This window comes from Manacus candei, unplaced genomic scaffold (assembly GCF_025592945.1).
Source record: "Manacus candei isolate 608988 ecotype Guabito, Panama unplaced genomic scaffold, ASM2559294v1 h1tg000062l, whole genome shotgun sequence".
Taxonomy (NCBI): domain Eukaryota; kingdom Metazoa; phylum Chordata; class Aves; order Passeriformes; family Pipridae; genus Manacus; species Manacus candei.
Genome location: NW_026138110.1, coordinates 1911027 through 2055205, shown reverse-complemented (window position 1 = coordinate 2055205; position 144179 = coordinate 1911027). Strand labels below are relative to the sequence as shown.

Below are 144179 nucleotides of genomic sequence, written 5' to 3'. Positions count from 1 at the left end.
TGGGCAGGTGCTAATAGGTGGATTTCTGCCTGACTTTTACACCTGCCTCGAGGCCAACAGGGAGGCTGTGCTGGTGAGAAGTGGTGCTGCATCATTCTGGCTGCTTGGACAGTTTGGTTGCTGTACCAGCCTGTTTAGCTATGCTTTATCCTCCCTGCCTCCTCCCCTGCACAGGCCAATCGCAGTGGTTTGTTGGACAGTTGTAATCCAGTCACACATTGCAGGAATAACAGAAGATCGTGTTTGAATCTACATCTGCTCTCTCCATCCCTGTCTTGGGGGGGCACTGATAGATTTAGGTATCATGTTTTAAGGCATTGCTTCTCTCAGCTACATAAAATCTAAGAACAAGTCCTTCCTATTTTCTTATTGATCAGTAGACATATAAAACTTTTTCCCCGTGTGGTGTTTCCCCTATAGGTCTACATGAAAAGTGAGGTCACACACCCTTCCATTTCAAGCACCTTGATGTCACTCCTATAGCACAAATCAAACTGGCCCTAACCCACTAAACAAACCTTTCCAGTCCTGCTGCTTTCTCTATATCCTGCCCAAACGCAGTGACATCACAGCGACCGTTCCCGGCACCCCAGACATGATGGGAAAGTATAAACAGTGCTCCATCTGCAGTTCATTTGCTATCAGTATATAAAAAAAAAAAAAAAAGACCAAAACAAGCCTTTGACTGATGGTTGGTTTCCACAGTTTGGTGGCAACAGCTTTGTAAATGAGCTATTTCAGGGGGGAGCTGGTGGCAGTTATTTGATAAAACGCAGCGGTTCTGATAATACACCAGGGTTTTTTTAACTCGGACTTTGTAAATGAGAGTGCTCAAGGACAAACTTGTCAGGTCAAATCTGCCCCAGGTGCTGAATGCGTAAAAGCTGAGAGGCTGAGATTACTGCAGGAACGATTAATAACACTGTTAGCGTGGCCGTGTGGAGCTACACAGCTCTGCAGAGAGGAAAAGTTTGGTTTGCAGGCATAGTAAATGAAGTCTGGGTGTGCTCTAAGGATACTTTTGTTCCTTTTGTGTACAGAGGTGTTTTATCTCAGAGTTGTTCAAATACACTTGAGTTGTATAAGCAAGCTTTAAAAATTAACACAGGTTTTAAATTATTTTACCTGATGAATCAGTTACGAGGTAAAATGAGCACAGGTTTGCATCAAAATACATTCTATTTAACATTATCCAGCTACCCTGTACTGGAAGTGCAAAATACTCACAGTAACATGCACAGCTGCCCCCTCTAATATAACATGTTTTCCATGTTGCTGCAATGCAATCAGTGTGTGACATTTTTAATTATTATCATTCCAACTGGGTAAAATTGTGCTCTGATTCTCCTCGGGAGAACCATTTTATAGCTCATCAGATGTGAAGTACACGGTTCCTGTGTCAAATAATAAGATTTGAGGCAATTGTGGACTATATTGTTACCTTGTGAAATCAGCCAAGACTCTTCCAATATCATTACTTCACTCACTCACACTGGCTGAAGAGATGGCACCCAGGGGAGGCAGGGCCACTCCGAGGGAAGGGCAAATAGTTCTTTATTCCCCTGACTTCAAATCCAACCTTGATTTACAGCTGGTCCTCTCCCTGCCAATACTGTCAGGGGAAAGTCTGAGATCTGCTAAGACATTTTAACTCATTTTCCTGTCATTCAACCATTTCAGTTTCAGGGACATTAGGTCCCAGAAGCAGTTTTGGAAGAAACTGGATTCTGAGAACATGACCCAAATGTCCCTGACTTCGATGAAATCTCACTGAATTGTTTCAGTCCCACTACCTACTGAGCTATTTTTCAGTCATCCCTGAGTTTCCAGAGGTGGATAAATAATTCAGTCAAACATAAACATAATCAGTTTTGAAATCTGTTGAATAAAGGAACCATTTTTTTCCCCAATCACCGCCTGAGGCTCATTTTGTGTTGGTGGAAATTCACTGTGAGTAAGACACCGCGCAGTACCAAAGCAGCATCCTGTTCCCAGATCAGCCCATGAGGATTGCTACTTGCCATCAGTTTGCAAAGTTCCTGAACATTCATGGGCCTTGTTCTCTTCTGATTAGGCTGAACTCCTCCACTAACTCTGGAGGAGTACTCTGCAAGCTGTACTTGCATTTCTTATATGAAAAAGGTGTTTCTTTACAACCCAGAGGTGTGAGAAGCATGAATTCAAATACTCCCCAGGTTTTGAAGAAAGGGGTGTGTAGGGGCTGCCTCTGCAAATTCACCAGGTGTGTGCAGGGGTTATTGTCCCTTAGTTCCCACTGGAAGTCCTTGGCATGTGATGTGGCCATAATTGCATAACTGGCATTTCACTTTCGATTGGAGCTGCTTCTACTCCAGGATATTACAGGAAGGTAAAGAGCCTATTGGTGTCTAAAGTTCACTGCTCTTTGTCATTTATCTCTCAGGTACCTTGCAGAGCTCCTAATTAAAAGCTTGACATTCTCTACTGATTCATTAAAATATTGATTGTCTAACTATGAGCTCCTGCATAACTTGTCCTTTTCCTGATCGTAGCCTTTCATTCCTTCCTTTTGCACTGAGCAACTGGAATTGCATCTTCTGGTTTTACTAAACAGTTACCAAACATTCATACTGCCCACCAGGATATAATCTCTCATTTCCAGCTGGGAACTCCTTGCTGCAATCCCATTATACACAGCAGAAATTTAGGAGAATAAATGAAGGGAGTGACAGGATTAAGCAGTGTGCCACATTTTGTCCGGGAAGAAAATTACAGAATATCTGCTAAAATCCAAACTGGGCATGTAACTCCATCTACCTCTCCTTTCCTCACAATTATTTCCATGGAACCACCAGGAGAGAGCATGTCAAAATATCCATTCATACTTGCAAAGCACAAACAAGGAGCGAGCTGAGCCAGGACTAATGCAAACAGGCAGGGAGAGAGACAAGGACCTCTGGCTGGGAATAAACAGCCAGCTTTTTGCTTCCTCTCCTGGAAACTTTCCTGACTTGTGTTCCACCTCAGTTTATCCTTTTGGAGGTGGAATGGCCTGCTTTGGTACTTGTGGAGCAATTTAATTGAGGTTTCACTGAAGAATTAAATGTACAAGAGCAGAAGTAGGACTGATTTTTCGATGAGTGCAGGCTGAAGGAAAGAATCAGCATCACATAATCAGCTCCACACCTACAAACCCAACACTGACAGGGGTGAGAATGATGAGTGCTTGTCATTGCTCCTTTCATCTCTGAAAGACTCAGCATCATAATGAAAGAGTGTTCAGGGAAATATCCATAACAAATTGAACCAAACTGGGAATGCTGTTTGCCTGCAGAACAGACTTGGTGAATTAATATTAGAAACCTTCATTTATTTTTTCTCTCTCCACGCCATGGTAACTTGTTGTCTATTTTTAATACAATAAAAAAGTTTAGTTTACTCTTCTCTGAAGTTATTCTAATGTACTCATTCATCCTCTTTTAACCAAATTGCAACAGAACATCGCAAAAACATTTACTGGGGAGTCTGAAGAATGGTAAACAGAAATGGATGGAGGATTTAAAAGCAATATTTGTCATATTTGTCAGAGATGAGTAAGTACATCCAGTTATTTCTACTGACTCCTCTGATACTAAACCTACGTTCCAGACAGAGTTCTCAAAGAGATTTATTCCAAAAGGAATGAATTTTCTTGAAATTCAGTCAGTTACGTTTAAAAACTTTACATAGAAAAACCTGTTACAGAAAGGCAAAACAAAAACAAATGTTACCTAACTTTTTAAAGAAAATGTTCTCTGTTTTTGCAATTGATTATTCTAAAATTAACTCATATCCATCAGAAACACAAGGGGTATTTACAAGCTAAATGCTACCAGGCACTCAGATAAACATACCTCTCCCAAATTCAAAAAAGCTCCCAAATGTGTAAGATTATAGGAGCCTCTTTTGTCAGGTGGCCTTGAATGAACTGGGCTTGCCTGCAGAGAGGGACCAAAGATAAAAGTTGACCATACTGGGAAGTTTTACATTTTTTGTGTAGGAAAACTTATCTTTCAGCTACACTTACCCACCTCAAACAATGAGATCACCACAAATCTATCTGCCTTGCTTTGGGAGGAAATCAGAGACTATTTATAATCCAGAGCTTTGAATTTTTACTGCCTGGTAATACCGGACAAGGCTAAGGAGATAAAAAAGGGAGAAAGTGGTTCAGAGCTATCTGATAGTCGGTGCCCTTTCCCCATCCTGGAAAGTTTGACAAACAACTGTTGCTTGTTATTTTATGGGTTTGAGGCCTCTGTCTGAAACCAGTGCTTTGAAATTCGGCTTGGAGACATTTACCAAATCTGGTGCTTAAGTTTTAATGGTAGGATATGCCCAGGTTATTGTATATAAATAGCATGACGTGCCAGGAAGAAGGACGAAGGGAAGTAATGAAAGACAAGTGTTCTCCTAGGGTTTAGAGAGTCCCATCACAGGTTGGCACAAGCACACCGAAGTTCTCCCACTATGAACTCGAGGAAAGCTGCAAGGAGCAAAGCCGTGAGCTTTAATCTGTGCTGAAAATGTTTTGAGAAGGTACTTCTTGGGAATTTATCATGCTGAAGAAAAACTGCATTTCTCTGTTTGCAGCCTCTCATTGTGGTTTTAATATTTTAAGGCAAATGATTCTGATGAGATATTTTTCTCGGGAAATTTTTTCCATTAAGGGGGAAAGAGATGAATGTCCTGAGGAGGATTTAGTGCAGGCATTAAAGTTGTTGGAAAGGGCTGGTAGCAAAAGAAACAGATCTTAAATGTCAATTCATTCTCTTTATGTTTCCTTGCAGTCAGGCTTGGGGAAACTTGAGCAAATTGAAGTGTGTGCATACACACATCCTTCTGTTTGTGGAGAGTGTAATGACTCCGGGAGAGCTGACAGGGAATAAATACAAAATGGGAGAAACAGATCTCACTGCAATTGGGAGCCCTCAGCTAAAGCTTTCGTGCATCCACACAGTGTCGGCCTCAGTAAAGACAGCACTTAACTAAACTAAATGTAAAGTCCAAACCAAGGATCTAATTCCATTTTAATGTACTTTATATAAACTCTTATCTAGGCGCAGAAAGCTGAAGATCTGCCCCCCTCAGCTCAGTCTGCTGCAGATCAAAGGTTGCGCTGAACTTTGTCACTATTATTTTTAAATGCTCTTAATTAAACTCAGAACAAGCTGTGGCTAAAAGGTCATAATTTAAGTGCTCTAGACCATGGAGATGCAGCTCTGAGGAAAAAGTGTGTTTTTGTGTTGCCAGGGGAACCCTTGATGTGCTATGGCACCAGGCACGTTTGGGAAAACAAGGAATGAAGCAGAAGTAAGTATTGTTTAACGAAAAACAGGAGAAGAAGATTAAATCAAGGTCTATAAGACCAAAAGAGGGAGAGAGACAACATTTTTAAAAGCTATTTTATAAGAGTAGTATAACGTTTATTTATGACGTGTATTTATAAAATTATATTTAGTCATTTCAGAGGAAAAGTTCAGTGCTGAACTATCGCCAGAGATTGCTCAAATAAAAGGACTACTGATGCTCTGAAAGGCCTCAGAAGTCTGATGTCAAATCAGTGGAGGGGTGTGGACTGAGGAATTCCTCAACGTTTTCTTAGAAATCCAGAAATCAGGTGAAATTTCCTTCACTTCAAGATTAGTCAGAAATGGGATCTCAAGAAATCTGTCCGTCTCATATGCCCAGCTGTGCCATGTTTTCCAGTGCTCTTCTCCAGCCCCAGGGTAATATGAAATCCCTGTGAACTGAACCCTAAACAAAGACTTTGTCTTTTTGCTGTGGATTGAAATCCCTGCTCTACATCAGAACCAAAACTTGTGGGCTCAGGATCTCAGCTGAGAAATGCCCATTTATCTCCACTGAGCAGATGATCTATAAAAGATGGAGAAATTACTATCCAAGTAAACATTTTTTTTTAACAACTTGAGTACAACTGTGTAATTAATTGAATTTTTGGCCAACTGATTACATTTTATGTCACTCAGTGATACTGAAGCATAAAGTGAATATAGCTAAACTTCATCTCAAGCATACTTTGCAATTAAAAATTGCAGTTTGTAAACATTGGAACAAAACATTTTGACCAGTCTCGGTGAAATCTACTTTCCTGGGTGAAAACTATTTGAATAAACAGCCTTGGGTTATTTAATAGTTTCACTGCCCTGCACTTTTTTGGTGCATATATTTGAAAATATTTCCAAACATATACTTCTGATTGCTCTAAAACCCCAGATCTGCATTTTAAGCCATGGTTTAAGAATTCCCAAACTCACTAGAGAGTCTACAAATTGTTAACTGTAAAGTCTGAAAGTGTGTGAAGTCTCTATAAAAGTATTTGGTGATTGGGATGTGTTTCTCTACACTTTGTGTACTTCACAGGAGCTTATCTGTCAAGGGATCCTACAATGAAGCACTAAAAAAAAAAAAAGTGAAAATTATTATTTACTCTTTAAGCCAAGCAACATCAATAGCAGGTTAGCCAGAGAACACAAAACTGCAAATTAACTTATCTGTTATTAATTCCAGAGTAACATTTCTATGCACAGACCTCAGATCTAAAGGGCAATTATTGCATTCACAGCTTTAGCTTCTTCTTCTGACAGTTTGGAATATTACAGGTGGTGACAGTAATGTATTAAAAGGCCTAAATTAGAAAGAGAAACTAATAAAAATGGGAAATAATAACACTGGAAAGACTACTTATCTTAAGACAATAATAAGAATTATTTGACCTTTTTCTTCTTTGCATCAGATACTTAGGAAGAACATAATGTCATAACTTCCATAGGGATGAACTTTATGATAGGTCAGAGTAGCAAGCTCATGAATTAACTGACAGAAATTTATAATAGGTAAGGCTGTGACTTTCCTGTTTAACTCTGATTTTGGTTTGTAGCCTGACATATTAGACTTTTCTTTCTACTCAGTTTGCCATGTGCTAAACACTTGCAATAAATGTATGTTTTAAAAGTGCTACAGAAGAGGGGAAAAAACAACACGGGTTATTTCTCAGTTTTCCCTCTTTTTGAACAAACTGTTTAGTTTCACTTAATTTAGGTGCTTCAACAGCATCAGTAAGAGAAGATTTAAAGCTTCATTCCAGCCGAGTATCACTAAGATCATACAGACCAAGTCAGTGTTTTACCCCTGCTATAACCATCACTACATACAGGGCAAAGAAAGGAAGGCAACCCTGATTCAAAAGCATTTTATACCCAAATGACTGACATAATATATGTTTAATCATACAGGAACTGACCACTGCTTGATAGAAATCTTCCTGTCTCTCACAGCACCACCAGAGCAATGCTAATTTATACCAGATGCACGTCTGGCCCAACCTGGGTAAAGAAGCCTTTGAGCTGGAAATTTAATATTTAAACTAGTCCAAACCTACAGAGTTCTATAATAAAATCAAATCTGGGTAAAGGATTAGGTACTACTTTGATTGTCTACTAGAGAAGGCTTACTTTTGCAGCAAATAGAAAATCACTCATAATTGGAATCAATATTTTTGCTACTAACGCAGTGTCAGTTCCACCCTAAATGCACTTAGTGTTGAAGTGGATGACTGACATGGCTAAACACGGTGAGACAAGTGACCTGGATCCTTAGGTTTCTTGCCTGCTTTTCCACAAAATCTGGACACCGCCACATACATGAACTATTTCTGTAGAGTTGGACTTTGATACATTACAGTGCCCTTCAGAAGCCATAAACCCTGAAAATCAGGGAATGTGAGAACACAAATATCCACCACTAACCCTACCAGGATTTTTATGAATCAGGGGCTGTTGAAGATACTTTTGGGACCAAGGCCTGAGCCTAGCAAGTTCTTAAAGAGAAAGAGCTTTTGCATCAGTCCCTTTGATCTCTAACTCCCACAGCTGTGCTGCTTTTTCCTTCCCCTTTCCGCTTCCTTCCTTCTTTTGATCAAGATATAAGAAGGGAAAAAGGATAAGCTGGGGCTCGAATCCTAAGACTTTTCTTCTGTATTTATTGCTGTTTTCAAAAAGGGGGACTAGTCCTTAGGGCAGGTGGCTGGTGCCCCCCTAGTGACTGAAGAGCTCCCTGCTGTCCTGGCTTTCCTAAGCAAACCCTGTGCTCCTACCCTGGAGCTTCTCCGGCTTTGCTGCTGATGGGCCTGAGTGATCATGAGTTTTGAGATCTGGCAAAGACCTGAAAAAGATAAACAGTGTAAAAGAAGAGTAGGCTGCCATGTGGTTCTTATTAACTTCCACCTGACATTGCAGAGATTTAATTAAAGTTCTCCAATTTCGGCCGTTGCCGGGAAGTGCGATGGAAGAGAGAGGGGTCACTGGGGTCTGTACAGCTTGTGCAGCTTGTGCAGGCACAGCCATGTGTTATGGCACACGCTGGAAAGTCCTTCAGAGAGCCAGAGGACACAAGGATGGGTGTGCATCCTCACCCCCACAGCACTGAACACCTACAGTGTTCCCCTCACATTATTTCCCTTGGATTAGTCTGACCTTTTTTCCAATGTGATGCCTGTTGGGTAATGGGATCATTTAGCTAAAAGCTCTAATCAGCCTTACAGCTTCTGCCTTTCCTTTAATGGTGCCTGAATGGCATTGCTTCTGTACCCATCTTCAGAGGGTTCTGAAAAATATCCACTGTGGAAGGATGGAGGTGGCAAAAACAAAAGGCATTCACCCTTAACAGAAAAGTAATAATTATTTCTTTCTTGATTTATTAATCTATCTTTGTGTGCTGTGTTACTTTTCTTTATATTTTAGGCCACAAGCTAATATTTTAGGCCACCAACTAACTAATTAGCCCTAGATTTGATAAGGGATCTTCTAAGCTCACATTCCTGCCAGTTTGTCCCTCATCACCAGCTATCAGGGAGCATTCAACAAAGCAGCCTCACAATTAAAAAAAGCTGTTTGGGATAGCAAAAAACCAGTCTATGCCCTTACTTTATTAAAATGTACTATTGTCATAGAGGTCTAGAAAAAATATTGAAATATTCATGAAAAATGCCTTTCCCTTGGGATGCTTTGAACAGTTGTTATTCTGTTGGGGCTGCCTCCTGTGCCTGACCATCATTCAAAGTGCCTTTTATTACAAATCCTAAATAATTCACCATAATACTGAAAAATCTACAACCCCAACATAATAATCCTCTATCAGAAATTATGGAATGATCCTGATTATGGAAGATTTCTGCCAAGAAATAGAATAGAATGCAAACAGCTAAAAAATTTATAAAACAGAATTGACTATTTGGTTAATTTTTCATGGTATTTTCCCATGTCTTCATGCCTCATTAGTCCACATGACTGTGGCATTAAATCTGTGCCCAAGGCCATAAGAGTGAGTATGAAATAGTGAATCCAGGTCATGTCAGTGGACAGGACCAGGCAGGAAATCTATGTGAAATGAACCCAATTTAGCATAGTTTTCAACACCTTCTATTACTGAAAGCTATGAAAAAAGCAAGAAGTTACTATTAAGTTATGTTCTGGCAGATTAAATATGCAAACTGGACTCTCAGTGCTCATACTCTTAGCGGATGGCTACAACCTTGACATTGCCAGACAAGCCACCGTTTTCCCCATAGTATTCTTTTTTATTTGGAATTTCCAGCTATTCTGCGAGGGCTGTCTTTGCTGTTTAGTGAAAATGTGCCCCGGGGAAAAAGTTTTCCTTTAAAAAAGAAGGCAGTGGGAGTGATCTTGCAATGGTGCTGAGACCTTACACCGAGAGGTTTGTTTGGGTGTAGTAAAGGGGCAAGAGGGTCAAAGGAGCAACGTGAGGGGTGAGAAAACCAGGGGAGAAAACAAGGAAGGAATAGGAATTCAAAAGAAAACAGCTATGCTTTAATTATAAAGTAGAGCTACTCAACTAAAACAGTTTATTCCTGGCTCTTTACCCATAGGATTTTTCCAATGATAACATGGCATAGGCAGCAATAAGACCTTCATGAATGATGCTGCAGACAAATTATGGAAAAGGGATCAGATCCTCTGAGTTTGGCGGGGGGGGGTGTTTTATGACTTTGTGTGCTGAGTGCTTGTCTTCCTATTCATGTCCCCATGACTTTCCTATGTTCATGAAACCTTGTAATTCCATATAACCAAAATGAGGACTAATTTATTTTCTGCACATCTCACGAGTTACAAATAATCACAGCACGAATTTCATGTTATATTTAAATTTGATGAAGTCAAAACCTATCAATGTTACACCAGTGAAAGAAGTGTAATCAAAACCAGCATCCAATATTTACACAAGCTCTAGAGAAAACCAGGTTTATATGGTGGTAATGCTTAAAAAAAAAGAAAAATGTCTCTTCTAAAAAAACAAGCAGATGCTTGAGGTGCCGAGAAAATGGTTCTTCAGTTATCTGAATGTAACCCAAGAACCAGTACAGAACTTTGGATAGCAAACTTCTTGTGCATTATCAATCTGTGAACTTGCTTCACTCACCTATTTCAGAGCACAGTTCCTTAGACAAGACGATATTGTGTCCTATTTTATTATCATATTGTTATAAATCACAAGTGATTGCTTTAAAGAAAAAAAAGGCCCAAACATAAATGTGGCATAAGGCCTGAGCAGTATCTTGCTCTCTATTCTGCATTTTCATAGCAGCTGTACTATAAACACAAAGTATGCAAGTTCACAATCCTCCAAAGAAAAGGCAAGTGATCTGGTTTTAATTTTAGGTTTTCTACATTTACATCTGGGAACTGTATACTTTCAGGAATTATGGGTTAAGCTGGAGGAGAAAAAGGAGCAACTTGCTTTGGCAGTTTAAAATAGAGCTCACTGATTTCAGGAATACTTTCTTTTCCACATGCTGAGACTTCTCCAGTGGGAACAGCTCACAGACACAAGTGAGGACAACTGGAGCAAAACACCTTCCTGCAGTGTGAAGTCAGAACAGCAATGACTAGACAGAAAAGACTCGCAATTGAATGCTTCGAAAGGACAAATATTTTGAAAGCATGTTTCCAAAATACATCTGCAAAATAATAGCTTGCCATTTTCTTTTAGCCATGAGAGCCAGGGTGTTATGTTTTACGGTTGCTCAACTCCAGGCAGAAACATTTTCCTGCAAAAGCATAAGCCAAAGGCAGTGTGGGATGGATTCTCCAGCGTGGATCCATTAAAACAGAGCACTGCATCTCTGCAAATGACAGCAGCTGTAAAACCTGATACACATCTTTCCTCCTGACCCAGTGCTGCTCCAAATGAATTGAGGTTGTACATGAAGTACATGATACTCATGGTCAAAGCTCAGGAGTGTTTTTATATATTTTTCCAAACCTGTGAATAACTTATCAGCTGCTAGAGACTTTTGCATCTGAATTACACTCTGTACTACTTCTGGCACAATCAGTGCTGGTGTTCCAGTCCAGCTCCAGTGGAATGGAAAAGCTGTGGAAGAGCAAGTCTGGCGGAACCAGACATAGCAATAAGGTCACCATGTAGGGAGGGAGCAGCCAGCATGGAGATTTCTGAACAAGAAAAAACCAGAATGACTTCCCATAAGAAATAGAAAAACACCCAAAGATAGCAAAGCATCCATCAGGGCCCTTAGAAGCCCTATTTGTAAGAGCCTACCCTTGAGTTCTCAGTTGTGTAGGTGGTTATTTTTAATGGGAAGGACAGACAAAAATCTAGTCCTATCATACAAGTAGATTTGTATACACGAGAAGTATCTTCTGCCTTTCCTTTTCTTTTGCCCAGAAAGTCTGGACTTCTGAGTCGTGTAAGATGGATGAATGAGGACATACTCTTGTCTTTGGAGTTTACAGTGTCCAGATTAAACTGAAGATATTTTCCAAAAGCATGTGTTATGTATTTAAGAGAGGTTCACTGTGGGGTGATAGAGATCAACTTTTTTTTTTTTTTTCCTGGAAGAAGCTTTGTTTAGTTTCCATTAAGTAATGAGCTGCTAAAGGATTTGCTGCTACAAGAATCCGAAAAAAGACACCTTAAACACACATTAAAGGAAAGTATTGTCCTGTGGGACAATTCCATAGTACAAATTGGTGCCAGTAGGCATTCCATCACTGAAATATCAACTAGAAATAGCTAAACACCGAAGATTTGTTCCAGAAACATTCTTGAGAAAATTGTTTTCCTGAAATACATAATCATGCTTATTTTTTTTACATTCCAGTGTTTTTACTGGTTTGGTAGCCTTGACAGGAGGCATGAATCACAAACTTACAAGCAGACAGCATTCTGCATTCCTTTTTGTGGAAAAGTCAGCCCCTAACGGTTTCTGCAAGACAGAGCAAGGGAATATGCAACCTGCAGACTGTTTATTTGAGTTTCCTTTACAAAAAAAAATGAAAAAATAGGACATTTCTACGGTTAGAGCTAGAATGAAAGTAGTGTCAAACCATGTTCTTCATTCTTCACTTAGCCAGGCAGTCTTTTTCACAAAAACAATTGTTTTTAGTGGAATACTCTGTGAAGTATAGCACTAATAAGCATGAGTGGGACCAGAGAGGCAGTGCAGTCAGCTGAACTTCATATTGAGGATTTATTGGGCAATGTACCACCCAGCTTTTTTAATTCAGAAAGTTTACTATTTCTTTCAACAAGATAACCAATGTCAACCCATATAAAATTTTCCTGAGTGCTTAAAATTCACAATTCAGTATCTGAGCTGTTTGCTCAACTCAGTTCCTTGATATTGTTTCCCCTTCCTGACCGGATAGCCTTCCGGACTGAATTTGCTTCAAATAAACTCTATCTCATCGTCAAATTAATCTCAGCTTCAAGCCCAACATTCACTTTCTGCAAGCATACTGTCACAACAAGCAAATAAAAAATGAGTGCAAGCATTTGCTGGAAAAAGGGTGGACATTTTCCTGTAATGCTGTTGCGTTGCTCTGACCATCCGGTCTCCTGCAAACCACACCAGCAGTAAAAGAAGGAATAAACAATTGGCCAACACTTATCCACTTATTTAGAAACAGCTTTGATTTGAGACTAAGACTTTGCACATGCCCTCAGCTGTAGGGCAGGATATGTGTTTTATCCAGCCACACAAGAAGATCTCATCTTTACTTGTGGAAGTAACTCTGGCACGACACCAAGGCCTGACTCCCGACACACACACGCCTTCCTCTAAACCCAGGTCTGTGTGGACCCCAGAGCAGTGGCTTTAGGGTCACAGGTCTGTGTGTGAACAGTACTCTTAATCTATACATTTGCAAAAGGATTTTCCTGGGGGAACACCGGGAAAACATGTTGTGAAGAAGAGGATCAAGTTCTGCCCAGATTTAAACGGGTGCTGTTCAAATCACCCAATATCACTTCAAGATTTCTCTGTAGGACAGAAAGACAAGGACTGTTTGTACAAAGTCTGGGACTCCTTCCCTTCTTGGCCCTCCTAAGTGCTTGCCAACTTGTAGGATTAAACCTGATATTCATACAGGACACAACCTGGAGCTCAAATCCCCATTCCTACTTTGAATTGGGGTAAGCAACTTAATCCTCCAGAGGCAAAGTTTCAACATCTGTTGTAAAAGGTCTGAAACTACTATTTTCCCTGCAGGGAGCAATATAACATGAACTAGTTAACACTTAGAAAGGGTTTAGGGTTTCAGGAAAATAAGCACCATGGAAATGAAGGGTGCTGTGATCCCTTTATAATGGAATATTTTGTCACCCTAAAGTGGCAATTTCCTTAGAAGTCAAACTTCGTTTCACTTTTATTCCATAATATCCTCAAAATGGACACCACAGGTTTTTCCTTGCATTTCTTATTTCAGCCAGGCAATTCTCCACTCCCTCTGCTTGGAAAACAACTGAGTGCAGTGATGGTTCTGCCTTCAAACTACAGAACACTCCGAGTTTTACACTTCACACTTCACCTACTGTTGTACAGAAAACACTAATGGTGTCAGCAATGAAACAGCCTTTTCAGTTTCCTGAATGGTTGGAGACTTCAGAGTAGATGAAATGCAGTCCCCAAATGCTCAAAGTTTCTAAAACTCGAATGCTTATCTGAATTTGAAATATGACATGAGTTTCTCTTTGTACAGTGGAGGCAATTTATGTTGTATCTGACACACACCAATTAAATTATGCAGACTTTTAAAACGTGCAGGTTTGCAGCAGGCACATCAAGAACATTCAGATCAAAAGAGTATTTATCAATATTTTAATTCTGTATGTTGAAGGAGAAACAAAGCAATACAAAATATGTCAGTTTTAATGTGTGCTTTCAAAGGTTCCTCAGTTTGCACATCAAGCCAAATTTTTCACAACTGTATTCCCGAGGAAAAAAAGAGGAAAGTAAAACTATGAATCTCAGATATTTAGAATTCATCAGTGTTATATCTCTAATACTGTCTCATGTGACAGTTAGGGAAAAAGGATCTCAAATGTCAGTGCAAAGCTGAATAGTTGTGTTCCTCATCCAAATGGCAGGATGTATCAAATGGATGTTCCACTGGGGTCTGTCCTGTGCTATTCAGTATTTTCACTACTGACCCAAATAGCAGATCATAGAATAGGCTTGTTAAGATTTAGAAACAAATGAAATCTGTTACACTGCAAATACTTTGGAGGTCAAGAATAGGATTCCATGACATTGTGTCATTCTGGTATGTGGATAACATGCAAGTTTTTGGAAAACTCTTTTGCTCTACCCAGCACTGATAAGGCTTTAACTGGATTACTGTGTCTAGCTCAGGGACCACACTTCAAGAAATCTGTGAACTCATCAAAGACAGCCCCAAAGACAGCAATAAAAATGATAAATGATCTATAAAATATTAATTATGGTACAATATTGGAAAAGTGGGATATTTAGCCGAAAAGACTGAGGGAAAGCTTGATAACAGTCTTTCAGACATGTAGAAGGCTATTTTATGTCTACAGAAGTAACAGGATTTAAGCAAGATTCAGGTTACATCATCAGAAACATTTTATAATGAAAGGGCCATGAACAGCAGAAGAGTTTAACTGAGATTTTTTGCATCCCTAGTGAAGATTTCAAGGCAGGTTGACAAGGGCCTGTCAGGAAGGACCCAAAGGTTGTTGCTTTTGCCTTGTGTTAGGTGACTTCATATTCCTCCCAGCCCTATGATCCCACAGTTTCTGCTTGCTCTTGATCCTGGTTAATTCAAAGCACTGAAGGGCCTGACACCACACTGTGAAATGCATTTTATTTCAGTGAGCCCAGAGGATGTTTCTGCTTCTCTACCTTCTACTTTCAGTTTCTGAAGAAGGCAAAACACAAACTATTATTGTTCTAATTGACCCAATTGTTTTAATGAAACATCAGCTTCTCAGAGATGAAACTAGAAGGCTCAAGCCTATGAGATGTGAACATTGTGGTCCTTACCCAGATACACAGTGAAGGTCAAGAAGAGCCAAACACAGACTTGCTGTTTAAAAAAGGGTGTCAGTATCTGGCAGCTTGTTCAGAAGGCTCATTGTCTTGGATAGAGAGACTGAGCTGTATGTATATCATCCAGGCAGAGAGAAAACAGAAAACTAAATCTTGAACACTGACACAAATATCTCCAAAACATTGTTTGTTGTTTAATTTACAATCTCAAACAACTGGTACAGCTCGAACTGAAAGGACAGAAATGATGCAAGTAACCACAGGAACTAAGAAATGCCAACAAGGCATTAATATTTCTGTGGGGATGACTAGAGAAGCTGGAGTGGAGGGAAAAATGCATTAATTTTTTCAAAACCAGCCCAGGTGTTACATCAAATGTCCACCCTGATAACTTGTAGGTATTACAGGGATTAGGTGGAAGGCATAAATTGCAATTATAAGACAAACTATGCCAAGCCAACACGGGCACTGTTCAAGGAGCCATGCCAAATGACATCCCAAGCACACCATGTGGAAAGAGGGCTTGCCAACAATTTTAATTTGTGCAAAATTGTGTCAGTATTTTGTTTCACTTCGATAATAGCACTGCTTGAAAAAATAATGTCAGCCCATTGCATAGGGGCTGGCTGCAGTCCAGGTGTGAAACAGTGGTGAAGAGGGCCAGTAATGAAAAATGCCAAGCTCTGAGTTTCATGTCATTAATATTTATGACACAGTGTGAAGAGTCTCATTTAAATGCCACTTTGTGTGTGGGTTGGGATGGAGGAAGAGAGGGATGGTAGGGGAACAGAGTTACAGAATTTATGCTAAAGTGTCCAGGCATCTTGACAAGGAACAAAGCCCTTTACAGACACAGGGCAGCAATAATTAAGTCTCATGTTTGGATAGTTACACTTTATGTGACCTCTGATTTTAATGGCATAAAACTGTAAAAAAGACTGCTCTGTCAAGCTGCCAAGTGGAATGCACTTGGATGGGTATCTGGAACCTGAATATCATTTTTAACCACCATCTATTATTTTGGGCAAATTGCCTGAAGTGGACTGAACCTGACTGATGCCAGCCTGCTCCTCCTGAAACCGTGCAGCAATTTCAGGCAGACAATATGTTTTGTTCAGCACGATGCTGGAACCCCTCCCAGTGCCTGCTGAAGTCCTGCAGCAACCGAGTTCCTCCCTTTGGAGACAGTGGGAAAGAAACCGTGTTGCCAGCGAGTTGCTGCCCGAGACCTTTCCCGGGTCACAGGAGGTGAGCAGGCATTTTAAATCCAGGATTTCCGTAAGCAAGGGGGGTTGTGCCCTGCCTAGATGTAGTGTTTGGGTTCCTCTGCAGTGAAACACAACTCCTGTCAGTGTGAGCCTGGGGTGACGATGCCCTGCATTTTGTCACATGGGTGCACGGAGTCTCTTTCACATTTTAACACAGCTCACAGCAGATTTGCATGAACCATGTGTCGCCCTGCTTTTAATGCAAATTGTCTCCTCCTCTCGACACGAGTAGTCTGCTTCATGTCACAACTTAATTCCTACAAACCGCTGTGTTTTTTCAACTTATGTTGTTATGTTGAGGAATAAACCAAGTGCACTACACAAATGATATTTTTCATGCAAGAGTCTGGCATGCATGTTGCTTACATAAAAATACAGCATTGTTTAAAAAAGAGGAGAATTCAGAGGGAGTTGGTATAAGATACCCATTTTTTTAAAACCAGAAATTCCTTGGAGATTATTTTTTTTTTTTCAAATGATGGTATTTCATTGGCTACGAAGAAAAATCTGCAGTTCAAAATGCAGAGAACCGTCCTGTGAAATAAAATCTACAATTTTATACAAAGGAATCCTCATATTTGTAGCACCAAAATATAAAATGAAATATTACTGGAATCAACTGCTGAAAATTTGTTTTAATATGTGCTAATAGAAACTTGGTCACATACCCTGTTACCCAGGAAATGTATCAACTCTGAAGTCACTGTCTCCTGGTTCTGTTCAGGGAAGGTCAAAGCTGAGGTTCAGCAGGAATCCAGGAACTTTTAAGGCAAGGATGAATGAATCCACAGGGCACGTTTTCCTAAATTATTGCTTTGTAACCATATCTACCTAAAGTCTGCAGCAACCTCCAGAAGTTAAGAATGGGTGATTGTACTTTGGACTATACAATCAGTCCTGAATTAAGAAAGAGGCTGTTTTCTCACTGGCTTTAAACTGATAAGCGATGGCCATGGAGAAATTCCTCCTAAAGAGTTTTAACGAAATTCCCATTAACAGGATATTCCCCTTATACTCCTACGGTGGCTCCTTAAATCCGACTCTGACTTTTATAGACTTGCCAGCCACATCTCAGACTCCATATTGATAAATTCAAAAATGCTACTTGATGTTGCAAAAAGAAACTGCCTCCTCAGAGCCGTGCATCACCTCCTGGCAGGGCCTGAGCCCCTCCAGCTGCCCCAGCCATTAGTGGGAGCTGAGGGTGCTCAATATTTTGCATAACTCAGCTCTAAATGCATTACACTGAACTGCATCATCTCAAGGATGAGGGGACATCTGTCACCCAATAACGGCAAACACCATCTGCCTTTGGATCACCATATTCCTACTTGAACAAATGGAGCTCGAGTGGCACTGGGCACTGCTTAATTAAAAAACAAAATGTATTTACACTTGTTACTTTGCCCTTTTGCACATTTTGAACAGCTATAATGAAAGGCTTTGCCTACAAAAGCTTTCATTAGAACAATTTGCTATTTGTGCTCTCTCTGCTATCGCTTCAGAATTATATCATTTTTCTCTAAACTTAATTATGAAATGATTCGCCTCCCCATTACTCCTGACCTTAGCCAGTAGTCTGCTTTTTTCAAGATAATATCAGGAGTCCTTCTTGATCTTTTCAGCCTCTTCAGAAGAAGAATGGCTGGTCCAGCCTTCTGCATCTCTTTGCTGGTGCTGAAACAAAGGAACTGCAAAGGCAGCACGGTATCAGGCCAAAAATCTTCTCTGCAAGGCTAAAGTAGACCTCTGGAATTTGGCCAAAAGAAATTTACAGCTGAGTTGGTTTGAACACTTTGTACTGTTCATAATTTATAGTGACTCCTTATTAATATTTTTAATGTCTGGAGGAAAATTAAATTATCCTTTACAGCGCCGTGGAGTCAATTTTTAGAGATGTTCAAGTTATCTGACTAGATAATTGTTCCTCTTCTGGCTTTTGACTACGACTGCTCCTTCTGTTACTTGATTAAACAGATAGCAGAGCATGTGCCCTGGTCTGAAGTGGGAAATGGTTCTTTGGGAAGCTTTGGGAAATCCATCATTTATCTCACTACTCCAATGTACTCTAAAGGCAGTTAATGATAACAGTTGATGCTGCGCTTTCCAAATTTAGCCCCCGAGGGATTGATGTGCTGCGTGTCCCCAGAAGAGTACTTGACTGGAAAATCAAACTTAGGGGACTAGTGCAGAAAAGGATGCTCAAGTAGGGCCAAATGAATGAAATATAAACACACCTCCCAGAACTAAGAGGAAATCAGTGGAAAACTACAACAGCTCATATAAATCTAGAGAGGCGAAAATACGTTTATTTGGAATCTTGGAATTCAAAGTCAATTTGTATCTAGTGCTTGGTTGAACTTTTCAGACAGCATTTTAACAGTGTTTGTGATTTGCTATATAATTTGTATGGTCTACTATAATTTATGGAAACAATCTCTCTGTTTCCCTAAATATGTACAGAGGCAAGTTCTGTAGTTAGGTTTTGTACATACTTGGCCAATTATGTCCATGCACAAGCCCCCTCAAAGAATAAAGCATTTTATTTGAAATGCCTGCAAGCTCACAGATGAAGTTACAGCTTTAAAGCATTTCTAAAGCCCCCAGAGTCTTCACCCACACAGATGAGTTCTACACCTGCATCTCCGTTCTCACCACAAAAATGAAAATGACCTCTCAAGGTAACATTTCATATTATTTATGTCTTACAACAGCACTTGAGAACCTGAGTGACTGTTTCCCCTGTACTTAGAACTGTGCAATATCTGTAATATGAGGCTGCCTTGGAGATTTAGATTGTTAGCTGCTAACAGACTAGAGGGAAGGGGAGAAACAAGCTCCAAGAGCTGAAATGTTACAGCTCTGTTGACTTCCAATCCAGCAAATTACACGGCAGAATTGACAACTCCTAAATTATCGCTGTAAAAAAAACTGTAGCAGGCTCTGAAGTGAGACTCAGGTGCTTGTGTGCCATTGTTTAAAACTCTCTCCTGAGTCACTAAAAGAAAGCTTTGTGTCTCCTTGCAAGTTGGAAATAAGCATTTGTGAAAATTCCCCATGAGCACGTGTGGAAGAGCCTCCAATATTTTGCTGCCATCAGAGGAGGCCTCCCAGCACAGACACTGCCATGTTTGTCTGGTTTTATCTGCACCACCAGCTGTAGTACAGCACTGACATAATTGAGCTAGTCCTGACCACACCACCTCAGCTGCTGAAAACAGGATCCTTATTAGTGCTGACATTAGTGCAAGCTTATTTGTCTCACTCTCCCTCTGTTGTGTTACTGCCATGCTTCTCAGAATGCCTTCTCAGCCTTAAATTAAATTGCAAATTATAATGTGAATTAAATTGTTCGGGGTTTTTTTTTACGGCTATCTTTGGTTTCAAGAAGGCCATACTTCCCAAACAAACAGTACCAGAAGGCCTTGGAAAATAAGACATAGGGATAAGCCACTGGTCTACTTTTGGCTGAAAATCAACTGGATGAAAAGGTTTCTGTCATGATCATACTTATAGATTGCCATCTCTTTATATATATTGGCATAATTCACAGGTAGGCAAGCCCTTATAACAGATATTTCAAGATAAGCCAGGTTACTTCAAGTATTATTAAGAGTAGCTTGATTTGCTGCTTTTTTCCCCCCTCTGAATAAATGGAGTTAAGCATGAATTTCATGAACAGTTTCACCACCAAACTTTAGAGATCAGTAACCTCTGCTGGAGGATGGGCAAGTCTTGATGAGAAACTTGAACTAATGCATGGGGGGGGGCATTAACCCCACAGCTGGAGCCTGAGCTCAGCAGCCTCACAAAGGACTGGCTGACAGAAACGAGTCCTGCAAGTCTGTGCCACGTGGAGCTTTATGGTGGGTGTTTGCTCCCAAAAAGAAAATTTTCTCTGAAAACTTTTTCTGGTCAAGTTCCTGGAAAGAATTATAGCTTTTTTCCCTTTTCATAGAAGACAAGTTCCAAAGTAACAGCTTCCTTCTTGCAGTGGTAAAAGGAATTAGTACTTTTTGGTAGTGTGTGAAAACTTCTGAGATACAGATACAGACATAGATACAGATATGAGTTTCTTCAGTCTGGTTGGATAAAAGACTGAAGGAGTCTTTCAAAGATCACATGCAGTAGTATCTACTCACTGGGGATGAAATAACAGCCTCTCTTCTCCTGCTGTTTATAATTGACACAGATCAACTCACTTTCTTCTTTCTCTGATGCCCCTTATACACTTTTACACTTAAATTAGTAAAGGAAACAAAATTCTTTCCTGTACGAGCCACAGGTGGATGACAGACTTTTAATTGTCCTTGCTGGGAATGGCAAAGCAGGCAGTGCAACCCTTCTTATTTCAGCAATAGGAAAAAACCCTTGTTTGACAGTTTGCTGATTGTATTTTATGGCTGACAGGTTTTTAACCAAATCACACTAACACTGATTCCCACATGATCTCTCAGAAAAGACAAATTGGCAACTTTCTCCACTTCCAGTCACTGACACACTTCCATATATCAAATGAAAATACATGGAAAAATACTAATTTGAAAGCAGAGATCAGTGTAGTGTAGAAGGTAAGCAAAATGTAACCTATGACAAAGCAGACCCCAGGTATTTATGGGGCACCTTCTGGCCAAATTGGATGACATTGGCAGGCTGATGTTTCAAGCCCAAGTTTAATGCACTGCTCCATACAGGATTCTGAATATTTATTGTGAATCAACATATTTCTCAGTAATATTTTGACATGATACAGCAGTTCTTATTTCTCATATGTAACCATTTCTGTAAGTGTTAATGAAGGAAAGCTCGCAGTGCCCTGGGAAGTTAAAATAAATATTTTATACCTGGTTTGCAGCTGGAGTAACCTGAAACAAAGATAACTAAATAATTTAAATTATTGCTCATGTTGAATTATGAACTACTTTGGTCAGAAACTGGTTTTTTTTATTTATTTATGTCTAGAAATAACTTAGTAACTAGTTATAACTAACAGACAGTTATAACAAAAATAATGCCAGTCAGTACAAATGGAAATAAGGAATTCTGACTCCGTATCATGTCAGTAAAATTAACCAATTAGACGAAAATGGCAGAAAGTCAGAAGGAATCATAACCAAACCCTTGCTCGTGCCAGGGGAGAATCACCGTGCTGGGAGGCCCGCTCTCAGAGCTGAGAGCCTGAGCTACTCGGTGTCTGCGGTGCCTCTATCAGAAAGGAACAGCCACAGAATATCAAAGGCTGTTTTTCCTCTCCAAACTGTTGTTTTTTCTCCAAACACGAGTCCATCTGCGCCTTCCCAAGCCATGGACGCGCGGTGACATCTGCGTCACTTTGCAAAAAGCATCTGTGTTTGCCTCTGACGGGAAGTGGGAATTGCCAAGAAATGATTGTCAAGACCCTTTGTTGTTTTCCTTTTTATACCTGTTATTTCTGAGCAAAAAAAAAATAAAAAAAAATGACCTGAATCTCCTCTCCTTATCGATGTAAATCAGATTTAAGTTCACAGACTTGTGGAGAATATGGTTCTTCAGGCATCAGGACAAATCCTCTTGATTCCAGAGGATATTTGTCTGCTTCATTTGATCACACAGATAACCCATATGTACACTGGGCTCTCACTGACATTGCTGCACTTCCTGTGGGGTAGCAAAGTTCACAGGGCTGGTCTGGCTCATACTCCATAGAATCCACTCAGAGATATTCAGACTGATGGACACTTCTAAGCACTCCCACGAGAGCACTGGAGACAGAGACAAGACCATTACTGTAAACTACAGTGGGACACAAGCAGAAAAAATGTTATTTTAGAAAAAGCTGAGCCTGGGGGTGTAAGGAAAAAGAGTGACAGCTTTTAAAGCAAAATTACCAAGGTGGAATTACACATTGCCATCATTCAGATTTGCTGCTTCCTTTAAGTTCTGAGAGAAACACCACTCCCAAAGAGGACAAAATGTCATCATCTACAAGCTTCTCTTTTGAGTCACTCCAAACATACAGTACAGGGTAAAGAGGACAATTTGACCCACTGCATAAAGAGTGACTGTACTTCTTAAATTTAATTAGTTTTCCATGAGTGATTAGAATGAGATGGTGAAGAGGACAGCAAAGACGACTCCAGGCATCCCTGCATCCATTCCTGAGCCTGAGCCTGGGATATTTCTCCTGCATTCCCTACTTGGTGAAGTTTCTGAGGGGCACGAATCACTGCATCCTATCCTGTCCTTACCTCAGGAATATCAAACAAGGAGCCACTCCTTGCCATAAAACACCTGTATTTCACAATTCCACCTTTTTTTTCCAACATTATGATTAATTTCTTTCAAGGCAGCTAATAAGTACAAAACATTTTGTTTCAGCTCTGCAAAAGATGTGGGATTTTCCTGGGGAAAACCAAGCCACGCAATGACAGCACTGCTCATTAAAAACACAAGATCTGCCAAGCAATGCAATTTCTGACTCGTGCCTTCTGTGGCAGGAGGGCCAATTGTTTTGATAATTGGGATGATAAATTCTAGAAAGAAATTAAAATCTTTTATCCAAGCCTTTCAGATGTATTCTTCAAAAAAACCCAACAGTTCTTCACTAAGTTTCCTTTTTCGTTGGAGATTGCATTTGGAAGTTGCAGCCCATCCTTAACTAATAAAAGTTTACTTACACATGAGGGAACTGTAGCATGAAATGTTCAAAATTACGAAATGAGAATAAAAAAGTAAAAAAAAAAATTAAGTATTTCGGTTTCTCGAGACCAAATTATCTTTTCAATCACATATTTAAAATCTGCTTTACTTTTCCCAAAGTGAGAACTTCTGGCTTGATTACCAAAAATACAGACTTGTAGGAAGAGATCACAACTTCATAAATTGTATGAAATTGCAGGAGCTTCCAGATTAGTAAGAAAAGTCATTGCTTTACCCATCAAATTCAATTCTATAAAGCCTTAGGTAGTAGTGAGATTATGCAGACAGCTGGAGTTAATCCAAGACAGCTCTCTGCTTGAAAGAAACCACCTCCCTACAGGAGTATCCTTGGTGTGCACCAGATCTCTGCCTTAAAATTACATTACCAAGTACTAGAGAGTTAGGGAAAGGGATAGAATTCCTCCCAGGGAGTCCTGTCTCTGGGCACTACCATCTTTTTCTCCCAGACAGGATTACCCTGTGGGACTCCTGTGAACTTTCTTTGAAGGGCCTCAATTTTTTGCTTCAGAATGGCTCAGACTATTCTGAGCTGCAGGTATTTTGAAAACAAAATTAAGTTTCCATAGAAGGTTAAAAATATTCCCTGAGCCCTCTCCCACATCAGACTGCAGGAGCTGCAGGACGTTACCATGCTATCAATACAGTCAGTATATTTCTCGGGCACAAAACACAAACACTGAGTTAGAACACTTAATATAAGTTTGCTAAGTGCTTTTGCTTCCTTTCTTGGTCATGGTTATGAGAAACTGTTTGTTTAAATGGGGAGGAAAATGAATAGATTCCCCAGACTTCCCTCCTCTGCCAGCAAATACAGCGCTCACCGTGCTCTGCATGACGTGGTGAAAAGGGAAAAATTAGATTCTCCTGTTAAAATACTTGTCGCCTGTCACTAGGCTGTTTTTCACTTTTCCTATAAATGTACACTTAGGGCCACCTCAGTTTCTGCTCACTTCTGCAGGGATTCAGGAATAACGAGGAAGGTCTTTGGTCTAAGTTCTGTGCTCTCATGCACTGGCATTAATCCCCAGCAAGTTTCCTCCCACTCCCACAGCAATCCTGAGGAGGATCAGGGACATGGCAGTATTCTGTGGAACTGTCCAGAGGGGAAAAGCTCTCTCTGAGGAGTGAGCTGTGCACCACGCTCTGTGGGTAAGGATCTCAGCCCTGGCCCTGATAGGTCAGTGCCTTTCAAAGCACATCCAAACTCCTACATGCAACTTAAGCAGAAAGGGCTTATTTCCTTTATTTCTGGGATATATAACTTTCAAGAAGGAATTTCAATTCAATGTGCATCTATCATTTCCTATCAGATGCACAGATGGACTTTACAGAGATAAAGACAACGGTATTAACCGTGCATTAAGTTCACATCCCTTTTCAATGAATGTCTGTCTCATCCCTGTGTATCAAACATCTGTGAATGACTCTGCCAAAACTCTGGAAGCCAGCTAGGAAGTGCCAGGCACGAGGGAAAGCACCTGTGCTCCGGATGGCACAGCTGGATGAAAGGCTCTGCCTGCCTGCCTGCCCGTGGAGCTCGTGCCGTGCCAGCTGTTTGGCAGGAGGGACTGGAGGGCAGGGCGATGAGAGGCTCTCTGAGAGAGGCCACGGCACACTTCAAAAGCATTTCTTAACTCTCACTCCCCTGCCTCTGCTCACTGCTCACATTGCCTCAGTTACTTCGCTTCTTTAATCTGATGAATGTTCATAAAAGAGCAAGTTCTCCTCCCAGTACTGATTTTTTTCATCATTTCTTTAGGCAGCGAGCTTACAGCCTTCTCCTTTGGCAGGGTCAGCCAGCTCAGATTACACAGCCACCTTCCTGCATTTGCACCCAGGGATTTATGGAGAAAGTTTCTATTCTACTTTGTAGCCAGTGAAACTCAGCGAGGCCTCAGCTTTCTTCCAACGTCCTGTTAAACTGAAGGGAACATTGTTGTTGATTACTCAGATGTTTTTACCTTTAATGGCTCTCTTTAAATTGCTCCATTTCATTGTGCCGAGCTTAGCTCGCTGACTAATCTGCTCTGCTGGGGAATAAAATTATCGCTTGTATTTTTCTCATTTTTGGAATAAAAACAGTTTGAGTTGAATTCAAACTACCCTTTTTGTCAACAAGGAAGAACGTAAATATTAAGAAAGCTTTTCCCATCATTTTGAACACCTTCTCTATTTACAGCTCTCTTTAACTGAGCTTCATGAACATTTGTGTGGGCAAAGCTGGGTTGGCACAAGCAGTACTCAGAGAGAATTCCGGGCCTGTAACAGAGATTTGCTACCTCCCAATCAGGTTCTTGATTAAATAAACCACATTTTGACAGGCCTAGAGTTGCCTTTTAAAGGTCAAGACATTCATGCAGGGAACAGAAACACCCTGTACAAAACGCAAAGGCCTGGTCCGTGTCCCAGGGACCTTTGCTAAGGAGCACAGGTGGGTGAGCAGCACACAGAGAGATCAAAGGGGGAGCAGCAAACCAGAACCTCCAGTGAGAGTGGTCAGACAACGATGGCTCTCTGCTGCTGCTGACTGGTGTTTCTGAGTGCTATGGAGGAAGAGTTTTCTGAGGGGGGTTTGAACAGCAGAGGATATTGTGCTTTTTGCATTAGAGCGCAAGGTATTTTCAAGGGCTGGTGCTGATGAGAGCATGAATGAAATGGGGTTTGGTGCCACGTGCTGAGAACACTACAGATGCCAGAAAAGAACTTTACTCTTGGTCTGGAAGGTGAAGGGTATGATGGTCAATATGCAGAGAGACAAACTAAACTTAGGAGGGCAAATGAGAGTTAGGCTGTCTCCACCCTGTTCTTTGAAGTAGTGGGTGAGACCTGTTTAAGCTCAGCCTTAGCAGAGGAAAGGAAGCAAGAGAGCAGGCAGAGCCCAGCCTGAAGCAGGAGAGCCGTTTGCTCTGGGAGCATCAGAATAAATCCAGCTGCGTTTTTTCTATTTGTATTTTGTGGCTGCCAGGTTCTTAACCAAATCACACTAACACTGCAGGCAGGGAAGAATCCACATGGGAGAGTCCTCACTGTCTAACACCTACCTGGGACCTTACAGAGCTCCAGCTCCAGCACCAGCAGGATGTTGAGCTCTGCTGCCTGGGTGCTGTCCCCTCCTGAGGTGGTCACTGACACCCTGACTCTTGATGGGGGCAGGAACTCTGCGTCTCTTTTCAACAGGGCTCCTACTTTTTTGAGCTGTTCACACTGTTTTGTTATCTTTATGTTTCCACTGGGTTTGCCTCATGATCGCTGGTCAGTTTGAAGGGTCCTGGAGTTAAAGGAACTGACAGATATTCAAAGGCACACATAAACAAAAAACTCAAAAGATGCCTCACTCTTTTTATTAACTTGCAGTAAGAGCTTCAGAAATTATTTTATATTACTATTCATGAGCTATTGTTCTCTTCAGAAACAGCAAGAATACCAGGGGAATTAAAAAAAAAAAAGAAAAAAAAGTAGTAAGAAAGAAGCTCTGTTTTTGAATGAGAGAGGCTGTTTCAGTCCAAGGCTTTCCTGCTGAGATGTGAAGTGACCAATCTGTCCTAATGCTTTGAGCCACTTGGAATGAAAACCAGTCAGAACCTGCAGGGACCCCCCGAAGCAAGTAAGGACTGCTGGCAAATGGAAACAATGGTACTGGGAATGTTTCAGCTCAACGCTCAGCTGGGCTCTATCTGTGCTAAAATCTATATTCTACAAGTTTTTATGGCTGGAAAGGACTTGGGAGGACTTGCAGCATTCACTTTCATGTTCCCTGACTGGTTTAAGAACAACTTACATTTATTTTCTTTCCCCATTAGTAACTATCAACATCATACAATTCCAATTCCTGTTCCTTTTGTTATAGATAGATATGTTATATATAGGTGTACTTGTATCCCTTTTTGTTATACATTTTCCATCCTAAATAGTTCATACTATAGCAAGCAACAGAATGACAAGATTACAGCAGTGCCGAAATTGGTTCACCTGGTTGTAATAAACTCCATGCCATCAGTTAAACTGAATATTAGTCCATATAAAATTAACATCTTTCAACCTCACTAAAAAATTAAAACTATCAGGAAGACACATTTGTTTTGTGAGTTTGGGCTTTTTTTTCCCTCTTGCTAGTTTTCCTTCCATACAACTCTGTATTCTCTTACCTCTCCAAACTACTCTGAAGTGGTAAAACAAGGTCAGACTTTTATTCTCACACAGAGATCAAGAAATTAGGAGTCAAGCACTAAGCATCTAAAAAGAAGAGCTGTGATTTATCTCCTATAAAATAGCAAAAATATTTCACCTGAGACAGAAATGCTGGAAGGACAAATCAATCCACACCTGAAAGACAAACAGCAGACTGAAAGAAGACATAACTCTATCAAAAGAACAATACTGGTCAATTATCAATAACGTGTTTGGTTTCCTTTACACTGAAAGAACCTACAGTGGCAAATGTTTCCTGATTTACCCTGGGTTTTTAGGACCTTAAAGCGAGAACAGAGGAAGAGATGTGATTTAGGGGGCCTGAAGCAGCCATTTTCCTGTAAATACAGAATCCAATCCTGCCAATACAAACTTAATCAGTAGTGGGGTTTTCTTTACAAAACCCACAAGTCAGCTATCAAAGATAAAATATATTTTGGCAACTATAATCAAAATGCACACACTGTTAATTCAGACAACACAGTATAAATGAACCCGAAGTCTGGATAATTGTCTGTGCAAGTATCACTGTACTGGCAGTGTTCATCACATGCTGATATGGGAGCACAAAATTCTCATTACACACAGAAAGTCCCTGTCCTAGATCACTAACAAAGGAAAAAAAAATGGCAGCAAAAGGCCACATACCACACACACAAAATCCTCCCTTTCCATCCATTGTGCACCTCTGTCACCCGGCCACACTTGCAAAGGAGGAAAACAGCTGGGAATATGTATGTGTTCAGAGCAGGATGAGCTGAGAAGCCAGGCCACAGCCTGCGAGCACTCAGCTGTCCTCACAGGCTGGCCCATGCTGTGTCACTTCTCATTTCCTCAGGGGTGCTCCTATTATTATTTGAGAGCCATGAGGTCACCACGCAAACTCGTTTGCACATAAACATTCTACTCTGGAAATAAATAAAATTCAAATAAATTCGATAAGCTCAAATAAAAGTTAAACCTTTTTTTTCAGAGTTTCCAAAAAGAGACCAGACCTAGCAGCCAGAAAGCAGGAATGTCAGGCACAGCCGGTAGCTCACAAGCAGCTGGAAGGAGTTTTAGGCTCATCAAGAGTCTCCTTAATGTTGTTGTTCTGTACTGGGTGATTTAGAAGTCTAAGTATTACACTAAAACCAAGTGACTCATTTGATGTAATTTCCGCTATGACAGAAACTTTTTCTACAGCCTCAGTCAAATCCCATAAACTTTCCATTTTGCTGTGGGCACTGCTATTGCTGTCCTCACTGATCTAGTGGGGGGACACTGATTAATAGAAAAGCTTGCAAGCGATGTAAATTGTATTTGTATTCCAACAAACCCGGGTTTACTTTGTCCTTCGCACTGGTTTTCCAGCAGCACGTGGAGTCCCAACTATGCTGAATGCCGCAGGGACACGTGGCCATGGACAGCCCCTGCCTCACAGACCTCATGGGGTGCAACCTGCCAGGGAGGAAATGTAAGTAGCCATCTCAGAAACGGAGCACCCAGTATTGAAAAGATATGCAGCCATGACAATTTGGACCCAGTCGCTCCTGGAATGCTCACTAATTTTCCGGGAAATGCAGCTTTGCTTCTTCAGGAAGGCAGGATGATGCTGACCCCAAGCTGTCTGATGGGAGTGTCTAGAGATCTAGTTCACTGATTTGGTCTAACAGTTCTTTTATCTGCTAGAGAGAAAACAGTAAGCAAGTATCAAAAGGTTTTAAAAGCTCCAAGTGCTCCCAGCAGCCAAAGCTTGGAAAAAAAAAAAAGAGACAGGGCAGCATGAACAGCCAGTGTGGGTAACATCTCTCCACCGACTGCTGCTGATTTGGGATCAGCAACGGCACCTTGGGAACACCCTCATTCAGACTCCCATGGCTGAGCAAACATCTACACCACAGATGTGTTGAGGGATGGGCATGAAAACTAAAGGGCAAAATGAAAGGATCCCAAGCGTGCCATGGCCCTCCAAGAAAAATCAAATGGGATCCAGAAGTAGACCCACACTCAAGTATAACAACCTCTTTTCAGCCTGACCGTTCTCCTACATTTTGCTCTTGAGTCTAATTAAAATGCCAAGCAAGCCCACTATATTCATTTAGCAGTGCTGCAGTCAGCCTTAGGTACAAACTAATCTCTTACATATTTTCCTGGCTTGTTCAGAACAGTGAAGATTTTGTGGTTATAATACCTTTAGGTTACAACATGTTATCCAGAAGTAATCTCTCTGTTCACCTTACTTACTGTTCAATCTTTTGGTTGTTCTCTCACAATCACAGATTAATGCTTTACTTCACAACCAGAATATGCCTGTGCATTCCTAAAATGCCCTGAAAACAAGTTTTATCCTCACTGTGTAATACTCCAGTAATATATTCTGTGTTTACCTTCAGGGTTCTTACTGGACTGTGTGCAGACCTCCACTCCACCCCCACTTTCATAAATTAAAAAAAAAGAAGTGAATATTTGATGACATACCCACCCAAGCAAGAGATATACACATGGTACAGCTTCCAGTACAAAGAAGTCCTTCCTGACTCCAGCTGTGGTCTCTAAAAAGTATAGCCATGATTTTCATTCATAATTATTTTTCCAGAACCAGTGCTGCACAGAGAATGCCAGTGCTGCTCGTTCTCCTGAGGAAATCAGATCATAGTTTTAGTGAACTATGTTTCCTCCTAATGGGAAAAGAAGAGTTAAAAGCACAAGCTGGGTCTTTCAGAAATGTCTTCCACATAGACCAACAGGAAACATTCAACAGTTTAATTATTTTGGGGTCTGGACAAGATCAAATCTTCTATTACTCTAAATATTTCATAGTGATAGTAACAAACAGTGCTAGAAAGATTAACCAGCTCTGTGCTGCCTAAGTACTCCTCACGTGATCTACCAAAGCAGAAATTCAGATGTTCACTACTAAGATTCCAAAATATCAAGAAGTAAAATAGTATCTGTTTAACAGGTATTAACCCTGAGCCTCAGTAAGATAAAACTAAAAAGAACCAAACTAAGAAAAAAACATGCCTTGAAATTTCACCTAAGATCCCGAAGACAGAGGAGCAGCAAGCATTGTTCCATTATTTAATAAGGAAATTGCAGATCATTTTGCCTGACATCAACGTCAGAGAAACTGATGGAAAGGCTGGAACAGGAAGAAATCAGTGCACAATTAAAGGATGATAGTACAATTAACGCCAGTCAACAGAGAAAATTAGTTTTGTCAGGAAAAAAAAAAAACCCTTCCTATTTCCCCATGAGACTGTGAATTAGTTTGATAAAGTAAACTCCTGTAAGATTATTGCAGGGCTTTGGCTCACAACTCTAAAGGGGTTTTGATAAAGACCTCACCAATGTATAATATCAGTCTGATCAATACTAAATGGACTCAAACTATACTGAATGACCCAAATAAAAATATAAAATTATTGTTGGAAAAAGCTGAAAATTGCAAAAAGTTATAGAGATATAAATAATAGGAAGGACAGGGTCTTAATATAGACCAACTACGATCACTTAGGGAGGTCTGGCCTATATTTTAACACAGAGAAATCCAAGTTGTTCATTAAAAGAACAAAGAAAATCGGTCACATTTCAAGACAGAAAATGATTTTGTGAAAAGCAGTTACTGTGAAAAGAAAGAAGCAGCACTAGTAGACCCAAGCAGACACACATTCTCAGAGCAAAGAGTAGGCAAAATTACTCTTATTGCCAAGATGGAGTTGTTGGTGCTACTACACCTCAGAAAGACCATTCCTGGAAAAATGTGCTGAAAGAACATCTCCAGAAAACCAAGGGCTTTACTGACAGAAACAATACTAATAATTTGTGATGATAAGGAGCCTTCAGAAATTCAGTTTTTAGGTTAAGGTGTGAGAAGTTTAACAGGGAATCGTGGTGTATGAGTACAGAAATGGGCGAGGGGATGGCTTTCTAATCTGTTGGAGAAAAAACATCATGGGTTTCATACATGCTACTGAAGATTAGATAGATAGATAGATAGATAGATAGATAGATAGATAGATAGATAGAAAGGAAAAACAGCAGAAATGTCCATTAGCAAGGAAAACTGTGAGCAACATACTCGGGGACATGCTGGATTTGGAATACCTGTGTAAAAACAATAGTCTTTCTAAAACCTTGCATTAATGCTGAACTGCTGGGTGAGGTTCCATGGCCTTTTATCAGAGAAAACATGAGGAGATGATCATAAAAGTAGACATTTCAAGAAAATACAGTTAGGCAGAGGTAAACAGGTGCTCAGGTAACACCTGAGTACAAGGTATAAATATATTTAAATACAAGGCAAATATTTAAAAAGGGAACAGAGAGAATAGATGGTGACCACAAGTCAACAAAACCAGGCTGTTGCCAAGAAGGTATATCCAAGGGTGACTGTATTAGCAGGAGTAGAGCCTGCAAGGTACCCAAAATATCCCTTCCACTTCATGTAGCACTGATACGTGTTCAGCTGGATTACTTGATCCCAGCCTGGGGAGACACTGCAGGAATGGTAGAGACAACTAAGGAAACATCAGAAGTGGAAAAAAATGATCAGAGGGCTGGAAAACGTGATGTTCAAGGAAGAACTTAAAGATGTGGCACTACTTAGCTTAAAGAAAAGAAGGCTGAGACTTGGTAACAGGTTTCCAACTTATCCTGAGAGTTCCAACAGAAACTGGAAAAGGTTAAAATTTGAGCATACTGGTTGGTTGGCATATGAAATGCTAATACATTAAACTGAAATCCTAAGTGACATTTTTCAGGGATGAAGTTAGTACTTCCCAGCCAAATGCCCGTGTATCACCACCAGCTCTGAGAAGCTGCTCCTTTCCCGAGGTTAACAATAATCTCACACGGCCCTTTGATTGACGCAAGTGCTCAATCACATCCAAATCAAAATAGGAGGAAGCTACTGTTTTCCATGGCTTCCTGCAGGACATATGCACTGTTATCCCAGAGGGGAAGGCGGGTTATGCAATGAGTGAGTAGCTCTGCATGGCCATGTTTATTTGGGAAGCATTTCCAGCAATTATTTGGAAAGGACTGAGAGCATAAACTGATAAGACATTCTCATCAGTCAGTATTTTCATCACTAAATAACAATTAGATTTTAAATTAACTGGATTTTCGGTTGCTGTTGCACTCTCTTTATGCAACTTATATAATGGAAGGGAAATGCAAACTTGCTTTACTAGTACTGGGATTCTTCACTGTGTGTGTTTGCATGTGTGTGTAGAAGTGCTGGCTAACAAACAAGAGGAATACTTTCCTCTACCTTATCATATTCTACCCTCACTGGCAATATAGTACAGCCCTTACCTTGATTTAGGAGCCAAAATGGACCAACTGTTTTCCAGATTCAAGGGATAGTATAAAGACAGCCAATTCCCACTTCTTAGCAAAGCTAAATGCTGCTCCAATTCATCTAATGAGTAAGTCAGACAAGTTAACTATGGGTGACATCTGAAACCTTACTTTCTTCTCTTTTAAAGGGAAATGATACAGAATCACATTACTTTCAAATAAGTTTAAATAAATATAGAGTTCTTTGAGCATAAAATATCACATAAACACTTCTTTCTCCAGTTACATACGTCCATATTTGTCCTTAGTAATTATCATGAGTTAGCAGCATTTCTAATGTATGTGCCTTGGACACACACAAAAAAACCACTTTCTTGTCTCCTTACATGACAGTATTTGTGAAAGATCAAATGGAACATTCCAGCTATAAAGCTTCTGCATCAACCAGTCCTGCTGTAGCATGGTCTACTGATGGAAAAGCATCCTGGCTTTGACACTGAGCTCCCAAACAGCTCCTAAACCTGAACTGGACATTTTTATTTGTATGCCAACCCCTTTTCAGGTTTATAGCTACTCTACACCAATTCTGTCCTCTGAGTTCAGAAACAAACTGGAAAGCTGGGCGAGAGCTAAGGTACACGGAGCTTTTTCAGAGCACTTTGGAAGCCAAAATTACAGAAGACTTTTTCCACTTTTACCGTTCATTCTTTGTTATGTTTGGCCTTCATCCCCTCCTGTCACCTTAAAATTGAAAACAGCATGTTCATTATTATTCATGGAAATTCATCGGATACGGAGAAAGTATCCCTTTTTTCCCCCCCAGCTGTTCCATTTTTATTTCTTTTGGGAAAGACTATGCTATTCTTTGCTTGGGTAGCAATCCTTTGAACTGCTGCTTCGCCACTGCCTTCGCAGGAAGATAATCATTTGCATTGGCTTTACTGATTCTTATCTGCAGGCAAATAACAGCCCCAGCACCCACAGTCCCAGTTCCTTGTGGCAGGAGGCACAGGGATGCTGTATCTGTCTCAGCTGGCCTGGTATTTAATATTATATGTTTACAGTGCTCAGCAAAACCTCTGTTCCTGACTGTGGCTTACTGGATGGTACTACAGTATAAATGCTTATTTCTATTAGTGCTATTCCTAATTACATGAAATGAGACGCTATGTATTGCAGCTGACATAATTTCATTGACCATTACCTTGTTATTCTCCTATGAGACAGAGAGAAAATCTTATCTTAGTTTTTAAATACCAGTAATTAAATTATATTTTTGTATTTGTCCTTTTGTAAACAAACTCCTTCTGCCTCTTTACAGAAAAAGATATTTCCATGTGTTTGGTCTTCCTTGTTTTTCCTGTCTAGATCACCTCTGATGATTCTGCAATTACTTTTTGAGATGGGATGATCAATATTCCATGAGATCCTTCAGGGAATGGCATTTCAGAGACTTATAAAATCTGCATCATATAACTGTATGTTTTACATTGTTATTATACTTTAGCACTCTAACACAGTGTTATTTTCCAAAAGCTTTGCCTAGCTTAAGGGCTTTTATTGCCTCAAAACCCTTTTCCTGAAATGAAGTGGTTAATGTAGAATTCCATGAGTTACAAGACAGGTTTCTTTTCTTTTTTTTTCTATATACTACTCTTTCCAGGTTTTGACATTGAACATCTGCTTCATTTATTGCCATGTTGTCTGTTTATGCAGTTTGCTTGGTAATTCTGTATTTCCCCGCTGAAACATTTGTCTCTGCCTTGAGTAGCAGCTTGACTCATGCAGCATGTAACCGGCTTATGCTTTACCTTCATTTTTGCTCTCTGGTCACCGTGCACACATTATTTGTCGTGAGATCCTCTTTATAGCAGAGCAATGTACATGTAAACCCCCCCTTTCTGTGTGCCTCATATTTCACACAGACACTCATAGCCAAAACCCACACGTGTCCAAGTGAGTGCTGAGCACAGATGTGACATAAAGACACAGAAGATAAAACCCACACGTGTCCAAGTGAGTGCTATACACAGATGTGACATAAAGACACAGAAGACAAAACTTTTCCCCCGAGCTCATGGACAGGCTCTTAACCCCTTTGCTGTGATTTTCCTGCTGATAACCCTTCCCAGGCTGCAGAATCCCACCTCTCTATAAATCGAGTCTATATATGCCTGAAAAGGGGTTAAGAGCTCCAGAGAACACTTCATATGATACATGTTATCTTACCTTCAAAGACACTGCATGTGATGACACAGGAAGCCTTGGATATGCATCCTACTTTGTGAAATGCCTTTTGTGAATGCAGAGTATAAATTATTATAAATGGGCGCATGTGCACACCTTAGAATGGAACTAGAATACATGAAAGTGATGCTCAACGTTAACCAAAAATTCAGTCCTAGCTGTCTAATTTTAGAGAAAGTAGGAGCTGTGAGTTGAGCATCTTCAGAGCTAGGCTGCGCTTATTAAATGTCAGAAAGGCATCTAAGAGCCGCACTGTAGGCATGAAGGATTGAAAAGCCAGGGCTTTAGCACTCGTACCCAGGCTGAGGTCTGTCAAAGATCACATATTGACACCCCGCAGCGAACCACTCCGAAGTGACACCCGATTTCCCACTTTTTGGAGGCAGGCGGGGCCGCGGCGGAGGTGGAGCCGGCTGTGCCCGCGGCGGGACCGGCGGCCGGGCCGGAGATGCGCTGAGGTGCCGCGCACCGGGCTTCCTGCCGGCCGCACACCTGGGAGCGCGGCGCAGGCACGGGTGGGAGCCCCGGGCACCGGCAGCGCAGGAGGGCCGGGCCGGGCTGGGCTGGGCCGGGCCGGGGGGAAGGCAGCGCCGGCAGCCGCGGCAGGAGGCGGCAGAGCGGCGGCGGGAGCATGGAGCGCTGCTCTGCCCCCCCGCCCGAGCAGGAAGCGGTGGAAGCGTGGCTGGACGATCACGGCGACTTTACCCGCTCTTACTTTGTTAGGAAAGCTACAAGGTAAGACCGGAGCGGAGGCGGATAGAGGCAGCTCCTTTCTTCCCAGCGAAAGCTCGCTCTTTCCCGTTTCCCTTTGCTGTCTCCAAAGAAAATAAAAAGAAGCGACTCCCCCCGGTCCCCTCCCGCCGCCCCCACCCTCGAAAGAGCAAAAACTGAAAGCAGGGCGCAGCAGCCCCGTTCGGCTGCCACCGACGGGCACACGCGGCGCTCCCCCGCAGGCTCTCGCCTGCAGCCCCCGGCCCGCGGCCGCTCCGCTGGGAAGCGCCCGCCCGGCACCGGGAGCCGGTCAGCGAAGCGATCCCAGCCTGGAGCTCCGTGCCCTGGACTCCTAGTTATTTATTTTTGTGGGTTTTTTTCTCGCTTTAAAACAGCCATAGCCAACTTCTCGTGAGTAGCAAGCAAGTACGTATTTCCCAGCCCTGCGAAGTAGGTGGTAGCCTCAGACAGCATCTGTCTTGTGGAGGGTGGGTTATGTCAGTACTTAGTCAACGCAAAACAAAGCGCTGCTCTTCGAGAGCTCCGTCACCCTGTGGGCTCGTCACCTCTTCTGACATCTGGGCGGCCCCCGGCGGGGCGAGGGCCACGGGTTAAGTGCCGAGGGAGCTGACGAGCCGTGCGCGGTGCATTCGAGAGCGGAGCTCCGCCCGAGCAGGGGGGGCGAGCACCTCACGGACGCCGTGCTGACCCCGGGACTGCGGGAGGGGAGCGGGGGCGCAGCCCCGGGCAGGGCAGCAGGCAGGGAGGGGTCGCTGCCCGGGGGGAGCGGGGGCACAGCCCCGGGCAGGGAGGGATCGGTGCCCGGGGGGAGCGGGGGCACAGCCCCGGGCACAACCCCGGACAGGGAGGGATTGCTGCCCGGGGGGAGCAGGGGCACAGCCCCGGGCAGGGAGGGGTGGCTGCCGGCAGAGGGCGGCGCGGGGCCGCCGGGCTCCGCCGCTGCTCGGGGGCGGCCGCTCGGCTCTCGCCCCTTCTGGCTGTCGGTCCTCGCGAAGAGCCCGATGTCGAGGACCTGAAGAGCTCGTCGGGGCTTTTCTCCCCTCTTTGGCTTGACATGCTGCCTTTTGGAGATAAGACGAGGTATTTGCTCACCGTTGTCGCACACTTCGGCAGCGGGACTTCGAGTTGAATTGGACTAAATTCGGCTATTTTTAGAAGTGGAGTCAGGTTTCCATTTTGAATATTTTCCGATAAACAAAGCAGTGGGGATGCAGAGCACGGGCGATCTGCGGCTCCCACGGTCTGTCTCAGCGAGAGCTCGGGTTAGTGAGCGCTGTGCTTGGCTCCTCGGACACGCCGTCTCCGCGGGCTCGCTTTGCTCCTCTCCGCTGCCCTCCCGCTCCCGAGCCGCTCGCACCATCTGCTCACCGCTGCTGATTTACTGCTGCCCCGAGTCACTTAGCAGGGATGGATGCATTCTGAATGAGGTTTTGCTGCTGCTCCTCTCTGCATGGGATGGGGCGGTAAGAGGAGAAATCCCCATTAATAATTGACTCGCAGAGAGCTAGAAAGCTTCGGGGGTCACCTGCTTACTTGTGACCATCTGTCAGGCGGTCCCCTTCTGCTGCTGCTTCCTTAGGTTCATTTGACAAAAAAAAAAAAAAAGTAATAAAAATGCCTTTAAGGATGTCTTTTAAATGTTGATTTTGTTTTAAAACAGGCTGTGCATAGGTGCAGGATGCATAGGTGGAAGTAGTTAACCTTGATACTCTCCAGAACACTAGTGCATGGTGTGTCACTGAAGGGCAGCTTGTTTGCCCAGGAAATAGGGTGTTAGCAGCTTTGAGAAGTAGCATTTTATTAGTTCAGCCTGTCACACTTCCTTTGGAAACTGGATGTAGTATTGAACAAATAGGAATGCTAATTAATAGTAACCGCTGTGCCAGATTTGTTTTCCCCATGGACAGGTTTGGTTAATCCTTTTTTTTTTTTCTCTTTTTTTTTTTTAATGCTGAGGCACAGATTTGTGTTTGTGCGGCTCTGAAATAGGCAGTAGTTCAGAAAATACAATTCAGTCGTGTCTCCGTGATGGCCATGCCTCTGATTTAGAGAGGGCTCTGCAGAAAAACTGTTGACTTTTGAGTTCTTGCTTGGCAACAATTCTGTGATGTTTTTGAAATGATGGAAACATTGCATTTGTCTCAAAACTCTCTTCTCTGCTGTCGTGCATGGAATGTTTTGGGTTGGTTTTTTTTTTTTGTCCTTGCTGTATGAATAGAAAACTATTACTATATAATAAGGAATACCTTTTTTATATATAAGTTTGTACCTCCAAAAGACAAATGACAAATTACTTAAGTGTATATTGGTTCAAAGAGGATGACATGAAGAGCTGAGCGGTTTGAAAGAACTGATGTACTTTGTAAAGAGGCTTAATGTTCTACGTGGTAGCGTTACTTAGAGCTTGAAAAGAGAAAACCCTAAAATTTAATGCCAGGCTTTGTTTTAGCTGAATCCTTGTAGAGCAGCACACACTGAACAAAGACTATGCTGTTAATGTTTTGCTACTTAGCATTATATTTACTCTCTCAAGTAAAGCAGCGTTCCTTGAACTAGTTTCAACTCTTTCCTAATCATAATTTACTGCCTCTCATTTTTTGTTTTGCTTCATAATATGCCACAGTTCTCACAGGTCCTAAAAGCAACAGACCAAGAAGTTAGTTAATTTGGTATCTTGAGGAGCACAGAGGCATATTTGACTTCATATATTTGACTTCACGGGCACAATTGCTAACGGATAGAGATAGTTTCTCTATCTGTTTCTCAAATATTTCTACATAATAATAGGAAAAGATCACCAGCTCAGCCATTTATGACAGCGCCATACGAGCCCTTGCCACTGATAGTAATGAGCTTTGAATCAGAGCCTAATACAGGAATTTCATTATAGATATTAAATAATTTAAATATTTTCCTCTGCAATTAATTAATTCCCATAGCATTTTATACAGTAGTTCTTTTGGTAATTCCCACCAAAAAAAATAAATTAGGTGCCTTAATACTTATAAAACTAATTATTTGGGTGGTCTTACGCCTGCATATTTGTTTTGTTGGGTTTTTTTGAAGTATGGGAGTCACATCATCTCATATAATCATTGAATAGTTGTCTCCCGTTTGCACAGGGCAGTTTGATATTAGCGTCTGTTGTCGTGATTCAAATAAAAATTACCTTTTCTGGCAAGGCAGCACTTCAAAAGATGATATTTCTTTCTATTAACAATTAGTTCATAGCAACTGCTGGAGTCGCTGGGCTCCCCAGTCTGTGTTCTGGGCTCTTGGAGGGAAGGGCTGCCGGTCGTCTGCTTAACAAACGTGCACCTGCTTTCGTCCCTGCCCTACACCGGGTTGTAGAGGATGAGGACACTCGAATGTCTTACCCCTCGTATTTTGCTGTGCAATGCCCCGAGGTGGGCAGTGCCTGCAGGCAGGCCACCTCACTGCCTCCCTTGAGCCTGGGCCGGCTTCATGGATATCCTCCGACAGAGCCGTGCTCGTGGGAGGCTGCAGTCCCACAGCGTGTCATCCCGGGGAATAGCTGTGAATTATCCCTCCTTCGAGGCCGGGAATAAACTGCCATCCCGCCAGTAGGAAGCTACGGAATCAGTTTTTTACTACTTTACCCTGTACCAGGCAGACAAGTGGTGTGCAGAGGCAGTATAAATAGGTATTATCCATGAAGTGCTGTTCCAGTGGGATCAAAGTGCAGAACAACAAAGGGGAAGTGTGTCACCAGCACACTTGGGGATGAGATGGATTTGGTTCACTCCGTGATACACAGTGCTGGTAACAAACCTTCTGGCTGGAGAGTTTTTTATACTGCACATTTAAAGATCAAGAGTTTCTAAATGCCCAGCTCCTACTAAATTTAAGATTTTTTTTTTTTTTCCAACTCCTCTTGTTATTTTTCCCCTTCCAAAAGTTTTGGAATCGCCTGTCACATTCTGGCTTCCCAGAAGAAGAAACCTTTTGAAGTAAAATGATTCTTCTTTTAGATTGTGTCTTGTGTTTCCCCATCCTGTTGCTACAGCCGTAATTGTTCTAACTAGACTCTATGAAGGCATAATCTGCAGGGGTTTTTATCACATTTATGGCTTTTTGTCTTCCTGAAGTTTTACCTTTTTATGTTCTTTTAAAAAAGCAATCCACACATTGCCATGCTCAAACATGATACTTATTATAACCCCCTATGGAATACTTCTGTATTTCTGACTTCCTGTTTGTCCCTACTTTTAAAAATATGGGAGTGATTCTGCCTTGGTGCTCTTTGCAGTCAGAAGCAGCAGACTGCCAAAACAGCCAGAGTAAAAGGTCTCCTCTTGGTTAGAGGTAACTGCTTTGTTACAGGCAGTTTTTGTCTGGTCTCCTAAATGTCCGGCACGATGGAGACAAATTATTGACCCAAATTTTATATGCCTTTCACTGGAAATAAGATTATTTTGTTATAAATAAATAAATGGCTTATTAGCAGGGTTGGGAAATATTTACAAATGAATTAAGGTGGGGTTGTATTTGGAAAAATAAATGTCCCTAACAGCATGGTACTTCATAGTGCTTCACTGAGGATTCCAGGAGTCTCAGTTACTGGGACACTGCGCTGGAATCCAGAAACTGCATGACTTGAATATATCGATTACAATTATTCCTTTGAAAAAACCCAAGCACAGTTGTTTGGGTTTTTTTTCCGTCTTCATGGCTGGTGGACAATCAATTTGTGATGTCCTGCCTGCAGCACTGCATTACTCGGGACATTTGCCTTCTAGTCTCTGCGTCTCCAGGGCTTTTCATTTTGAGCTGGTTATTTGAAGTCAACTCTCGTAAATATTAGGTGTCATATGCGTTATGTCACTGTTTTTGTTTGGTAACACATGTGTGCTTAATTTTTTCTGAAGGAATATTCAGGTTTTCAAAGACAGAGCTGTTGAAGGTCTTCTGCACCGAAATGTGCTTTGGCCCATGTTTTTCTTATAAAGGTATCACTGACATATAAAAATATAATAATGCTAAAAATATACAGGTGTGAGCCATATTCATCCCTGTGTACCACAGTAAATAGACAGTGGGCTTTGAACTTGTATGATTGAAGGACCCCTCACAGCTTTCCAGGGGAGGCACAGAATCCTGTGCACATTGTTTGGATGTGCTGAAGGGGGACTTGCTTTTTTCTAAGTTACCCTGTGTGAAGTATTAACAAGAGGACTGCAGACCCACTGATTCTTTGGACCATGGCTTGGAAAAACCACAGGAAGCAGTGGTGTTAAGGCAGGGATCAGAATATTTTCTTCCACTTATTTGGTTTTATTGGATGTTTACTGAGCTTTTCTGAGAAGTAAGGACAGGAAAAAAAAATTGATTTCTGTGAAATTTTGTAAGGTTTTCTTCTTGGTCTAATGACCTTTGTAGTTATCCCACTTATAAATAATGTATCCATATCCTTATGCCTTTCTTGATAACAGCAAAGCATTAAGATCATCTCAAACTATTTTAAACTCCTGACTCCAAAAGCACTCAGGAAGGTAAGGAATGTTACCCACATTCATGAAGTTGTAAATGTGATTGAGTATTTCTGGCATTTGTTGTTGGAAATAAAGGTAGGTGTGTGCTGGAGTATCTTGGAAACCACCTCTAAAACAGCTATTACTGTAGACTGAAGAAACTGTCATTTGAGAAATTATAAGAAACCACTTACTAGCAATTTACATCTTAAATTCCCTAAAAGCTCTAAACTGAACTCCTACACAGAATGTTTTGGTGTGAAGATGAACTAGGCAGCAGAAGATTCTGAGTAGCTCCAAGGAGAACGTGCTTTTACTACGTACAGTTTGCCCCAGGTGACAAAGAAACAAACGGGTGTGCACAATACACTAATTAAAACACTGCTGGTAAACCTTAGGTAGAAAATAAGATGGGGGGAACTACTTTAACAGTTAACACCCCTTTCTGCCTTCTTTTGTTTCGGGGTAACTTTACTATCATATTATATTCATGATAAATCACCTGTGATGTCCTCAGACCCAATAAAGTTCATCACAGCCTATGTTTATGCTGAATTAAAGCTGAATTGTGTGGGAATACATGGCTGAGATCAAGGATTACAAACAAAGGAATTCCAGGCAATACATTCCTGACTTGAACTAATATTTTACCACCTGTTTTCATTTTCACTGTTAAAGCGGAAGCATTTTGCTTCTGCCACGAAAAAAATACAGTTAACAAAACCGCAGTATAAAAGTAATTCTCTTCCCCACTGGCAAAGAAACATACTTAAATTTATATGGAATGCTTTCTCATTTGTATGATTGACTCGAAGAAAACAATATAAAAAAAAAAAAAGGGAATTAAATACAAAATGAGCTATTTATGAAGTGCCAGAAAAGAAGCCCTACTCAAACGGCCCTTGTGGAGAACTCAGTGGTTGTAGTTTCACATCAGGTCTGGCACTGAAAATACAGCCACTAAATATATTTGCTTAGTAAAAGATGTATATTTTTCCCATTTATTTGTGCATTATGGTGAACTCATCCTAGCACAGAGAGCCATCCTTAAGCCTCTGCACCACTTAAGTCCTACTAAACCCCTGTTTTAGGAATTTAGTGGGCCTGAGGTCTCCAGGTAGGTGTGAACTTCAGTCTTAATCCATCTTTCACCAAAATTACTGGTATTGTCCTGTGGCTTTCCACAATAAAATCATTATGTACATAATTATTTTTAAAATTTTGAGTTTGGAACAAGAAATAAAGGTCAGGTCTTAGAATCTGACCTTCAGTCCCAGAGGATTTATTCTGTCTTCCTTTATAGTGTGACTAGAAGGTCCCTTCTGTGGAAGAAAGCTTTCTTATAAAAAGTTAAGCTTGCAGTTTGGTTGTTAAAGAAAACTTGAAAATAGCCAGTTAGAGTTAGTTCTCCACTTTGAATACGTTTGTTACAGATAATAAAGCAACCTCTGGCTCCTATTTTAAAAAATGTGCATTCAGACAAGATCGAAATTTCATAGTTCTGAAAAGTTAATTCAGTCTTTTATGAGCATGGTTTGAACCAAGAATTAGAGTCCTTAATTTAGATCTGTATTCTGACAGAAGTCATTTGTGCCACTGGAAATGTTTAATCTTAAATGTGTGCTAATATATTGGACTGAGATGTGCTAAAAAATTGGCACTCGCTTTAAGTCATACTTCATCCTGAAAAACTGCTTGCCTACCACTGTGAGAAATGGCATCTCCACTAACTATAATAGGAAAGGGTTTAAGGAAAAACAACTGTTGTTTTTGTCAAGCTACTCTTTCAGCCAGTTTGCAAACACTTCTTTTACAGTCAGTTTGCTCTTTCCATCTAACGAGGCCTCTTTTCTACGGCCAGAAAAGGCAAAAACCCACTTAGAGCATGAGGGTGAAATAGCAAGTGGGAAGGCAAGTGTGATGTCCTAGTAGCTTTGAATTCCAAATTCATTTGTTAAAACTGAATAGGCTTTGAGTTATTGCTAATGCTTTAAATGATCTCCATGTTTAAATTATGCCAGGATGCGGGAGAGAAATTTGAAGACATCTAGTGGTTATATTAAGGAAGGCAATTGAGAAAATAGTTATGAAGCTTAGCTTGAAATATAGATGGTTTCAACACTGGCACGATTAGGCCCCAGGAATTCAGATACCTGAAAGCTGGCATTTTCTAGTAGGCAAGTTTGGAATCCTTCTCCTGAAGTGTGTTATCAGCAACTGCTGGTTTGAGTGAAAAATTAGCAAAACAGGCCACACAACTACTGAAACATTAAACATGGTATATATGAAAGATTTATGAGCAACAGAGAAAATGGGGAATTATTAGTTGTTTCACTGAAAGCTACTTATCACTCGGTTCTGTTATGGTACTGTGATTATTAAGCATTCTTTGTGCAAGACAAGCAAGATGCAGTTTACTGTCATTGTTGCATCTTGGTATTAGTTTTGCATTCTGGTTTTTGCCCATTTTGTCCAAAGATACCAAACAGTTGCTGAATGGTCATGTTGGTACTGTCTTACATATGCAGTGTGGTTATATATGTGAGCAAGACAATCATAATCTGGCTGTTAATATTTAAACATCTTCACTGGGTTGGGTTTTTTTATGAGAAGTCTGCTGTGTATTTTGAAGATAATCACAATGAAGATGGGTACAGTAAATTATTTAATATTCCCAGTGTATGAATAGAATAGTGATTGGTGTTGTGTCAGCATGGTTTAACACACAGGCCCAGGAAATACAGCAAGGTTCTCCTCAGGTCTTAGACCTGAGGGTGTCTTCAGCTCTCCTTGTGCCCTCCTGCATGACCTGACTCAAGCCATGTCACATCCTTGTGCCTGTGTTTTCTTACCAAGTGATCTATTTTTGTTGCCTATTCATATTGAAAACTTCCTACTTTCTAGGACTTTCTATACAGCATTTAACAAATCAGGGCCAAAGAATTCCTCTGAAGTTCCCAAGTCCCCATGTACTGCAGATAATGTGTATTTGTATATAAGCAATGAGAGAGGGGAGGATCACACAATCTTTTTTTCTTTTTTCCTTCAAATGTTTTGCCTCCCACTGTATTTTCATCCCCTTCCCATCCCCATCTCTCCAAAATTCCTCTCCAGTTTTGTCACCTGCTGATGGAGTCACCAGCCAAATTCAGCAGTCACTACTGTCCTGTGCTTTACAGAGGAAAGACTGGGTTTGGCTGATAGAAGTGACTAAAAAATTGCTATTTATGAACTCTGGGATAAATCACAGCTCTCCTGAGTGAAGGCTCATACTGCAGTAAAGGATGCATCCAGGTCATGAGGAATGGATGCTGTAACTCCTCAACAGGCAGTGATTGCTGTGCTGGGATAGAGACATTGCATTGATTTTAACTGTCTGCATGGATCAGAATCTGCTCCTGCACCTTCTAAACTACAGCAAGGCTCTTGTACTTACAGTCGCCTCTTGACAATGCCAATGCCTAATGCAAACTATTCATATGAATAGAGTAGTCACAAGTGTTTATTTCTTCCTGTAGCCCTTTAAAAACGACATCTTAATCCTACATAGCACTTGTTACTAATTTCCAGTTACCTCACTTGTGGTTCAGTGTCTGGTATCAGATATCTGTTGAGCTGGTTCTGTGCTGTGAGAGTACTCCTGTTAGTCATAATACTCCTCTTGTCAGGCATTGTTAAATAGGATTGAGTGTCAACAAGCAAATGCATGTCAGGACTTTGCCTGATAGATTTTAAATAGAGTTAGAATACGTCAGCTAATGAGAAATGCCAGTTCTTCCACCCCTGTGTGTAACTGGGTGAGTAAAAGGAGCTAAATAGTTTCCTTGTTGGAAGAGGCATTCAGTAAAGGTCAGCGAACACTGTTCTTTTTCCAGCGAATTTGAATGGCTTTCCTGTTGCCCAAATAAAAATGCTTAAATGGTTTGAAGTTGCAAAGCATGCTTTAAACAGTTTAGTTAAGGATTTGTTGCTGTCGTTGTTAACTTAAGGAGCTTTCTGAGAATCACGCACCTTGTTGGCAAGTTACTGAACCATCATCTAAGAGACATGAAAGGACAGGAATAAGTTACTCATATTTATGCAGCTCCACATATAGGTTCTGTTCAATGCTGCAGCGCTTCATAAACAGTGCAGATACCCAACAAGTAGTCAGTTCCTGCTAAATGTAATTCCTTTCATGTGAAAGGTTTTACAGTTGTGTTCCACATCCCTCGGTAACCTCCACGAGACAGAGAAATGAAAGCTTATTTTACACAGTAAAAAGGCAAAATGGTAAAAACTGAATAATTTCATGGCCACAGTTTGAGAACAGGTATTAGAATTCAGAGTACTGATTGCCACTGCTACAGGCCAGGGGACATCATCATACAACACTCCAGAATAAATAAAATGACAGGTTTCAACTGATAAATCAAACTTTTGCTGTAGCTTTTGCCAGATTCTTTCTCTGCCCTTGCATCTTGTATCAACTTGTCCACGTATGTAAATTCAGTGTAAACCAGAAGTAGGTGAAATGACAGCATTTTATATTCTCCTTTACTCATGAGGAAATAAGCAGTGAATCAGATTGCTCTGCAAATTGCTCTCACCCAACAATTGTACAATTGTGAATCTAGGTCAAGGCACTTCTTTAAAACTACTGATTATTCTGCACCTACCTTCTTGTGTCTCAGGTTTAAATCCACCCACCTGGCATTTTCAGGTTCTTTTCTGCAGCCTTAGTGCTAGATGATAATTTTGTTTAGAAAAAGCTAAAATTTTCCAGGTAATTTATTTTTTTGAGGAGATTCAGAGTAAAACAAAAAGAACCCACATATAACACACAGGGTGACAGGAGTTACCAGCACTGATTGTAGAGGTTGTACTCCATTTACTTACAAATCTTTTGCATCTTAAGCTTTTTATTTTCCTTAAGGATATTTTTGGTCATTTTCATCCCAAATTTTTATTCTTTCTTATTCAGTCCAATAAATGAAAATTCCAAATGTTACCAAATGCCAGCTTGTTATTTTGACTCTCACTGAAACAGCTTTTGCAAATGTAACATTGTCCTATGCAAATCATATTATGTGTTTCAGTAATGCATGGTCACGACTCCCATTTATCCTTTTTAAGTACTGTAAAGTAATACTGTTAAAGTTCTAATAATAAATTAATTGTTCTTTATGCTGCTTCACTACAAGAAGCATTTGGATGAGGTAACTCCACAAAAAATAGGTATCACTGCTATAATACAGGTCATGGGTAGTTTTAATAATTCAGTGTTTTATACCAAGTTTGCCTGCAGTTGAGGTCTCCAAATGATACGTGATTGCAAAATCTGGAAAACTCTTTCAAACCTCCCCAACAGAAGAAAAAAAGGGCATATTTGAAGTACACTGGGGCATGTAACCGATCAGCGGGTGACTAACCTGACTCATCTCCATGGCTTCATTCAGCTCCACTCTCAGGATTCCTGTGGGCTGCTGAGCAAATAAAAAATATCCCAAATTTAAAACATGACCACCAGGAAAGGTTTCCAAAAGATCAGACTTCTAACAGGGATTTTTTTTTTTTGCTGCTCACAGGCCTGTATGTTATGTAATGCAGCAAAAAGATCGTTACTTCTAAGAGTAGGGCATGGGCTGTGAGGGATCCTCGGCACTGAGCAAACGAAATAAAAAGCCCTGCATTTTAAAAAAAACCAGCCAAAACAAACAAACAAACAACCCCCCAACCAAACAAACCCAATTTTGGACAAGAAAATATTATGGTGATAAGAAAAAGTATCCTCCTGTTCTTGATGATATGTTTGCCTGTGCCTAATTGAAGACATGCTGTATTTAGTGAGGACATTATTAGGGTTGGCTTCCTAGTGCTAATTAATTTGAGAAATACAGTTAAATACTAGAGATGCATGACATTTTTTTAATTGGTGATGAACTCTTAAAAAATACAATTTTAGGGTTATTCAGTACTTTGGGTTGAGTTAGACAATGAGTTTCATCTGCAAGGAAAGGAAATAGGAAAGATGTTTGAAAACAGTCTGTCCTTTCATTATTTTGAAGGGGCTGAAATAGAAACATTCATGTTTCTTTATGACAGTTTTTAAGCAAAACTTCTATGCTTTGAGTCAAACCAGCATTTTTAATTAACTCAGAGAGCAGAGGAAGTTAACTTAAAAATAGAAGATCGGCGACATAAAAATAGGAGGGGTGGCAGGTGATTTGACAGAGGGAATTAAAGTTCGGAATTATCTTTTTAGAGGTCAGAAATGGTCTGAAAAACAGAATTAAAGCAGAAGGTTTTGTCTTCATACAAATTGTATATACACCTTATACAGAAATCCAGATCTCAGGAATGGGAAGGACCGGAACTTTTCAAGCACAAAATGATGGTGTAAACTTCTGATCTGTATTCTGAAAGGCGCAGCGTAAGTGGTCTCCCTCTGCCCTACCCAGGTATTTCCTTTAGGCAGAAATAGCTTCTTTTTTATGGGGCATAAAATGTTACTGCTTGATCTGGGCTGAGTGCTTCATAAAATTGGAAAGCATTGACACAGAGGAGCCTAAAGGTGCATCGGTGTCCTCTGGGTGAAAAGGTTTCCAGTTCTCCTCTTTGCAGCATTGGCTTCCAATATGTGCTAGTGCCCAAGGGTTTTCCGTTCACATCGCTCACTGTATTTGGATTTTTGTTTGACAGAGAAATGGTTAATGCATGGTTTGCTGAGAGAGTTCACACCATCCCAGTCTGCAAGGAGGGAACCAAGTCCCAGAGCGAATCCTGTGCTTGTCACCAGCCTGCCTGTGCCGAGACCACCAGCCCTGGGACACCGGCGAGGAAAATCTCTGCTTCGGAATTTGACAGACCCCTAAGGCCTATTTTTGTCACGGACTCGGTAGGAGCAGTGAGCTTCCTCTCAGGCTCTGAAAAGAAGGAACAGATGCCTCTGCCATCTCCAAGGATTGAGACCAGTGCAGGGGATCAGTGCTCAAGACTATTAGAACTTGTAAAAGACATTTCCAGTCACTTGGATGTCACGGCGCTGTGCCATAAGATCTTCCTGCATATCCACGAGCTGATAGCAGCGGACCGCTATTCCCTGTTCCTGGTCTGTGAGGACAGCTCCAATGAGAAGTTCCTCGTCAGCAGGCTGTTTGATGTGGCAGAAGGCTCCACCCTGGAAGAAGCTTCCAACAACTGCATCCGCCTGGAGTGGAACAAGGGCATTGTGGGGCACGTGGCAGCCATAGGCCAACCCCTGAACATCAAGAACGCCTATGAGGTGAGTCGAGGAAACTTCTCCTGAGCAATTCTCCGACAGAAGAAGGTGCCTTATGATCAGCTGTTGAAATATTGCCACTTCAGTACCTGTATTAGGACCTGTGTTCACTTAACCTGGCGAAGGTGCAAAGCCCACCCCGTGGTTTTGGTTATAATACCTGTGCTGTAGATACATGTGTGCCCAGACACACGGCGCTGTGGCTGAAAGAACCAGAGTTTTGTAACAATATTGAGGTGAAAAATACGAAACAAGCAATCTCTGATAAAAGCAAAACCACTGACCACAGTCATGAAACTTCGCTCCTCTGTGGCCATGTGTCTTTCAGTGTGTTTCTGTAACCTCTTCTTGATGATAAAAGCTCCACGAGGGATGGTTGGTCTGTGTACATGTTCATGATAATGATGGTCTGGGTGCAAGAAAAGACTTCTCCTAGGATTTGGGTGGGGGGTTTGTTGTTGTTGTTCTTCGTGGTTTTTGTTTTAACACATTGAGAATAACAACTTCATATAATTATTATCTAGTAATGGAACCTTTGTTATCCTGGGTAACAGTTAAATCAAATATTCTGCTTTTCTTAACCTTTAAACCAAGTAAGAAAAAGAAGTGATCTTTCAGCAAGCAGTCTAATAATTGTATTTTTTTCAGGATCCAAGATTCAATGCAGAAGTTGACCAGATCACAGGGTATAAGACTCAGAGCATCCTCTGTATGCCAATAAAGAATCACAGGGAAGAGGTAAGTTGCAGTCTTAGGATCACTTCAGGTAATACTGTTTCCAACCACACTGACACTTTAAACTTCTATTAGCTGCCAGTCATTATCTTCCACTATAAAACTATCTCCTTTTTAAAAAAGACTGCTTTTGTTTGTTTGGACTTTAATTTTATCTTATCCAGTTCAGTAATGTAAGCCAAAGGGAACTGTCAGTGTTTAATCCCAGATGCAGCAGTAGAATATATGGATTTAACTCTAGAAGTGCCAGTCCTGCTTCCTGCACCAAGTATCTGTGAGCATTAAAGTTCTCTGCACACTTACTGGTCTATCCCAGAGCACTGAGACTGCAGTTAAGAGTTACTGTCAGTGAAGTACATTTGGGTTTCCTTTGATCCTGACTGTAGGAGCCTTCAGCCACAGCACCAGTTCCAGGAACACTCACAAAGGATAAGGCTCTCTATAGAGTGTGTCCGAGCTTTGAGGTGGAGATTTTCTCTCCTGAAATTCATTTATTTTTCAGAGCATTTGTGGTTTGCTTCCAGAGAGCTCAAAGTCCCCAAAAGAAAGGCTGCCAGGCTTGGTTTGAAGGCGTCATACCTTCTTCTTCTTGCTCTTCCATCTTTCACTCCTCTTACAGAGTTTTTCACCTTGGCTCTTACTGCACTGAACCTTTCTTTCATTAAATAAATTGATTAAGCTCCTGATTTAACTTGTCTATTGAATCTTACTGCACCTGACCCAGATGATCAGCCAGCTTTTCCTTTCTTCACATACTACTAATTTTGGCCTATTTTTTTTTTTCAGTTCTTCCAAGGACAGCACTTGATCCTTTCCTACTCTTGCTTAAAAGTCTTCCCCTGCAGCCACCTCTGGCCTTGGGCCAGCAGATGAGCAAAGCAGATGTGGTGGGAACAGCTGAGTGGCAAAAAATGCTGTGCCCCATGTAGATGGGAACAGAACTGAGTTACAAAGTCTTGCTGCTGGCCAGGGAGCGTGGAAGTGCCCACTTCTCCCCAGGTCCTACTGGTGGGTGGAGGAAGAAATAAGAGCTGCAGTCTGTGTGTCCAGTGCACCATGACTTAGGGGCTGAATAAACCTGCAATGGGCCGTGTCCTGGGCCAGCTTTCTACTCCTAAGTGCATCAGCAAGGGGAAATGAAGCAGGAATTTGTTTATTTGGAAAAGTTCAGCCAACCTGAAGTTTGAGGAGAGTGTTATACTCATATGCAATAATTTGAAGGTGCTAAACTCTAAGAGTTCTTATAGGAAAGGATTGCAACTTTAATTTTTTCTGATTTTTACAGTCTGTACCAGAAAGTTTTTCTCCTTCTCACCACAACAAATGACTGGCATGTTTCTGGAGAGATCGTTGGAGGCAATGAATCAGTCCTTAATTTTCCATTTCCATTCTGCTGCTTTGTCTGTTTAAAAATCCCCAGAACAATACAGCCAGAATGCTGACTCCTCCCTGTTAAAAAATAAATAGATAAAATTTAAAAAATCCCCAAAGCCCCTCTATTAATATTGAGGCTACTGAATGCTGCCTTAGCCCAGGATGTCAGCAACCACAGTCAAAAGATGATTCTGGAGGTCATCCAAAAATAAGCACTGAGAAAGAGAAGCAACTGGGGCTTTCTGTTTGTTTGTTTAGTATTAGGACTGTTTTTTAAAAACAAAAGAGTCAGTAATTGAGAGGAAGAAAATCTCATGCTGATTATTAAATCCTCTGGGCCTGCTGAAGTATGGAGATTTTTCCAGTAGATGCTTTTCACGTTTGCCTATATTTCCATGAGGCATGTGAGAAACCAAAGCCTCATTTAAAAATAACATCTAGTAAGAAATTCCACAGATGAAAAGCAAACAGTTTGATTCACAAAAGAGCCCATGAAAAGGACCCAGGAACTAGTAACAACGAAAGAAAGCTCCAAATGGTGCTGATTTGCCTTCTAGGGCTCCTGGAAAGCCAGGAAATGCAGTGGCACAGGTCTTCTGGTTTCGTTTGGGCTTGGATTCAGGGGCCCAGAGAAAGGATTGCAGAGGCTGTGGCAAATAACTATCACCTTGGATGTCTGCACCTGGTTTTGTAGGCACTTGTCAACAAACTGCCATTTCAACAGAACCAACAGGGAGTAGCAGTCCTTATTCCATTCCTTGGCTTAATCCAACCTGTGGAGTTATGCAGGGCTGACACAGGCTCAGCACAGCTCTCTGACAGGCTTGGAGTATCTGGAGAATGGAAGGTCTCTGATGCACAGAGACACCACAGCTGCCACAGAACATCTACGGGAATCACACAACTTTCTGTTACTGCTGCATTTTTTTCCATTCAGCCGTGCATAGTAATTTGCATTAAATTCAAATTCAGTTTGTTTTCTACTAAAATCTGTAGGATTTTCTCACATGGAACTTTTAACTGAATTAACTGAGACCTCTCTCCCAGGCTTCAACTAAGACTGAACTTCCCAGTAACTGGCTAGGGAAATGTTTTATTCTGGCAATTGTTTAGTTTGTTGTTCACTTTGCCCTGTTTGCTACTATTTCCAACAGCCTTAGAAAACATCCTGTTGCGTTTTGTTGTGTAAAACGTGAGCAGGCATGTTCCTGCCAGCCAGGGAAGTTATTTTCTCCCTCAGTGAACACTTCAGATATCGCAGTCGCTGCAGAATAGAGGAGCTCCAGCCAAGCTGACTTTAAACAAACTCCCCCAAGTTCCAGTAGCAGTCTTGCTGCAGGATTATGGAGATCAGTAATTTGCTTCTTGGGTGGATTTTCAGCTTATGCTGAGACACGTGTTACATTCACTGGAGTGCTGGAAATCACGCAGGCTGCTGCTGGCATGAATGATAGAAGAGGATGTGAAATTTTAGTTTATTAAAAATGGAAGTCTGTAAATACAGTTCTGTCCCTGCAGGATAATTTTATAAGCCTGAATCAAAGCTCTACAAGACCAGGAGAGCGAAGTAAGGTTAACACCACTTAGTCTGTCTCCTGAAGTGTGTATGTTCTCTTACTGAAAATGAGATAAAAGTTGAGTTCCCCTCTTTCTGTTACCATTCTTTGGCTTAATGTAATTTTTCTTCAGGTGACAGCAGAAGCAAATCAAAAATATATCTTCCTAGGAAGCAAAATTAATTGTATTTTTGAGTCAGCTGAAGTAAGAACCAACTAAAAAGGGCACCAATGGCCTGTAGGGCTGGAAGAGCTTTTCCAGAGTTAGGTCTGTAATCCTAATGTGCAAAAACCTGCAGCATGAAACAATCGAGGTAAAATCCAGAGCACAGTCATCAGTCATCACCTACCGGGAAACACTCTAGGAAGGCTGCTACTCTTAGAGGCAGGGCTCAGCTATGGCAAGAAAATAGTAAAAATAAAGTTCTCTAAGAATTAGAAGGAATCTCTTCTTGTAATGTGGATCAGGATTTCTTAAATGGGAAAAGTAGATAGAGAAGAAAGGTTAGAGGACAAGTGGAGCCCTGGAAGATTGCTTGTGCTGCCAGCAAGAATATTTTTAACCCCTTTCTTTCCTATTAGTTTTGCCTTGTGTGACCAAGAAATACACAGGCTAATTCTGGAGCTGCAGCAGGAGAATGACAAGGACTCAAACATACACATCTTTGCTTTATTGCTGCATGACTCACCTGTTATATTTTCCCAATATTCTCCAAGCTTTATCTCAGATTTCTCTTGTTTATTGCCACAAACATTTCATGCTTTGTATGTACCTGTTATCTGAGAAAGTTTCCTGTGCAGCTGAGCTCAGAGTCACCTTGGATTCAATTTTTCTGCTGGTGCAAACATAACTCCCAACTAGAGATCACTGGTCAGGCCTATTGTTATTGCTGATTTGTTTGTAATAAGTTTTAAAAATGAAGATTTGGGTTTCATACTGTGCTTGGTATTCTCTAAAATGCAGGCATATGTTCTCCATGGCCTAAAATGTTACTACATGATTTACTTTTGTCCTAATTACAAAATTACTTTAGTAACAGGAACAGATCCTCTTGAGTTCCCTATATCTTCTCCTAATTACCTGGTTGCAGGCAAGACTCCAATGGCTGAAAAATATCCATCTGAGGTTTTTCTCATTACTGTCTCTACACCATATCCTACAGAATGTAGAGAAGCGCTGAAATTTGTACTGATATAAATGAGGCCACAATTTGGACCAGTTTAATTTTTAAAACTGTTCATTTTGTATGAAAAAAAAATGCACACATTACACAGTTGTCTAAAAGCTTAGAATGCCACTGAAACAGCAACAACAAAGAAAAAGGTTTTGCACTTGCATGTTTTTTTTATCATATTCAAGTCAACTATGACTTTTTAGTAGGTTTATTTTCATTACTCCTTCCCTCCTCAGTTAAAACCTTTTATTGAAAGACCTTTACAAAGCTCTAAAACCGACCATTGCTCTTGGAACACCTGCCTTTGTTCATGTATCATAAGCCTGCAGTGCTGATAAAAGGAGCTTAAATAGTCCTTTATATATATATATATATACATATGGTCCTTTTACTGTTTTCTTATAGCTTTTTTAAGCAGCACAGACTTTGTTTTTGTGGAGGGGATGTATTTACACAAGATGAAAGCACTCACCTTCTGGATGCCTTGAAAAGCCTCTGGCCTTATTAAAGTTGTCTTAGCTCATGCTGGATCAAAACTGAAATAAAATAAAATAAATTAAATCAATACCCAGAGAAGACAGTGGTATGAGAAAAGGTGTCACCATTAATCTCTGCACGTGTAGGCTAAAATAAAAGCATATTGACTGCTTAAAGGATTTGCTTTTATTCAAAGTCTGCCATGGAAGTAGATAAGACTAGTGGTAAATTGTTACTACAGAAAGGAAGTTCACTGGATAACAAATATTCCTCCCTGAAGTGAATGAGAGGGTGACTGTGGGAAAAGCTGGGTGGTGTGGAAGGGAGCTGACAGTTCAGCTTTATTTCAGACAGACATTTTTGAGCCCACAGTTGGCAGCGATTCATCCTGCAGAACAATGACCTTGCTTGTAACATCAGTATTTGGGGAATGCGAGGCTGAGAGATAGTAAATTGTCTTCTTTTCCATTACAAAAATAAACCCACATGCCTTCTATCAGTTTAGCAGTTACAAATGTAATGATTAACAGTTAACTTTTTAAACATTTAACCACCACACACAGTTTTCTTCTAATATTGCTTATCCCCAAAAAAGCGAGATGAAAAAATACCATCATTAACACCTTGCATTGGTTTTACACTGCTTGGACTCAAACAAAGGAAGTTCTTTGCAGTTTTTCTGTCACTTGATGTAATCATGCCAAAAAATCTGAAAAAATGTAAAAGCTTTGCCTATATTTATGTCAGATTAATAACACTCTGCAAAGTCTCAAAAGGAAGGAAAACATACAGGAAGGCTAAGGTGGGAAACATTTATTATACTAACAGTTCGATTTAATAGTCAACCAAATACCTGTAATGATCACTTATTATCTTCTATACATATGCCTAGAAATACAATCTGATGACAGACTCCTAATTGCTCCATTTTGAACACTCCAGGTTGTCGGTGTGGCTCAAGCAATCAACAAGAAATCTGGAATTGGTGGCACCTTCACTGAACAAGATGAAAAGGTATAAAAGCTTTATCCATTTCTGTCTCCTCTGTTTTCCCAGGGGGATGGGGGATGCATATGTTAATAATTAATTTTTCTCAAAAAGTAAAAACTCCTGCTAATACTGCAAATGTCTTTCTTTATGAGGCCATGAGAAATGTGGATGTGAAACAGTTTGATTTCTGGATCACGATGTTATCTGTCATTTATCTCTGAAACACAGGCTTACTCTCCTGAAATGCATTGTAAAACAGTTTCATAACTTGTAAGAGATATCATTTTTTATTCAATGGTTCCGACTCTCCTGGCATGGCCAACAAACATATTTTGAATATTAAAATTTGTGTAGTGATTCTCTTTCAAATACTGTGTCACTTCTCAATATAGCAATTGCAGGAAAAGAAAAAGCTTTGGATAAATTATGACCAATGTCTAAGATAATCAGTAGAGCAGACAGTAGAACTGATTCCTAATTCTCCCATTGCAGTTGCTTTCCAAACATTTCCGGACTTCACATTCAGGTTGGTTTGGCAAAAGCCAGGCTGTGCTCAGGCTGAAGAAGTGACTTAATCCTCAGCAGTAAAAGAATCAGAATTCACCCTTTCTCTTTGAAAACTCCCCCTTTAAAACAAAATGCAGCCTGAGTATCTGCAGGATATCAGAATTAATCTCACACTGAGAGGGGGAAAATTGTGGGGTTGCTATGTTAGCAGAATTTTATTTCCCCTTTCCAAGAGATGGAATAGCCCAAAATGAGAGAGGCTGGTTGTCTGCGCTCAGGTTTTCTAAATAAAATAAGCATTGCTGCCAAATGACTTGATTCCTTTGAGCTGCTTCTTATATCAGTCTTATCAATCCTACTTGCACCAAGATAACCTGCGAAGATCATTAGTTTAAACAAAAGGAGAAGGGATTCTTGAGGAAATAACAAATTAGGAGCAACCGAAAAAACCCAGACCCTGAATGTGTGGTTGCCAAAACCCACAAAAATATCAATTAATACTTCCAAGTGGAAACAAAACATTGCAGCAGCTCATCTTTGACTGTGGGACGTCATCTCCACGAGGTGCTGCTGTTCCTTTGTCTGCAGGACTTCGCCGCCTATTTGGCGTTTTGCGGAATTGTCCTTCACAACGCGCAGTTGTACGAGACGTCTCTGCTGGAGAACAGGCGGAATCAGGTACGGAACCATTTCCCGGCGGGTCTGTGTTTCCAAAGTGACCCTCAGGGTTGCTAAACTGGTGCAAATTTGGCTAATTTTTCGAGTTGCCTTCGTGCTTCTTGTGAGGCAAAAAAAAGGAACAGGAGCACATTTGAGCGGCCGAGTCCTCCAGCAGCAGCTTTGAAGTGCTGTGTCCAAATGATGCTCTCACCAAATGAGTTCATTGGGATCTGCTCATAATTACAACAGGTAGTAATTGTGCTCCAAAGTTTTAAGAAATGTAGATATCACTGGTTTCAGAATGCACACATGAGCCATAGGAAATCATTAGGTTTCCTAAGGACAAGTAACTGTGTTGTCTGGACTTCTCAGGTTTCATTTGATGACCTGTTAATGCCTAAATCTATTCTGCCTCTCTGACCCAAAACATCAGCCAGCCATCTGTGCTATTTATTTCCTCCATCAAAAGCGTCAAACTGGCTGTTATTCACTTACTTTGCAGTCTGTGTGAGAGCCAATATTTAATTGTGGTCACAGACACACACACTGACTTCCTTGATTCAGGGGAGAGAGGACTCAAAGACAGTAGTAATGCTAATTATTGCATAAATCACAACTAGTCAAAATTTCACAAAAGGCCTTTTCCCCAGGTGCTTCTTGACCTTGCCAGCCTGATCTTTGAGGAGCAGCAGTCTTTGGAAGTAATCCTGAAGAAGATAGCTGCCACTATAATATCCTTCATGCAAGTGCAGAGGTGTACCATCTTCATAGTGGATGAAGACTGTCCCGTGAGTGTGGCTTTTTGGCTAAAGGCAGAAGGGCTTATTCCCTGGGAGTGGTTTGGGTTTCCCTCCATCCTGACTCTGTAGGATTTCTGACCCATAGTATGTTCTGTCATCTTTTCATGCTCAGTCTTTAATTTTCTGGCATCTGCTCAGGCTGGGTCTTGACTCAGGAGGTTTTGGTCTTTGTGTAGTTAAAGAATTTCTGTGCTGACAGATAAATTTGGCATGGCTTGTAAATACTGGCATTTCTCCTTGGAGTCATCAGTAGAGACTCGAGACACTTCAATGATACCTGAAGTTGTACCAAAAGATGTCTTTGTGGCAGGATCCTGTACAGATGTGAAATGAAGGGAAAGAATTTTACACTTGTGTTTATTACAGAATAGGTCTTGGTAACTGCAACAAGGTTTTCACGGATCATACTATTCTAATTTGTGTCAGCCTTATAGACCTGTGTATTAAAATATCCTCTCGCTATTCCAGGATACATTTTCCAGTGTGTTTCACATGGAATCTGAGGAATTAGAAGATTCTGCTGAAAATCTGAAGAGGTAAACCAGTGAATTCAGACCTTTGTTCATCCCAGGAGAATCCTGAAGAAACTATGCTATTAATATTCTTTTCATAATAACAGGCCTTATTTCTACTGGGTCCTAGGTATTGCTGCTATTTTTAGAGAGCAGGTTTTGCCCTGAAGTGTGCCCAGACAAACTCTCTTGCCTTGAAAAGGCCCCACTGAGCAGAACAGGAGAGTAGAGCCCGATCTCTTCACTTTGCCAGGTCCAAGTACACATTGGTATCACAAGGCTAAGCTATGGACATGTACAAAATGGGAGAAGTAAAATTCTAACTTGGTGAGCAGCTCTAAAACCGATCTGTAAGAAATCTCTGTAGACAACTATGGTGTAGAGTAGAAGATAATAATCCTATTAATATTTTTAATCAGTTATTTTAATCATCACCCTTATCTCATAGATAAGGAAGCTGGCTTAAAGAACAAGTCTGACTAAATCAAGACTGAAGTCCTAAAGTTCTAACTTTCAGTCATCTTTGAGAAACCAACTGGGAGGAAGGGAGAGGTAGAAATAGCTGAATTAAAATACCCAGATTAAATAGTTTCCAAATTTAGCCTGAACCTCCGTATTGAAGTTTGAAAATTACTGTCTCCATTACTTTTCTCTGCCATCAAAGACAGCTGTTTCAAATAATGTCAAAAAGAGACACAGTTGTATATAAAATGTTCACTGTGGATATTGTGTGCAGAGAGAAAACGGAGATTTCCGTACCCCTTTGATGCTTTTTTTGCAGTAAACATTTATTATATTAAAATTAATTCCATATATTAGAAAATTATGTCCAAAGTGTGGGGGTTAAGCAACCAAAAACTGTTGAGCTGTATTACAGTTCTAGACACTGTACAACCAGAATGTAGAGAGGTACAACAGTCTGATAAGATCATAAGGTGAAAAAGAAAGTTCCTCTTTACTTGCTCTTCTACACTATGAGAATGGACCCTTCCACTTCATTATCCCTTTTATGGTTACTATTTAATGGACTCAAAATGTGATTTACTGCTTGCATGGGCCATCAGTAAATTATTTCTCATAACTGATAGGGGAGGAATTTTGGAGGCTGAATTTCCTATCAGAATTTTGTTCATGAGACAGCACAACTACATGCTGAGGACTGTACTGTGAGTCAGCCACTGGAGTCAGAACTTCTGCTCTGCTTGAAAGGCGTGATTTTTGGGCAGTAGCAGAAATAATGACATGGATTAGATAGGAATTATTACTTTACATAATAAAATTCAGTCTTGTTATGTAATCAAGGACCCCTCCAGCCCTGTGAACATCCTTAGAGCAGGAGGATAACTGAAGTCAAGTCAAATGTCAGAGGGAAACTCCGGGAGCTTGATGGCAATAGGTTTATTTTGAGGGCGTACGTCCTCGAAGGCAGGAGGGTCTGAGGGTGTAAGAGAATTAAAATACCTTAATTAAATAAGCTGTGACTAAAAGAGTGGAGATGACTGATTCTGTAAATGTCCTTTGTGTCCCAATTTGGAATAAACAGTTCTATTTCAGTAACAGAATCTCCATATGACTGATTGGGCCTTTAGTTTTAGAACAAATTTGAAATGAACTTAGAAGCAGAAAATTCCCAAGTGATACCTGCTGCTGTCTCTTTAACTAATATGGGAATTTCATCCAGTATTGGCTCTTTAAGTGTGTCAGATTTGTGAATGGAGTTGGTTTTCACAAGGTTCTGTTTATTTCTATATAAACGCAGCTGTTCATTCTCTGTCCTTCATCTGTGTAAACCGTAGGGATTTGTTTATTTTTTCAGCTTGGTGTTCAGTGTTAATGTTGAATAAGAAATGGTGGAATGCACACGTCAGTCCACTCCGCAGTTTTGTGATGACAGCTGGATTGGGATCCAGGGTTTGAACTCAACCCCATTATATATCTATTAGTTGTATCTACAGATCCTTTTCTCATACAGGAGAGATATTACTCCTACCTGCTGGGCATAAATGCAATGCCTCATTTCCATGCCACGCACATAACAATGGTGTTGTTGTGTCCTTCAGGGACTACGACACAAACCAAATCAATTACATGTATGCTCAGTACGTCAAGAACACCATGGAGCCACTCAACATCCCAGATGTCTGCAAAGACAGAAGATTTCCCTGGACGGTAAGGAAAATAAGCTTAGATTTGGAAATCAGAAACAGAAAATGTTTCTCTGTTTACCTTTCAAGGCTTTTTTTGTTTTCCCCTTATTGTTTCTGTCAATGTAATGGCCCCGGTTAGAATAATGAAAGCACAAAGGAGGGTACACAGAGAGCGTTGGGAGGCTCCCCGTTCCCTTTTATCCTTTCCTTTCCCTTCTTGTTCTGGCAAAGATTAATGTTATAGATGCAGGTTCTTTGCTGGCTTGGAGATGGAACAAATTCACTTTTGTTTGGGAGCTTTTGCTTCACAAGTGTGATCTCGTGGTATGGTGTACTACTGAGCACATGGATAATGGAGAGTGAGGAGGGAAGGTCACCTGGCAGGACTCAGATTCCAGTCAGGTTACCTGCAGAGTTGTCATTAACAAAAAGCAAACTTGTAATTCTGTATTTTCCTGTCCTTCTAGAAATTAGAAAGATGTCTGCTCTTCTTACTATATTTAAGCCTGTTTCCCAGAGGGGCTCAGGGAGAGGGTAATGAGAGGGACATGAGTTGCTATGGTCAGCAGATGGCTTTTTACCAAAATTTGTTCTGAGACACACAACAAAGAGGTCAGAAAATATAGTGTTCAGTGTGATTGTTCCAGTAAGTGGAAAGAAGGGGCAGGCTTGTGGTGAGGAGCTCTGTTGCTTCCCTTTTTTTTTTTCTGTGCAAGGTTTCACGAATGTTCTGGAGTGGATTTCTAGAAGTGCTCAGCACTTTGCAGTACAGGGCCCAAAGCTCTTAACTGCAGGACTGGAAGTACAGACAGAATCCGGTGGATATACTGTATAGATCAATAAAGAAAGAGGTGATTATTTGGAAGACATTTAAAAATAAAATTAATACCTTGAGAGTCATCCAAACAACTGTTTGTCTGAAACAGGCTGTTCAGTAGAGTTATTTTGCATTTTTGCCTGGAATACACCTTATGGAAGGAAGTCATAAAAAGAAAATAACAGTGCTGTTAGAAAGAATTCTGGATAATGTTTTTTGGCACACAGTGACTGCATCTGCACCGCTGCTTAGGAGCAGTCCCAAGGCAGGGCTGGAGGCTAAATGTTTCGAAAGCTGATGAACCCTGATGTGAGGGAAATCCCAGGTGTTCCCAGTGCCCTAGAAACCCTGGCTTGCCTCTTTCTTTGGAGGACATTCAACAGCATCTGTAGTCACCTCATGAAAATACCTTTGCGCTTTGGTGGCCTGAACTGCCTAGGAAATGGCACGAGGCAGAAGAGCAGCTTGGGTTTATTTGTGCTGTGATGTTGAGCTGTGAAGTTGCCTCAGGTTCAGGCCATTTCCAAGGATAGCACAGAAGCCAAATGCTAAGCTTCAGCTGTCAGGTGTCCATGTTCTTCCCCGAACCAACAAAGTTAGTGCAGTGGAGACAAAGTTCCACTTAAGGCATTTAAGCCTGGTTTTGGCTTACTCTCCTTCCTTTTCACTAATACTGGGTCAGGCACTTCTATTAAGCACCGTGCACTGTGGTTTCATCTCCAGTCCTCTCCTGTTTGACTTTTAGGGAGAGATGCTGATTCTTATCTCCTTTTTTTACAGCTGATTGCACAGGTATTGCAGCTGAGAAAACAATGCTCCTGAGTTATTCTGTATAACCCTCTTGATAATGGGCTACTATTAAGTAATAGTACTTAAGTGGCTGGAGTCTGTAAAGTATGTGGCATGATGTAATCCTTTAATGATTTCTTTAAAGAATCACATCTCCTATTGCCACTTGTAAGCATTACAGTGTTTGTGCACTCACCTGCCAAGATCTTATCTACAGTCTTTGCACAGCACCAGAGAGCAGAGCAACAATAGTTAAAAAAAAAACCACCAAGATAACCTTTTGATTGGAAATATTAATGTGTGCCCAATTTTTGTGTCACATACAATTAGAGATTGGACCAAATGTACTTCTCAGCAGCTGCCACATTATTCCAGGAGCAGTCAGAGTAGAATTACATCCTTTTCTCACCAGGTATTTGAAAAAGAGGCATTGCCTTCTTGATCCAACCTTCCACTCCCCAAATAAATTGATTCTCCTTCTACTGGAGCACGAGACACGATGGAAAATCTTTGGAAGGATGTAGAATGTTGCCCTAGCTGGTAGTAGTTTTCCTACTTGTTGTTTGTGTGCAAACTCTTTGAAGACATGGTTCCTTTTGAAGGAGTATGTAAGCAAAGAATAGTTGCAGACCCACCTTCAGCCACCTGAACACTCGTCTCTAAAATTGTAACTGTATTTTTTTTGTTTGTCTAACAGAATGACAGTGCAGAAAATGTAAGCCAACACATAAAGAGTTTGCTGTGTACACCAATAAAAAATGGGAAAAAGAATAAAGTGATAGGTAGGTATCTCTACAAAAATGTCGTTATACATTTCACAGAAATATTGATGTGCTCCACAGTAAAATCCAAGCAACATGGAATCTCAAGCCGGGAGAAAAGATCCTTAATTTTCATGTTTTCAATTAATAAGTCCTCTGAGACCACCCTGAGTATAAGTTGCTTACCTAATAAGTTACCAAAGAGCAGAATGAGTATCAGCCTGAGTTCCTGGCATCAGTAAGTTCCACAAGCAAACAAAAAATAAAACATACTGATCCCTAGACAGTAGCATGAATCCAACTTACTCAGCTTTACAAAATTTGGCCAGTAAATATTAAGAGTTCCGAGAATGCATTTTTAATGGTCTTCAAATAATTTTCTTTGGGAATTATGGCAAAACTGCAGAGCCCAATTTTTATAGTAAATATGAGGTCCTTTTTTTGTGAAGACAGATTATTTTTTTTAACCTTTGAAGCAGAAAGAGAAGCATCCTCTTCACCTAATGGAGTTTTGGTATTAGCTTCTTTCCTGAGTTCTTTTATTACTTTATTTAAATATTCTAGCAAACCCTAGTAGACCAAGGTGAAGACTGAACTGTTGAGCTTTAATTAGAGATATTTCACTATGCTGTGAGCTACTGATCTCATGGATTTTTTTTTCTATTGGGATTTTCTATGGAAGTGCAAGAATTTCAGTCAGGCCACCCATTTAGGTGGGTTTTTCAAATCTGAGTAATTCTCATTGGGAAATGTTCTTTGAAGTCTCTTCTGGTTTCACATCTGCCTAATGTTCAGATATTTAATAGGGCAAGGTCAAGAAGTTGTCTTTGGGACAATATCCAGAAGCTCCTTTGCCACACTATACAGCATCCATGATTATTATTATTATAAGTCTGGTTTCTTTTTAAAATTATTTTAAGAGTGGTATAGCCAAAACCAGAATTTGGGAAGTGGGATTGAGGTGGGAAAAACTGTCCGCAGCAAAACCAAGCAGATCTTACTGGCAAGAAAGATGAAAAGAACTTTTTTATTCTCCTGACTTGTGCATTTCTCAGGTATGTGGTGAAAGCTTTACAGAATTTTGCTGTGGTTTTGTAACTATGTCCCAGTAAAAGACTTTGGAGTTCCTTTATTTGTAATATATGGGAATCTCAGTGCTTTGGGGAAGTATTTGAAAGGGATTTAAAGAGTCTGAAGTACTACATAGTATATTCACTGCAGTTCTCTATTTTTTTTAAGAGACATCTCTGTGCATCCAAATGCTGTGTCTTTTAGGAATTCATTTACTTTTGTGGCATACTCACTGTTGGGGCTTAATCTTGTGTTCATGACATCACAGTTGCTATGGGAATAATTATAATGTCATAAACCATGCTAAACAGAGATCTGAAAGTGAGTTTCATGGGATTTTCCTACAGGGTTTTATAAATCAGCTTCTTTTTTTCCCAGGGAAAGTTAATCTTTTTCCTTATTTAAATCCTTATTTGCTGGGATTATGTTTTTTACTGTGATCCTGTGATCTAGTCTTCTCATCCCATTAAGGTTCAGAATCTTGTTTGCAATATTAAGATTACACAATCCCTGAGATGTATTTGCAGTTGGCCAGGAAAATGCTGGCTTTTATGCTCCAAACTGTTAGTACTCACACTCATGGGAGGGAGAAAACATTTGCACTCACTTAAGACAATAATCACCCCCAAAGCAGTTTTGGCCAAAGACAACATGTTCTTATAATGCAGCTGCTTTCATTAATATTCTGCTTTTTAGAAGAAATTACCATCTGCTGGGCAAAACTAAAGGGAGGTGTATGTCTGAATGTACCTCTGCTTCAAATGGTGTCAGGGACTTAAGCTGCAGCAAGGTGTGGTAGAAGTTACCTGGCAGACTTTTCAGTGGCCTGGGCGTGGAAAAGTCCAGAAATTCTTAAGAGAAAAATAAACAGATGCAGCTACCAACAGGTTTGAGCCTAACAAGCTGAATTCAGTAAGATGCTTTTCAAGAAGTTCAGCAGTGTTTTGGGCAGGCTGGAATCAATCACATCTTCATGGAATGGGTGACTCTGCTTAAGCTTGGAACCTCAACTTGGGTATTCTCTGTTTAGTTCATTTACTTAAAAAAAATTCCAGTACTGACTCAAATAAGGAAGCAAAAACTCTGTGTACCACTGTTCTGACTTTCATAAATGTTCTTTTGGCATGGTTGCAAAAATTTAATTAGCCTCCAAAGGACAAATTGTCTTTAGGGATTAAATCAATCTAGAATACTATTAATAATAAAAGTTAGGATGAAAACAACCCTAGAATTTCACAGGATAATCAAGTCTCTAAAGCCCTACATTTTTGGTTTACAAATCCCAATAAATACTTTTGAATCTGCTTTGTAAAATATAATTGTTTCATATATGTTTTAGCATTCATTCTATAATACATTGAAATTACTCTTAAAAAAAAAAAAAAAAACAGGGGAAAATCCTACAGCACTCCTGTGTGTCCCTTTTATGTACAGTGATGGTTCATACTGCAGGCTAAACTGTCCCAGACTTAATTCTTGCTGTTCCTTACAACAGGTAATATGGTGGCAGTTCTCTGTATTACTTCTTTTCCTTTCTGTACCCTGCCATAGGTGTTTGCCAGCTGGTGAACAAGATGGAAGAAAACTCAGGAAAGATCAAGGCTTTCAACAGAAATGACGAGCAGTTCCTGGAAGCATTCGTCATCTTCTGTGGCCTGGGGATCCAGAACACACAGATGTACGAGGCTGTGGAGCGAGCCATGGCCAAACAGATGGTGACATTAGAGGTGAGCTCCACAACTAGGTGGTCCTTAATTAGCCCCAAAGTGATTTTCTCCAGACCCTGTCTGCTCTACACATCAGGACAGAAACAGTACTCCCCCCGGGGAACTCGGCCTGCGGAGTTGCTCGGGAATTTTCCCGCTTGTTTCTGGATGTGCTGGCAGACTGTTCCATTTGGTGCTGTGTTTTAACCTCGCTCATGACATTCAGTGGTGAGCTGGGCCCATCTTTTCCTCTCCCTGAGGCTGCCCAGGGGCAGCTCAGCGGGTACGCTGTGCCGCGTAGGAACAGGAAACGCTTGGGCGGATTAGGGGCTTCCTTTTCTTGTCTGAGGTTTTCTGTGATGATTTTGGCTCAGCCCTTTGGACACACAGAGTAACAGCAGCGTTATTGTAGGCTTGCAGCAGTTTCCTCAGACTCCAGCAAACCATGTCAGGATGAACATCATCTGCTCTCAGCCTTTGAGCTGGTTCCTGTTCAGTTTAACAGCTGAAGAGGGCTTTAGTCTGAGAAGCTGAATTACTCAGAGGCGATAACTTGAAGCTGAAAGTGAAAACTTTATAGACTTTGGATCTCCTGACATTCATTATGTAAACAGAGTATTTGCAGAATTCCTAAAATGGGGATTATGTACCCCATAGCCTCTAAAAGAAACGTTACAACTCTCAAATAAACCCGTATTAAGTCATGTTAAATAAAAAGGGGGTAAAATTATTGTCAGAATGATTGGTTTATATTGCAAATTAGAAATTCTCTCTCCTACTGTAACACTTTATGGGCAATACAGGAGGTCCAGACAGATTATATGTTAACACATAGGATGGGTTCTTTAAAAAAGAATCAGTCTCTAGTTGCCTAAAATAATCCATAACCTTTTCATGACCCTTGTTCTCAAGAGCTAAAAAATATGAGCTTATTTAGTTAATTTAAAACAAACATATTGTCTTTCAGACTTTAGTGCCAAGTTTCAGTTAGGGCAAAACTTTCTTCTCTGTCTGAATAAACTCCTGAAAGAATTCCTATGGCAACAATGTCAGGCTCATAATTATAGCTGTTTCGTGTATTATTTGTCTTTGAAAGTGGGGCATGAAATCTTTCCAAAGAGAAAATCAGAGTTCTTTGCTCTTTTATAGAAACTATTTACGTTTTCCTGGCCTACTTATCTCCAGAAGGTTCTGTGCTGTGGGAGATTTGTGCAAGTTGCAGATATCTCCCCATATGCATTCAGAGAGCTCCCTTAAAGCCCTTGTGGGCCCTGCATGGACAATAGATTTCATCAGCAAACGCAGTGCAGTGCTGAAAAATCTGCTTTAGGAAAAGTACTCTTTTACCACACTGCTCTTTTGTTTGTACTAAGGGCTGCTTCTTTCTTTCTGTAGGTTCTCTCATACCATGCTTCTGCTGCTGAGGAGGAAACGAGGGAGCTGCAGGTAACAGTGGTAATTGAATTTTTTACTATTCCTATAGAAATGTTCCATGAATAGAACAAAGAGCAGTCCTTCACACAGACGTGATCCCGAAACACACAGAAGCACATCTTCCCGAAATAAAACTGACAGTGAGGGTTATACTGATTAGTTCCTGAGTTGAATCAGTAGATCATATGAAAAGGAAACATTACAATGCCTCAATCAGAAGAAATTTCTGATCAGGCTGGCCAGAGCACTGCAAGAACCAGAAAAAATGCTGAGAACTCTTCATTTTGCAGCTAAGTCTGAATGTTGCATGTCTCACAGCTTTGGTCCCTTTCAAGCATCCCAAGGATGGGTGCAGCTTTATGGCCTTGGTAGAAGTTCTGTATTTAATTTTTAATGCAGTGATTTTTTATTTTTATTATTTTTATGGCTGCTTTTCTGTGCAGTGTCCTGCTCTGCTCATGTTTAATTCTGTGTGTGGAAAGCACTGCCTGAGGAATAACTACAGCTGTGATTTCAAGCACAGTTCAAAGCACAGCATGGGCTTAGTTTCTCCAGGTCTCTGCTGGAGGAGGTGTTCCAGGGAAAAAGCATCACCCCTGCTGCACAAAAACAAATGGGAGGGATGGAGAGGAAGGCAGACACGGGGGGCAACAGGCTGGGTATTATGGGATTGGTCTGGACAAGCAAGGTGCCATGGAACAAGGTGTAAGACTACAGGTGTTTCTAGAATAGTAAGTGTCACGTGGCTTTTGAACCTCAGTCCTACCAGGCTGCTGCCCAGCTATAAAGAGCCGTGGACAAGAGCAGAATGCAGCACATCTCCTGGGGTTTCTCTGCAAGGCTTGGGTTGTAATCTCTGTGGTCACATCTTGACTGCTAAATAAAACAGAACCACAGCAAACCTAGAACTGGGCCAGTGTCCACCTCCACCTACCTGTCCATGTGCTTCCTAGCACAGTCCTGGCCCGTGTCAGCCACCACTCTCTAAGGACATACCAGACAACACAGGACTAGAGCACAAGCACAGGCCTTTTTATTCTGCTCTCATCTAATTTTTATTTGTTTCATTTTGCATTCATATCATTGTGTCAAGCCAGACAAAATAGATTAAAGTGATGTTTCTGGATATACCTTTCTGTGATTTGCTCTGTTTTGCTTCTAAATAACCTGACAGCACAGAAAGCAGATGCTTCATCAGGCAGTGGGGCTAGAAAATCATTGTAGTTCCCTTCCAAGTGGAACTGTCCTATTCTGTTTCATTATCTGCATTGTGGAATAGGCTGTAGTAAAATTTCTCACTTTCCTCACATTACAGAATGTCCTGCTGCATCAGTCACCTCCTCTGAGCCTGGATACAACCTGTGTTTTACCATGCAATGCAAACGAAACAAAGCAAAACTGTTCCTGGTTGCCACTCAGTTACCACAGTGCTCCCATGTTTTCCACAGCCACCTTTTTGCTGCCAGAAATTTTTGTTGCCCTTTGCATCCCTCACTAGTCCCGACTCAAGCTGAGCTTTGGTTTTCCCATCTCCAGCCCTGCACACTTTGGTGGTGTCTCTGTGTTCTTCCCGGGTAGCCCATCCCCACTTCCTCCTTCTCTGTACTTCAGTTTTCTGTCTGAGCTCCATCAGGAATTCCCTGTGCATCCCTGCTGGCCTTTTACCACGCTCACTTCAGCACACTCCAGAATGGGCTATTCTTGTGTTTGAGGCATCCTTGAAGGGAGTGCCTTGGTGTATTACACAAAGCTGTAAGCTTGATCTGTATGTTTGTCACTCACAATAGAAGACAGGTTTTAAAAATTACTTTCTACACTTAACCAGGCAATGAAATGCAGTCACTAATTATTCACTACTAATTATCATTAATACGATGCTTCTAGTAAGCAATAGGAATTGAAAAGTCACAGTTATGCAAAGAGGGGAATTTTGGCACATTTTCTTCTTTTCTTGACTATTTCATGCTCTTTGTAATATTCCCAAGGTGGAGAAATTGGGCAAGAGGCTGCAGTTTGCTTGGTCAGTGCTCACAGAAGCTGACCATAGCTCAATAACTTGAAATTAAAATGCTATAAAATGGGGGGCTGAAAGCTCTTCTGGCTTCAGTAAGGGAAAGAGGAAATCTCTAATCTGGTTAAATACCACTTGAATAGCTACAGAGTGCAGGGGTTTTTATGTCTCAGGTGAAGTGAAACTTACTGTTGTGGAGTCAAAGGCAGGAGATCAAGGAAGGGAAAGATAAATTATGAATGAAGTGAGAAGACAGGCATGAGGTGCCCTGTTCAGCTCCGAGTGTGTCCTTCCAGCCCCTTTCCCTGTGAAATACCAGCCTGCAGCTGCAGATTTTCAGTTATGTCAGTAGAGTTCCTGAACAGGTGCATTATTTGCCACTGAACATACAGCTCTTTCACATGCTCACAGGTGAGATACCACATGAATCCAGGCTGAGGGACACAAAATTACTGGTACAAGAATTTTTTTTCCCCCTGTGTAAATACTGGTTTTCATAATCTTTCATGACTTTCCAATTCTGACACACAAGAAAGGTAACAGCAAACTTCTATGGAACAGGGACTGCTGGATGTAGTTATGGGGATTTGCATGCTACATGTAAAAATACTGTAGATTATGACACATGCTTCCTTTTCAGTGCCTCAGGCTCCCGGGACACAGTTCCCCATGCTGGAACATTTCCAGGAGAAATGTTTTCCCCTAGAATTACAAAGAGGAAGATAAACACAGATATTTATTTCCTCCACCATTTCAGATTTACCTGATTTGTTTTGATCCACCCTCAAGTTGAGGTGAAACAACTGTGAAGAACTGAGAACTCCTTTACAGAAAAATAATGATACTGAATTTTTTTCTGTAGACTAAGACATTGATCTTTGTATATTATTATATTGTAGACATTTATTTTGTTAGGATAAGACTTAGCATAACCTTAACACCTGTATTTTGCGGGGCAACCAAGACCTATACTCTGCATTTTATCACCAGGAAAATTAGAGTTGTAATACATAGAGCTGTAATACATGTAATACACGGAGATATTACCGATAATTAAAAATACAGATTAAAAAAAGTAGAGTTGGGGGTTTTTTGTGTACTTTGTAATTTCAAATTTCATGGTGAAAGTTTATGATTATACTCAAATTGCACCAAGAACATTGTCCATAGGTTTTAAAGATTAGTGATCACAGGTGAACCCTGATTTTTCAGGTTTCCAGCCCTGAGAAAGCTCTGCCTGTGAATATGTTCTGTCTACAATTGTTCTGAATGGGGATCCTGTTAGGAAATCTGTTTTACTGACATCTCTTTCCTTGTCATTTTTAGCAAAATGGCAACAGTTACAGATTTTGATATCTGCACATTCATAAAAACAAACACACAACTCCACTGCCTTATTTTCTCATTCTCCCAATTGCACACATACTCTTGGTTGCAATTTGCCTCAGGTGACTTAGATAACAGACTGACCAGGTAATTCTTCCTTTATCCTCTTGATCTACGGAAAAGTATGTGTTAAATCTAAGGTAATAAGATAATATTAAACATGGAAGGCTAAGGGAAGTAAATGAGAGGTAATCATCACTTTCGTGAAGGTAAAATTTAGTGTCTCACCCCTTCTCTTCTTACAAAACAGGTGTTTCTGTTATCCTTTCTCTTCCCTAGTGCTAAGCTGTGTCCTCTCCTTCTTCTCCAGGCTGCTGTGGTGCCATCTGCACAATGCCTCAACCTGACTGACTTCTACTTCAGTGACTTTGAGCTGTCAGACTTTGAAACGACGCTGTGCACAATCCGCATGTTCACAGACCTCAACCTGGTGCAGAATTTCCAAATGAAGCACGAGGTATGAATGCTGCCAAACACTGCTTCACACACCAGGAATTCTTAGAAATTCGGGACAATAGTGAAATGACCCCAGGAAAGAGAACTGGGAAGCTGTATTACAGAGCAGTTAGCAAACTAGGAAGGTATATAAAGTGTTGGGGTCTGTCCTCAGTTTTCTGCTGAATGATGAATAATTTTACAGTCTATGATTAATGGACTGGAAAACAGAACACTGAGGAGGGAGATGCAACTTCTCAGTAAGGGAAAGGCTGTTATGAAGAGGACATTGTTCACTTTGTCCATATAAGGCAGGAACTATCTTAGTCTTTCCCTACATAAGATTAGATTAGATTTTAGAGGGAAATTCATAGTTGTGGAGATAACAGAGACTGAAACAGATTCCTTATGTGGGCTGTGGAAATGTCCCTGCAGGTTTTAACCAACAGATCTAGTTGTAGATGTGCACCTGTCAGAGGTGATTGAGACAGGTATTCTTACTTTGCTTATAGTCCTGAGGTAAAATAGATAATCTCTTCAGCCTCTTCAGTCAATGCACACAATATCTATTTGTAAAAACCTTCCTTTTTATACTTTATTTTTGCTTTATACCTTTTCCAAGAAAACTTTCAAAGTTCACTATCCAAATGCAAAGTTAATTTGGAGGGATTCATAGGCAAACAAATTAGTTAAATAGAACATGTATTTATTTTCTATATCAGTGGTTTATAGACCAATTTAGATTAGTAGTGTTCAAGGACCAAAAGGATCACTGTATTACCTAGTCTGACCTCTGGAATATCCCAGTACTTAGTTTACCTTTGTAGTAAGGTCAAACACTTGTACTTCCTTAAGGAATATGTCCCAACAGAAGAGAGGGAGTCAGGGAGGCTAAAAATGGGAGGGCTTCAAGTTCCTAGTGGAGCAATTGCAATGGATTAGCAAAACCAAAAGAACACTGCGGGAATAGACAGGCAAGTCCACGTGTCAGTAGAAGCAGGAGAACATTGACAGCTTTGAAGGTACCATTTAAACTTCCCACAGGAGAGCTAAAGAAAACTGCCAGTAGCCTATTACTGCTGCCTCTGTCTGAGTGGAGTCCTTTTTGTGGGTGAATGACATTGGATTTTCTGTCAGCACAACATCTTTCACTAGGAACACTCAAAATTTTGAGCAAACCAGGGCCTGGATTCTCAGCCAGCATTTAACATGGAGCAATATTCTGTATCCAGTATCCTGGCTTTAAACCAAGGACCCTGTTCTAGGGAACATTAAATTATTATCTGACCTACTTACCTGTCACTTTTTTTCAAGTAAAGTACAACCCACAACATCTGATAACTGTTGAGTAAAACACCCAGGACATGCTTTCTTCCAGCATAGAAAAGAAACTACCCAGCAATATAGTAATCTTTCTCTCATAGTTATGTGCTTTCCAAAGTCCAATTCTGCTTGTTTTTTGGCAAGCTGATAGGAGGCAAAAGCCACATGTTCATTTTCAGAACAGCTCTTGAGAGGACTCTATAACTAAATAATATATCTTCTCTATCAAATATGTCACTGTAAAGAAGGATTTTTTTTCTCTCCCAGTTAGAGCTCAGCACACCTCAGTTTCTGAATTAGCAGCAGTGCTTCTGACACTAGCATTTAGCCATTAGTAACAAAAAACTAAACCCACAAGTATCACAAACTCACTGAGAGGCTGCACTAGTGGTTGTAAGCGTGTTCTTATCTATGTTCACAGTTAAAAGTAGGTTGAATTTGAAGTTTCAATTGAGTTTAAAACATTTTTTTTTCTGTAAGAGAGTTTCCTAGTGGGATTAGAGAAAGATTGGTTTTCATAAAGAGAATGGATTTGTAATACATTTAAACTATCTGATGCTGTTTCTTCAAGGTTCTCTGCAGATGGATTTTAAGTGTAAAGAAAAATTATCGGAAGAACGTTGCCTACCACAATTGGAGACATGCCTTTAATACTGCCCAGTGCATGTTTGCTGCTCTGAAATCTGGTAAAATTCAGGTACATTTTCTGCATTAAGAATCTTTTGGCTAAGCAAATTATATAATGATGCATAGTTCTGACTGTCACGTCAGTAAGATGTTCATCATTCCACGGTACTGCCAGAAATCAAAATATGTCTGCTGAAGACTTCTGGCTTTAAGGGCTTAGTTTGTGAAACTGTTGACATGTTGTTTTGTACCCAGTTTCAGTAAATTCTCTGGAAATGGTCGGCTGGATGTTCCCAATGGGAATATCCCAAATAAGGCACGTACATGGTTATGTCCTTTAAAGTTAACACTTACACTGCAGGCAAGTCATAAAGGTGGGGGAGAAAAGCCTGACCCTATTTCTGGACGTTTCCATAAAATATTCAACAGGAAAAATTTTTTTAAGTTCAAAGCTGAGTACAGCTTTAGACAACCAACAGAAGATAAAAATACAGAAATAAAGATTTAAATGTTCATTTCGATGCTTCTGAACAAATTTTCAACCTTCCACTTAAAAGACACATAATAATTGAAAAAAACCAACCTAATCATTCTGATTAGGGCTGGATTGAAGGACTAGATGATCCCTACTGAAGGGCTAGAATCCCTACTGATTCAGGATTCATCCAAAGTATGTTTTTAGGTTTCAGTTTTACATTCATGAAGGAAACAGAATGTTTCTGTTCATTCAGAATTAAGGTGTTTCTTCAGTTTGATTACAGACAGTTGCTATTAATTGCTTTATACACTTCTGAGAGCATAAATAAATCCTATTTTTAGGTCAAAACCCAATACCAAGAAGGAAGAGGCATTTCTTTCCCCTACAAATTTTGTTTCCCTAATAAAAAAGACAAAAGCTGCTGGAAGAGACAAAGGCAAGGGCATTCCTCTTCCTTCTGTGCTGGAATGGCCAGGGTAGTTTTGCTCTGTGTGCAGTCAAGCAACCTCTGAGGATCCGGATAGTTTGCTTGCTATTTTTGGAATCCTGTCAGTCTCCACTCCAATTTCCATAAATTGTTTATTCCTAACTACCCTGGATTCACTCCACGCTGATTCTCATGTCCTAGATTCCGGAGTCTGAACGGCACTGAACATAAAACCTCTCAAATTTTCCTAGTTCCAGGGGGAGAGCAAGCACTGGGGAACACATCTTCCTGGGAGAAACATAAAATCAAGCCTTTCCAAACTGTCTTTTGACTAGACTGAGGACAGGTTTCATTAGCTAGAAAGTAGATATAAAACCCACTGCGCAAAATAAAGCCCCAGCTCACTTCTTGCCTTGCTCTTTCCACCCAGAGCAAACTGACTGACCTAGAAACGCTGGCTTTGCTGATCGCCACCCTGAGCCACGATTTGGATCACAGGGGAGTGAACAACTCTTACATACAAAGGTAAGCAAGGCTGAGACAAGTGAGATAAAAACAAGCGAGTGACAAAATCCCGGATAAATGATGGACAACCGGACGGATTTGATGCCGTGGGCCAGCACAGCGCTGGGATCTGCAGCCATCGGACACAGAGGTGTCTCCCGGCCATTTGGGACTTGGATTGTTTTCCTCGTGGTTTAGCCATGTCCTTTGAGAATTCCAGGCAGATTTGGATAAGATGCATAGTTAAAATCACATTAAAAACGTATGACTGTTTTGCACCGAGCTTGGGTTGTCTGAGAGAGTGGTTTTGAAGCGCCCTTTGGAAGAAGTGGTCTGCTGTTCTACAGTAAGGGAGGAAAAGGTTGTTTGAGGCAGAGAATACTGAAAGGCAGAAAATCAGTAAGCTGAAGCAGAATTCCTGCCTTTCACATATACATTCAGAATAACACTGACTGATGTAAAGAGAAAAAAACCCAAACAAACTCCAAAACTCCACAAAACCGAAAGAGTAACTTTTTTCTAATTCTCTAATAGGGGATCCCAGCAGTAACTGTAGCCTTGCAGTGATTGGAACCAGTTAGCTATTTTTTGCTTTATTTATTTAAAAATAAATTTCCTGGAAGACATCTGGAGATGCGTCATCTCCTCTCAAAAATGTCCTGGGAAAGTGTCATAGACAGCAAAATCCAACATTTGCACATGCTGTAAAGCAGAGATGATTACAGCTTAATAATTCTTTTTCAATAGAAATTTCCGTGACTTTTTTTTTTTTAATCTCTCATTCAAATCTAAATGAAAAGGTTTTTATTTCCAGGAACGGATTCTCTTTGTTTCTTCCTTTGAAGCAGGGACAGTGGATACTTAGTGTATGATTTCCTTAAGCAGCAGGGTTTCAAAAATTGAAATTGTCCTGGTGGTGGAAATTACAGGGAAGGGGCTGCTTAGAAGCCCTTTGGTAGATGCGCTGGGGGGTTCTTTTCTCTTTCCTCCAATCCTACATGTAAAGTAGGAAGCCTGGATAAAGTAAAGTATGGAAGCTGGATAACCAAATATGCATGTTTCAGAGAGCAGTGGTGTCCTTTGTCTGTAAGTACTGAGCAAGCTCTAGTTTGGTGCAGTACTTGGGAAGATAACCTAAGATATTTCTCACATATTTCTCTCTGCAGTCAGGATGAACTTTAGGAGACACAGTACACATCCCACTTAACTCAATGGGAATTTCACCCAGCATGTGTTGGCACCATCCTACAGTTTGTTTCCTTACAGAAACAGGCAAACAGATTTGCTCTGTACTCCTCTTGTGGTGGTCTCAGAGGAGGTGCTGGGCAGCCAGCCCATAATCCTCAAGGGCTTGCATCCTTTAATCTCCCTTTCCGCATTTTTGTTTGTCTTTCCATCTTTCTCTCCACATTTTTGTGCTTCTTAAATCCCCAGGGTCTCCTCTTATGACTTTTATTTGAGTCTCTGTGCACTCACTCACAGAGGGACCCAATGCTGCAGCCACTAGTTCATGTGAATGATCCTTAACCGTACAGAAAGTCACATGGAACTATATGCTAAAAAAGAATTTCTTACATGATTCAACACTTGTAGGTCAGATTATAAATAGAGTAATTGATTCAGGATCAGCAGCAAAACAGACTTCCAAAAGAACGCAGATTTAGTTGAAGAGATGGTATGAGCAATGTGGGACCAGGGGCTGCAAATGAAGATACAGCAGCAAAAACTAAGAACTGGGTTATGCAACAGGGAGAAATTAGAAATCCTTGAGAGAGGAGGAGTTTCTGTGCTTCGTCTAAAGCTACTCAAACTGCAAATTCTATTTTCTAAACTAAGATATTTTTAAATTCTACATCTACACAGCAGGTTTAATGCTGTTTTTTCACTGCCTGTAGTACAACCAACACCTTGTTTCCTTTTGGATTTTACCCTGGGCAAAGGGTAGGTAAGATGTTGCAGTAGTTTGGTCAGGAAGATAGTGGTGATGAAACACCAGTAGTTACTAACACTAGGAAATTACTTGATCAACGTTTTGGGCCCCTGCACTGCAGTACACTGAGGTCAGCAGGAATTTTTCCATTGGTATTAGTGGGTTTCCAATTAAATTTGCATTATTATTTACAAGCCCAGCAGTTGAGCTGACTAAATATGCCAGACAGGTGTTTAGGATGTTAGAGAAACCAAAACTGTCACTTAAACTTTGCTTGTGAGTGATCTCTTCTCGTTACCTTTGCTTCTCATACAAGAACTGTTTATAAAACCTTATATTACATTCTCCCTCCCTGCGTGCAGCTGATCTCAACAGGTACAGAAGGCAGAAAACTAGAGCTGTCAGTGCTCTGACAGAGTAACAGCACTGTCTTTTTATCCACGCTCCTGTGAAGAGGATGTCAAAAGGGAAGTTATTTCTGGATGTTTAATTTGATTTCTCCATCTAATGGGTGTTTTTACTCCTCAGAAGCGAACATCCGCTGGCCCAGCTGTACTGCCACTCGATCATGGAGCATCATCATTTTGATCAATGCCTTATGATCCTGAACAGCCCAGTGAGTGCCACATTCTTCTGTATGCTGAAGGAAACTGTTCTACTTTCTATTTTTAGCTTCTGGATAGAATCCCACCCTTATACATTCTCAAGTGCTCTTTATTCCTTTTTGGGTAAAGAAAGCAAATGCAGCAGCTTCGAAATCCCAGTTGCACTGCTGGGCGCCACCAAACCTTTCCAAGTGCTGCCTGATAAGGGAAGCCTTGCTAATATCCTTTTGGGTACCTGCTTCCTTGGACCAAGGGAAACAAAAGGCTTTGTTGCCATTTCATGACCTCTTACGAACCACCAAACAAACCCAAGTCCTTGCTCTCATTCCAAAAGACATTCCAGCCTACACATACACAAAGCAGCCCTGATGAGACCAAACCAAACACTGCTAATGTTGACATTCCAAAGTGAAGCCAAACCTAAGTTAAGTAAATATGCAAATAAAATGACATTCTTCTTGTTTCATGTTATTAAGCTAATTCCAAAGCCCAGTTATTCAGTGTGCACAATCATTTCAAAGCACTGCTCCTTTCACACCACAGGTACAGTGCTTCTGGCATCCTCTGTATTGTGATGATTGTTTCCTATTCAGATGGGCAAATATGGGAAAAAAGGGGAGGCAAGTTGTTGCCATTTCACCAGCTTTGGTTTAACAGGAGGCTGCTGAGCTTTTATTTCTGTCTAACAGCTTGTTATTTATGCTGCTTCACAACGGGAAAATATTTTTATTTACTAGAGGTGCACAGACAGGTACTGGGATCTGTCACAGTTCCTCTGCTTCGGGGAGGGGGAGGAAGAGGAAAGAGAAATGCTTTGGAGGAGCTCGTGGCAAATTTAATTTTGATGAATGAAATGGACTTGAGAGCTTGGATGTTGCTCTGTTTACAGTTTCGTTTTTAATAGTCAATCTTGATGCTGTTGCTGTGCAACTTTCTGCCATTACTCAAGAAGACTGGAATTTTTATTTTTAAATTGGGGAATCTGCAAAAGGAAGCAGGGTAAAAGAATGACATCAGCTAGCAATTCAAAATGATTTAGTAGCTTAAGAGACATTTTAGCAAACTGGTGTGCTGCTGCCCATTTTGCTGATAACACTGCTTTTTGGCTTTTTTTCTGAAGGGAAATCAGATTCTCAGCAACCTTTCCATTGAAGAATACAAGGCTACACTGAAAATGATAAAACAAGCCATTCTTGCCACAGACCTAGCACTGTACATAAAGTAAGTCAGAGGAAAGTTTGGCTGGGTAGTCATTGCTGGATGTCTGGATCATGTCATCACGCTGCAAAATCTTTTAACTTCTTTTAAAGGAGGAGAGGAGAATTTTTCGAACTTCTAAGGAAGAAGCAGTTTAATTGGGAAGACCCCACACAGAAGGAGCTATTTTTGTAAGTAAAAGCAGAATGATTAAGAAGTCAGCTGATACTATTAGGTACCCATTTCCCATGCCATGTTACTGTGAGCAGGTCTGTGCACTCTGGGCCTGTACAACTGGCACTGTCATATAGGCACTGAACAACTCCCTGGGCCAGAACTACTAAGTCTGCAACCTCTGGAATAAACTTTACTAAGTATCATATGAAGTTATGTGAGCATTTTTGTTCTTCCTAGAGAGTGTAGGGTACCTGTCTAGGAACCACGTTGTTTTGCTCTTGATACTTTATGCTTAAATAGTGAATTTCTGAAACCTGTAACTGAAGAATCAGGACAGGCAGTTTGGTTTGAAGCTGATTCCTTACTGGCAATGAAGAAAAAAGAAGACTGAGAATCGAGACATCTACCACAGCATCAGGCCTGGGCTACATTTATAACTCTGCTTTAATTTCAGTTGCTTTTCTGACTTGGATCTTCCCTGAAATTCTGTTTTACTGATCACTTGCCTTGGTGTCTCCATGCATTTCACTATATAGTAGCTCATGCATTTCTCTCTGTTTGTTCTACAGAGCCATGCTGATGACTGCTTGTGATTTATCAGCTATAACCAAACCATGGCCAGTCCAGCAACGGGTATGTGCTTCATTTTTAAGATTTAATCAATACAAACTACATAACAGCTTCTGCTTCCTCCATCCAACCCTTATTGCAAAGGCAGTGGTGGAATGCAGAGCTGGAGCCTCACTGGGGGGAGTCCCCAGTCTGATATATCCACATTAGAGCTCTCAATGTGTGAAATCTCTTACAGATTGCTGAGCTTGTAGCTACTGAGTTCTTTGATCAAGGAGATAAAGAGCGGAAGGAACTCAACATAGAACCAACAGTAAGTGGCAGAATCACCTCTTGCAGAATGGCTTCTGGAAACAGCACTTCAAAATCCACAATTTCTCCCACTGACCAGAATATAGGACAAACTCTTTCCCTTTCACAGCAGCAGTGTGTGTCATTAACTCTGAACCGGAACAACAGACTTTATTGTTTCTTTCAAATCAGTGTTACTAAATTGTCTAGGAAATACATTCCTGAATTGGTACCTATTTGCAGCCTATCCAAACCCAGTAAGTTTGCCTGTGCTTCTAGTTATTTGGGCTCTGTTAATCCAAAGCAAATCTCCTAAGGGAAGTCATGCAGCCAAATTACCTGCATTGTAACACTTCTACTGATACCCCACTGGGCTGAGCTTGCTGTGCTGTTTAAGGTGCTGCTTTTTAATTGCAGCCTGTCTCCTTGGTTTTGGTTGGGTTTTTTATTGAATGCATTTAAACACAGAGCTTGTTTACTTCTTACCTACAGGATCTAATGAACAGAGAGAAGAAAAACAAAATTCCCAGCATGCAGGTTGGATTCATAGATGCTGTTTGTTTGCAGCTGTATGAGGTACGGTGCCTAAGAAAGAACTGCAAAATACCTAAAACCAGAACTGCTCACTAGTAGACACAGATTTAAAATTAGAATAACAATCAAATAAAAAAACTAGTCACTGAGGTAAAAATATTTTATTATTTATTACATATTGTTCATTATTCAGTTGAAGAAATTATTATTTTAGTATTTATAATTAGTGGTATATTTGTCTGATTAATGTAATTTGTTATCATCTTATTAAACCTAGTGATAATTGCTGTGCTCTGTGCTCTGGTGTTATATCCCTGGGTTATAGTCTGGATTCCAGCAGCTCCAGTGAGCTGCTGTGATCATCAGGGAAACTCACAAAACTAATGGTATCCAGGTAGTGCATTGATAGAAATGCTGTTTAAGAGTTTTGAGCAATTCAGAATTCTTCATGCAAAAGGTGATATGCTATGTACAGAAAACTTACCCAAGTTTAACTTTTCCCATCCCATTTTTTTTCTTTCATCTCACACAAAAGCAGTGCATGAGAGAATCCACTGAAATGGTTTTTTGTCCTGGTCACAAACTGTGTGAAAAGCTGCTTGGTCAAATACAGCGTGAAACACAGCATAATGATTTTTGATTTTTTTTTTTTTAAACCAGTAAAGCCTTAGAGTGAAAGTCTGTTCATTTGGGACTGTAGAAAGCATTTTACAGGAACTGAGGTGAAGAACAGATAGCCTAACTCTTAACAATCTTCCAGTGGGAGCAAGAAGGTGACTACTTGCATTTTTCTCTCTTAAACAATAAAATTTTCTAAAAAGACTCCACATCCACTAATGGGAAGGAAACAAGGATAGGGGAAGGAGTGGGAGCTACCAGCTACTGTCCCTGAAAGTCAGATGTTTTTGTGCTGTAGAAATTGTTTGTCAGGAAAATAAGGCAGCCTTTGCTGGGGAGCCTGAGGGGGAGGTAGGTGGAGGTGGCAAAGGTACAGACAGAAAACTCTTTGAACAGAACACCTGAGCAGGTTTGAAGGCCCACAGTTCCAAAGCCTGAACTTCTATAGTTTTTCTTATTAGGAGAGAGCTTTACCTTTTTTTTTTTTTTCCTGGTCTTTTCAATTATGATTCAGCTTTCAGTGTCTCACTTTTATTTGTCACCTTGTTTTAAAGCCTCCCCTGAACTGGAATAGCATAGAGCAGGCTGACAGTGTCTGGGACTTTATCTAGGCTCGTGTCCTAAGCTGACAGAGAAGGGAGAGTGACTTACCTGCAGGGGCAGAGAGCACTGAAGAGGATGGGGAGCCTTTGAGGTAGTGACAAACCCAAAGGACTATGCTAAATCCAAGGAAAGGGCTGTGGTTTGAGTTTATTTTTACTGGAGTACAAGTAGGGGGTATTACCTGCTTACACAGATTTTGGGGTTTTTTTAAGGAGTAATAAATGATAAAACATACAAACAACTTCAGTGTCACTTTGAAAATGAACAAGCACAGGGTTCACGCTCCAGTGTTCTAACGCAATAAAAGCAAACAATTAACAGGTTTGTAATGGCAGCCTTTTCACTGCTTTCGTAGCTTTCATCCAGTCAGAAGGAACTTGACACACAGTGCAAACAGAAATGAGTTCTCAATCCAGCACTGCAAGAATGTGACTTACCATGTTATTCAGAGCAGGTCAGATCCCAGTGAACTGAAGCTTTGTGGCTTGTGTTAGCTGAGTAACCGGTGCAGTTCAACTGAATGATCTACAGGTCGATCCTCTGAGTTCAGAAATCTGAAAAAATACGAGAAATGTGTTTCGTTCTTTTCATCTTTAATTAAAAATTAAATGCAATCTGTTTTACGTGTTCTTAATCTATTTCAGGCCCTAACACATGTGTCAGAGGCCTGCTCCCCTTTACTGGATGGCTGTAAAAAGAACAGGCAGAAATGGCAAGCCTTAGCTGAACAGCAAGAGAAGAACCTGATTAATGGAGAGAGCAATCAAGGCAAACGGAACTGAGATGCTGATTTAACAACCACAAGCTTAAGCTCACATAGAAGACATAGTAATAGGGGAGTACTGCATTTTGCTGAACACTGTATGAATCTGGCTTATGTTTTGCCACTGCTGTATTATCTTTCCACGTTCCAAGATATAGCATGACCATGTGTATGCCAAGAGATAGTATGTGTCTTTTATTACATCTGACTGAGATGGAAAAAGACCTGCAAGGGTGGGTTTTGCCCCCCTGCTCCAGCAGAAGGTACTAGTGCAGTGACTCGACTGTGCCCAAGAGCCTCTGACTTTCCAGATGTATATAGTTGTTTGGTGATCATGTTGTGGCCAGTATCTCACAGACTACTGCATTTCGCACCTTTTTCTCTTCCCCCTCCCAATCTTGCTGTGTTATGGTATAAAAGTCATGAGCAGTCTCACCTGTTCTCTTCCCAGAGGCTCAGAGGGAAGACTGGGACTCGCTCTGAGGAGCCTAATCCAGCATATACTATGCTGACCTCCTTCAGAAGACAGAACTGGGCTCTGAGGTGAAAAGCCCCAGAATTTATGCACCCAGTAGTTCAATTTTTTTTTTTTTTTCATATCAAATGGATGTCTGAGCAAATGTCTTATTACATTTGAAGAAGTTTTTAAGGCCCTTGTGAAATACTAGGCAATGAGGGTCTTGGGAGTTTTGTGGTGGAAGTGTCACAATTATCCATGAATAATGGAAACTGCTGGAAGACTGCTGAAATGTCCCAGCATACCTGACAGGCTGCCACGGAAGGATGATGGAAGGATGGCTCCCATAGAAAGCTGCAAGAAGCACAGAGAGAAATGGAAACTGGAGAGGATCATTTTTATCTGCTGGTTTTAACTTCATTTGGAAGTTGATTTTAACATCATCCAACCAACAGAGGGGATCACGGGCAGAAGAGAACGTGACTGCAAGAGCGAGAGGTGACAGTCTGAGTCAGAAAGGTGCAGGAATGGCACAATCCTGGTGACTATCCATGACTGATTCTTTAGGCCAGTGTTGCTATGAAATGGCTATGACCACTTGGAAGGAAGTTTTATGTTAACATCTCTTACAAATCATTTTTAGCATTAGTTCACAATGATTAATCACAGCGTCTTAAAAAAATTAGAAAAAAAAAGAGTACCAAAAGCAAAAATAGCCAAGAATGCTACAGGGATTTGCCATTTGTATATGAGGCATTAATGTTCTGAAAAGTAAGAAATCCATTAACTTGCACTAGCAAAAACCCCAACATTGGTATTTTATTTAAAAGAAGATGATTAATAAAAATGGTTGTGAATTGGGGACCAATTAAAGAAAATATGCACATGAGAGAGATGCCAAAAGAGTAAAACAAAGAGAGTACTATTCCTCGTGTAGACAGGATCAGGAGATGAATGTCAGCAGTCTAAAATGGATCAGCAGTACCTGTAACTTTGGCTGCACAGACACACACAGAATAGTGTGGGTTTTTAATGTGTAATAATGATTCTCTGGTTAAAATCTGCAATTGTGTTGGGCAAAAGTAACACACTTTAGGATTGTACTTTGAAGTATGGGCATTTATCTCTATCACAATAATCCAGAACATTCTAGTTGGAAAGTGCAATGAGTTATCAACCCCTCCCCTTGTAAGAGCTGGTCAGAAAGAAGTGAAAATTCCCCCTTTTTATCAATTTCTTCATTTAGATAATTTATAGCAGAAGCTAAGAAAATATAAAGCAAATGTTTCAAAATGTCTGACGATACCGAGTTTCATAGTTGAATTTTTTTTTTATTGTAGAATAAGGTATTCTGACAGTCAGCAGCATTTCTGCCAACCTAAATTATTTGTCACTGATTAAATCCTATCTCAGACTTCTCTAAAGAGCACCAATAATGTATTATTGCAGCTGAATTTGAAAACATTTTTCTAGAAAAGTATTTCTCCTGACTTCCTTCACACAGATTAAAAAAAAAAAAAAAAAAGTATGGATTTCAATAATAATTCAGAATTCCAGGACTACTGTTATGCAGTGCTCCATATGTGTATTTATATGCAAATGACAGCAGCCTGCCCACCCCAACCAAAGTTTTTAGGTACTTTTTGATAAATAGGAAACTTTGCTTCAGGATTTGCATAGTCCTTGTATAGTCTTCTCCTTGAGTGCTTGAGATACTGAAATATAATTATTACACTAACTGATGAGATACCTATTTAATATAAATATGAATAAATTATATGTATATAAAGGTGTATTCTTGCTATAATGGTTGAGACTGGTAATTCATGGTGACAACACAGCAGATAACTATGATAATATTACAGTGTAGTGACTGAGCATCTTTTACATTAATATCCCAGTATTTCTTTGCTATATTGTGTGTCCAGCAAAGCTTTATTATAACTAAATTTATAACTGCTACAGAAGAGGGATGGATTCATACCTTTGACTTGAAAAAAAGGGCATGACATTACATTTTTTAAAGGTTCACTTACAATGAACAGTTATAGAGTATGTGCATATATTTAATTACATATCTGTACACATTTATCCCACGGAATCTCTTCCACTACAGAGATTGGAACATAGGTATAAATACAGTTCCTAGTAAATAAACCATTTATTTATCATAATACACCTGTATCTGTATGTATTTCTACAAAACCAAAGCCTTTAAACTACTGGTTTAAGAACCTTAAAAGCATAGACTGCTGTAGTTCCTGAAATTTCAGAGCATGATCAATGTTTTTAAATAGTGTTTAATTCTGCCTGAAGGCAGAGTGTGCTGGCTCTGTGTCAGCTTTGTGTGAAGCATTTGCAGAAATTCCTTTCATAATGGAGATATGGGACAATATGGGGGAAAAAAAAAAGCCAGCCTGTTTCCTGCTTGGAGTTCACTGCCTTTAAAATTCAACATTTTCAAACCCAGCTAGTGGATTACAGCCACAAGCTGCCCTGCATTTCATCATGAGTTGTGTTTCTGGTGATTTTAGTCAGGTCTCGAACATTTTCTCCCCAATTTATACTGTCTAGCTAAAACAACCAGCGGGGATTACACAAGAAACCAGCTGGAGTTTTTCCCTTGGTCAGTTCAGACTAAAGTTTATTAAAGCCATTGTCAAATTCGATATTTCAATCTTCAGGTACAGAATTTGTCCCACCAATGTCTCAGTGAAGGCATCTAAGTTAGTATCCTACTTGATCTCAGACATGGACATATTTTCTTTTAGACTCACTCCACAGCACAGTTTAATGCTTAAAGTACACTTTTCTTTCTGTTTTTGTTCTCCTTCTCAAAAAAATTACTTGTCATATGTTTTAACACACAAAAAATTACTGATTAACCCTACCTCTTCTAATTAAAAATAACAACGAGGTTCTTAAGCTGTAGGTTGAACTTCTTTTCCAATAATTAGTCCCACATCCAATATTAGCTGTGGAACATCTAGGTTTTCTATTATCTCACACAATTAAAGAAAGGGGAGGAAAATAATGTGATGTTGATTTTGGAGATGGTGTTAATTGTTAATTAGCAGCTTAAAGTTAAGAGCAGATTCCTCTCTTATCTTCAAGTGAGCTAGTGAGAAAAGTAAACAACCTGTTCCACTGATGATCAGCTGATCTCTCCTTCGAAGAGAGGACTGAAGCCTGATTTTATGTACCACTCTCATTCGTGTAAAGATAAACTTTTCACCTCCAATCCAAAGCATTTTACCTGGCAGTGGCATGAACTGACAAAATCAGAACTCTGTCTAATTCATATACAAGATTTCTCAAAATCCCCAGGTAACTAATTTTTCAATGCATTGCACAGAAAACTTACGAAGAGTCAGATCTAGTCCCATAAAATTTGGGGATGTTGCCTGAGTTATCTGGTTGGTGTCCCTTGCAGTTCTCCATAGGAAGACAGCAGAGAGTTCTTATGGAAAAAAAGAAGCCTCACTGATATTAAATTCATACAGTTTTTAAAGGTTTTATAAAGATCTGGTATTTCAGGCAAATATATATATTGGCTTTAGTTTGGAGTCTTGTCTCTGTGATGCTGTGGGGTTTTCTCTTCGTGTCAAATCACGTGCAGTTTACATTCCACAAGGTTTCAGCTTTATTTCACAGTTCCCTGCTGCACTTCTTCAGGGACTTGCACTAATTTGAAAGATAAACTTGAACATTGGAGCTTGAATAAAAGAATGAGTTTGGCCAGAGTATGGTAAATAATGAAAGCTGGATTTTTTAGTTTGGACTTTGACAGGAAGAAGAAACATCCCAGAATCTGGCCTGGTGATTAGTGACACTTGTTAAATACAGCAAATAGTGCCAGCAGGATATTTGATCTTTGTCACTGCTAGATGAATGGAAGTTGCATGGGAAAGTTTATTTTCCACATAAAGACGTTTGTTTCCATGGAGAAACTCAGATCTAAGTACCACTGTTTGTAAATGTGTATTTATGTGACAGTGCTGTAGAATAGCCAGTTTTCACTTATTTTCACAGCATGAGCTGGTCGTGCCAGGGTCTAAAGCATGCTCTGATGCCTATTTAAAGTCAGTCATACAGATTCCCACTCACCTCAGTGGGAGTTGGATTGAGCTGTATAGAGAGTGAAAGAATGGTCAAATCCACCTTTTTTACCTTCAAGGAGGGACCAAACTCTTACCTTGGCAACACCTGCCTCACCTGCTCTTTGCTGTGTTCAGCTCTTCCTGCTGATGCCTGAGGTACCTTACAGATGGAACTGAAGTTAGAATTTGAGCCCTCTCTGTATTCACATGGGGGACACCTGCATGTGTCTCTTAAAGAATGTAGTGTGAAATGCACTGTAAATAGTTTTAATATACATTCCTATTATGGCTTAATAAAAATCTTAGTCACAGTCACCAATCACTGAGTGTGTCCACTTGTATTCTTTTATCTTTGAAAAAAGTTTGAACAAATATATAGTTTCTGGGCACAGTATTTTTGTACTAGGTTGAGGGGTTTCTCTGTATATTATGTTTTGCCTGTAAGCAGTATTAAAGTCTTCTGAATGCTATGTGTTCTTTCTTGCTTCTGTCCTATGACTTCTTAGAGTAAAGCTGGTTACATTACTTTAAAGAATCATTATCCCTACTTACTGTACAGCTGATAGAGAATACAGAGTCAGGATATTTTCTATGGTCAGACTGCTGCTTATTAGTTATCTCCTCATTCTTCTCTTTGTACTGTTTTCATGCTTTTTAAAATAAAAAGGATGATGTCAAATTTTACTGTTTGTTACTTAATATTGTTGAGGTTGAATTTTCAACATCTCATTGTTTCCTGATTCGAATAACTGCTTTTTGTAAACGTATATTTTATAATAACTTTTCTAGGTCCTAGAAATCCTGAAGAGAAAAATGTCACTATTAATATCAACATACTTTGAAGTAGCACTGAGATCAGCCAGTGGTAACGTAGTTCTGGTTTAAAACCAGCAAAAAATAATTAACTGCTACTAACCACTAGAGAGCACTGGAGCTGCACTTACTGGGAGCTGTCAGAAACCAGTTTATTTATTAGATAAGCAGAACCAGCAAATGCAACAGTTACACAGATGTATCCTCATCCTCTGCCCCCCCAGCTATCAGTTCCTGGGATAGCATGGAAATAACCTAGTGACTTCCAACTGTGACAAAATTATTTTTGACAGCAAAAGCTTCGTCATGTGCAAACTGCTGATCCCAGAAGGAATTCTGGACCAGTGGGCTTCTTGGCAATTCCTGCTCTTTGCCTATTAGGTCCTGCACAGCAACACTTCTGGCTTAACTTTTTTTAGCTCCAGGCAAAACCAAGAAGTATGTCCATCCCTGACAAACAGCAGGCTCATTGAAAAACTTATGAAGGGCCAGATTTAGTTGAGCACAAAACACAAGCACTGTTTGCTCGAACCAACTGCAATTTATGAGTGCAACTGCACAACTGCCTATGTATATCTCCATACATCAGGCATCCATTTGCTGCTGGGACTGCAGCCTTTCCAGCCCCCTCCCAACCTAGTCGTGCTCCTGCTCAGCCCTCCTGGCCTGCTGAATGTTTGAATTCACCTCTGAGCAGTGGCACGGTTTTCAGCAGGAGTGAGTACTGGAATACATTTCCTACCCAGAATCTAACCTTGAACAAGGGCATTTTTAGTGAAGGCGTGAAAGAATTTTACACTCGGTCTTTCACATCTTGCACAGCAGTGATGCCTTTTTAACAAATGTAAAAAGACAATGGCTCTTTCCTCCAGCCATAATTTTAGTAAGAGTGGTGACAGCTGTTGCTGACATGCATTTCAGATTCCTATGAAATCCCACCCTTTAGGATTTTTAGGAAATAATTTTTAGGCCATAGCCTGCTCCTGCCCACCCAGTGCTTTGTAATGGCTGAAAACCTATACAGGGGTTTCTTTTGTTTAACAGCACCAAAAAAAGTAAAGCCCATGGTTAAATCATACCACTAGTTTACATGATACATTCACGTATAGGCATTCAGAATCCTTTCACTGTACTAGTTAATCAAGTCACTGGCAATTTATTTTATGGTATATACAGCTGCTTAATGGAAGGAAAGTACATTTTACAGATAAGTAGGGGGGGAATTTGATCAAGGTCACATAGAAAGTCCATTTCTGTGCTGGAAAGAGAACCAAGATATGAATGTCTGTTCTGCTCTAATGTGAGACACGAAGAAAAGCATGTTTTATCAGAAACCATCTTTTCCTTTTGCATACACAAATATTTAAATATCTGAGCCATATAGGGTGCTCTCTTGCTTTTATGCTGAGCTCAGAACTCTGAAACTCACTGGTTTTTTTCAGGTAAGATCAGATTCAAGTCACTAATCCAGATAATCACAATAATCTCTGGTGGAGTTTGGAGCTATATCATAACCAAGAGCAAAAGTGTACAATAAGCAAAAAAGCTATGTTGAAATGAGCTAAAAGTGCAGTTCAGATTTTGGAGAAACTGAAATGACTGATGCAGACCTCCAATACTGTACACGTCGTTAGTTCATTGGACTATAACTCACTCCCACCCTTTGATCACATTCCACATTCTGAACAAAAAAGAAACAGGAAAAGAGTATTCAGGTATAGATTTCAATACCCTAGATAAGCCTGACACAAAGCCTGGGGGACAACTGGCATATCAGTCTCTATGTGGCAAGTGACAAATGGCACTAATACTCAGAGATTCATATAACCTTTCCTAGAGAAGCACACTTATTTTTATTGGCCATTGTTCACTGTCACCCTCTTTGCATTGAAACAAGACCAGATTCTACTATTTTAGGTAATCCTAGGATTCATTTTAACAAGCAGTAACTGGATGAAGTAAACACCAGGGTTGTTACTGCTTTAAGAAAATCCTAAATTTTGCTTCTAGATTTTTTTTAACCTGGAGCTTATTAGCTCATGCACTTCAGTTCTCTCAATAAGCAGCTCTCAAAACCATGCAGCCCTTTCATGGATCAGAGCCATTACACAGAAATGAAGAAGGGGTGCATACAGTCACTTGAGAGTAAGTTTTAAGACTCCGCACTAACTAATCAGACAAATGGATCCATACTCACTGGAAATTTCTAAGTAATCTTCCAATGTTGAATCCTCGTGCTGAACAGATTGCATGGTAGCAGCACCCATGAGATTCTCCTTGAGCCAAAACAAACCCAGAAATTTAGCAAAGAGGCAGCTGGAGTAGGACAATATCTATCCAAACCAATCCAATCCTGCTGCAGTACAAGACTCAACCACAACATGTACTTTGAAATGATGTATCCAAGAGATGGCATTAGTTAGGCTCCACCAAGCTCCCCGTTGCCAGGCCACCCAGAGTTATGCTGAAGTTGCCTTTGCTGGCATGGAATTATCTGTTTACCATAGTGATACAAAATGGAGTATTGTGGTTTTTAAAACTCTTAGTAAAACTTCACAATAAGGGAGCCAGGGGCACTTAAATGATTTAAGTGCCCAGCCATCTTTGCAATCCATCCCAAGACATACTGAAGAATCATTCAGTAGAAAACACATAGAAGTACTGCCAAAGCAATCTGCATAGTTTTACCAGGGATTAATCTCTCTTTCATTACATAACACTGTATATATTAATATTTTCAGATGCATATTATGTTTAGGCTGGCATCAAGCCTTAATCACTCCATGGTAAAGCTGAGTTCTATTGTCCCAGCTAATTTCAGGCAGGAACAACTCCAGTGCAAACCACTAAACAACAAAGAGGATAGATAAGCACAACCCACTGCAAAAGCCTTTTTGTCACCCTGATCTTTGGAACCTCATTGTTAATTACCATCACAATACAGCTTGCTGTGATAGTCACAGATCGGCATGATGAGATTGGCACGACCATTTAAGTTAATAATTTATTCCCATCCACATCACTTAAAGATCAAACTTCAAAGTTAATGTTTGCCCATTTTCAGTGTTCTGAAGCTGGCACGCTGCAGAAAGCCACAAAGCCAAGAATAGACCCTTAGCTTTCAAGACTTTCCTGGATCCAGTAACACTAAAAAATAAAGATTTCAAGACATCTCTTGTAGTTCTGAAAAATCACACAAGGAAGAGGTAGAGAGAAGAAGGAAAAGGGTTGTGGAATATTCAGACTAAAAAAAAAAAAATCTATAGAAACACTTTAAAGGGAAAACCAGCTATTATAGGAACACAAAAGTAGTCTGAGTGAAGTATATATCATATGATTCCAGTACATGTAAAAAAAATGAAGTCAGATTTTGCATATTTTAGTGCATTAACAGTCCTAAGTAACTCATGTAAATTGTGAGAGATTAAAGACAGTCCCTTGTTGTAGCAGTGACATTCCACCAGACCTCAGAGAAAAACAGTTCTTTATGCTGTCAGCACTACACCAACCATCAAGCTCATAAATATTGACCACCTGTGGTTCTTACTTAACTGACAGATCTGTGGGGCTGATCTGAACAGGACCCGAGGGACTCATGCCCAGTGAAAAAAAATGTCAAGGAAGGGGAAACTGGGACAGGAATGGAACAACAAGCTTAGATGGGAAATTTAGGACCCAGCTACTCGCTGCTCCCACGGTGAAAAGGTTTGGAGTTGGCCTGACTTCTGAGAGACACTAAAGAATCACAAGGGGGGACACAACAAATTGTCAGATAACTGATTGGAAAAGCACATCTGAGAATCTTCCTGGTAGTTGAAGACTTGCTCCACAGCCACCTCCCTCCTTTTTAAGGTTCAGAAAAGCTGCTGGAGTAAGTTTGGTGTAGAAATTACACTTAACCTGCAGAATGTCACTACTCTGAGTTACCTTTTCAGAGGTTAAGCAGACAGGTTGGAATCAAATGTGGAAATTAATTGGTAGCATTAACCTTGTTTAAATATATAAACACTAACTTCAGATACCTTAGAATTTCTTAAATTAAATGAAAGAGCAGGTTCTCGGGGAGAATGCAGGACGCACCTAAAAACAGCTTTCTTGAAATGCTCAAAATAAATACTTGTTAGATTTTACAGATACAGATGCCTCAAATGATGTGAGTAATTCACATTATTTCAGGCCTCAGTTTTCTACTGGATACAGCAGAAGCTGCAGCACATCACCATCAGAGAAAACCTCTGCAAAGACTAAAGAGAGTTACCGATTCTGTTATGTAACAATAAATTGGATGAACTATAATTAGACACCAGGTGTTTTTGTTTATGTGTAGATACTCAACAGATAACACAGACTGACAGTGATAACTACAAAGGTCAAGACACGAGCCAATGCAACAAAAAGACAATTTAGCTCTAAGTAGGAACTCAGTCTGCCCATTTCCTGAGCTGGCTGAAGGGTAAGATGGACATCTGTGATTAGCTCAGGTCTGGGCATGGGCTATGACATTTTTTGAGACACAGAGTTATTCAGGTGGTAGAAAACTGCAAGAAATCGTGGAAAGAAAGTAAATGTAAAAACCACATACCGAGACCTAACGGCTGTTGTTAAATGCACGTTGACCAACTGGGATTTACATTTACATTTTGAAGGTAACACAGAACAAAGCTGATGGCATCCCTGGGAACAGAATAGCTATAACCCTTAACTGGGCAAAGGCAAAAGCTGGCTCAATAGTTTTGCTCAGTTTGAAGTAGCACCAATCAGAGGGGAAGGGGAGCGGGCGAAGAAGCAGCTAAGTCAGGAAAGACTCATGTTCTGCATTCTCCTTGAACAGGCAAAATTATGGAATTAGAGAAACCAACCACATCAGGTAAATTCACTCAGCTGCACCTCTAGGAATGTGTCAGATACACACTGATGTGTTGTAGTGAAGAAAATTTGTAGAAGCTGCTCAGAATTTAAACTGCATGTTAAAGAGTGAGCACGTGAATACAGAACATCATCCCAATTTTCATAGCTCAGCATTAGATAGGAAACAAGAGGACTGTTTTTTGAAACTGCAGACATTCAGTGAATCATCTGCCCTTTGCTTATGATGGTGAGCAGAACAGACATCTACCAAATTATAATGGACAAAGTAGACATTTGTGTTTGGTTTGTCGGGTAAATAATATTTTCTCCACTTGCATAAAGGCTCTCACAAAAGCAATATCAAGAAATGCTCTTATTTTAATTACTGCTTTCACTAGATATCTGATTTTTACTATGCATGGTGGATAGAATGAATGGATTAGCAATTTTTTATTAAGATGAGCAATAAAGATACTGTCATGATCTGGGGGCAATAAGGGAGAGATTCAGCAAGCAGTGTTGTCGGGACTGGAAATTTGATTAAACTAAAGTTCTCCTTGCGAAGATCAGTGCATCAGTTGAGCTTTAGTCAGCCACATCATCCTGTAAATTGCTCTCCAGATAAGGCAGCACATAAATTCCCTTGGCAAAGACACATCACCTCAGAGCAGCTGCTACAGACCCGGCCATGGCCTTCAACGGCACTTGGAAAATAGACAGAAGTGAAAACTATGAGAAGTTCATGGAGGCGCTGGGTGAGTCTCACCTTTCCAATGCCTTCTGCAGGAAAAATGCCACTCCAGCTGAATACAAACTCCAGCTGCCTCTGAACTACCTTTGGGACAGCCTGTCCTCTCACTATTTGCTCTGCCCTTGCACAGTGTGCTGCATTGACTTTCAAAATATTTCATGGGGGGGGGGAGGATAAAAGGTGCTGAGGAATGTTCTGATTACGTTATATTAATTTTGAGCACTTCAACTAATTCCAGCTTTGTTTCAGCAGAAAAAAAGAATCCCTAAGTCCACATTTGAGGAAAAGGCTCAGAGAATTTGCATTATTAACTATAAGGAGAATTCTATAGCAAGAATATTATTTTGATAACATTAAACTAGTTGAAAAATTACCCAAGGGAGGAAATCATCATTCTTCAATTTTATAGAAACACAACTCAAGTAATTCTAACATCCTGATACTCACTTTAAGTTTGCACAGACTGTGCATTATATGGATATAAACATAACCCCCCGAGTTAGACAGTGGTTTGTATTATATGTGTCCTGGTGAACATGGCTTCAATAAAAAGAGAAAAAGAACAAAAAATTGGGTCAGAATGCTGGAATAAACTCTCTTGGAACATGTGAAAGTCACTAAAAAGAGACAAATATGATCCTCAAGGGGTTTGGGTGTTTCTTTTCCGATGGATGTTAATTGATTTTGCCAGGTGTTAACTTGATGAAGAGAAAGCTGGGTGCTCATGACAATCTGAAGATCACTATCGAGCAAGATGGGAACAAATTTACTGTCAAAGAAGCCAGTAACTTCCGTACCATAGAGCTGGAATTCACCCTGGGAGCCAATTTTGACTACAGCCTGGCTGATGGCACCGAAATGATCGTAAGGGTCTTCTGTACAACTTTGTATTTTTTATATGATAATATCTTCATAAAGTACAGTTTCGAGATAAATTAGTTGTCTTCCTAGTGTTAAATTTAAATTTTACTTTGCAAGAGTGATTGTTCAGGAATGCTTGCAGCTTATATACAAAAGCACAAGGTAGCCTTAACTGGTAATGGTTCACCTGTGGAACTCAGGGTTCCATAGAGAGCCCAAAAACGTGGAGCAAGTGGCAATTTTCATACGATGAAACCCAGGTGATTGTAATTTCACTTATTCCAATACTCAAGTCCACCACCTAGAGTACAGAGTGGGTATTTATAGGAAACTACCTTTGTTGATACAATTAATTAAAATAAGGTGTACTGGCCACTAAAAAGTATCTAGCTTGACTATTATGCAATTAAATGAACTAATGGTTTTATTAAACTTTCATTTTTACAGCCTTTCTATAAAAACATTATTACACTGTTTTAATTTTATCTTTGAAAGCATTCTGCAGCCTTTAAATCAAATCAGTGTCAGAACTGTTGCAAAATATTTGGGGTTTTTTTCCCATTACAGGGAAATTGGAACCTGGAAGGAAATAAACTTGTGGGCACATTTACCAGAAAAGACAATGGAAAAGTACTCAAAGCATACAGAGAAATTGTAGGTGATGAACTTGTTCAGGTGAGTTAAGCAGTTACTTACACAACTTTACAATAGAATGAAGTGAAAAAAATTTAAAAGCTGTTCTGAAAGTAGCAATATTTCATCAAAGCCAAATAACTTCATTTATCTTTAGTTACAATCCTCCAGTCACCTACTAAAATTTAACACTTTAAAATAAAACTCACAACCTGTGATTTTTATGTTTTCCTCCACATGTGAACTGTATCTTACCCATGCATTTCTGAAGCCTGTATACAAGTTCTATACAGGAGACAGACAGATAAGTAAATATACACTGTATAAATGTGTTGTGGCTTTTCCAAGTGTCCTTTGAGTTTTTCCTGAGACCCCAAAAGCTGCCCTGTGGTGGCTCAAACATTTGCACAGAGAATTTATGCCTGTTGACAATAGGCTGCTTTCCTTATGTTCCTCTCCCCAGAGCCTGCACAGCCACCCCTCACAATTCATTCCTTCATCACTCACCCCTTCTCAACAGCATCTGTGAAAGGGAACTTTGCAATACCAGCCACTGATTTTTCTTCTTCATTTCTTAACAGACCTATATATATGAAGGAGTTGAATCCAAGAGAATCTTCAAAAGGGGCTGAGCACTTCACCCAGAACAGCACCAGAATGAAGGAGCAATGAAAGAAGACCATTTTCTACACGTCCTCTGCTGGGTTTTTTTCTATTTTATCCCCTCACAGCACCTCCTAAGCTGCAATTACCTAGCCCTAGTGAAAACGCAGGCTAGTTCCTTATGTTACTGTTTTGCCTTGAATAAAAAAAAAATATCCCATTACCATATGCTAAAATGTCTTTCCCAAGTCCTATCTGAGTGCCATAAGATAAAGGGCTGCAGAAACTATTTTGCATAAGCAAAACTTAAATATCTTTGCACAGGTTATCAAATGGCAAGTTAGTTTCCTTACTAATCTTCCTTAGTATTTATACTGAGAAACGGTTTCTCTGTGTATTGGATGTTGTGTAATAAGGATGGCAAAACCTAAAATAAACCTGACAACACCCAAGGCTCCGAGATTGTTCTATGTAAGTATAAACGTGGAGTAAAATATGATGTCTTCAGCGTCTCACAGCTCCCTCTTCTGCCAAAAAGGTTCTCCTGATACAGGCAGTAAACCCACAAACCACAGCTCCTTTTGCTCTAGCGAGGTAACACAGAGGGGTACAAGGCTTAAAGGGGAAGTATTGTCATTGTTTCGCCCCAAAATCTCTAATATACTTCACCTAACACACACATGCTTAACCAATATTTGCTATATAAAAACACATTAATCCTTATTTCTACTGACAGAACTTATGAAGGAAAATAACTATCCCGAAGGGCATGTTGAGAAGTGAGCTCTGTTCAGATACACCTGCTCTGCATTCTTCAGCAAGCATCGCCTTGTCTCTTAATATGAGGCTAAAAAGGGTTAATAGCTACAAAGAAGAAGTTTTTGTTTAGCATATTCCTAGGTTTCTGGTCACTCTTCTGGACATGATGAAAATAATTGCCCTGCTTTCAATATGAAGGGAACTGGCTGGGACTGAGGGTGGCACATCCTGACAGTGAGTGTGGCATCAGGTTGTGCTGCTCCATTTAATTTCTTCTGTAGCTGTGTATTGCATAAACAAAGGACACAGAATACACCCTCTACATGAACTTTTCCATGTTTGTTTCGTGTACAAACACCAACTAACCTTCAAGGAGAAGAGTGAATCTTAAAACAACTTCAGTTTTCCCAGACTTCTTCACAACAGGATTTCCCACATGATCTCTTGGTTTCTTTCAGGGCATCATCTGCTCACCAATAAACCGTACCGGGATTAACTTGTGGATATTTACTCCCGCACAAGTCCGAGTACATCCGACAGGACAAGACCAACACGGTTTGACAGGACTGGTAACCTGCTCTTCCCCACACCCGCGCCTCACCGGGCGGGCTCCCCTGAGGCGGGAAGGGCGGTGTCTGAGGAAGGAGGGGCGATCCCTGAGGCGGGAAGAGCGGTGTCTGAGGAAGGAGGGGCGATCCCTGAGGCGGGAAGAGCGGTGTCTGAGGCGGGAAGAGCGGTCCCTGAGGCGTGAGGGGCAGGGCGGTACCTCGGATGATGAAGGGCGGGATGGTGTGTGGGACGGGAGGGACAGAGCAGTGCCTGAGGCGGGAAGAGCCGTGCGTGAGGCGGGAGAGGCGGGAAGGGCAGTGCTTGAGGAGGGAAGGTCGGTCCCTGAGGCGGGAGAGGTGGAAAGGTGTGTGCCTGAGGCGGGAAGAGCCGTGCCTGAGGCGGGAAGTGCGATCTCTGAGGCGGGAGAGGTGAGAAGGGGTATGCCTGAGGCGAGAAAAACGGGACCGTCACCGAGGCGGGAGGACTGGTGCCTGAGGCGGTAGGGGCGGGGAGGACCCTGAGCAGATGAAGGGCGGGGCGGTACCTGAGGCGGGAGGGGCGGTGCCTGAGATGGAAGGGCGGTGTTTGATGCGGAATGGGCGGGACGTGAGGCGGGAGGGGCGGTGTTTGATGCGGAATGGGCGGGACGTGAGGCGGGAGGGGCGGTGTTTGAGGCGGGACGGGCAGTACGTGAGGCGGGACGGGCGGTGTTTGAGGCGGAATGGGCGGGACGTGAGGCGGGAGGGGCGGTGTTTGAGGCGGGACGGGCAGTACGTGAGGCGGGACGGGCGGTGTTTGAGGCGGGACGGGCGGTGTGTGAGGCGGGACGGGCGGTGTTTGAGGCGGGACGGACGGTACGTGAGGCGGGACGGGCGGTGTTTGAGGCGGGACGGGCGGTACGTGAGTCGGGACGGGCGGTGCCGCCCCTGATGCGGGAGGGGTCTGCACGTGACGCGGGAAGGGCGGTGCCGCCGCGCTGGGTCCGCGAGGCGTGGCCGCGGTACGTGCGCTCCGTTTTCATTGGCCCGGAACCCGGAAGAGCCGGTGGCGCCTGCGCGGTGGTGCCGCCGGGAGAGCCCTGAGGAGATGGAGGCGGTGGCGCGGCGGCCGCAGGAGCGGCGGCAGGAGCGGAATGGGCGGCTGGAGCAGGGGGATGGCGGCCAGCCGCTGTCACGATCGCTGTCAATGTCGGGACAGTCCTACTGGCTGGACCTGTGGCTCTTCGTCCTCTTCGACCTGGCGCTCTTCGTCGTCATCTACTTGCTGCCCTGAGGGCGCGGGCCCAGGTGAGGGGGGTCCCCCGGGGGTGGCCGGGGGATAACAGGAGGGAGAGAAGAGAGCTCTGACGGGCTGTGCCCGCGGAGGGAAGGCCCCTGGGAGCAGCCGCGGCGTTCCTGCCCCGGAAAGTCCCACAGAAGGCCTGGGAAGCACAAACGCTTCTCAGGAAGTGGCAAATGAATTCAAACCAAACGCACAAAAGCACTGCAAAAATAACCAGGCCTTTTCTGTTTCCCGCAGAGTCGCTGTGTCGCCGCGGGATGCACCTCGTAAACACGAACAGTGGAGGAGGAGGACCATTTGTGCGGGATAAGCAGCTGGGAACACGGCTCCACTTGCAGCTGGATGCAAGAGGCAGATATTTATAGTAATACCATAATATATCTCTGTCTGTGTCACAGGTTTTTACCTGTTTCTGTGTCCTGTTTCTGTGCTCTAAACTGTGCCTTAAAGGTTGTGTAAGATGGATGGACTGGGCTTGTGTAATCAGTGCCTGAAGGTTTGTGCAGCAGAAAGGGAAGAAAGCACTGCTTGAATAAAACCCACTGAAAGGACACTCTGCAGAGTGGCCGAGAATAAAACCCTGCTCTTGCCTAGACTCAAATTGTAACTCAGACCTGTTCCCACAACAGGTGAAGCTTAACCAGCTGTTTTACTTCCAAAAAGTTAATTGTGAGGGTTTGATGCTGTTTGGGTTCCTATTACACCTTTCTTTCTTCTCTACCTTCAGCAGTTACTAAGCCTCCTCAGGGTCAGTATTTATATATATATATATGTATATTTATAGTAAGCTTTATATCCAGTCAGGTTTTGGAGAAGACAGTCTACCAACTACGGATGAAGGGGGCTCAGTTTTCTTTAGTATTTTTCCCTTGAGAATGCTAGTTTCTAATTCTGAGAAGCACAGTTCATAGTTGGTTTGGTTTTTTTTCAGGAATAAATATAATAACTAGATTGCAGAGACTTTGAAGTGTTAAGTGTTTTGATGTTTCCTAACACATTAAATGAAAATGGGCCGCTATACTGGGATCTGAGATGCAAAAAGTGGGCACGTGCTCTTTCCCTTTATTTTTCTTTCATTATTAAAGATAAATCTGCCAGTGAGAGGGGCTTGTTTTATGTGTCAGACCTATGCTGTAAGAATGGAGATGCCCTTCCCTGCTGACACTTATGATTTTGGCTGCTGCTACCTATGAAATCAGTCAGGGCTTTCAGAGATCTTGACTCAGGGTGCAGAAGAGCATTGAAGTGTGATTCCATTCTCACAAGTAAAAAAATTAGGGTTCCAGTTTTTAGAGAATTTCACTAGTCTTTTTTTATTATTATTATATTTTTATTTTTTTCCCCTCTGGCATGATTTCACCAGGGAAATCTCAAGGGAACAACCTATTATGCACTGCAGTGTTGCTCCATTTCTCTTTTGTTAAGGAAGACAGGTGACATTCAGCTTTATAGCCTTTAGAAAGTGAAATTTCAAGGTATCTTCTAGTGATTTAGTTTTCTCCTTCAGGCAGATCTGGCATCCAAGATTTTACTTATCTCAGAAAACTTAAGAGCTAACAAAGTGCAGGCTTGTGCTGCACTGGGCTCAAGCTCTTTCACAGCACCTGGAGTTCAGGAATACATATATCCAGGAAAACTTTGCTTATCTCTAATAAAGGTGAAAAGAGAGCTCGTGTAACTAAATCAGTCATTTGTCACCAGATATGAGGGATTATGGTATTAAAATCGCTTTATGCATTTCATGAGTATAAAAAAGTTTAATCTATTGAACAGCTTTATAAACAAATACTTCAAATTTTACTGTTCAGAAAAGGTAACTGAACCACCATCTCTGCAAAAACTTTCAACCATCAATAGCAGCGTTAACTTCAAAAACGCAGTTCTGGAAAGCCAACTTTTTTTTTTTAAATGTGAAGTAAAAAAAGAACAGACACCAGAGATTTTAAATTTTTATCTTGATATTTTGAACGAGCAGAACTTCGCAAGAAAATAACTCTAAAGACTGAAAAATATATATTAATTACAAGACTTGTTAATATCTTTACTGTTACAAAAATTGTCTAGGCTCTTATACAAATCTATAGCCGGGAGGGGACATTTATAAAAAAATAAATAGGCACCCTAGGTAAGTTAAAACGAGTTATCACATATTAGTTAGCAAATATTACATACATACATACAGGGAGTGCAGAGTCAAATATAAAAACAAAGGTGCCTCGATTAGCTGTCTAGGGAGGATAATTAAATACCTGGTAAACATGGGGCACAGAGAGAGTTGTCTGGTGAGATTGTTTCAAGCCAAGCAAGGAGACTGAAGAACATCTAAATCACTGCAGCTACTTCAGAAATGAGTTTACCAGTTGTGCTTCCTGGGAGCCGAGTTCATTGGTATCAGTAAGAGGCATTCATGTTGCTCCTGGGACAGAAGTAGCAACGTTGCTATGCATGTTTAAAAATACATGTGTTCTAACACCATTCACAGTTGTTGCTGTGCTATTCATACATAAAAATACTGTCATTTCAAATACAAGATTTTTTTTTTTTTTGCAAAACATTTTACAAATTGTACATTATTTACAAATTCCATAAATCTTGGGTTTTTTTTTTTTTACACAGGTATTAGAAGACAGCTGTACTTAACTGGCTATGTATATTATGTAACATGGCTAGATGAACTAGAAAAGTTTAATTTACAGGTTCTGAAATCTCTCTCAAAAATATTACAGTAGGAATCACCCACGTTCTTACATTTTTAGTGTTCTTCTGTATTCAACTGATTTTCTTACAAAAGGATCATTTTTTAAGTTGCTGTTTACCAGCAGCCATACCTAAACATGCATAGTATTTTCACTATAAATCCTTGAATTCATTTTTTTTTTTCCAAGTGCTACAACTAACTTTGATCAAGAAGGTAGAAATAAGGTTAATCTGAGATACCTGGTTTGTTGCATATATATAATGTTCCAGTTCTACTGTAAGTTGCATGTAATTTAAAAGAAAAAAACTGACCTTGCCACAGAATAACCAAAAGTAATGTTTAAGTGTTTACCTTGGATAATTGTGCTAAACAATTGCCAATGTTTGGCTGGAGCACTAAAATTCATGTACATAAAGTTATAAACATAAAAAAAAAAAGCCTTTCTGACTAACAGTGCAAGTATAAGCAAGAGTGGTTATTATGCATCTTTAACCTTGTTGCATTATTTTTATAACTAAAAGGCATTGATGATTTAGGTGTAATCAGCAGCACCCCAAGTTAACACTCTAATGTGAGTAATGGAAAGATTTAGCCTTTTTGGATCGTGTCAGGCTTTGCTGCCACTGCCTCAGCACACGCTAGACAGTTCTGTGCACTGATTTAACTAACCAAATAAAAGCCAAATAAATCCTCCTCTTTGCTACTAAGTCAGGTTAACAAAAGACAAGGTAAATGCCAGAGCTGCCAAAACTGTGGGCAGTGACAGAGCAGAGAAGGGGGAACCTCTTCTTTCCCTGCCCCTCAGCCACCAGAGTCTGAACGGCTGCGCGTTCAGCCCGATCTGCTAATGCAGACCATGCCCATGTGTAGGGCGGTTCCAGAGGGGGAAACACAGCAGTAAAAAAAAAATTAATTAAAAAAAAATCAAATGTGTGATCCCCATGAACCAATGCTCAAAATGTCAAGTTGGAAAAAAAAGGGAAGCTTAATAAATAGCAGCAATAACTTTGCATGCACTTGGAGGATAAATCAGAACTGAACAGAAGCAGTAACTCTATCTAAAACCTTAGAAAACTAATCTTTCATAGTTGCATGATAACTCTGTATTTAAAATTAGCATCCTATTCTCTTATACCAGTTTGTAACTGATGTCGTTAAATTTAATAAGTTAAAGTATATAGCTTATAGGGTGAACAAAATTTGATAAATGTGTTTAAAAACATACACTAACATGGAGCAGGTGTATTAATAGGATAGTATTACTGCAGTTTACTTCAATTCCCTTTGAAAGTCTCATTTAGCATTTGCAAACCAGGACGGTTTTTAAAGGATTATTATTATTATTAAGGCTTTTCAAATAAAAAATAAATCCTCTGGGTAAACTTGTATTAAAGACACTTGAAGGTTTGTGAAAGCACAGACTCTCAGAGAAGTCAGTTGAAAAAACCGTGTCATCTCCTGCCACCTCTCAGGACAAATAATGCTCTATTATTACTACATTTACTGCATTTTATGTGGTAGTACATTTATCCCTTTTGTTAGTCTAAGTAGGTAGTGACCACAGTCTGAAGGAGCACTTCTTAAACTGCAACTAATTAAATCTTCTTACAGATTTAGTAACGTCCAGTCGATCCCACTGCTGTAAGATGTGCACAGACCATGTTTAGTACAAACTGTAGAAGACAAGCTGAGTAACAGAGGTAAGCATTAAGGCAACTAGAGTAACAAATCAAAGAACCACAAGTTAGCACCTCTTCTCCTCCATTGGCCTCCAATTTGCATATTCATTTGAACAGTGGTAACTCCCACGCAAAGTACGGTCAGCTGGGTACCTGGTTGTCACACACACACACACATTCAAGGTTTGTGCCCATTCACAGACTACATGAAATGCAAAAGTCAGAGCCGGGTGTGGGGTTTTTTTATGGATCTATCGGCTGCAGTGGATGCCTTCTGCATTTGCCTTGTACCTCGGCTCGGGCGCGGGATGCCTGGGTTCCAGGGTGGTGTGGTATGTAGCGTTCAGTTCGACCCCAGCTGCTGGAGGATGCTTCTCCTTGGGAAAGCTCCCGCTCTCCGTGAAGTACAGCTTGGGCCTCTGGTGGTACTTCATCCTGTAGGTGTCAGTCATGCAGCTGTCGACTGAGAAGTAGGTTGTGAGGGACACGCTGTCGTTCCCGTCCACGTAGCCAGGACTCGGCCCCGTGTGACGGGATCCTTTCTTTAACAAGTTCTCAGACACGGTCCAGAAGTCATTGACTGACAAGCGAGGTGGAGAGTCCGGTTTGTGGACAAACAGTTCATTCCCCGGAAAGGGCTCCTTCAGCCTCTGTTCTGGTGGGAGTACACTGGGTTCTGGTGCAGGTTTTGGAGGTGCACCTGCTGGCCTCAGTGGATTACTTTGCAACGCTTCCGTGGGTTTTACCTCCGCTGCCAAGTTACCCTCTGATCCCGGCAAAGTATTCAGAGCGTATTTCTTGGGCGGCAGAGGGGGAGGGACGTTCTGGTACACTGCTTCAGGCACCCAAAGGGCATCCCCCCTCCGCAGCGGGTGCCCGGCGTGCTCAGCGGGAGGGGCGGGAAGCACCACGGCCCTCTCCGGCAGGGACTGTGGCACACAGGGCGCCAAGCCCACCTTGGGACCAAGCGTTCTTGTGTGATGAGACTGCGGCTGGGCAGAGGGCACAAAGTCACTGTGGAGCAGCTTCCTGCCACAGGCATTCTCGGGGAAGGGGTGGGATATGCCATCAGGACAGAACACTGCCACGTTCACCTTCTCAAGCCTGTCCGGGTGAAGCCACTCGGAAGGATTCTGTCCGTTTGCCCTGGTCCTGCTTTCCGACTTCACCACGTCTTTGACAACTGGCTGTAGAGCTGATGAGGGGAAAAATTTCTTGTTGGTCTCAGGCATTTCAGCTCTAAAATACAAAACCACGCAAGATGTAAGTATCCCTAAAAACACAGGAAGGGGTTCAAATAGCCCAAGGATTTTTTCAAAGACAGTCTTGGTAAAACTGCCTAAATATTCAAACTGACGAGAGAACTGGAATCTGTTTAACTTACAGCCACTGATTAAAAGTTGTATTAAATTACTCCAAGGTTTCTTTCATTTGAAATGTAAAGTGCCCCCCAGAAAAATCTCTGCAAGAGATGCAAGGTAAGATAAATTCGTTCAGCATTCAGGACTATGTCAAACATGACCTCTGCTCTCTTCTTAGTATCCTTATGACTCTGATACATCCACTTTTCAAATATTGAATGTTACTTTTGCCTGCTAAATTTGTGTTTAGATTCTTGATTGTCAAAAATATTGAATACCTTAGCTTTTCAGTGCTTAATATTGATTATTGTAACATAACAGAGTTCAATATTTCTTAAACTATTATAAAGTAAATGATGCCAGTATTAATTACCTCTTTACTGGAGGACTGGGCACCTGCAAATGTAATTCTGTTGGGAAACCAACATGAGGTCTGTAGTTAACTTCAGAATTGAACTGGTCTTTCCTCAAATCTGGGGGTAGAAAAAAAAGGTATTTTAAAATAAGCATATATACAGTCCAATTCCTTCTTTGTAATTGCTCAGAGGTTACAAAAACAAACAACACACAACACAACAGGACAATTAATGCCTTTCAAGATTTGAGATTAATCAAAATAGCCATTTTGAAGACAATCTGTGACAGGTGGCCAGATCTCACCTTAATGCTAAATAATCTGGAGGAAATTTTCTGGGTTTTTTCTTACCAGAAAATAGGTAATTATCACAATTTTGAAGTCCTATAGACACACTTTCAGCATCACCCTAATATTTAATCTTACTAAAAGCAGAGTTTCAAAAGCACCTTTTTATTAAACCATGCTTGCTTATTCCACCATTCTAAATCATTTAAATTACAAAATAAAAACTATTTACGAAATCTTAAATTTCACATCATGTAATAATCATTACATCAAATGAATGTAGGGATTTGGGACATTTTAAGGGTTTTTTTTTGTATGTGGGTTTAAAGAAATACGTTCTTTGAAACGATTAAAACCTTAGAGCAAGACTGTACAGCTCGCAGAGATGCTGAGCAGACCGAGAGCACTGTCACTCACATGCCCCAAACACACACCACTGAGTGCCTGGGCCAGGGTTTTACTGACAGGCAAAAAACCATTCCCCCAAAATACACAATTTCTGAACAAGGCAGCTCCTGATGAACAGTAAATAAAGGAAGCATTGAAGTATTCGTGTCAACACCACATAGAATAAAACACTCTCTTGGCAAGTGACAAGCAACAGTCTGTTTGTTTAGAGATAGATGCTCTTAAGTCTTCCTAATGCAGTGATTAGCACATTATAATCAGTCACCTGCTCTGAAGCCATTCAAAGGAATGGCATTATTATTATTATTATTATTATTATTATTATTATTATTATTATTATTATTATTATTGTTACAATGGCTTATTTTGTCTATGTATAGACTAGACTCATAACTACTCACCTGTTTCACTTGTTACCTCCTGAAGTTTAAGTATTACAAGTCATGGAGCTTTTGACTCATGAACACACAAGTCAAAGGCCCAACAACAGAACAGAATTAAACTAAAAACTTTGGGTGATGCTCATTTTGATGGTCAATATCTGCCCTGTCTTTAAGTGATGAAAGACTAAAGACACCATCTTCGAGCAAGAACACAGGTAGCAGCGGCTAAATCAGCATACAGCACAAGAGACAAAGACCCCTGTGGCTTTCCTTCACGTCCTGACATTGAAAAAAGCAGCAGTTCAAAACTGCTCCACCTCACAGTGAGCTCGGTAACACCGAGAGCAGCGTTTCAAGGGGAGAACGTTTCCGTGCGGAGCCGGGCGGGATGGTTTAGTTTGGGGACGCGGCAGTACCGAGGGCCGGCCCGGGGGCGGCAGCACAGCCCAGGCGGCTCCCCCGGCACCTCCGGCCGCCCCGCGCCCGCAGAATTCCAGCCGGGCTTAAAAATAGACCTGTTATTTTCCCTTCTGCTGACAGGACAGCCATGCACGGGTAAAACCGGACGCCGGCTCCATCGGGAATTTTGGCTCCGCGTCCTCTGCGAACCTAAATATGGGGAGGCACAAGCGCGGCGCTCAGCCCGAGCCCGGCATCCTTATCAATGGGGCTCGAGGAGCTGAGCAATAAATGAGAGGAAGCTGTTTTAGGAGGTACAAACTGCCTGCTTTTAAGATTTGCGAACACCTATTTGCACGTCTGAGTAGTCCATCGAGATTCCCGCGGTATTAATATCTGTTCTATAGCCCACTGTTAGGACAGAACTTCTCCTCTGGTATCTCCATTTACAAATACAGAACATGTGCAAAAATCTGCTTTCTGTGGGGAAAAAAAAACCCCACATGAGCATAAATACAGAAATCTCCAACAAAAACTCAACTCCACATTAAATTCTATTTCCTTCTAATGTGTTTTAGCCGCACATTTCCTGGAAACTTTTTTACAAAAAAAAAAAAACCCTACCTTTTTTTAAAATAACTTTATCAATAAAAAACCAAATTGTACTATTTTTCATAACACATATTGTGGCAAATTCCTCTCTCTTAACCCAGACATTTTCTGAATTAAGTGGAAATTATAGGCAAACTTACTGGAAGCTTTGGAAATGTTGAACAAGAACATAATCCAAGTCAAGAAGGTAAACACGTTATAACTTGTCCAAAATAAAATATTATTTTTTAAAAATGGTGACCAATTTTCAGGGAAAAAAAGAAATCCTTATATTCAAGGAACTGTACTTTTGGAAGCAAAGGCAATTTGGATTCTTCTTTACACACACTCACCAGAGCTTCAGGATGATTCTAGATTTCAGTTGGAGTTTTCTCATGCTATTGAGCTTACTAATTAACAGGAAAACCATTAAAATTATAGTCATCATTCCTCAATTGGAAGAATGTGAGGCTGGAAGTTTTGCCCTCACACTGCTCATGTCACATGTTCCTCATAACCAAAAAAAAACCTCTCCTCCTCAGTTCATCAAGTTCAAGCTTCATAAACACTAAGTCCTTAATATGAATTATGCTTAATATGAATATCTGCTTACTCAATATTTGTGTTGTCCTGCCAAAATCCGGCCACACAAATTAGGGATTGGCCTTGGGGGACCTTTGCTTCAGCACTAGTTATCAACTCACTGCCAGTGTAAGCAGCAGCCATTTGATCTCCCCACCACTGCGTGATCCAGTGTTTCTATCTTTATAATGCTCTAACAATAAGTTTATTTTTGTAAGTCAGGGACAGAATTCCTCAACTGCTGAACAGTAGCCTTCCTTATTCAGCTCCAGTTGAAAACAAGGAGCTGGAAAAGCACAGTTACACAAACGGCGGGCAGAATTACAAGTCCAACATTATTTCCATAAGAAGTTTTCCACACAGAAAACCCACTCAGACATATTTGTTGCAGTTGCCATGAGAGCCTAACGAAGCTTTCTTACATTCCATTCCTCTCTCAGAAAGGACTGAGCATTTTTTTTTAAAAGTCCTATTTTCTGGGAGCCTCTTTGGTTCTTACCTACCGATCCACGTCTTGTTCATAAACACCCAGAGATAAAACATAGGTAACACAACTGAAACATGTAAATGACTACTCTTGTCCTTGCTAAAGGTGTCCTGACACACTTTTAAAACTGAGACTAAATAAATCTTGAGCCCAATACACATGTGAAATGATCAAATTCTTCAGATTACCTTTTCTGTCCATTAATCCGTTCCACTAAAAGTATTATTTTCCAAAACTTGCACACATGAGACCTTCACAACTGATTTAAATACATACATTTTTGTTATGAAACTATTCAAAAGTTAGTTACTGAATTAAAATAACTGATTAGATGGGATCCTATCATCAGTTTTTTAATGATAACTCTAAGGATCACCTGAAATCACTACACTTTTTTAAAGAAAATGTACAGTGCTTGTAAAATGTTGAAAGTTTTCAGTACACTTAAGTACTCTCTCCAGAGAACACTCATTACAAGCTCAACCATTGTTTTAACCCACCTATTTTTCACACCAGAGTCCTTTATGTGTTTTTCACTGGTGTTTTTTTCTTTTTTTTTTTCCTATCCAGGTGTGTTTGATAAGAATGGTGTAGTGCAGAACTAAAGCAGAGTGAATGTCGTGCAAAACCAGATCTTTGCATTCCATGCAACTCAGTTTGGGGTTTGGGGCTTTTTTTAATAAAACACCAAATTAGTTCTCTTCCTACAACCAAAAAACAGGTTAGAATAAGGATAGAAAAGGTAGAAGTGGTATGGCAGCACCCCCACTCCCTACTTTAAGTCCTAGGAGAAACTATACTATACATTATTTGGAAAGAAGTATGATATCTATAAAAATCAAATGTTTCCTGAGGAAGTGGCCTAATATTTATTGCCCCTCTTTGTACAAGCACCCTTCCATTGTTTCAGCAACAGCAGATAATGATTTTGGCTGGCCTCAAGCTGACCTATAATATTTATATGCCAAGGCATTTATCAACTTTATAAAACCCCAGCAGACATATTAGTATGTAAAAGGAAGTAGACTTCCTTATTACAAGTGTTTCTTCCTGATATTGCTTCATATCTTGAAGGGAAACAAATGGTGCCACAGTCCACCCAGACCTTTAAGGAAAAAAAAAAATCTTCCTTAGTATCCACCAAGAAAGTTCATGGAAATGCTTTTTGGGGAAAACACAGGGACTGAAAAAAATTACAATGTTTTTTGTGTTTGGGTTGGGTTTTTTTTTTGCGGGGTGAGGCAAGGGGTAGGGGGAGGAGAAACATGCCCACTTGCCAAAACAAAAAAAACCCCAACAAAACAAAACCAACAACAACAGCAAAGAAAGGATATGAACGCTTTTCATCTTCATCCATCAGTATAACTCACTGAAAAGCTTTAAGAAAATTTCTAATTCACTGTGCAGGAAAAACACCCACAAAACATATTTCCTCTGCCATTTTCAAGAAGACAGAGTACACAGGCTATGATGAGTCAGTAAGAGAGATCTCGACTGAAAATAAGTATATAAGAAAACCTCTTCCATCATGGTCAAAACAGCCACAAATTCCATGCCAATTTTCTTCTAATCCACTGAAATACAGCCAACCTGATACACAGATTGCCTAACTTTGAAATATTTGGTTATGGCTTGTTAAAAAAAAAGCAGTGATAAACGGTACGTACATATTTTGATTTTGCGACAGATGAAGACATTAATTTATGCAGCAAAATGATAAAAAATACAAAAGGCTATTCAGAAATCTGCCCATCTCTTGTGTGATATTAATACATTTTCAAATTCTGGTACATCTCAAATACTTTTTGACAGCTTAACCTTTCTAGGAGTTCTTACCATGGAGGTTTCTGTTCTGCTGGGGCACCGGATGTAACACATGCTCAGCTTTTCTGGTTGACGAGTTCTGTTCGCTGTAAAAGAAGCACATATGTGATCTGAACACTGCTTTTAGCACTGCTCCCACATGTGGCAGCCTGTGCTGATCCACAAAAATTTAGGATGACCTGAATCTTTTAATACGGACAGACAAGAATGACTGATTTTGCTTTCTTGTGGTTTCAAAACAATCAAAGACATTTCACTATGGAAGCTGCATTTTGTATGTTTTTAACTAAAAAGTTTGCTTTGATAACTTCTTACAATACTTTGTGAAATAAGTTCTAAACTTTTGCATCTCCACTTGGAGAATCACAGAATGGCCTGAGTTGGAAGGGACCTTAAAAATCATCCAGTTCCAACCCCCCTTCCACTAGACCAGGTTGCTCAGAGCCCCATCCAACCTGGCCTTGGACACTTCCAGGGATGGGGGGATCCACAGCTTTTCTGGACAACTTGTTCCAGTGCCTCACCACCCTCACAGTAAACAATTTCTTCCTAATATCTAATCTAAACCTACTCTCTCTCAGTTTGAAGCCATTTCCCTGGTCCTTTCACTCCAGGTTCTTGTAAAAAGTCCCTCTCCATCTTTCTTGTAGGCTCCCTTCAGGTACTGGAAGGAAGTCAAAGCCTTTTCATTTCCTGGTATTTGCTATTGTTTTTTCCCATAAAATAACTTCTCATGAAAATATATGTCCAAACATTTGCAGAGATGTAGCAATCATTTGTGACCAGGCTTGGCCTCTCAACTCTTCAAGAAGCATTTGGACAACAGCCTCGGGCACATGGTGTGATTCCTGGAGTTGTCCTGTTGCACAGCCAGGAGTTGGACTTCAGTGATCCTCCTGGATCCCTTCTGACTCAGGGTATTCTGTGATTCTGTCTGTGCTCTTTCATTTTAAGGATATAAGCAAGATTTGAAAGAAGAATAGATGGGTTCTAGTAGGATCCTTCCACTAACAGTTTAAGATAGACAATACAGAAAACTGCATGTGGGAGGATTCTATTTCACAGCACCACATAAACTGAAGCTGGAATCTAGTCCAAACCCCCTTGGTCAAGCAGGGTCAACTCCATACCCAGGATCACATCCTGCTGGGTTAGGAGTATCTTCACAGACAGACATTACACAACATCCCTGAACAGGATACTTAATTCCTAACATACATCCCTTCTAAGTAAGTCTAATAAAATATGGCTACTAACCACATTTTTGGCCAGTTTTAGTAATTTCAAACAGGTCTATCAATTACCAGGTGATCAATATATATCTGAGGTGTTCTAGAACACTGAATTTCTGCACAGTGAGTAGTAACAGCACACAAGAGTCACCTACTGCCAATCCCATCTCCTTGTCAGGGCCTGTCTGTACAAATGTTACAGGTATGGTTTATATGGACACTGTGTTCTACTACAGCTGGAAAGTTGCCCACAGTCTAAAAATCTCCTGAGTAAAGAAGTGTAGCAATTACTAGGAATGAACACACCCTGTCCCTCAGCAAGGCTCAGCAGTGTCTGGCTCAGTGCCTTCCACAGGGAACCAGCGCTGCAGCCTCAGTGTGAAGGCAAATGGGACACTTAATTGCCCACACCCTTACTTCTAGACACACTCCAGCCTTCCACATGCCTGACCCCAAGCAAGTTCCAAAGCATGTTTTCCTGGGTTTTTTGTTTTCTGAACAATACATAAATATTAGAACAGCTTGGTTTTCTATGAATAGCATCTATGCAAGCACTAAGAGCATGAGCATTACCTGCAGGAAGCACTTTCTTTCACACTCTTGACATCTGCCGGACTGATTCCTTCAATAACAGGTGAGTCCGGATTTGCAGATCCGTTGCTGATATGATCACTGCTTTCATATCCAGATTCTGTCCTCTGAATTTGCCAGTTATCACCATGGACTTTTCTCTCTGTAAATCCTTTGCTTTTTTCAGCGTTCCCTTTTCCCTCCGAATCCAGTGAACTTCGACTTCCCGTATCCTGTTTCGTTTCATCCTCATAAATAGTCATTAAACCCTTCTGCCCTTGGGTCTCTTTTGGCCAGTGGTTAAAGCTGCGCTCCTTTTCGTGCTTAGATTTACTGCTCAGGTTTGCCTTGTGCTTTGGGCTGTGCTGTTTTTTCTCGCTCTCACTGAAAATGCTGTCTACGTTCAGCGTCTCCCGCATCGGTTTCCAACCTTTACTTCTGCTCCTGCTGCTGACGCTTCCTTTGTCCCTGGAGTCCTGACTGGTGTCCGTATCGTAGCCAGTGACACCGTCAGGTCGTGTCCTTGTCGCTGGTTTCTCCCCAGCAGCAAAAGGTTCTGTTTTATTTGATGCGAGCACGTGTGCAGAAAGCTTTGCTGGGTGAGGTGCGCTGTCGTGCCTGTAGGGGCCTCTTCCCTGGCTGCTGTATATCCGCTGATCCACGCAGTGCCTGAGGCCATTCCCAACGGGGGGAGACCCCGACTTCACGCTGGAACGGTCCTCCCCAATCAAATCTTGTAAGAACAAAAGGAAAAAAAGCTCCATTGCAGTTCTCATTCATGTTTCAGAGAATGGATTGGGTTGGAAGAGACCCTAAAGACCACCTCGTTCCAACCCTCCCTGCCATGGGCAGAGACATCTTCCACTAGACCAGGTTGCTCCAAGCCCCATCCAGCCTGGCCTGGAACACCTCCAGGGTGGAAGTGGTCATTGAACTGATATTGTTACTCTACTAATGTTTCTTACAGTATCTCTACAAATCCAGTACATATTTCAGAATATTGAATTTCTCTTAAAAGGAGAAAGCTATTTAACCCGTGGATTCTCTGGTCACATTTTTAAAATGTACCTCTTTGTCTCCCAGACTCTTTCCTTGGTCCTCTGTCCGCGTCTTTTCGTAAGGATGTGAAGTTTTTCATGTCAGCAGCTTTCTGAGCACACTCTCTGGATAAGTCCTTCAGCCTGTCCTTTTGATCGCTGTAACCCAACTTAGCTGCAAAAAACACTTCTTGTCAAAGACCATTACTCAGAAGTCATTCACCACCAAAACACACAAATGTATCAAAACACACAAACATTGAGGGACCATAACCTAAGTTTTTTATATTAGTACTACTTAAAAAGACCGATGGATTACATAACACAGATTGAGAAAATTGGATTTCTTCCCAAACATTAAGTCCATTAACATACAGGACTACAAATAATGCTGCATATCACAATACTGTTGGGGAAGAGTGTTCCTCAGGTAGCCAGTGATCCACAGAGCCTCACCTCAGCCTCAAGTCACTAATGTGCCTTTCGACCAACAACACGACTGGAAAGCTTTATGATGATTGAGAAATGGATCAAGGCCTCAAGAGCCACTTTAGTGAAGGAATAATGAGGGCAATAAAAAATATTCTGCATTTGCAGTTCTCTGGAAAAGTTAACATTCCATGGCAGATATTCACGTATTACTTAAAACACTGAACGAATGTCTGAACAACAACTCAGTCAGTCAGTGATGGGATTCTTCCTCTAGAAACACTTCTGCTCCTGAGGTTATCACACACCTGAAATGCCATAATCTGAAATATTTCATAGTAAGACATATCTGGGCGTTTTTTGGGTGGGAATGGGGAATACATACCTGGACCTCTACCACCACTCGCTTGAATGTGGCTTCTACTGAATGCTGAATTATCTGGCTGAAGCTTTTTATTACTCCTTTGATTAATGTCTCCAATTCCATTCTCTTTCACGTGCTCTGATTTAGCAGCAGAATGCTTGTCAAATCCTGTCAAACAATACATTTGGCTTTAGACAGAAAAAGCTTCCCAAGTTAAAATTTTCAATATCTAAATTAAAAAAAAAAAAAAAAGAAAGCTTTTTAATTGCAGATTAAAAAAAAAAAAACAAAACAGAAGAAAACCCTCACTAAAACCTACACTACATTTCCCTGTACTAGGCAATAAGGTTCTGTAATATTTGATATACTGCCATATTTATAGTGGTAGCCTGTAGTGGAAGAGGGTCCTCAATTCTTTCCTCCCTGAAGCAGTCTATGCCATATCACTATGCATTGTGTGAAGAGGAACATGTCAAATTCAATTTGGCTTTTATTTAATTTACTTGTAAGATATGTTTAAGATTAAAATAAAATAATTTGAAAAACCCTAGACAGCAGAACAAACTGCAGAACCAAAAGGGCTGGATTCTTACAGTGAGGCTTATTGTACATGAATCTCAGATAAAAGAAGTTTCCTGAAGCTCCTTTTGATTTTTCCCAAAGTTCTGAACTGTGCTCTCTGTACATACATATATGTGTGTATTTATATATATATATATATATACACACATAGACACACGTGCTCCAAATCTATCCCTATATGTGCATGAAGCTTTAAAGTATCTTTTTATAGCACTTTGAAAAGGTATTTTAAATGTTTCAATACACACATAAGAACACCCACATCTACAAATACACTACGATTTTCTTCTCAAATTACTGAAGTTGTGCAAAGCAGTTCTGACCAATCTACAACAGAACATCTTTTTTCCCCATTACCCATTAGTCTCAATTTTTATTCCCTTGTTAACCAAACAGTTCTAACATTGATTATATACACTAATCTCTTTTCTTTTGAGACTCTTTAGATAATGACTGATAAGAACAAAGCAGCCAATCCTTTACCTCCTCCTTTATAAACCCCATTTCAGAAATATAGCTGATACTGTTATTAAAAAAAAAAAATATATATCTAATTACCCAAGTCTTCCCCATTTCCTCCTGCTGTTTTACACTGAGACCAGTGAATAATCTGCTTTGGTGCATCCTCTGGAGATACAGCTGTGCCATCTGGGTTAGCATAAAACAGCAGCAATGGCTGGAAGTGACACCGAATGCACCTGGAGACCACGTCTTTCCATTTCGTTCCAATCTAAGAAATAAACCAACAAAACAAACCTCAAAACTTTACCAACAGCCCTGAAGCCAAATACAGAAAGAGTAATTTGTCAAGCAGCTGGTACCAAATGCCTAATTCCAAAGGTACATGAAGATTCAACATTTTTAGCACACTGGTGTACAGAAACTGCAGCAGAAAGAATAATAATACATGGGATAACAATCAGAACATCATTCCTATGAATACAACTGCCAGTGTCTTCTTTTTCTTTAAAAGAAGTGCAAATTCAACTGCACAAGTGCATGAACATCCTGAAACGTTCAGCATTTGCAGGGCACGACTATAAAGTAGCGAAGCCAGCTCCAAAATTGATTTGTGAGAACTGAGTTACAAAACTAAACGTTTATTAAAATAAAAACATGGCCTCGACTTTCTTCAAGTTTGGTGTCAGGAGAATGCACTCTAGAAAAGAAAAGATCACTAAATTTGGTAGGAGTAAACCCAGTATTTACCTCTTTTACATTAGCATCATCAAACAGCACCCATTTGCAGCTCTTGGTGTGAAAGGCAAAGGCACAGTAATGTCGGCTCGTGTAGCAAATCATTCCCACAAGAAAAAGCTCACTATTTTTGGCATTTTCGTCTGTAACCCTATAAAACAGCTGTAAAAATGATTATCTATTTTAAAACGTGTGTAAAACATTTAGCCTTCATTTCCTGACCTACTGCTGGCATTTCACCAAGGCAATTGGTATTGACTGTCCTGTAGCATTATACAGTTTTTCCTAAGTATAAATACTGATTTTTGGACTTCATAGCTCTATTTTAAAGAGTAAAATATGAATGCTCTGGAATAATTCCACAAATTTCCAGCTGAAAATTATATTTCTCGATTTTCAACTAGGAACACACCTACATTAATCTTTGTACTTGGGCACAAAAACCAACACTTCTGACAGGACTTTTCCCTCTCATGGAAACTACATCAAGCAGCACGTTATAGAGAATGGGAAAAGCAGACATAAACTTGGAAGTTAAATTGTGCTTTTTAAAAATACATATGAGTATTTCTATGTTGGATATATTTACATAACCACAAAATCCATGCAAAAATTAAATTCTAGAGTAAGCAAATAGTAAGTTTTAGGTCAGGTACCCCAGGAAGATAAAGCTGTGTAGCCAGATTCCTCATAACCTCTTCTGTCAGATCAGAGTGTTCTGAATCCCAGACTAAGCCGATTGTCACAATCTCAGGACAATTCATAAGAACACGACGAATTTTTATTTTCTGGCCACAGTTACTCTAGAAAAAGGGAAAAAAAATATGTGATGGGAGGGAAAACAGAGATGTTTAAAAAATGGAAGTCCAAAGGTGAGTTATTACACAAGAATCAGTGCAACAAAAATTCTGCTACTTCTTCTAATTCTAAAATTTAGTTGTGATGTTTAAGAGTAACGTTCTTCACCATAAAATCCTTCTGATGAAGACTACAGCTTAACTTCTACCAATCACCACCTTAAAACTGAAATCTCAATAACTGGAGCAATAAAATATAAGTTTAAGGGTTTTTTTCATCCTAAGCTGGTCTGTGCCGAAGCATCCAGGGGTAACCCTGCTTTTAGGGGAATACTTTAGCCTGATTTAATATCCTGAAGAGTTCTCCCTTGTATCTTAAAGTAATGTAACATCTTTGTTTACTTACAGGACACTTTCTGTAGTCATCAGCAGTATTTGCTGCCTGCAGCAATTCTGCAAACATTTCTGGCTTGAGACGTTCGTGCCTCTCCATCATTTTTTCTACTTCATTACTGTAAAAAATAAATGACATCACTGTGGATCTCACTTCTTAAGAGTCAACAGATTTCAGCCAACTCTCAATTGACTACATTGTATGACTAGAAAGAAAGTATACAGTGGTCAAACAGTGGCAGTACAAACTTTTTTTGTCAAGCTCTCTCTAGGTCTTGCTTTTGAAATCCAAATGTTATTTCTGGACAGTATCTCAAAAAGGTAACAAAGAAATACATTAACACTTACAGCATTTCTCTGGCATGCTTGGCACAGTATTAGAAGGGTGTATATAGAGAAGTGAGTTAACAAAAGAAAAGCTCTTACCAGAGGGCTGTGGTGGAAATATAACGCACGAATTCCGTGAAAGGCAACGGATCCGACGATGCCCCACAGCTGCGACAGACACACTGCAACACCAAAAATACTTCAGGTTTTATTTACTCAGCAGAGAGAAAACAAGTTCTTTTTTAAAGCAATCAGATGGAGGTCTGACCTGCTCATACAGCGTCATAGCAAACTTCTGGTGAGAAATGCAGGATTTGGAAGTGCACATATCCGTTTCACTGTTTGGCACTAAGTGAAAGTGAATCCTCTCGAGGATATTTTCCTGAAAGGAAACATCGAGGTAAATACAAACTGAACTGATGAAGTCAGAGTACGTGAGGAACGCTACAATTTAATACTCCCAACTACTCCCCTTGGCACCAAAAAGTACTATGATTGCCACGAGTTTGGCCCCTGAGTCTGCACGGCCATTTTTATATCTTTTGCCTAAAATACCAGAGGTAATGGGAAGAAGCGAGTCTAGTCAGGTAGATCAGACAGCTGATTAGTTCAGGGTTCAAATGCATTTTGAATAGATGAAACATTAACGATAGGTTCTCTTTCATGACTGCAATCCATTATTAACCTGACTGCAAGATCTCAAACAATTGCTTTCAGGTGAAAATGCAGGTAGGAGGAATTAATTTGTGGATACTTCCAAAAGATGTCCAAAGCTGAAAGTAACTGAAGCAGCAATCATGTTTTCTGCCCTTCAGATCTACGTCTGAAAGTTAATACTGGAGGTGTTTTATGGTGAACATTTTCATTGTCTAACACAGGAGCTCTTTGAAAGGTTTCTTTACCAGAGTTCTGTGCCATCTGGAGTCATCTTTAATGGCCACACTAATGGCTCATGTTTTTCAGTGAGACACTTAATAAAAGCAGACAGAAAGTAATTACAGCAAGTGGTTACTTCAAGTATCCCTTCCCTCTTGGATAACAAAATGGAAATCTCTTCTGCAGAAGAATTCAGCAATGAGCTGGCGAGTTGTAATGGAATATATTTCAACAGCTGATGAAGAACAGACTGTACATTCAAATCCATAGGTGCTGCTTCTCCTCAGAAGATAGCGCTTCTCTCCACCCAGAAACTTCCAAGAGTGACTCAGAGTTCATCATCCTCACTGCCCTAAACTGCCATAAAGAAGGTCAGGAGCACTATGTTACTCGAATCCTCCCTGTGAGCCTGGAGCTACCGAAACAACAGGCCAGCCTGGCATCAGCTAAACTAACACAGTTCTACTTCACTGCCACAGGGATACTCACAAAGCATTCTGCTGCATCATCCATGAATCCAAGCTGGAAACGCTGCTCATCCTTGAAACTTTCTGCCAGGGCGTGTCTCATGTTATCCGACGGGAGGGCTTTCTCTCGGCTGTGCTGGAACTGGGAAAAGATTGCCTAGGAAGAAACACAGTTACTCAGCTTCATCGCCTACTTGACCAGACACACCCCAGTTATACACAAATACATCAGTTCTTGAATAAATACATAAAATATTTGAATTTATGATGTTTATAAACCCATGAAACTTTAAAAATTACTGTTTTCTCTTGGAGGTACTTGGTTTCTGTGTTCTGTTACCGATTCCATGATAAGAAGTTATGCTACCAAAGTGAACTTTGATCCAACAGAACAACAACATAAGAGTATATAAAAGTGCAAATGATTGACTTGAGCTCCCCAAAGCAACACACCCCCTGGTCTGTAACTATACAGCTTTTTAAATTTGGCCACTGGAATAGCAGTTCATCCATATGTATCTCATCTTTACAGATGGTGTGTATTTGTTAGGGCATAATGTAAAACCACTCAGGTTAGTTTTACACCTATCATTCATTAAATAATGCATTTCCATTACTACTTCAGAGGGCAATGTATGTTTATTAAAATTATGGATATGTAAAAATCTCCCATAAATTAGATTGAGTGCTGATAATCCTTGCTATTAAATCAGCTCACTGCTGAACCAGTGCACCCAATACAAGAGAACAGGTCAATATCTGCAGTTCCAGAACACAATAATAAATTGCACTTGATTTTCCCTTCATTTCCCAGAAGAGTGAGTTGGCTGCTACTTTTCTTTTTGGCAGATACATATGCAAGTGACCTCATCATTTAGCAAGCAGGGCAGGTTGATTTTGAAAGAACTGAAAGTTAAAAGCTATTAAATGAATTATATATTTTCAGATATTACAGGGTCTATATTCCACTGTCAAGAATTCTAAGTCAAGCTTTAGAGGGAAATGAAGAGAACAGAGACAAAGCAAATCAGCAGGAGACATGTAAAGCATAAATAATAACATGCATTCTTCACACAGGCTTCCTATGGTTAAAATCTTTTGGATAGAAGGCAAAGATGCAACAGATAAGCAAAGTTTCAGTGCTAACAAAAGTTAGTGTTTTAACCATGATGCATTCCAGGGTGTCTGTTAAATATTTAAAGTTCCCTCTCAAAATAAAAAGCATGGACTACTGATAAAAATTACAGTCACTCTCTCCACGTTAACATTCAAAATGAAGTTTTTAGCAGGTCTGAAAATACAAGTTAGCTCTCCTTTGAAAACTTTCATCAATACTCATTTTGGCTGTAGGTAATTTTTGGTATGCAACAGAGCTTTTTATGTCCAGCTAAAAAAAAGAAAAAAAGTACAGCTAAGCAGTTGTGCAGATATGTATGCTCAGTTTAGTGGCCTGCACAGTCAAAGTCCCACCCCAGTGTTATCCAAAAAAGAACAGAGCACATTTAATTCTTGAACACCACCAAAAGAAAGAGATAATGGATTGAACTGAGGTAAGCTAGAATTTATTGGCTACGCTTTTAGTTTATAGGAGAAGCTGTATGTAGATAATATCCTTCTTCAATTGGTGAACAAGTAAAAAGGGTTAAAATAGCCCAAGGCCAAAAAGAAAAAAATAAAAACCAAAGCCAAAAAAACCCCAAAAAAACCCAACCGAAGTCACAAACAAGTTACTGAAATGCATCCTCATCCAGCACATATATTGCATGAAAATTAAAATGCCCCAGGTTCTGAACACAAAACAAACAGAATTACTCAACCAGTGTCTCTAAAGAGCCAAGAAAGCAAAACCAGTAGTGTACATAACAGCTGAGGACAGATACTTCCAAACGAATTAACTGCAAGGTTTTGAGCTCAGTACATAGGCCAGGGAGTTAAAGATCACAGCTATACTGTTAAAAAAATAACTAATTCCATTCCAGCCAATTTCAGAACAGGCAGCAATACCACTTCTTATCAGTATTCTTGGGAATACTGATCAAAATGGGGAGATGTCGGTCCAGGCAACACAAAACATTCGTGCACTGTAAGCCATTTAGGTAAATCCCACAAGGTGCATCGTGGAGTAATCAATCCCTCAAGAACAGAGGCTTGAAAGAATAAAGAAAATTCCAAGTCCTAAATCAGAGCAGCCTCATGAAGCAGCTGAAGGCAGTGCATTGTTTTGGCAGGTGGCTTAAAGTGATGCTGAATGTAAACTAAAGCCACCAGCCCAAGACAGAAACAAGCTTTAATCTGAAAACACAGGTATGCCCCAGTGACGGGTCAGCACTTTATTGTACTAACAAGATCAAGTGCCCAGCACACAGAAGAACACGACTGGCATCAAAACACTGGGGAAACAAGAAGTCCCAATGAGTTCTGCAGAGTCAGGAGCTTTGAAACAGGTTGGAATAAAAGCCCCAGGAAGTTAGTCTGAATATGTGTAGTCTCAACTTGCTGGCTTTTTAAAATTAAACATTTCAACCAAAGAAATGAAACAGCACCTTTTAGAAAAGAAATATGTTTGGAAAAAGACAGAGACACATTCCAAACTAGCTGTACAATACTGAAATGATGATAAACACTAAAAATTACTGGAAAAAATACCAAGTACATAGATTATACACATCCTGAAGGACACGTCACTGCCAACAGTTCTTGCCTAAAACACTCACTCAGCTCCCTGAGGGTAAACTCTTAAATACTTGGTTTACCTTTGCCTACAATTTAGCATCATCAAAAATCACTCCCTCAATGAAACATTTTCCAATAGTGTTGTTCCTTTCAGCTCCCTCCAGATAAGTGATGCCCAGCTCTATATATCACTATATCTACTACCATATTTTAAAAGACAGCATAACTTATTCACACTGACAGAAGTTTTATGTTTAACTAGACTAAATTTTGTGTACTGTAAAATTTCTCCTTTAAACACAAGAAAATACTTCTGTTACAAATGTCCTTATATCTAAACTGTTTCTTTACACAAGAATGACTCAGAGAGGCACCCGGGCATGTGTATGATACGGACGTAATAAAAGTAATTTAAATTACTCTTCCCTCGTTTGGAAAGATGATTCTTCCTAAATTTACTATTTACCTTTAAAGCACAAAATATGCAGGCGTCTCCTTGACACACGTGTCCAGTTAAACCTCTTAAACTTCGTCGAAATATGTCAAGTTGCCATAACACCTATAAAAATAAAAGTTCCAGAGAAAGTAAGTGATGACTTCTGAAGGTTCCTCATTTAGCACAACATAGAGCAGCCGTTAATTTTTTTCCCCAACTTCACATAATGCACAACTTAAGTACCAACATTGCTGCAAGAATTGTGGTCCTCTGCCTTCAGTTTGGTAAACTGTGGGGGTGGAAGTGAAAGGTTTGCATTCACCTCTTGAAATTTCAATCTCTTTTTTTTTTTTAAACTATTCCAACCAATGTACTTTGGAAAAAGAGCTTAAGGACTCCTAAGCAAACAAGCAGCAAGCTAAACTGTGTACAGGGGTTGTAGCAGCCTTCTTACAGCTCTACATTAAGTCTATACTGCATTCTTATGGGCTCTTAACTAAAATGATTGCTGAAATGCATTTGTTTTTCCACAGTGCAAAATAGTTCTAGTGCTTAAACAGGTGTGTTTCTACCTTTTATCTGTGTAACTACTCTACATAAAGGTAATATCAGCATGGCTACAGTACAATGCTTTCAGTATCTAGTGCCTTAGGTACACACAAAGCAGTTCAGAAAGTCGCCCGCTAAAAAAAAAATAAAAATAAACCTCCCCAAAAATGAGTTTGGAAGATGCACAGTAACAGAACAGCTGCAAATCCAGGGGAAAAAATATCCTATCTATAAATATAAAAGCTTAAATGAACTGGGATGCGTTTGAAAAGCAGAGTCCAAAGCTCAGTTCTGAAGGTTGAAGGGAGGTTAAAGCAAAGACAGGAACGCATTCCTGCTTGTAAACGGGCAGTCACCAACCATCAGCCACTGCCTGATGTGTTGGGGGGTAGTAGGATTGCCTAAAACTGTAAGTAAAATTACATAGGGTTTAATTTTAGGGCACCCTAAGCAAAAATAGCAGAACTGCGAGAGAATATAGGTCATGCTGTTCCCATTGAACGCAAACCGGCAAACACTCCCCATTTTTATCTTGAACACATTTAGATACCACACACAAACACAGCACAGCATTACCTCTCCTACCTCCCACATTGAAATCCATACCACTTTTAAGCCTTCCAGTTTTCAAAGGAAGTCTATACATCTATTGACTCCTAAGTTTCCAAATGCAAAAGGGAAGTTTTTCTGACAGTTCTTGATGCATGCAAATAAAATAACATCCTGTCATATTTTGCAACATTAAATATTGAATACTCTCAATTCCTTAAAACGAAATGCTGAGTAGAATTCCTTCCACACAGAGTCTTCTTTCTGTAAGTGCCATTTTTCTTTCCCTCACCCACTTAGGAAAGTCTACTCAAAAAATGTTTAATAAATCAAGTTTTTTCTTACCTGAACAGCACTATTAAGAAAGCAGCTGTTTTGTCCAGGTTCATTTAATAAGCCTTTTGTAGGGGCCAGGGACAGTATGCTTCCAGGCTGATAAACTTTTCCAAGGTTTCCCCCAGGTTTTCTTAGGAATTTCACCCATGCCATTATTTTTTAGAGTTTATAATTGCAACGTTTAACGCTTAAATATTTAAGGATATGATGGGTACAAGGCAAAGAAGGTGGTTCTACGAGAATACTTCTGAAGCCATGGCATTCCATTCAACTCTGTGCAATGGTAACCATTCATGGGGTTAAGTCCATTTTCCATCAGCAGCTGTCAGCCATCGGTCAGGAATCGGTGTCTCAGTAAAAATACAGCTAAACAAAGTTTTTAACTCTCAGACTTTTAAAAAAAAGAAAAAAAATAAATAAAAGCTGTCCAGTTAAGGTTAAAACATGTTCAAAGAAGTTAGAATAAAACTTCTTGTTAAGCCAGTTGCACAGTAACTGACTTCTTCCTGGGATATCAGTAAAGTGTTACTATAAACCATAAGTTGTATTATATTGAGAGTTTATACATATAATCACAAAAATGGAAAGTTCTTCACAGGCTTTATACTCCTGTTCTCTCATTCCCTTCCATCTTCTTTTTACTTTTAACTGTGACCCATGAAATATATTCCAGTTTAGAAGACTCCATGCTTATTTCATTCTCTTTCCAGTGCACCTGGAATAGGAAAAAAACAGAAGATTTAAGAAAAAATGTCCAAAATGTTAGAGACCTCCTAAATCAGAAAAGAGCATGGCTAAAACAATATCTTAATCTATTGGCAGGTGCAATAAGTAGGGAAGAAGACGAGAAAAAAATCACTACTTTAAAAAAATTTTAAGGCAGAAAAATTAAATTATTTTATCTATCATAATAAAATATCTTCTAAATTATTATATACCTCTAAAGACCACAATAAAATTACTATAAAGGTTCTTCTACCAACATGCAACATCTTCTAAAAAGACCGTATAATACATGAGTTGTTCTACCTTTGAATCTCCAAGTCTAATAAAAACTTTCCCGAGAAGTAAATATTCTTATTCAACACTGGAAAACCTACGTTGGTTTTAATTTCAATATTCTAGATGGATTCTCAGCTGGTACTCAGCGTTGAGAAGTCTGTGCTACCTAAAAAACACTACATAAAAATTAGGTCTTTAACCTAGTTGCATTCTCAAAGCACCCAGAAAAACATTGCTAATGGCGAAGCAAGAACATTCTGTTCACTGCCTCCAAAAACCCATTCCAAGATTTTCAAACCCCAGCAATCGGAGTTGTTTCCCTCATTGCTGGAGGACCATGGTTAAAGTTAAATGGTTCCATATCCGGAACATCACCACATGGAGAGCCCGAGCAGTGACTCTCTCACAACAATGGATTATTTTACCAGTTTGGCATTACTGCATCACCCACATAAACATCTGAAGTAACAGCACAGAGCAGAATAAATTTAAATAAGCCAAAGCAATTAGGGTTGCGTATGTGGGAAAGGAAAAAAAAAAAAAGTGAATTTGACTTCACATTACAAGTGAGATACTCACCTTAGGTTTTACAAGCACACATGAAGTCTTGCACCCCTAAAACCGTTCCCTTTTATTTAAAAGAAGCATTGGTACTTGCTTGCATTATAAAAAAACCCCATAAATCAATAACTGGAACATAACCAAAAGTCTCTTTTGCCCCATGAATAATCAGATGGGTTTTGTTTGTTTACTGATGTTACTGTATCTCACCCGTAAGTAATTTGATTTAATAATACTGGAGACGGTAAGTGTGATTTGTGGCAGCACTGAGCAAAGATTCTGAAATCTCACTGCAAACTGACCTTGACACAACATCAGGCAACAATTTTGTTTTCTTTATGTTCACTTCAATAAGCCTGGAAAGGGGAGGGAAAAAGAAATGTAGAGAATAACTAGAAATGCATAACAGTTTCAGATCTTATTAGAAATACACGTGCTGCTTGGGAAACGAGAGTTCTTCCAGGACAACTCAAGGCAAAGAGCATCCGTTCACTGAAAACTTACAGGAAGTTATTTTGTCTTGCATTTCAGGGATGCCCTAGAACAAACACTCCATGCACCAAGCCTTTAGTGGCTGGGTTTCAGGAAAAGTTACCACGATTCACTTAATCAAAAATTGTTTCAGAACACTTTTCTTTCTCCACTAACACCCCGAATCAAAGCCCATGGTGCACAGCTGCTCTCTCATTAGTAAGAGGGGCACTGGAAATGAGCCTTCCAGTGGGGCCACAAGCAAAGGGATTAACTTGGCATCACAGCCTCTCCCTAGGGTGAGGAGGTTTATTTTGAACTTTACATGTTTGGTTGAACTTTGAAGTGACTGGGACTCGGAGCACTGACTGCCATAACCTAAAGTCAATCCTTCATACTGTAACTAGGAACTGAAGCCCCCTGACTTGGCTGTGGTAAGGCAGTGTTGCCAAGGGCACTGCAGCATTTATTAGGCACTGGGGTTTACCAGTTCTTTGTAAGCTCTTGCCGTGACAAAGGTGTGAGGGACTGAGGATGGACTGTAAGTCAGTTGTGGCTGCACCATTCCTGGAAGCGTTCAAGGCCAGGCTGGATGGGGCTCTGAGCAACCTGATCTAGTGGAAGGTGTCCCTGCTCATGGCAGGGGGTTGGAACAAGATGGTCTTCAAGGTCCCTGCCAACCCAACCCATTCTATGGTTGAACCCACCCCACACCAAGTCTTCAATGGGTGCAATCTTTCAGCAAAACAGTTATTTCACACAGTGTTACTGACACAATCCGTGAAATTTTTAGCAGCTGAGAGTTAAAAGAAATATTCTTGCCCTTCAGACTAAAGGAACTGATTTTGCCAACTCTTCTCAACCAAACAAGGGCTATGGGCTCTCAAACCAATATCTGTTTACCAGCCCAAGTTCTTCCACCTTGCCCAATTTCAGTCACTGTTCTTCAGTCATCAGTGATCTCATCAAGCACCCGGCTACCCTTAGTTGTGCAGCCTTACAGGACAAAATACATGCCTGTCACAAATTTCTGGCACTTGCCTTTCCAGCTTCCAGAATAACAAACACACTTGTCAGCAAAACTGCATGTTATCACCTGCAGTGCTGGTACAGCCTCGAATGGAACTGCAGCTGCCACAGAGTTCTCAGCATAAGAACAGTGTCACTAAAGCTTACACATCAGTGCTATTTTACCTAAAATAATCACTTTCTACGAGCACATTTGGGTTTAAGCACCTTTGATATCCATGTAGATAAAACTGATGAGATAAGCAGTTGGTTCTGTGAACACTGGAATTACCAGTGCCTGGGCTCCTGATAACTTTATGTCTCATGGCTCAGTTCTCACAGTTCTCTCCCTAGTTGGGGCATATGCCAACTCTGCTCCTGACATCCTCTTACAAGGTCTCTCTCTTCCAGCCAGCTGCCTCTTTTCATGCACTTTATAAGTACATAATCATCTTTAAGGCTTCTGTCCCTTCTGTCAAATTGGGTGGAAACCTGCCAATGGGTTCAAAAGTAGTTGACTGCTTGTGTCTCTGAAATTTGGCTGAAGAATTGCTATTTACATCTTCTCAGCTTCACTTTGCAACTCCTCTCAGCATGTTGCATAACTGCCTAATGGCAAAGCTTGCCCATGCCCAGTGCTGGGGTTACTTTTAAGCCACACAGCTTTTTGCTTCTGCTTGCAGCTCACACCTCTGTGCCGAGCCTGGCAACCCGCCCAACAGTCTGACAACTCTGGTAAATCAGTTCCTAAACTGATATAACTTAGGAATTGAGACACAAGACAACAAAAATTGTGAGGGAAGAGTGATTAAATACATTACAAGGGAGTAAAATACGATGGGTAACCACTAGAGTTCTCTGCAGTGAGCCAACATTATTAGGACCGGGGTTACTGTTTCCTCCTCAACAGAATGAACTCCACCAAAAATTCAACAACTTGCAACTGCAAGAATTTGAGTGTTTTTCCACGGCTCAAAAGGCTGTCATTTAAAATTGCCGATTTCTGTGAGCAGAACAAAAATCTGATTTGTGTTGTGACAGTGCTGGAGGCTGCAATGATTTTTCCCCACACTGGAAAAAAACAAATAAACAAACAGTGAAGCTGCTTTAAAACTAGAAAAAGACCAAAATTTGAAAGGAATAAACTCTTACATCCACCTCAATGGGGCTGAATCACAATTTTGTTGGTCCCTGCACATATCCTGTCCCCTTCCACCTTTAGCATTCTGTTAAACTGTTTATGGCAGCAGATCTCATGCACCAGAAGATACATGAAATGCTTTTAGTAGTCACCAGTCTTTGTCTTTGAAAATTATAGTATTCACTTCAAAAGCTGTCAAAGACATATGTTTACAGGAATGCAAATTCTCGCTGTTTGAAACATCAGAGAGAGAGAAAAACTTCACTTAATAGCACTTACTTGCAAGACACATAAGACAAAACAAGAACAACACTACAAGACAAGACCAATACCAGTGTATTACCACTGGCTGGTATTGGTTTGACACATTCTTTCTTGTTCAGTCACTCACTCAAGAAGTCCCCAAGACACCAAAGGAGTACTTGATGGTATCTCTTCTAGAAAATCTTCCAAACAATCCCTGAAGATTTTCAACCCAGACTATTTCTATTTTAAAAACCTCTATTGTCTCTTCCCCAGCCCTTACCCATTCAGCTGTCCCTCATATGCCAAACCACTGCTCTTGCACGTCATACTCCTCTGTATCCTTTCAGGATGGGAGCACCAGAAGCGTAGATGCTATCCCAGATGGCTTTTATATAAGTACACAATTTTTTTCTTTAAGCTGTTCCAATAAAAACTTCCCTGTTCGCAGCAAAACCAAAACAACAGGTTCACAGCTCAGCCTCTCTGGGCTGCTACGACTAGAAGCTGACTTTAGAAATGGCTCCAATGGGAACTCTGAGTAAAGATCTTGGAGAATACAAATTCCCAGCCCATGACACGGGCCAGCATTTACAGTGAATCATCGCACAAACACTAGAGAAGATTTTTGTTTCTCCATCTTTTGTTCAAAGACTACAATGTACTCTTTCCTGAGCTTTAAAAAGATAGAATGTACCCTTACAGTGACAATTTTCACACTTGCCTTTTTATCCCAGATTATCTGCCTTTGCCTTTCAGTTCTCTCTGCAGATGTTTTATTATTATTAACAGAAGTGCAAAATACCAAGTTCTGCTCCTTCCCAAAAAGCTTTCCGATTCCTTAAGTCACCAGGAAAAAAACTGCATAACCAAGTTAAAAGGAATGGTAATGTGAGCATCATCTTTAAACCCACACATCTTTTCCAGTCTTGAAAAAAATAAAAATAAAAAAGGAACGTTTCAATGTCTGAATCACTACACTTCATATGTTTCTTCATGAACAAATCCTGCACAAACCTACCTACAAACATTTCACTCTACCCACACATCTAAAATTCTGAGCCAATGTCAACCCATCACCATTTAACCCAGCCCCGACAAACTCCAACTTGTTTCTGCTTAAACCATGAGACTTTTGAAGAACTCTGTGAATGGGTTTTGTTCCCATCACTATTGTCCCTCAAGCAACTAAACTGCTTTCCTCTACCGAGAGGCATTAACCAAGAAAAAAGGACAAAGTGCTGCTACCAAGATCTTGGAAAGCAGCGTAACCAAAACATGTGACAGTGCCAATACCCTGACCCCAAAGCCCTCTGGGTCTCACACCCAAAAACAATGCTGTCAGGAGCACATCATGCACACTCTAAGACCAAAAAAGATCCCGCATTACCAAGTTTTCATATGAAAGTCGAGTGCATATTTTAGGTGTTTTTACTGTCAACATCCCACTGGCTCGGGATAATAACTTTTTATACAAGTCATTTGATATTTTAAAAAAATAACCAGCAAATACCTCTTACTTTGCAGCAATTTGTTAGGGGAAGAAAGGATTATTTATCATTTGACGAGGCTAATTTGTAGTCAGATTACAACATTAGGTCTCGCTATTTCGACACCAAAAATCACCCTTTCATTCTACAAAAAATAAGAGCAGTTACTAATAAAGTCAGTCAATGCATTTTCCATTGCCTTGAGGTGGAAGGGAATACTGCATCATCAGTCAGGTACAACACTATTCACACAATTAAGTTGTTGTTCTCAAAATAATCGTAGTAGCTTCAAAGCTAAAAAAGCTTAAGCGTTCGAGGGTTTTTTTTTTGGGGGGTGGGTTGCACGCGCAAAATAAAGCACTAAGTAGAGATACGTAAAACACTTATTTTGGGAAGGGAAAAATACACGTAGAGAGAACAAGCCGTGACTCCTCTGAAAAGCAGATTTTAAAGTATTTGCATTGAAAATCAAAGTAAGGGGATAAACGTAAACTTACACCAGATGCTAAGCAGATGATTTGCATGCCATTTGCACGCACCTACCTACACGCCCCCGAAACTCCATCCGTACGAGCACGGCAAAGCAGCTCTGCCCCCAAAACACTGCGAAGTGATTAAATTTCAAACAGCCCCACACTACCTGTACCGGCATTTCCTGCTCCGGACAGCCTCTGGAAAACACTCCTGCGAGACTCGCCGGTGGGCATGTGAGCGCCGCGTTAAACATTAAACCGCACGCCCGGCGCTCGCAGGGTCCCCTCGGCTTACACAACGCGCGGGGACGGCGCGGAGCCGCCGCTGACCCGCACCCACGCACCCCGGCAGGGATTTAACCCCGCACGAACCTCCGCCCGGGAGGAGGAGCGGCGGTCCCGTCCCGCGTCCCACCGCAGCACCGCCGCTGCCTCCCCCGCCGGCACCGCCGCCGCCACCCTGCCCGACCCCCGACCCACCTCCTGCCCGCCCTCGGCTCTCCCCTTGCCCGATCCCTGGCTCTTCCCCGGCTCTCCTCCTGCCCGACCCACCCCCGGCTCACCCCCGGCGGCTCCTCACGCAGCTCCTCTCCCGCCCCCTCCCGGCGGCGACTCCGGGCGCGGCCCCGCCCTCACGGCAACTTTTGCTTCCCCCCGCTTCCCGCTCCTCCTTCCCGCTCCCCCCCCCCCTTCCTCCGCCTTCCCGCGGCCTGGCGCCGCCGCGCCTGCGCAGTGCGGGCGCTTTCCCGGGCCGGTATCCCGGATATTCCCGATCCAGGAGGAGGGAGGGAGCGAGCGAGGGAGGGAGAGGTTGGGGCGTGGCCGCGCCCGCAGCCCAGCGCGCGTGCGCGGTGGGCGCGCGGGAAGGCGCGCGGGAAGGCGCGCGAGGTCTGAGGGCGTTGTGAGGGGCCGCGGTGGCGCCTGAGGCGGCGGGGCGGGATCGGGGCTGGAGATCGGGATCGGGGTCGGGGTCGGGGTCGGGGTCGGGCTCCCCGCGTCCTGCCGAGGCGTCTGAGGGGGAGCCGCGCCACCACCCTGCTTCTCCCTGCCCGCCATGTCACTGTTCGAAGGCACGGCTGCTCGAAAAGTGTAAAAAGTTCGGAGGCTGCAGCGGGTGCCCCCCCCGGCTCTCAGGTTTGGAGTCAATAACCCGTTAAAACGAGCGCGGCGGCGGTTGCTTTTCCAGCAATTGTTTTCCAGCGCTCGCTCCAGGATATCTGGCTACACGCACGTTGGGTTTCCTCAAGATGCCAGGGAAAAAGCGGTGGCACGGAGTGGCGGCTGGAGCCAAACCCCACACAAGTAATTTTTATCACCTCAGAGTTGCATTTGACTTCCATGTTGCCCAGAAAGATCCTATATTAATATATATATATATATATATATATATATCATCTCCCCGAGGGCCAGCATCCCAAAGTCATGTTCCCTATGATTTTTATCTGGTCTATTATTTTGGCGAGGGAGGGGTGTTTCCTTTTGTTATTTGCGAAAGGAATTCCGTATTCGTGAATGCTCATGTTTCTGGTTGCTCAAGGACCTTTTATATTTCGCCATTATGACCATCTTCCCGGACAAACATGGAGATTTCATTAACACGTTTCATTTCTAGACTAGCAATGAGATTTTAAGTGTTACCACACCCAGCATCAGTCCTTGGCACGGGCTGCTGGATACAACTTCTTGTATTCTCGCTCTTCCAGTTGCCTTTTTTGTAGTTTTCCAGGATTGGAAATGTATAACAGCATGTTTAGTTTTCCAATAATGTCTTCTGCAATAGTACATTAAATAATTTCCCTGTAAAGTTCCCTTCCTGCATCTACTTTAGGTCATCCAGATTGCAAAAGTGACTGTGTGGAACATAAGGCACTGCATCAGTTTAGTTCACTGCCTCATAGAAATGCTACACCTCGGTTGTTCTTGTATCCATGTCTGTTAAAAATTGATACATTTTAATCAGATTATTTTGGCTACTGCTTCTCCTGTTATATTGGTAGTGTAAAAAGCCCACTGGCAAAGGCAGTTTTCTCAGTTTTCTCATTTTTCATCAAATGGCCAACTTTTTACTTCAAAAGAAACCCCAAATTGGGGACATTTCTATTACATTTTGTAGATTTTGTCTTGTATGTGTATATATATATTTATGGCCATGTTTTTCAGTGATCTGTGTAGTCATACTCACAAGTTGGAGTTACTTCATGCAGGACTTGTATGAAATGGTTTTTTTCTTGAGCCTTTCAGATGTGGTGGCCAGTAACATGTATATACTTCTTAATTTTTAACAGATACCATATTTCCCTGCCTCTTGTTTTCTTAAAATTTTCCTGGATTTTGTGATTTTTGAAGGGAATTGAATCTCTTGTTCTCTCACTGCCCTAAGACTCATACGATATATTGGCACAATGAGCAATTTTAGGTTTTTTTTGTAGTTCTTTCTAAGCTGTTTATTGATAAGTGTTTGAATTCCTAATTCTCTACTAGAAAATTTAAGGTAAAACCAAGTTAACAGTCGATATATTAACATTACCATTAAAAATCCAGTTTTTTGTCAGTGCATCTTGTTATTGTATATTTATATAAAACACTGCTTATTGTTTTGTTTATTATCAGTTCAGTCCTTTATCCCTGCATTACTCCTTTGCAAAGCCAGTCAAGTGAAGGCATCTGCGTATCCCAAAGTGGGATTATGACCTCATTCTGATTATGACCTCATTTTGATATTTTTGCTTCTCCCTGAACCCTGCTTTCTTGTTTGCCTCTGCCCTTTCTTCAGCAGGGATTTGTTCTTCACCACTAATCTTTTAGAAGTCCCTTAGGATTTATGTTGGTTTCTTCTGTTCCTTTTTTTTCTCCGAGTAAGTGTAGTCTGTGAGCTTTAATTATGGTATATTTTAAGATTCCCTAGGAGTGAATCTTAGCAGAGTCTTCCACACAGTTCAGACAGAGAATGACACAGGTGCGGCACAGGAAGCCCTAAATGAGGTAACAGAAGAATTTTAAAATTAGAATAAATGGTGCAAGAACAAAACAATGCTACAAGGGCAGATGATTTCCTGTTGCAGTTTGTGTCAGTACAGGATATGTGCTGGGCATGATGCAGGGGGCCAGAAGAATGTTTATGTGGGTTTAGCATTGATGTTTGTGCAAACTTTGGTAGTATTAATAAGATAGATTGTTAAACTGGAGAGTTGAGGGTTGGAAAGGTGTTAAATTTGGAGGAGAGGGGTTGAGGGTGGTGGGTTTGGGGTGTGACATGAAACACTGAGCTGGAAGAGAATGGAGGCACACCATATCCAGATCCTTAAGCACATCCAGGGCAGTGGGGTTATACACATGTGCAATCCAGGTTAAAACATACTTATTGGATAGTTACATGCCAAAAGAAAAATCTTAACATGGATAGGAGACATCAAAAGGTTTTAAAGTAATCACATTAAGTAGGTTTTGTCAAACACGCAGGCATTGTGCATCATTTTCATCAGTGAATGAGCTGCAGGTCTGTGTTTCACAGCTGCACACAGAAGGGTTTATTTTTGTGGTACAGTTTTACTCTTCCAGTGCCATCTATACTGCTGTTGCCACTGGCTGATCTGTAGATAAATTCTGATTCCTTCCCCAGAAATAATTTTATTGTACACGGTGTTTCTATGAACATTTTCCTACCTGTAGCAGTACTGGAACACCTGTTCTCTAATTTCTTTCGTATTTCTTCTTAGTGCTTAGGACATGTTTACAACAACCTTTTCAGCCAGCTGCTATCCTCTTCATGTTCAAATGTTTAATACAAAAATTATGTCTTCTTCAAATCTTCTCAGATCAAAGGGATAAAAGGCTAAATTTTGAGGATTTTTTTTTTAAATAAGTAATGTTGTACTGAGTAGTTGATTTTGTCATTGTTACTCTTATTCTTCTGCATGGATCTTTCTTTCTCCTTATGAGCTGTTGATCTTAGGAAATCAAATTGGTATTCTTAGCAGAAACTGTGTCTGTACTTACTGAGGGATTTTGCAAAAAGTAAATTAGCAAATTACATGTAGGGTCTGAGGCAGAAAATTCCACAAGCTATTGCAGAATTTAAGGTGTGGTTTATTAGTTACATCTCTTTTTTTAAAGTCTTTTCACTGCATTTAATTCAGCACTACACATTATACTGCCTGTTATGGTTCAGTCTGTTTTATTGGCCTATCATAAACAATGTTCTGTGATCAAGTACCATTTAACATTGACTTTAAGATACTTGGGAGACACTGCCATTTAAATTGAAATGCATGTTTCATTCCAGTGGCTGGTCGTGTTTTTTGTGAAGTAATTACTGAGCTCTGAAGAAAATGTTTGAGGCTGTGCTACTCTTCTCAGAAGAAAAGAGGATAAAGAAAATCATTCTTCTAGAAGAAAATGTAATTTGAAAGATAGCAGGGAAACTGGGCCTGTTGTGCATAGGCTGTAGCAGGATAAAGTTCCATTAAGTAAGGTAAGGGTTACTTAAGAGTACGTGATTTTCCATGTTCTCTGAGCCTTTGGGGTATTGTCAGATCATATGTTTAAACTTTTCTGCCCTGAGAGGAGAAAAAAAAATCCCTCAAATTCCAAGATGTTCTTGTAGTTACTTGTCTTTTTCCTTGAGTGAAAAGGACACAGTGCTCTGCATCGTGCTGCAAGAGTTACCCATAATGAGGAAAACACATTGGTAGGAAGGAGAGCCATAAAGGAGTAAAAGAACCAGAGAAAAAGTAAATGGTATTTATTGTTTGTGGCATAAAATAATCATGTGCATTTGCTAGGGAGGCTGTAGGGAAGCCCTAACAACATTTTAGTCCAAGTTCTCTAGGTTGTATGCTCAGCTGTACTGCCATGAAAAGATCCAAAACAAGAGCAGAAGTGAAAAATATGTATTCAGCTTTCAGTAAGCTAAGTGAGGACACATTATTTCATGGGTAACTTTACCTAACTCTATTCCAGTGCTCAAGCCTCCCCTACCATGAGGACCTATACCCACAACCTTTCCTTTTGAACAAACTCTAGCAGTGCTTTCCTCATGTCGACTGTAGCAAGCAGTCACATGAAGCTTAGTCATCTGATTGATCTCATTCCCACATCCTGCATAGAGTCTAAAATTTGTACATGTAAATTGGGGACATAAGGAGGCATGAATGAAAGAAGGAGAAGATTGATCCTGTCTGAAAAAAGAATCACTGGGTTTTTTTTCATCTCGAGAGCTCCAAGTGAAGTTTTAGAAGCAATGAGAGTGTTAAGTGTTGGTTTATTTTAGCTAGGTTATAAAAAAACCTTCCCATGGTTTCTGTTCAAGTTTCTTCTCCCTCCTTCTCCTCTCAGTTAGCTGTAGACACACTTTCATAGAGCAAAACCACCATTTAAAAAGTTTTCTTCCAGCAGGTGCAGGAACAAACACAATATATCTTGCTCTTATTGTACATTAGCCTGACTATACATTTTTTTCACGGTAGTTTTCAAGTGCTAAAATGTTCAATGGGGTGGCAAAAGCAGTCTTATTGAAGCCATCTAGAATTTCACCCTGAGAAAAAGAAACATTGGTTTGCATTCTTCTGCAGACTTTTTGATGATAATGGGCCTGGAACAAGGTCTCTGTGTGCCTGGCTATGTTCATTCTTTAGGAACAAGGAAAAGGGTGGGGGTTGTGTAAGTCTTGCAAATGAATATTTTTCCTCTTGGATAATCCAATTTCCAGTCCAATAATCTACTTCTGTGGAACAACAATGCAACTGAAATCCTTTCCTATTTTAGGCTGTCCTGTTTTTAAAGTTAGTTTCTGGAACAGTAGAAGTATAAGGAAATTCTATGCATGCTGTGTATATATGAGACACTTGTTTGAAATTGTGTCCTCCTCTGGGTACTCTTGAATAAATAAAGTTTTTATGTTGATCTTTGTTTGTATTGCATCAGTCTTGGACAATCCTTTCAAGTTTCCAGGTCTCATTTATTGCTTCCTCTTAGGATGTAAGCCAGTGGATGTCTGCAACAGAAAAAGAAAAGGAAGACAGAGAGGTTTGGATTCACACAGACAACTTCTGTGGCTAAGTTGAGATTTCCAGGTGAAATCCAACCTGAAGTAAAATGAAGACAAAAGAGCAATATTTAGTGAGTATAAAATTAGAAGTAATACAGTGGGTAGCAGTACGTAATATATACTCTGTCTCACAGAAGTCAAAAATAAATACTTCAGATAATAGAATGCAGAAAAAAATAGCAAGAATTTAAAAAACTTATTTTGTCCCACGTGAGAAACTGAACATTATTTGTTTTAAAATACATGAGTTCAGTCCACAGCTCATGCTCCTCAGTCTATAACTAAATAAAATTTAACAGGACTGTGGTATAGAATAGGCTGACAAAAAACCAGGCAATTGCTTTGTTAAGTGTTTTGGTGTTCTCGCTGCTCATAGTCTATGGTGTAATATAAAAATGTTTAACCCCACTTCTGTTCACAGAAGCTGTTTTCATTTGCAAATGAATAAGTTACTTTACAGGTGTAAATCTGATCTGTATGACTGTAGTCGGTACAAAAGTAATCAAAAAACCTGATGGCTCCTCAGAAAAAAAACAGAATGTGGAAGTAAATAGGATAAAACATTTTTTTGTCACAGACAGGTCATGCCAGACTTGCCTGTTTTCTTTCTGTGATACCGTAACTGCTTTTCTAGACAAACAAATTCGTTAAACTGGAGAAAAGGGGAATTTTTAAGGTAAGTGTCAGATAGGTGAAGAAACAGCCCAGAGGAAAAAGTGGCAACGTGTTCTGCTGAATGGCAGGGGGATGTTGTTGGAGCTCTGTCCAGTAATTGATACTGAAACTGGTATTGTTGATGTCTTCATTAGTGATCTTGGCACAAAAACTAGAACTTGGCCGTGAACTTTGTTGACATCACAAAGTTGGGAAACACTCCCTGTAGGGTGACGTCGGACCGGAATAATTGGATGACCTTGAGGAATGGAGAAGTAAAATGGGATATGTTAGAGTAACACCAAGTACAAAGTCATGTGTTAGGGCGTAATAGGAAAGGCTTAGCCAAGCTCAGGGCTTGTCAGATGTAAGATGAGAGAATTTCAAAGAACTGGGTGTATAAGCCAAGCACAGGGGGTCTGTGAGTCACTGATTCGATGCTGCTGTGGAAAATGTGAATTCAGTCCCATGTAAATTCAGTCTTGCAGTTCTTGTACAGATGAAGCAGTACTAATGGCACATGTACTAATGGTACCTGTGGCTGGTGAGACTTTAAAAACTGAGAACAGATCTGGAAATCCACGTGCAGGAAATTGAACTTAGGAGAGTTGTAAAACCAAAAAATTTTAAATCCTTACTAAAAGAGAGGACAAGAGACTAAAAGAACTTGACTTGCTTAGTTTAGACACCTGAAGCATAAAAGACCTTACAGTCCTTGAATATACTAGTTGAAGCAAATGTGACAGGAAAGGAAGCTTGTTTTTATTAAAAAAAAAAAAAGTTATATGAAGAAATGTTTCTAAGCTGGGTATGAAAAAATTTAGAGTGAAAATTAGAGTAAGTTTTTTAAGTGTCGAAGCCTCTAAACATTGCTAAGAGAAAGTGTCATGTGCAAGGCAAACATTATAGAATGGCACTGTCTTTATCTCATGGACCCCTAGAGTTGCAGATCTGCTTTACAGCTTTTCCCAGCAATGCTTCCCATTTCCACACTTTCCCTTCTCTCTGCCTATTTTATAAGCCATATCTGAAAGAATGATAAAGTAACATTGTTAAATATATGGAGACTCTTCACTTTGAACTGTGTGTAGTATCGGTTTCTTTTCAGCACTGATACATTGATGAAATGTGTTTGTATCACTGCACAACCCAGCTAGAAAATAAGCACTTGCCTTTTAGTTCAGTAGTGCTTTCTGTAACTGCTCAACTTGCTCTTTTCCTTCCTATTTGAACAGCGTGTTCTTATTTTTGTCCTTGCCAGCAAATAGTCAAAATGTTCTCATTAAGAACTTGAGGAATGACATAATGCTGGAATTCACTGCCAGAATCGAGCCTTACTTGGCTTCTTGACGTACAGTAGGCCAGCCTAGGAAGAGCCTGTCGTGCCTCAAATGTTTGTTTATAGTCATTTGTAGTTATCTTGCATAGTCATCTTTCAGTAATCTTGAGCGTAATGACTACAGTAACTACTGTTTCAAGGCAGTGTTTGCCTACACTGAGTAACTTGGCTGTGCAGAGAAACTTTCCAAAGCAAAAGGAAGTAGAATGATATGCTCTAGACTGCTGCATGACTGCCAGCCTTCCCACCGGGGGGATTGTTGGCCTCCTGTCACCCAAGATCTCCTCAAGATTCCAAGCTTTTATTTATTTTTTTTTGGGGGATGATGACTGTCCAGATGTCCTTCAGAACTCCAGAGCAATCCAGTGCCGAGTTACACCTTCCACACAAAGCAGCCTGAGGGCATTCCTGTGTTAATGAGTACAGCCAGCTCTGAACTGGCAAAGTTCAGGCTGTTCTTTGTACAAACACCGTGGAATATTTTAATCTCCATTTGCTTTTGAAAGAATAGTTGGCTCACAATACCCAGGCTTATTTTCACTCTTGCAGTGATTTATAAATCCTCCCCCTCTTGCAAGTGTTATTTAATTTTGTCTCACAGTGTCTTTGTGAAGTAGGGAAGTATTGCAAATTCTGGGCCAGGTATTTTGGATGAATAGTCTGTTCTCAGGAAATCCAATTTCCATCTGAAAACAAAAGGTTTGTAAATTATTCTTGGATTTAGTTTCTAGTTTTGGCCAAAAATAACGGTAAAAAAGAAGTTACTTGGACTTTTTGATAGCTAAAGTTGTATCTTTATTTTAAAAAGTCAAATACTAATTTGTTGATACTTTTATCAGATAGAATTTTCCTGCTGTAGAATGAAATCCACTATTTCAATCAAAATGAAAGTAGAATGTTATTCTACTAGTAATGCTTCTTTCATTCATTATAAATTGTAGCCTGGAATATTATGTATGTACTCGTGTAAACCTATTTTTTAACTTTCTTTATTTTTACCATGAGATTTCTTCTTTAAAATTAAAAAAGCAAAAAACAAAACAAAACAACAACAAAATCCAACACAGACAAACAATAAAAAAACCCTTTCTGCAGCCTGCATTAGTATTTCTATTTTATTAGTGGGAAAACTGAGGATCAGCTTTTATATGTTATGTTCTAAACCAGTCTGTGATGGAGCCTGGTACCGAGCTTGTGTCTTTCAGACTCTTTTCTCCCAAGACTCTTCTTGTTTTCTAATCAGTAAAGTGAAACTTTCTCTTATTGCTTTGTATTAAACTCTGTATGAAACACCATAACTTACTGAAAAATCCCTTTGGGATGCTGGGAGCTGGTACATTCCAGTGACAGGGAACATGGTGAGTGTGGCTGCAGGAGGGTGAGGTCCCTGCACAGGATCAGGAGTGTAGCCAAAGGCGGAGCTGAGCTGGGGGTTTGTGTTCCCTGCAGCACCCATACCCTGTGTGGGAGGACTTGTTAACCCTGGCTCTCTCTGGGTCCAGCTTACCTTGGAGTGTTCCCATTCCCATGTGGAAACCGGTTTTCCTCTGACTGCTCCCACAGTGGGTATTTTGGTGTCAGTTAGTAACCATCGGTACTAGCAGCACATGCTAGAATTGACACATGGTTTTTGGAAGACAGACAGAACAGATTTCATAGGGCTGCCAAATCCTTCTGTCATCGATCTTTGACAGTGCCCAGTAGAAGGTATTTATAGAAAGAAATGGTGATCTTCCTCAAGCAACTTCCTGTTTTCCAGATCCAGATCACACAGTGACCATTATCCATACTGGGCATAGTTACCACTATAAATTTGTTTATTCCTGTTTTGAAGTTATTCATGGTTTTTGACCCACAGCATCCTATAGGACCAGGTCCCACAACTAGACCTTCCTTGAAAAATATCTATTCCGTTAATTTTACAATCGGTTCCTTACCATTTTATTAAGAGTCAGCTTGTTCCTGTGTTATTGTTCCCTCCTCATCTTTTCCATACCATTTGTGGAGACCTCTGTCATAACTTCCTTTATTTGTGTTGGGATAGTTTAATTGCTGTGTCCTTGCAGTGATGTTTTATTTTTCTTTTTGTTTTCTGAGTCACCCCTATTCTACTCTTAAACCCTGGTAACTTTTTTTTTTTTTTGGAGAGAAAGGTTAGAGCTCTGTACTAGTTTTTACTTACTCTGAACACTTCACCTGCAGGCTGTTTAAGATAATATATTAATTCCTTGAAAGGATTTTACCCTTTCAGTTGCTTTTTAATTTCCTTTTAATAAGAGTATTTCATGTGCAATTTTTGGTTTTTAAACTGTATCAGTATGCTGACTGCATTTTGTAACTATTTTTGATCATCTATATCCTAACACCCGGTTACATAACAGCTCTGTGGCAAACATCCTATTTATAAATCATTTAGATCACTTTTTATTTGTTTCTGAACAGTTTGTAGCCTCTGGGAATAATGAAGGAGCCAGCACTACGTGACTTGTCAGCCCTGTGGGGATCTTCTGGTGTTTCTGTCTAGACTGCTTATAGTTTATGGACCCCACAATGGGAAATTCTAATCTAACATATATGGGGGTTTATGCTCTAAGGCATTATTAGGGTTGTTTGCACTTCACCCTATATATAGTGCAAAATGAACTATATATGTAGTTAGGCCCAGCTCTATAATCCAACATATCCATTCTGATGCTGAACCCAGAGCAGCTTTGGCAATGGCCTAACTTTGATTACAAATGCGCACTGGAGATGCAATAATACGACCTCTGTCTGCACAGAGGTCAGTGCCTAAACCTTTGTTTGGTTCCACTGGGATCAGAATCCCGTCTCCAGTGTGTTTTTCCTGCTTCTGATAGAGACAATGTGCCTTGCATTAATTTAAACACAGGGATACTTGGAGACAATAGAGTCGTGGTTTATTTCCACAATTGCCAGTTGTATGGATTATGCAGGAGGGAAAGCAGCCAAGACACGCTGACATATTTAAGATTTCTAAGAAGGGAGCACGCAGTTAAAAAAATTTAATCTCCAGTCCAGACAGTCCAGGCCATGAACCCTGACTTTTCACGTCAGAAGAGGTTTAAGGTGCATCTGTTTTAAAAAACCCTTATGTTCATGGAACTTTTTAGAATTGTACATCTCTTATTTCTTTTTGACATACTGTGATCGGGGGGTATTTTATATGGACTGGGAAACAGAAGATCTATTTCCTCAAGTCACCACATTTTTAGTGAAAACACTTAAAGGATTTTTGAGTTCCCCTTATACTGCTGCAATTACCTTAATGTAAATAAAAATGGGGCAAAAACCCCTTTGGGAACAAAGACTTCTAGATATTTTTAACTGTATACTTATTCTCACCATATTTCTGCCTTTTCATCATAGTCTTCAGTGCCTTTCTCTTTTGGAAGCAAATATGAGTGTCTTGTGATAAAATGTGCGTGAAGTTATAAGCACATTTTCTGAACTACTTATCTACTTGTGATTGTTTGTGTTTGTGTAAAGCTGTTGCCTGTGTGTTTTTCCATTCCATCTATCCTTGCAGCTGTATTTGTTATACCTAAAAGAAGCCTTTAGAAGCACCACTGAAAATTTAGAAATATGTATTTGTTGATCTTTCCGGACCTGTAACTAAAGAAACCTTTATCCTCTCACTTCAGAGCCATCTCTTTGTCTACAAAAATTAGTACAAATATTGATCTCTGAAGTTGTCACTGGTTACCCAAAACTAGGCTTTCCTCTAGCTACAGGATACATTTCAAGTGCTATATGAAATTATCTGACAAAAGAATTGCAGGTGCTAAACCCCACTGAAGTGAATAGAGAGTCTCTGAAAATTTCCAGCCTTACCAACAGCCCATCCTTGGTGAAAAAGGAGTTGGTTTTTGGCACAGAGGTTTGTTTATTGCAGTGGGACTTTCCCAATGAGGGAACATCGAGGCTGATGCAGCCAGGGAACATTCCTGGACACTGGCACTTGGATCCCTGCTGCTGAATGCTTAGCACATTGCCCAGCCCTCCTTCTGCCAATTGTGCTCTCCCAAACACTTCCTAAGCATGGGTCAGGAGTTTAGCCACTGGATCCATGGACAAATAGGAAACTGAAGTTTGCATTGCTCCTCACTAGTTTTGTTTTTTATCCCTGAAGAATTCATATTTTTGTCATTGTCCATGTAACTGTACACCAAGCACAGTTAAGGTCCCCAAACTAATCCCTTGCTAGGAAAGCATTCTCAGTCAATGAGGCTGATTTTTTTTTTCCTTTAGTTTCACAGATTTGTTCAGGACCTGTACATTTGTTTGTGCACCTTGTGTGACAAAGTAAATTAAAGAAAATAGATGGCAGAATTTCCTTTGCCAACTACCTCCCTCGAAATCGCATTTGAAAAACACATATACTTTTATTTATAAAACATCACAACTTGCCATTGTATCAAGAGCAAGAAATCCCTCATGCTCTTAAGTCCCAGCATACACTGTGGCTGCAGGGGAAAATGAAATTTCTTTCTAGTAATAAAAGCATTTGTGGTGATACTATTTTGATATGTTTGACAGAACCAGTCATTGATTGCTGGGCTTTTCAGTTCTGATCAACACAAACGTTGAAGACATCCAGGAAATACCTCTGTACTTTTTCATAGCACTGCATGATCCTTGTCCTTGCCACATTTACTGCATTTTCGGTAAACAAATCCAGGTAACACAGGTATCGATGGCCCTCATAAAAGCTGAGTAAGATCACAAAGGAGGAAAATGGCCACAATTTGCTGTCACTGAACTGATAACACAATTCTTAGCTTTGGCCAAAAGCAGAGGTGAGAAATAAGGCTGATTTGTCAGAGCTTATCTTGAGCAGGTGGGACTTGGGGTGCAGTGAGTGCAGAGCTGTGGCATTGCTTGGTCGAGAGTAGTGCCCTGCCACTTTTTTTTTTTTTCTTGGTGCACTTGTTCTTAAGTTACAAGCAAAGATTTTAGGAAGTAAAAGAAGAACATGTAAACACAAATAGAAAACATGGCTGTCATATTTTCCAAATGACTTTATTTATATCGTGTTTACAGCTGAAACTTGGTGCCAGAAAAGAGACACTGCATCAGACATTACTGCTTATACTCCAGCTGCCAGGGAAAAAATTTGTCAGTAGCCTTCAGTAATATTTGGACCAAAAATACATGGATGTGAAGCTTCCAGCATTTTGTAGGATGTAGAATGCAGGCTCTCTCACAGGTCCTCTGTTTCTGGAACGGGGTTGGACTCTGCGGGCTGGATGAACACGACAGGGATGTTCTCGGACGTCCATCCTTTGGGAGTCCTGTTGAAGGACCTTCTGGCAGCGAGAGGGTTTGCAAGGATCATGAATCTGGGGTCGTTTAGCATCAGTAGGTTGTAATCTGGGACCTTGAATTTAACCAGCTTTGATGCTCTCTCAAAACCACCAAAGGGAGTGGCAACTCTGTAGATTTTAGAGAAATAAAAGTAAAATGTGATTTTAAAAATACCTGTTTTGTTTTCCTCCCAGGAGCTGAAAAGAACAGAAGCTATTTTAATGATACAGATTTGGTCCAATTTCTTGTTTAGATTTTCAAGCTTTTGGGAAAAGCATTCTGATTGTTTTTCTGGGAAATTCTCTTTAAGATCTGATTTATTTTCCCTTAGATAAAGCCTTCAGCCTTCTTTAAAATTCAAATGGGTGGAAGAGCCGAGAGAAAAAAGATGTGGCAAGAAAACCTTGTCATTGGTGAGTCACAGTTACTAAACTTATTTTGCTGGTGATAAGTTGATAAGTCTGAAAACGTAGCTCAACACATTCTCTCTAGCAAGTAATTAGTTCAGGAAGTTCTCACCCCATTTTCTTCTCTCCCCAGTTGCTTGTTCTTCCCACTGCACTGTATTTCAGCACCATATTGTTGTACCAGTTAGAATGTATGTGGGCTGTGCTATAAACTTGGGTCACTTATGGGATCTGGGTTAAACAAAGACACTTCAGTACAAAGGAGCGCTTCAAAATCCAAATTATTTCAGCAGTCTGGTTCATCTCATGATGCTGAAACAATTGTAGCAATGTAAGTGAGGAGGCAGTGGAGTGTAATGGGAAGCAGAAAGGGACAGCCAAAGACAACAGGCTCTGGAAAGGAGGGGAATGGGTGAGGACTTGATACACCAGCTTTGTTCCTGAAGGGAATGTTTATGTAACTAAGCCCTAAAACACTGTTTGGCCAGCATTTTTCATGTTATTTAAATGTGAATGTTCCCTCAGGCAATAAGCCTGAAAAACTGAAAGATAAGGAATACTAAACTGGAGCTGACTGTTATGTGCATTTGCAAATCTTTTAAAACAGTATTTCCAAAAACCTCCTATGATTATTCTATATATGCAGGTTTCAGGCTGAAAAAAAAAACAACTTGCGTTTTTCTGTCACTTTTTCCAGCCTCTTTTGTATAAGCAAACATATGTGCTCTGCATTTTGATCAGCTGCATGACTTTGCTGGGATATATTCTGGCCAGTTAAGAGTGTCAGATTTTTAAGCTGCACCTGATTTCTGCAAAGCCAAACATGCAGTGGCATGGGAAAGTGAATTTTTGTTGAAATAGATCTTCGCCAGCCTTAGTGGATTTTGTGTGTGGTGCAAAACAAGAGATCTGCTGGAATATATTTCCAGTGGCTCCAGGTATTATAGCAGAATTCCAGAGAAATTAATACCAAGAGAATCGTTTGAAGATCTGACTGGGACACACGCAAAAATAAGAGATTAGTTCATAAAAATGAATCTGTGACACAAAGGAAATGGCACTGCTCTGTCATTACATGGATAATTCACTGAATTTTGGTATGAGCAGCATTTGTTGAAGGGGCTGGTGTTAACTCCAAAGCATCAATCCTGTGAGATATAAAAAATCATGAAAGTTCTGGGCATGCACACTCACTGAGAGAACTCTGCTTTGGAGTAAGCTCTAAAAATGTTTCTCAAGTCAGGGTAAGACAAGATGTTGCATCAGAGGCAGCCAGTCCAGACATTAAATTCTCTTGAGGTCAAAGGAAATGGTTTGTACAAAGGGCCTGTGGTATCAAGCTTTTCCTGTGAAACTGTCTTCTAGGTCACAATGTCAAATGGATACCGTATGATACTGATTAAAATAATTGCTTGGTAATTGGCACAGAGTGAATGTAGTGATATGCATCTAAATGGATAATAAAGATTGTTTTAATTGCTGCCCTAATTACCATACACATTCTCATTGTTGTGTGATATTTAATTCTCATTGATAGGCATATTAGAGGGATAATCAAAATAAACAAAATAATAATAGCTGTTTAAAATGCAAAACAATTCTGTAGTTGGAAACATCCTCCCTGTAGTACTTTTGGGTTTTAAATACGACGTGTTTCTGTAAGCAACAGAAACAGGAGGGTGTTTTATGGAAATTCAGATATCTTCTGTGGCAAAACACCTGCATGTAGTTCCTGTCCAAGGTCTGGCCTCAGAGAACTGTGCATTCCTGCATTACAGGCAGAGACACATATGACTGACAGAAAGGAGAGTACAGTAATTGGCTAATAGATGTTAATTTTCCTTTACAGCAGCACTAGGTATATTTTTGTGAGCAATAACTTGTCTGACAACATGGTGTTGCAATGACCTCTGTTGTGTGCTCATCAGCTGTACCACTTGAGCTCTGATTCATCGTACAGAAGCCTAGATCTCATGGCTAAAAAATTCCAGGAGTCATTGCTCATAATAAGGGTGGAAATTCTGGTTCAGAGCCATAGGAAATGGCACCAGGAAGTGTACCAGATTGTTTAATATTCACTTTGCATATTCCTAAAAAGTAGGTGCAGGATTTAACAATAGCAGGCACAATCATGTTTATTTTTAGCTGTTGTTTTAGCAGGACTTCTTTTTTTTCTTCTTTGGTCTTTCTTACTGAACATTTTATTTTCTCAACATAAGAGCCTAATCAATTGTAGTTGATTATTTGGGAAAGCTTGGTGAAATGCTTTACTGTATTAGATTGGTGTCTCCAATTACAAAATTACAAAAAAGGTGAGTTTCAGGTTTTAAAATGGGAACATAGAACATTCTGTTTATTGTTAATTCTGTGCAAGAAGGAGACATGGGAGCAAAGAACCTGACCCTGCAAAATGCTCAGGGCCTCCTGGGAGCTTAGTGCAAGAGCTAATGCTGATTTCACAGAGGTTTGTAGGTGCTAAGGAACTGGCTAAGCACCCAGCTTCCACTAATCTCACACCACTTCAAGTTAGCACCCAAAATTCCTGTGAGACTCTCATCCCAGCATTTTTATAATGGAGTTCAGAATCAGTGAATCAAGAAAAACAGAGCCCAGTCCAGATGGACTGGATTCCTGTAGTGTTTTTGAAGGAGTTGTCTTTGGGAATTGAGAAAGCTGAGTGAGAATTTATCTGGTAGGAGAGGCAGAACTAGTCAGACTTGCTTGTCCTATGTGAGTAAGATGTAGTGCTCTGTATGTTACTCATGATCCTACCTCTGACATTTTATCCAGCTCCAAGAAAGCAGATGGAATAAAGGTACTAATTTAACTAATTTTATAAACTCCTCAACAAATGTAGATTCATGCTGCTTTCCCACAGATGTTTACTAGGTGCTTCCACGCTGGGAAGAGACAAGAAATCTTTTCACTAGTAAATACTTCTTCAATCCTAATAGGAATTAATCTCTGTTCTTTTAATCCATGCATGTGTGCATCTGTTCCAACACATCAGACCTCCCTCCCCGCTAAAGTTGCGTTGCTTTTACAGTTTGTTGTGTAACAAGGAAAGCTGAAAGGAACCTGAAGTGGCCTGTAAAGTCCCAGTGCCACTTTAACAGGCACCACTGAACGATCCTGGAGGGATCTGAGCCCCGTTTCCCTTGGGAATCCTGTGCATCACACTTACTGTTAACCACACCCCCTCCTGACTAAGGATGGCTGTGCCAGCGCTTTGCACAACAAACATGATGGCACTTCACTGAGGGATGAGGCAGGATAGAAAGCCTTGAGAGATCCCCTCACTGATAACACAGTGGTGCTATTATATCACACTGTAATTGCTTAATACAGTATCACTGGCTTTCTCTCCAAGACTGCAATTAAAGAAGTCAAGGATGCTGTGACCTAGATGCACAGGATGTCTGAGGATCTGGACAGAGAAGTCCATTTCTCTTGGTTTGCTGGGCATCCAGTGTGCTCTGTTTTGAATCCCATAACCAGACACTCTCCTGTGCATTTTTAGGAGTGTAGACCCTGAATCATGGCTGTAAAATCCTCTCCAAGAGGCAATTATCATGAATTTCAATTTTGCAAATTCTCAGTTTCTTTTTGGATCTACTCCTTCTTGCTGGACAACATATATCTGAACATGTTCTATGTAACGGCTTTTTAGGTCCACCAGGCATCCTTTTATTTTCTTCTGGATGTCAATTTTTTTTCCAGGAGAAGGAGAGTTGTGGTGGATTATGTTTATATGTTTGTGTTCTGTATTTACCAATTTCACAGTTTGAATTTGGATTTATGTGCCAGGTTTTTATGGCAGTTAAAAGGGATAATATTGACCTTTCCCTTGCACATGTGTTCAAGAAATTCAGACGGTGGTGAGCCACAGTTCTGCCACGTCATACATAGAGAAAATCCCCATAGAAAGAAATCCAAACAGTTAGTGTTGTAAAGAGGACAAC

The 144179-nt window shown here is 40.5% G+C and overlaps 4 protein-coding genes and 3 long non-coding RNA genes across 17 annotated transcripts in view; 3 read left to right on the top strand and 4 right to left on the bottom strand.

The window, feature by feature from the left end:
- The window catches only part of LOC127478830 (uncharacterized), a 16348-nt gene extending 15825 nt beyond the window's left edge, over positions 1-523 (bottom strand). Inside the window, exon 1 of the long non-coding RNA XR_007907372.1 lies at positions 448-523. This is a non-coding gene — a long non-coding RNA (uncharacterized LOC127478830). The remainder of the gene's footprint in view (positions 1-447) is intronic.
- A 35077-nt stretch (positions 524-35600) lies between these two features.
- PDE5A (phosphodiesterase 5A) lies at positions 35601-85769 on the top strand. Of its 5 annotated transcripts, none has more exons than XM_051805002.1 (21): positions 35601-35793; positions 47964-48546; positions 49192-49281; positions 54803-54874; positions 55946-56035; positions 56668-56805; positions 57286-57353; positions 59390-59498; positions 61780-61864; positions 64466-64641; positions 66016-66066; positions 69762-69908; positions 71781-71906; positions 73172-73266; positions 75704-75791; positions 76901-77001; positions 77091-77168; positions 77724-77787; positions 77963-78037; positions 78508-78591; positions 80415-85769. In XM_051805002.1, the coding sequence occupies exons 1-21, from the start codon at positions 35690-35692 to the stop codon at positions 80550-80552; spliced, it is 2562 nt and encodes an 853-aa protein (XP_051660962.1). In that variant the 5' UTR covers positions 35601-35689; the 3' UTR covers positions 80553-85769. The 5 variants fall into 5 exon arrangements, with proteins under 5 accessions (XP_051660962.1, XP_051660961.1, XP_051660965.1 ...); XM_051805001.1 differs by having other exon boundaries at positions 66016-66075; XM_051805005.1 differs by lacking the exon at positions 35601-35793 and adding an exon at positions 36606-36870 and having other exon boundaries at positions 66016-66075.
- On the bottom strand, positions 49289-95045 carry LOC127478827 (uncharacterized). 2 transcript variants are annotated; one of them, XR_007907369.1, is made up of 4 exons: positions 94725-95045; positions 88101-88179; positions 80208-80324; positions 49289-53919 (listed from the first exon to the last, which is right to left on the bottom strand). It is a non-coding gene; the product is annotated as an uncharacterized LOC127478827 (long non-coding RNA). The 2 variants fall into 2 exon arrangements; XR_007907368.1 differs by lacking the exon at positions 88101-88179.
- FABP2 (fatty acid binding protein 2) lies at positions 91372-94051 on the top strand. Its single transcript, XM_051805010.1, has 4 exons — positions 91372-91506; positions 92194-92366; positions 92931-93038; positions 93578-94051. Exons 1-4 carry the CDS (start codon positions 91440-91442, stop codon positions 93626-93628), a joined length of 399 nt encoding a protein of 132 aa, XP_051660970.1. The 5' UTR covers positions 91372-91439; the 3' UTR covers positions 93629-94051.
- A 3079-nt stretch (positions 95046-98124) lies between the features above and the next one.
- Positions 98125-127120, bottom strand: USP53 (ubiquitin specific peptidase 53). 6 transcript variants are annotated; one of them, XM_051804994.1, is made up of 17 exons: positions 127010-127024; positions 121923-121976; positions 120067-120772; positions 118654-118746; positions 115537-115671; positions 114440-114553; positions 114271-114353; positions 113858-113963; positions 113311-113457; positions 112667-112816; positions 112016-112187; positions 110897-111043; positions 110114-110257; positions 109049-109778; positions 107256-107329; positions 102300-102399; positions 98125-101804 (listed from the first exon to the last, which is right to left on the bottom strand). In XM_051804994.1, exons 3-17 carry the CDS (start codon positions 120208-120210, stop codon positions 100817-100819), a joined length of 3327 nt encoding a protein of 1108 aa, XP_051660954.1. In that variant the 5' UTR covers positions 120211-120772; positions 121923-121976; positions 127010-127024; the 3' UTR covers positions 98125-100816. The 6 variants fall into 6 exon arrangements, with proteins under 6 accessions (XP_051660954.1, XP_051660955.1, XP_051660950.1 ...); XM_051804995.1 differs by lacking the exon at positions 127010-127024 and adding an exon at positions 126614-126882; XM_051804990.1 differs by lacking the exon at positions 121923-121976 and having other exon boundaries at positions 127010-127120.
- A 3552-nt stretch (positions 127121-130672) lies between these two features.
- LOC127478828 (uncharacterized) overlaps positions 130673-144179 on the top strand; it is an 18567-nt gene continuing 5060 nt past the window's right edge. The window contains exons 1-3 of the long non-coding RNA XR_007907370.1: positions 130673-130917; positions 132420-132563; positions 140142-140223. This is a non-coding gene — a long non-coding RNA (uncharacterized LOC127478828). The remainder of the gene's footprint in view (positions 130918-132419; positions 132564-140141; positions 140224-144179) is intronic.
- Positions 139507-144179, bottom strand: part of MYOZ2 (myozenin 2) — a 15973-nt gene continuing 11300 nt past the window's right edge. Inside the window, exon 6 of the mRNA XM_051805009.1 lies at positions 139507-139938. Within this exon, the coding sequence (XP_051660969.1) occupies positions 139707-139938 (232 nt within the window). The 3' untranslated portion in view covers positions 139507-139706. The remainder of the gene's footprint in view (positions 139939-144179) is intronic.

Bases quoted from the DNA above. Each gene is read 5' to 3' on its own strand.
- FABP2 (XM_051805010.1), top strand. From the start codon at position 91,440: ATGGCCTTCAACGGCACTTGGAAAATAGACAGAAGTGAAAACTATGAG. The intron at 91,507-92,193 runs GTGAGTCTCACC...TGATTTTGCCAG, and splicing joins GAAGTTCATGGAGGCGCTGG to GTGTTAACTTGATGAAGAGA. The intron at 92,367-92,930 runs GTAAGGGTCTTC...TTCCCATTACAG, and splicing joins CTGATGGCACCGAAATGATC to GGAAATTGGAACCTGGAAGG.
- PDE5A (XM_051805001.1), top strand. From the start codon at position 35,690: ATGGAGCGCTGCTCTGCCCCCCCGCCCGAGCAGGAAGCGGTGGAAGCG. The intron at 49,282-54,802 runs GTAAGTTGCAGT...TGAACACTCCAG, and splicing joins TAAAGAATCACAGGGAAGAG to GTTGTCGGTGTGGCTCAAGC. The intron at 59,499-61,779 runs GTAAGGAAAATA...TTTGTCTAACAG, and splicing joins ACAGAAGATTTCCCTGGACG to AATGACAGTGCAGAAAATGT.
- USP53 (XM_051804990.1), bottom strand. From the start codon at position 120,210: ATGGCATGGGTGAAATTCCTAAGAAAACCTGGGGGAAACCTTGGAAAA. The intron at 118,747-120,066 runs GTAAGAAAAAAC...TTATTTTTATAG, and splicing joins TTCTTAATAGTGCTGTTCAG to GTGTTATGGCAACTTGACAT. The intron at 113,458-113,857 runs GTAAGTAAACAA...CCCTTTTTCTAG, and splicing joins ATGACTACAGAAAGTGTCCT to AGTAACTGTGGCCAGAAAAT.